Here is a 144,179-nt window from a genome sequence, read left to right on the forward strand (position 1 = left end):
TCTGGTCCCCCCCTTATCCAATTATGGATGCACTAAAGTGTACCACAACTTCCTTCCTGCTTGGACTCAGATGTCCTTATGTGGAAACCTGGGTTTGTGGTAAGAAGGAGAGGGCTGATATTCACCCTCTTTCAACCACAACAGAGCACTCCTAAATCCTACAGTATGACTCTGGCCTTTGCTGTCTATACTGAGAAACCATAAGGAACAATTTCTTCAAAAAAATACAAGGACAAATAGTGCAAGCAGCAATGATGTCCAATTACAAAAGGCTGGATCTCTCAGTTCCTGGGTCCCCTATTTACTCTTATTTATTTTCATATCTGCCTTCTAGTTGTACTTGAAAGGAGCAACAAGATAAAAAGGGGGAACTAGTTTCTGGACAATTAGCATCTGTTCCAGGCCTGTACAAAGCTTCCCATTTCCCACATTAACCATGTGGTAAATGCCACAATGGCAATCATTGCAGAATCAAATTGGTGCCTGGATCTAATTAATTGTAGCCATAGATGTTGTCTTAACCCAAATTCTGCTGCCACCATCACATTAGACAAGCACTTTCTAGACCTGCTTTGAGCAGCATGACTGATATCTGCGATATGGAGTATACTCTGCAGTTTTCCTGCTGGTGAAATCGATGTAAGTTTGGAAATATGAACAATAATAATTATTTTATATCTGTGAGTTTAAGTCCTTTCTTTTCTGAAAGCAAAGCTAAGAAATACGTCCTCTCTTTAGAAAGAAAACTGTCAAGATATTTTCAGTGTCAAAGCAAATTTTACAGCTTGGCATTTTAAAAGGCTTTGGACAAAATTGTTGATAATATGGGGAAGGATTAACCTACAGAAAGTCCTGTAAGGAGGTGATATTCTAAGGAAAAAAAAAAGAAAAATAAAGTGTTGAAAAAGATCTCTCTTGCTCTGGAGTGGTTAAAAGTAAAAAATAATGGTATTGGCCTCCAATTAACCAAGAAAATCCTATAGGAAAATACATTGTATAGTTAGAATAAAGGAATTTGAATATGGTAATGTCAATTAGCAGCAAAAGTATTGCATGTTGCTGTTTTCTCATCCCTTCTCCTGTATCATAAATTACTTTTTTTCATGACCCACAGATGTCTGTGCCAACTCTGCTCACAAGTGTTACCAGTTTGCATGGGCACTCTTGCAAAATTTGGCCTTGGGAACATGTTATAACAAACACCCAAGCTGGAGGCCAGAGGGCCTTTTGGCTTCCAAGACCCAGACAGTTCTGCATGTGTTTTCCTGAATGTAAACATTTAATGTTTGCAAGCCCTTACAAGCATTAATCAACTCAGCCTTTGCACTGTACTGGCATGTGCTTGTTTTAAAGATTTGGAGGGTAGCACAGCTTTTCATCATGATAGGCTTTGGAAGATCAGATAGCTCAGAGCTAGGGAACCCAATGAGGCCAGAGGCTTAGGAGTAGCTGCTTCTAGCCAAAGGCTTTTCCTCAGCAGAGGACAGGCCTGCCAAAAGGGAGGAGAAGGTGATTAATTTTTGATTCTTTAGAGAAATCATTAAAAAACTTCCAGCCTTAATGATCACCTGATAACTGTTTACTATTTGCCATTAATACCTCCAGATAAGGAAGTGCTAAGAGCTAATTTTTTGGGAGGCCCAAAGTTAAACATTAAGGTTTGCTGAATTATGTAATTATATATGTCCTTGCCTTTTAAGCAAGTTTTTGGTGCTAAATGCAGCTCTGGACTTTTATATCCCACCTTTCTCCTTTTTCTGTAAGATCATAGTTAATTTAAGCCCTTGAACTTTCTATAGGGGTCTTCCTGGAACCAGAGTCTTTAACACACATACTTTCTTTTTCTCTGTCTAAATTTCAATTATTTTTAAATAAAACTTTTTTTGCTAAATTTCTATGACATTTGTTGTTCAATTAAACATTTTTCGTGTCAGTTTGTGAAAATTACACATTAGCTAAGATTTTAACTAAGATTGTTTTGATACCCTCATAACATAAGAAAAAATCAAGTGTACTGATCAAATATTCATTTGCTCAATATCTGAAAGATAAATATTATGTTGTTGCTAGAGAGGTAAATGTTCCCCATTCTCCTTGTGTTTATTCACTTAATTACACCTGCAAAGGCTCCAAATCATTTAATGTATGTTACTATTGCTAAGTGCTAAATACAGATGAAAAGAAGTGTTGAAAGGAAAATGTGTGATCAGCTTCTGTGATGGCATTCACATATGCTCTTAACCTAGCACTTGCATTTTGTATATTTTGACAGAACAGTTAAGATCCTGAGCACTTCTTTACATACGTAATCATGCAGTTATGGTGTGTCAAGAGCACATGTTCCAATTCATTACAGACTGAGAATTCAGGAACTGAATTAGAGGCTCTGAAAAAAAGTTGTTAGACCTTCCGAACTGAATTAAGGCCAGCTTCAAGTATCTTTACACTGAAGAGTTCAAGAGCTGCAAAAGAAATAGGATGGTATTCCATTCAAATGGAGATGTAAACACCTGTTTCATAATTAATAAGTCTCCAACTGCTGTATGTAGGAGTCCATTTCTTTCCTGTAGATCTTTGTCTGTAGATCTTCAAGGGTCCATTGAATTCAATGGAGCCATGCAAATTCACATTGGCCAATCATCTGACTTCTAGTGTCATGTAAATTAGATATTAATAATGTCATAAGGCCATTTTGTTTATTTTTCTGCCATGTTGAGATTATAACCTACAGCATATTGTGCAATTCAGATTATTAAAAGAATGAAATTTCTCTTACTTCCCAGGAAAATTGTTAATTTCAGATTTAGTTATGCTTATGATTGCAGACTTGCACCTTGAGGTTTCAAAAACATTTCTTAATTTCCTTTCCTTTAACTATTTTTCCCATAGATGGTTAAATGCTTTATTTCACTCAGCAGAATTCTCTCTTATCAGTTTTGTGGGTCACCATGTTGGAAGCCTATTTAAACAAATACACAAATGTTTTAAGACACAGTGATACTCCTTGTGAGATGGGAATTTTTGCTTATTTCTTAAATGCTCTACTTCCACTCTCTAAATCCTCTTATACAATCTTAGATTTGTAAAGTAGCACTTGTAGGAGAATGAGAGTTACTTTGGCATGAGATCAAACACTCTGCAAAGTAAATTCTGGCCAAGCACTTCAGCTAAACACTTGGTAGCTTTAGGCACTGGGTCAGCACATTCTGTTTTGGGTCATGGGTCTCTATCTTCCAAGGACAGTCCAGGCTCAGTACTTTTTGTAGCCTCTTTTGCATGCTGCCTAGGCAAAAAGACTTTCCAGCTGATAGAAATGGGAAATTAGAGCTTCAGCTGTTTAAGACTAGCTGGCATCTAAAGGTTCCCCAGGAAAACTTCCCTGAAGATTTACCCTGTCATGGCTCTGGCTTACAGCTCATTGCTTCTTTGACGCTTGATGGTGAAAACAGTCAAACCTACAAGCTTTGCAGAGCCACCTGCATTTTAGTTAGCTAAAAGAAAATTCAGAAAGAAAAACAACTATGCAATACAGGGAATAACATCAGATTTCTTAACATACTTAAATATTTTGGGTCATTTAGGAGTCCAGGAATTTCAGTGTAGTGTATGACTTCATATATTTTGACTAGTCTCTTTTGAATAGAAATTTCCTTCTTTCCTTTTACATTTCCTTCCTTTGTTGCCAGCTTCCCATTTTCTCACATGCTGACAGTTGAAAAGTCTCCATCTGCCAGAAAAAACTTTCCCAATAGTTCCATCTTGCTCAAACATCTTTCTCTTTTATGCCTCTTAGGCATTCCTAGCATAAGGTTTAATTTTTCCTAATGTGAACACTTGATGGTAGATCTGATGCATCTTAAAGTGACTTCACCCCCTCCTCAATTACAAGCAGAACCCAGGGTGACTAGCTCAGATGCAGGTATCTTCATGGCAGCTACCTAAATTTGAGTAGTAGAATTGTGCACCTGGGCTGAGTGTTGATCAGCTGAAATATGCAAACTTTTCTCACTTCTGGCAGATTTTTGCTGGGATCAAAGGCAATGTCCGAACTGCCTGTGTTTGAGATCTGCAAACAAATAGGTCCCTCCTGGAAGTGTTGCAGACTAGTATGGGAAATGCAGGGGTAAGCCCAAGAGAGGATGGTGCGTGCTTACTATCTCCAAGTGGGAGCAGTTTTCCTTTCAGTGCAGTTAGCTGACCTTTCAGGAGTACTGGATTGGTATGGAGCGTAAAAAAAGCATCAAGCCTGAATGAAAATTTTGCCTGAAAGAACAGAAAAGCACAGTGCAACATGAAGTATATTGTATTAGATATGTGTGGGAGGTCTGCATAGAAATCCCACCAATAAAACAGAAGAAAACAATTTAACGCCAAAGTTAATGTTCAAAGCAACTAAAATAAAATTCAAGAACCAAAATGCCTGCTGAAGATTATTTTCAGTTTACAGGGATTTGCACTTTTGAGAAAGACTTTAATTGCCTGCTTCCACCTACAAAGCCCATTGGCTTTGTAACCCAGCCTTCCACATGAGAAGAATAAAGAGAGTATTTATTAAAGAGCACTTAGCAGTATTCACCAATCAGCTCATTCAACAGCTAACAATCTCAGTCCTGTAATTTGGTGCCAAAAGTGTCCTCCACAAATACTGAACTATATGTTGAACTGCCCCTTATGGTGTGGCTGAAATGATACCCGAATTGCTTCCAAGACTCACAATGCAAACTATCGCATCTGATTTTCGAACATATATGGTCAGAGAGTCTCAGGAACATTGTGGTTGAAAAAAATGACAGAACCACACTATGATGTTCATCTTTCAAATGGTTCTCCTTGATCTAGTGGCAAAGAAAAATATTCCAGGCTATATAGTAGGAAAAAAAAAGATTCACTACTGATTTGTTAGGAGAATTATATAAGTTGTCTTTTTTCCCTCAGATAAAAAACATAATCAGTGAGGTGATGCTCTTTTCTTTTACAGAGGAAACATTATAGTCTATTTATTTAATAAATACACTACAAAGTTTTACACTGCCATTCAATAAATTTGCATTACACTAAAAAGTGTATACTGCTGATTCGAAGGGGAGCAGCAACCCAGTTCTGTACCTCAATGCTTCTTTTGAAAGGTGGTACCTTCTTCATGTTGTATTTGATAGTTTCTTCTACGTAAAACCTGATTAGTTTAATTCATATTTTAATAAGTAATTTACTATATAGTAAGCATTGTCTTTAAAAAGTAGTGTTGTCCACCACAGGGGGAAGTTGCCCACATATTTTCCTTGTGCTTTTTTTGGGTGTATTTAGATTCTAGCTCTGCCCACTCCTCATCTATTTTGAATGTGTTTTGAATTAGTCACATGATCTGACATTCGAGGTTTTCCACCGGCTTGTAAATTCTCTTTTCATCTCAGAGTGTGTGGGGGCTTGGGAACAGATGCGAAGGTCTAAATATATATCCTTAAGTACCATGTTCAGTTCTATAATAGATGTTCGGCAACTTTTATAACTAGCCAATTAAATCTTGGAACAAGAGATAGCTTTGAAAGCAAAACAATAAGAAATGCTTTTATAGTAGTAAACTGCAACTGCGCTGTTTCTTCTTCCTCTTGAATATCATGTTTAATTTCACAGAAATACTGATAGGACTCTATGAGATTCAACAGATTGCCTTCATGTCAATAATTTTGTTTCTGGTTTTGTTTCACCCACAGAGTTTTGCTTTCATGTTAAATTGAAGAGTACTAGGTTCTTAAAATGGAATCAGACTGGCAACAGTATTTTTGTTATGTTTAGTGACAAGAATAATTTTAAACTGTACAATTTGAATGGTTTCCATAACTTGAATCAAGTTTGCTCAAAACACAGCTTGATTTTCTTGAAATTTTGCTGAAGTTTATTGAAGCTTATTGATGTTCTATGGAGAACCTCTAAGTATGTCAAACTGCTCAATTTATTCTCCTAGAAGAGTATAACTAGAGCTAAAAACAGAACACATTTTTAGCAGAAAAAAAAATTCAGATACCTCAGTGCCTGGTCCTTCTTTCATCGCAGAGTATTGTAATTTAAAATATCTCATTACAGTATCAATTTTCAGTGAGAAATAATAACACTGATTTAGACAGTATAATTGCATTTACTGCTTTAACCCTTTTGTATTTTAATAATTTTGTTATCAAACATCTAGTATGTAGTGCATTTTGCACAAGTTTACTTGCTTAGTTAGTTGATTATCATTCGATGGAATGTAATTCCTTAATGTGCAGGAAACAATAGAAAAATATTTATATGCACCACAGAATATGCAGGCAATACTGAAATTCCCTGCACTTTTAAAATGTGGCTGTCTAGAACATCTGCTCACTAATCTAAACATTATTTTACACATCTGGATTGACTGGCTGTGTATCCAAGCCCACGGTGCGTTACCTACATAAAATCATGACAGTTACCACTTGTTAGGAATCTAACAGTAAAACAGACAAGTGGATGAATGAATTTTTTATTGATTTTCAAAAGGAGGATTGAGGCATTTTTCAGGGAAAATAATGGAACCTCCTCTTACTGCTGCTCTAAATTTACAGCTGATGAACACAGGAACTAATTCCCATAGACAATTATTCTATCATTTTTTACAAGCATCAGGTTGACACAAAATGAAATAATGGAATTCAAAATTATCCTTTGTTATTCTTGGACCAGATTTATAGCCTACTTATGGATATTCTGTGTTTTTGTTTGTTGTAGACTTGCCACTTTATTCTATATTTGGAGCGGGGAGGAGAAGGGGACGCCATAGATTGACAACAAACAGACAACTAGTGGGGATATTTTGCTTACATAGGCAAATGATTGTTAACAGCTTCCATTTAATTTCAAATTCTCAGCAAAGTTTGGGTATCTCAGGTCTTTGACAATACAAAAACTCTCTCCCTAATGAAAACTTCACTCATGGGCAGACAGAGTTGTAAAAGAAACTGTGTCTTCAAATGAAGATGAGGCCATGGCTGTGGGGACCAAAGAATTGGCATGTGATGTACAGGACCAATAACTGAGTACATGGATGGAATTAAAAAATCCCAGTTAAGTCTGCATCTGGAGGTACCTTACAGTATCCTTGCTATGATTCATCTCTCTCTATAGCTGAAACACAAGCTGATGTGGCAAAGCGCCATGTGAAACAGAAATTATCCATTATAGAAACTAGGGATTGATTATAGATTCAAATTAAATTTTTTCTGATGGAAAGACAGTTCTTCAATACAAGCTCTAATGCACACGGTATTTCTAAGTGAGATGAAATCACGAGCAATATTTTCATCCCAGAATTTGATAAAACCTTTCCTTAAGAATAAAGAAATTGCTTGGTGTTTACTGAGAATTCAGGTTTAATGAGTCATGTAATATCAAACATTGAATTATCAAAACAAATCTACATTTTAGAAAAAGACTTACAAATACAGATACAACTACATTTATTGCTGATGTATTAGGGCCTATCAGCTTATTGTCTTTAGAAGAACAATAGTATGTTGCTCTTTTGCAAACCAAACTAATTAGAAGTGTTATCAACTCCATTTTTCACACATAAATTAGTGAGAATTTTAAATCTGTCTTAAATATGGTGTACACACATGTTCCTGGGTGTAATTTAGCCCATGATTATTTCCAGAGCTGGCAAATGCTAGAAGAAACATACTGTGAACATTCATTTGCAATTTTAAATGAATTTTAATGACTTTGTAGATATAACTATTTTATTCACTTTCCATCAATATCCACTCTGACAAACAAGTTTACTCCAAGATTTTTTTCTAGAGCACAGGGTTTTATATGAAAAATACAGACTGTTAACTACAAACACATTTTAAATTGTTAATCAAGGAGAAAAATGAATATTCTAAGAGTCATGGTCCTCCAATCAGGAAATAAAAAAATCCCCATGTGATTATTTCTTCAACCAAAATAGCTTGGATTATGAATTTCAGTTCTTCACAATGAACTATGGATGAGCTGCAGACCAAGAATTACAGAAATTAGTTGGCAAATCATTTCAAATAACAAATAAATTAGAGTGAATCATGATGCATTTGTGAAAATGTCACAATTACTATGCTAATAAGTTTAAATTTACATAGTGCCTTTCATCGGAATGGATCCTAATGATGTATAATCTCAACATCCGGAAGAGGCATGATGTGACAAAGGCTGAGGAAAAAATGTCTAATATTACTTTGTTAATACACAGAAAATGATATTTTATTTTTCAAGCTGTATTAATGCATTTAATTGCTATCAATAAAATAATCAACTGCTTTTTGTTTCTTTTTCTGTTCTTGCCATTTCTTTCTTAATGTGAGGTTTTTTTAGCATTTAATTTTTTTTTACTTCCCTGTTTTTAATTTTATTTTTTCTTTCATTCTTCTTCTGTTATTTTTCTTTTTTTTTCTGCTAGTGTTTTTAAATTTATTTTCCTATACACATATTTTTTTGGTATTTGCTTTTTATTTCTCTCCCATCTGTCACAGAAATTTTTCTATGAGATGCATTTTTCTCACTATAGGCTTTTTGCACTCCAAGCTAGAAAACAGAACTACCCTTTCTCCTCCACCCCCTCCTTCTCCCCCTCCTCTTCCTCCTCCTCTTCTCACTCTGTTGTTTCACTGTCTCCAAGTAATTCACTGATTTTACTTTGTGTCTTTTCCATCATTCCCACTATTGTACACTCTTCTAGAATATTGTCTTCTCCTGCCTTGAAAATCCCTTCCCTCTGCATCCACAGTCATCCAAATGTCTCTGATTATCCTTGCCCATGATGCATCAAAAATGTAAGCTATATGCAAGTGCTATATATGCCTAAATAGCATATGTCTTACATATTGAACTTATGTGAGATCATATATTGATTCATAAGAGTGGTTCCCTTTAATTACAGTCCACACACAGACCATATGTTACATATAAAAAAAACATATGCCAGCCTTCCTGTGTGTATGAAGCATTCATGCTTTTCCTGCATGGACAGGTCCTGGAGCTATCTTGATCTCCCAAAGCAGAGTTGGTGTTACTTTTGGTTTTCTTCCTCAGGCTTCCAAGCCCCAGAGGATTCCCACTGACATGTGTCTCCATGTGTCTTTGAGGTTTGTCACTTTCTTGCATGTTTGTTGCCTTCCTTGCTCCATGCTGATATGAATCCCAAGAGTTTGTTATTCTTTTTTTTTAACCAGAAATACTTTTGGCAATTTGATTTACAGAATATCTATTTCAAAGCTTGTTCATGGGTCTTTCTTTACCTTATTCTTTCTCTATAGTTCAGGGAGATGCGCTAGTTCTGCAGCTCCCCTCCTTCTCAGAAAACTGACATTTCCCAGATGTCATTTTTCACCTGTGGTGGCAAGGGAGCTCAGCAACTCCTTCCATCCACAACATTTCAAAAATTTCTTCTCCTAATAATTAGTCAACTGCGATCATGTGTAGAGATAGACTGATGCTTGATAAAGACTATTTTGTGTTAGGATGTGGTCGTAGCTGCTCATGTTCCTTGTGACTGTAGTAAAGTAACATAGTGATTTCCATTTTCATTTAGAGAGATTTTTATTTCTATGGTTGGTTTTTAGGGAGATCATTTTTTCTACTAAACAGTAAGTCAAACAGGACATGATTAAATAAATGCTGAAGTGTGGTGTAATGACTACAAGTTGCTTGACAAGTGTTAGAGCTAGGACATAACGTGGTATGTCCATAGGTGCAGGACACATGAGGTCAAGAAATGAATTGGTGTAATCCTTAGTTATAAAAAAGGAAAACAGCTTGCAAATGAGGAATCTTAATGCAAGGAAGTTAAAAGGAGCAGTTATAAGGAGAAAATATTTGCAGTTAAAGTGAAATTTTGACTATACAACACAAGTGGCTCATAAGAAACACTGTCTGTTAAAATACTTTAGGTAGAAGCTGAAGAAAGCTATATAGTAAGGGGTGGCAGGCTATCAGAAGCAAGAGAATGACCTTGAGAGGATCATTACTTTGTGCGCTTTTCATAAATTTTGTTCAACTGCAACATTGTGCCAAAAAAGGCAAAAAAAGACATGGATGAAAATGTTTGTAAAAGACAGCCCACCATAACTTTGTCACCTCATGAGGTGTTCGTTGAATTTGCAGGTTCATTCAAAGACTAGGTTAAAAGTCATTAGTCATGTATTTTTAAATGCGTGGCAGGACCAAGTAATCAATTCTGCAAGTCTTTCCCTGACGTGCATGTAAGTGTGTTCAGCTGGTGTCATAATCATATTAAAACAAGTACTCTGAAATTCACAAAAAATGTGCTTTGCTTCCCCATGTCTATAGATGCAGTCTAAGCCTATTTGCCATGCCTGAAAGGTGGGAAAAATTATGAAGGAAAGGTTTGTCTTAACTAATAAAGGTTTCTCCATTATTTGTTGAATTTTTTTTTAAATACTGATTTTGAGTTCTATTATTCCTTGCAAATGCTTTGGGATAAAAGTTTCCTGATGTGGAGATGGACTGGGGAAATTGGTGATTTAGGTGTCAAATGAAGGATGTAGTCATTGTCCTACAAAATAAAGAACAGTGAATCATGTGGCCGAGATTTTGTGTGTAAGTCAAGAAAAGAAAATCGTTTGTCATACTTGATAATGCCTCCTGTGATACTAGACCCCTCAGAAATAAAATAGTCACTGAAAAGAATTTTTCTTAAATTTGTTGTTCATTTTGAGTTTGGATTTAAGACAGGCAGCTGTTAATATGCCCCTGGGAATATGGAATGCTTTTCCCCAGCAAATAATATTGGTTTGTATGAGAAGATAAGTGGACCCAAAAGGTGTTTTATATCAGATTGAGAGCCCAATAAGTCATAAGTAAATATTTAATACATGACACAGAATGTCACACTCCAGGATTATGGAGTAACACAAACATTGTGCTGAATACAGACGGATTAGATTATAATTCTATTGAAAGGTTTGTAGCATACAAACAATATGCTGTATTATTTATTTGAGAAATTATTTACTGTGTTCCCATGAGTTAGCATACATTTCAAGATTGTAGTGATGATAACATGCATGTTTTATGTCAAAAATGGTAATTGACCCTGATGAATTATGATGGGGAGGGTGATGTATTATATTACCAGGAATGTATATTGCGTGCCATATTTTTTTGATAAAAGTAATTCTTTAGCAGCAAACCTTTCCCAGGAAGAACTGCTAGTTAATGACACTTAGATTAGAGTCCTAAGGATCTCAGGACCTGATAAAAGAGTTAGCAGCCTTTAGGGCGAAAATCATACGTGCTTTGCAGAGAAAACAGGTGGTACACCAATATCATAACAGTTCTTTATTATACAACAGTACGTTGTAAACTCTATTGACCCTATCCTATACAACGAGGTGAATAAAGTTCATTTTCTTGAAACTGAGTGGTGGTGTATCTTCTGAAAAAACAAATAAAAGTTTTAGTGCTGGATATAACTTCAATTTATCTTCTTTTAATAATGAATGTTTCCTATCAGATGAACTTTGAACTCTAGAAGACATTGGAGGATGGAGCTGAATGATATTCTGTGTTCTTGGGAAAACTTGTTTTCTTCTCATGACATGGGAACATGTAAGTAAGCATATTTGTTCTATATTTTGGCTATTGTTCCACAGTTCTAGCATTAGTCTTGTCTGGAAGGCAACTGCTTGCAAGAACAGTTACCATGACATGATGCTATAGTCTCTGGTTACTGTTGTCCTATCTGTTTTTTAATATTACTGCTGCCTCCAGCTCCAATCCAAAGTTGTTCCAGGCAGTTCAGCAGTCCTCTCACGAGGCCGCTTCTTCTTGATGATGCATCCCAGTGAGCTCACCAGTACCTGAGGAGAATAGCTCACTCCTGGGGTGGGAAGTTTGTTGTAGGTGTCAAAGCAGATTTCTTCTATGCTGTACTGGGGAGCACAGCTGCAATGAGAAGTAACTGTTCTGGTACAGTGGAGAGAGGGTACATGGTGCTGTAAAAAGAAATCATGTAGGGCTCTAGTGATGCTCACACATTCACAGGTATGCAGAAAGCTGAAGGAAAGAGCAATGGCTAAAGTACATTCCATACTCACTGAGTATTTTCTAAAGAATGTGTAGCTACCAATAGGTATAGGCAGTCCCACCTGAGGACTCAATGGGATTTTGGTATCCAGGGATATTTTCACAGATGGCTGTTGGCTGTGACCCATTTATCTATGCACATTAGTCTGAATTTTGATTGTCCAAATGACATGTGTGAGAATTGGAAGAGATTCAGTTGATATAAATGTCATATATGTGAACAATCCATACAAACTCTTTCCTTTCTAAAGACTGTTGATATAAAGTTAGAACCAACAGATTAGTTCCTTGTTTCAAAAGGTAGAGTTTGATGCCAAAGGTCTGAGGTACAGTATCTAGTGATGATGAATGTTTGGTATCAATTAAAAAAAAAAAAGCACAAAAGTTTTCAGTCACACAATCAATCTCCTTCTGCCTCCCAGTAAAATGTGGTGGCCAGATTTTCAAAATCTGCTTGGTTCTTTTGATAATCAGGCTATAAACACAAAGGAAAATATTTCAAGGGTTTGTGTAAGCAAAAGTAACCATTTAAACATTGCCTAAATTCCAGACTGGTAGAATAAGTCTAAATGGTGACTTTGTTGTCAATGTACTGCAAAAAAATCTATAATGATAAAAATGCAAGAAAATTGCATCCTTCTGCTAAACATATTTTAGACCAAGAGTGAGCTTAATTTCAAGATGTTGTTACATCCTTGTTGGAGGGGGTTGTTTGTTGACAATGAAACTTGTTTCCTACTTCTTAATATGAACCAGAAAATAATCTGTGCACATTAAATCCCAAACTAAAATAAACAAACTACAAAACTAACAAATGCCTTTGCACAGTTGTTGCTGAGGTTTGGTTCAATATTATTTTTTCCTTTATTTTTTCCTCCTTTTACCTTCTTCTTTTTGCTGATTCAGAGAGTTCTGAAGCAGAGCTCTCCTGATGATCCGCCAGGTTTGGGGAAAGAGAGATATTTTCAATGTTATGACTTGCTCCCATTATTTTCTGTGGGAGCAAGTCATAACATTGAAAATACAGAAATGTTGGAGCACATAAGCTCTTCTTTCATGCTTCAATTAGCCATTTTCAAGGACTGAATGCATACACTAGAAGGACTTTCCTTACATTTATTTCCTGTTTTTCTGTGACAGTGTTTTTGTCTGATTCTTCTCCCTGCTAAACCACTTTTGAAACCTCAGTGCTAAGCACTACCATCTCTCTAGGGCATCTTGCCAGCCAACCTCCTTGGGCACGCCCTTAGCACTCCTAAATAGGAACAAATGCTGAGCTGATCAGGTGGGAATGTTTCTGGTCTGGTTACTGATCTGGAGGACCTATTCCTCCCAAACAGAACCATGCAAACATCCATCAAACTGGTCAATTTGTAGAACTTTTGTATTTGGAATTATATTTCTGTTGTGTCATTCTTAAATGCTCAAAAGACAAAAAGAAGCAAGCAGCACAACAAACCCAATGGTTTCATTTTCATGGTAAGAACAATAAGAGTATTTAACAGACTAATAGTGGGGTAATATAACCAGACATCCCAGCTGGAATATAATGGGCTAGCTATTCCTATTTTTAATTAATTTTTTCTTTTACTTTTAATAGTGTTATATCCATCTGTCCTGAGAAAAATCTGATGAGAATTTTTCCTGAATAAGTTCATGTCTTAGTCTCTAGGAGAAAATCTGAACAGCTAGGTTAGTGGTTTTTTTTTTTTTTTTTTGTGTGTGTGTTTTTTGGTTGGTTTTTTTTTTTGGTTTGGTTTGGTTTTTTGTTTTGTTCTTTGTGTGTGGGCTAGGCTTGTCTGGGCATTTGGTTCACATATGTCTCATAAACAGCCCCACCCCCACCTTGCCCCCTGCTTCCTAGCATACTTTGCTGTTGCATCTTTTCAGTGGTAGTGGCTACTGTCTCAACTGATGGTCGACTTTTGAGCTGAAAATTAGGATCTGCTACTTAGTTTGCCTCATTGGTCAACCATGAGTAATAGCAGGAAAAAGATGCTCTTGTTTATTTTAAAGAAACACTGTAGGGGGTGTTAACAGCCTTAATGTATAGGCATTTATAAGAAGAGTTCCAATCCAAGCTGTCACTTTAATAGAGCATCCCTAAAAAGGGATGGGGCTTAGATCCTTGTATCACTCCTCCAGCTATCATTTTGTGTTTTGTCAGGTCAAAAAAGGAGGTGTTACATGGAGAGAAGGTTAGCTCAGATAAGGAGGAAACCTTGGGTGTTACAGCTCTGTCTTGCCTTCCTGATGGAGGCAATCAGGATGTGTGAGAAGAAAATTGAAGTAGGATTTCAAAATGCACAAGTGTAATTTAGATGCTCCAGAGTCCTGGAAGAATTCTCAGCACAAAACCCATTCTCTGTAGTCTGAGCCATTGCTGTGGCATCCTTCTTTTTTGACAAGAGTCCAGTCATAGTGAAAGATCTCACCTGATAGTGTGAGAGATGAAAGAAAAAGCAGATCTTGGCAAATGTTTGCCAAGGCATATTTGACTATTCTGTCATGCATAAATTAATCAGTTAGTAAAAGGAATTGAATTGTGCCGCCCCTGAGAGCAACCTGCATCTGCAAGGACCAAAATGGATTGAGCTCTTTTAGACTTTGCATCCATCACTCCTTTTAAAAGAACTTAGCTTTCCCTGTGCAATAATGTGCAGGGGCTTTACACTGTCATGGATTTTTTTCTTTGGTAATGTAAGCTGCTCTTGAAGCCCAAGGGGCATGTTTTGACCTGTTTCTTTTATGGTGGAAAAAAGAAGCTTGGGGTGGTTCTGAGTTTTATAACCCTACTTCCAGGCAGACATCATCATTAGCATATATGAAGCTGTTTATCTAAGAAACCCTGTGCTGGCCTGGAGGGCAGAGGTTGTTTGCACTGAATAAATATCTTATTTGGGATCTCACAAACTGTTAGGGGTAATAAAAGAAGCAGCAGCTATCAAACTGGAAGATGAGTGAAATAATTTCACCTCTCTGGAAGTATGAAGAAGGTGGCTATTTCCACCTAAATGCTGCAGAAATGAAATTAAAAAGAAAAAATATTTGCATTTAGAAAATGCAGTAGTTTGACTGCCTTTGAGCACTTTGCCTCACTCCTGAGGCTGCTGTTCACCCCTGCTCCTCAGAGGGTATCCAGGCAATAAGCATTGTGAGGCAGTGCAGAAAAGGGTTGCACAGTTCTCAGTCTTCAAAGGTGAGTGTCTAGTTGAGGGAGGGAAACGGGCAATATTTCAATATCCTACCAGGCTCTGTTGTGCTCAGACAAGAGCACTAAAAGCTGTTTTTCGCTGAGAAGCTTTTCAGGCCCTTACTTACACGTGTCATCTTTTCTCTATGACTCTGAAGAGAACTGTATTTGATCTATTCAATGCAAAGATAATATGTGAAACACAAAGTACAAACCAGTATTGAATAAAAAAAAAAAAAAAGAACAAAGTGAAACTCCAAATCACTTATTAGGCAATAGTTGTTTATAACAGAAGCAAACATTCCATGGTGAGCTAAAGTTTCAGGCCAGCAAATGATCCCCCATAGGACTGTTTAAGCCCTTTCCTTTTTTGCATGTTTTCTATTTATGACAGTGAGTGTGCATATATCCAAATCTCAACATACAATGTTTCGCATTTTTGAATGAAAATATTTTTATCCTTTCCATGTCTAAGCTGTCCAGTGCAGCTGAACTTCATGAACCCCATACCAGTGACTCAGTGCCATAAAAGGGGAGAGAAAACTTCCATGCCACTCTTCTTGATACTAACCTAAGCATACTCCTCTGCAGTATATAATGGGATTTGAGACACTTTAAGGAATTTCCTCTTACAGTTTTCATTCCACCTGCATTTCTCAGCTGCACTTAAAACTGAAGAGCTCCAGTGGGACTGGGAGCATCCTTAATAAAGTTTACCCTTAGGGAAAACACTCTACTAATTAAAGTCTGTATTCACTGGATGTTTACAGAGAAAAAAAATTGTATAGAGCTTGTAATGGGAGAAGCTTATGGGAATTTCAGGAAAAGCTGATGAATGCTGCAAATAGATATAAGGAAAAACCCCCCAAATTGTCTAGTCTTAAATTATTATGTATTCTTAATGCTTTTTGAAAAATCGCATTTAAAAAAAAAGTTTTTTCCTTACTTTATATAAAGAGACAAGAACTAGAGTGTGGAGAGAATAGTTGTAATGGAAAAGAGTTATTTATTTTTATGTGCCCCTTTTAAAATGAGGTCTTAAGTATCCTTGAATGCAAACCTACTTACTTAGAAAAGTAGCAATGAAATGATGTTGGTGGAATATCCGTGCCTTGGAAAGAGGAAGAAATTACTTACCAGCATCTTGAACCTAAAATTTTCTCCATGGCAAAAGAGTTGTAGGAGAATAATATTGCTGGGTAAAAATGCTCCAAGAAGCGATAAATAGAAATTTGAAGTGATCTATGTCTGGGATTGCAGTGCCTGTACTCTCTTTGGAGGATAGCACACACAGCAGTGGGTAGAAAACAATACTCTGTGTCACTGCAGGCAGATAACTAGCCACAGGCAAAACAGAGAAATGAAATCTGAATTAAGATTTCTTAGTCCTTCAGTTCATTAATTCATATTGCAAAATAAATGGTGGGGAAGGATGAGAGCTGGTTGTGGTGACTGCTGTAACTCTAATTAGAGCAGTAGGCATGACACATGTGAGGTCTTACGGGGAGCTTACAAGGAAAAAAGGCATTAAAATTCAAAGGTAAAGTTTTAAAGATATTGAAAGGTAAATAGGTTTTAGCATGCCTCAGCTCACAAGTATTGTAATCTTTTTTTGCTGGCTAAGGCTTCCTTTGCCTTCCTGATAGTGATCCTAACAATGAAAGCAGAGCAGCACAAAGTTCGCTTGGCTTGTTTTGTTGAATAGATCCGGTCCTGAATCCTCAAATATTTCTTTTTTTCAGTCAGTGGGCCAAATATAGACACGGGAGATGACTCTGGAAATGTTTTTTGAGTATAGAGGTCAGTATCAGTAGCTCCAGCAGCAGACAAGATGTAAGTGCCAAGTAGGGTCTCTTGCTGTTAATATGTCCCATTTATCATTACAAATTTTCCATTTTCATTCCACTTAGAAGAGATTTCCTTAGCAGGGATGGTCTGCATTACTCCTACTTGTCCTGACAGCTTGAAACTGTGTTCTTTCTCTGGATGAGATGCCAGAGACTCAAAGGGTGTTGTGGTGCAGTATAATTGCCTTTCTAAAAGGTGATGTGTGTGGGGGGAAATTTAAAGAATAGTTCACGGGGATTTAACTGAATGTTTCCCACCGATGTTAGTTTACCCCCTGTGAGTCTGACAGGGTAGATTAAGCCACATTGGGGAAAAAAACATTCATGCTCAGTCAGTCACAAAAGATCACTGCTATTGTGTCACTCTGAGAGGAGACTGTAGGTATTAGCCATCGCCATCACAGTTCTCTTGATTTGAAGCTTGTTAAGCCAATTTTATATTCATTGAAGGCATGCTTGTAGTAATAAGCAGCTAAGCTGAAGCTCTGTGATCCTGTAGCTAGGGCTGATAGAGGTACTAAATGAGATATCTTTAGTTTAGTGCTGTGAGAGGGGCTGTTTTTTCTTCCTAGAGTTTATTTGTTAATAAAAATAATCCAGTTTAATCAGTTTAGAGCAATGTCTTGCTGTGTTCATATGAAGCATCATGGTTTGGGCTGGATCAAGCAATCCTTTCTTCCAGAGAGCTCCAGACATCTTTCTTCAAGTCCCTGAGATGGTTAGTCCCTCTCCCTTATTCATGGAGAGTATGGTGGATCTCTGATTTGTTCTTCCTGTCTACCTGACTCATCCTTCCAGACTTACGTTTTTAGTGCTCGCTGTTTGCCTCTCTTCTGCTGTCAGATACTAGGGAGTTAAAATGGTTTGAATTCACCACAGTCTCTCTTCCTAGTGAGGGAGGGGGAAAATAAATGTTCTGCTTCTTTACTTGAGATATGTCACAGAGGTTGCAGAAAAATGCAGTAAGTGACGGCATCTTTCGTGTTATGCTGTCATTTTTCTGAAATAAGAAAATTTCAAGTACTTATTAGTTAGGAACACTGACTCATTACCAACAGAAACAAACAATTCCAAATGTCTGAATAAAAAAAAAAAAAAATCCCACAATACAGCTGCTGTTGTCATGCAGCAGAAAATAACCTGCTGATAATCTGCCTGTACAGCCTGATTTCCTGAAGGGCAATACAGACAGTATTTTTACAGGCAATGTGGACTGCACTTTTCTTCTTATTGTACAACTTAAAGAAACACATGAAATATGTTAAAGAAGTACAGTAACACCTAGAATTTATATATGTCCAGAAATTCATGCACTGTTTCTTCTCTGTAGCTTATTATGTTGTGGCTAAATACTGCAAAACATTCCCATGTATAGTTTGGTAAGTAAATGAAGAACCAGTGATGCTGACTTGATTTTCTTTTTTGGATAACTGGAAAGAATTAATTTTGCACTTAGAACCACCATACCTAAAATAATAAGAAATTATTTCCATCCCAGAAGTTGTTTGAAGTCTATCATTTAAACAAATTCATCTTTGTGTGTGTGTGTGTGTGTGTGTGTTCTCTGAAATAGCTGTGTTCAGGTTAGGATTCCGCATTTCTTGAGTGGACTCTGGTTGCCATTTTTCAATAATTGTTGCCTGGAGGCATTAATCATAAACAATTTTCTGTTAGTAGTTGATATGCGAACAGCCAACGTTTATAATTGTGTTGCTCAATTGCAGCTGGTCAGAAACCCACATGATATAATTTCTATTTCTGGACTGGATGACCATGTGTGCTCTTTCAGGGTGAGTATTTGCATGGGTGAATTGAAAATCCTATTTCTGTGTATACTTGAAATGCACTTCTGCATTTGTGCCAGAAAACAGGATTGCTGAGAAGGTGAATACAATAGGAAATTAATTTAAAAATGGAGTGAAGCTCTTTGCCTTGGTCTAGAACTGACATTGCAAAATGAATCTTAAGAGAACAATAATAACTATAAATCTGTTTACTTTTGAGTGGTGGTGAACTGTTCTGAAGTAGATGCTTCTCGGTGTATTTTTCCTGACCTTCATTATTCCTTTCATGGGATCAATTAGATTTCTACAGGTTTATTCTTCGCTCTCGATTTTTAAGAATTTTAAAAGCATTCTTGGCTGCATCAGTAGATATGTTCTCATTTGTTGCTTCTGACTTCTAGGAAGATCACATAGATGCAGAAAACCATAATGTACTTGCAAAAATGATGCCCTTCCTTAACTGATCTCAATGTTTTATACACTAGAGGTTTTATCTGTAGCAATTTTTGTTAACACTTCTGTGAATTTAAATTAGAGATCTTAATAAACAGTTTCTGTTGCATTTTCCAAAACATCCTTCATTGATTTGAAAATCAATAAACCATATCTAAAAAATCAGACATGCTAATGAATGAGTATTTGCTCAAACTACTGTTTAAAGCCAAGGAAATTTTATATTGAGCCCAGGAGTGATTATTTAAATGTTAGTTAGTTAGCAGGTCATATTCTTTAGAATGGCACTATTAATTTCAACAGGTCTATTGATTTCATACCTATGTAATCTGAATTGATAGCAAGTTCCCAAGCCAGCTGGTTTCAATTGATCCAGAAACTTGTTGTTTTGACAAAAATATTGTGAAAAATTTGAACAGTTAGTGGGCATTAACTCTTGTTTTAATGTCAATTTTTGTTTCACTCCAACAAACCACTCAGATATGAACATTCAGAATAAAGGATCAAATGAAAATTATGCTTTTGACCTAAATAATATGTTCGACATGCCGTGCATGATGTTGAGCAGAAGGTGAACTCATAGTTCTATTGAATGCTTTTTATTTGAATATTGAGCTGGAAATCTTTGAAGAGTACACTTCTGTATGAAAACCAAGACATCCTTTGTTCTCTTCACAGTACCTGAACTTTTTAGTTTTTCTGCAACAAAGCAATCCAGAGCAACTGGTTTTTCCTCTTAATTTGCCCATTTTCTTTTCCACTCCCTTTTTGCATTTCATATAAAAATGGTCTGTCCCACACATCCTGGAGAGAGAGAAGATCTCTTGCATAAGAAATATGGAATTTTTTTTAATGCTTCATGGGAGTATGATGGAATAGTCAGGAGGAGAATATTGAAAACCACGGGAAAGTAAAGTGTTAAGTGAGCCAAAAACCTGGTGTGCGCACCTGGCTCAGAAGACTAGACAGCATGAAGTATAAATTGCAGTATAAGTGGAAGATGCAGGTTTTCAGTGATCCTCTGAAGGCAAATCAGTCCAATGATCCATAGTTTGTGAGTCATTCTGTGGTTGTTCCCTTCCTTTTACATATCTGCTTAGTGCTGTCTGCACTTAATTCTGTGGCAAAGGTAAAGAAACCTCCACAAGCAGCTGGGCTTGGATTCTCTGTTTTCAGATATCTGTGAATTGGATGCTTTGACTCTTTCTCTGCTCTGAGTAAATGCAATCTTTCTTGGTTGTGTCTGAAAGCCTTCCAAGGAACTGGCAGGATGTTACCCTTCATAACAAAGGTATTTCTTAGCCCACTGCTGCTAATATCTCTTATTCCTGTCTTCCTCATACACCAACACAGACATGCACGCTCTTTACCCTGGTGTTTTGGGACTCCAAATACCTATGGTAGTGAAAAAAGACTTAGCTACTGACTAGGTATGTTCTTTGAAATCACATAGCTTTTTCTCTATCTGCTTCTTCTGCAGTATTTCCCCTCAGCTCAATCCAGCGGCACTGGAACCCTAATGGAATTTAAGATAATTGTCAATTTTCTTATTGATCATTATAGGTTTATTCACTACTTCTACTTATTTGCCATTGAACTCAATAGCATTGCATATGTTGCCAAAACTGAAATTAAAGTGTGATGAATCAGGCTTTGTATATATCACTGATCTGTTCTTAGATCATATAACAACTGAGCCACACATAGAAACACCGGAGGACATGTCAGTCATACAGTGGAATTTGAAAGTAGTGATCAATAATTTATACCAGCGATCACTTGGGCCTTATCTAATAACCCAGTCTGTACTTTTCACAATCTAATTTCATTTGGTGTTAGTGATCACTGCTTTTCTACTTACAGTGATCTGATTAGACCTTGAAATATTTCCGTTTTTCAAGATATAGCACATCTTCTGTAACTCTATGTAACATATATTCAGGAAGAATTTGATTAGACTGGGCAATTACTTGTGATTCATGCCTAGTTTAAGATACTGAAGCAGGCAGGAAGGCGCCAGTACAATTTTAAGCCATCCAGGGCACCAGTTAAAGAGCCTTTCTACGTCCTTGATACATAATGAACATTTTAGGTACATTCAGAGTCACATCAGATTTGCTGACTGCAAAAACAAAACACAAACCAAGCTTCCAAGAACCCTCACATGTCTTGTTGGGTTTTTTTGTTTGTTTGTTTTTGTTTGGGCTTTTTGGTTGGTTGGTTTTTTTTTTTTTTTTTTTGTTATTTTGGTTTTTTAAATATTCTTGTCAGAATTCTAGTAGAAAATAGAAACATAGGTTTATTGTACCAGAAAGGTACAATAAAACAGGTTATTGTACCAGAAAGGACTACTACAAGATTATTTTGAGGGGTGGGGCTAGGGCAGGTTTATGTCTTTGAGCTATAGGTCTAGCAGAAACTAGCACTGACATGGACAGACATCACCTGTGTTTGTATAGATCACAATTTAACAGTGGTATTTGTTACCAGCATAGCTAAACATATACATAGATATTGACATATGTATATATTTATAGATATGTCAATATGTATATATTAATATATTTTTCATGTATTCTGATGTATACATGTGTATAGTGTGCATACACCTACAGACATACATAGGTATGAATTTTAATTTCTATTCCTCTACATACCATTATGACATATACTCACACAAGGCAAGAGACAGCAAGAGCCAAACCAGGCCAAACTGGACTAGGGCTCCTGCAGGATCAACCAGCAGCAGCAGTTAGCATGAACTGTGCCCAGTCTATGAACTCTGGCTATGGAAACAGCCCATGGTTTGAAATTAGGACCCTCTGGTAGAAGCTTGTACAGGCAGACATGTCCAAAAGGCACTATGCTCCCACTAGAACTGCTCCCAAATGGCAATTCAGATCTCTTCAGGTTTATTATGGGCCATCCCTAAAGTTAAGGTTCAAGACATTAGAGCCAAAGTGTAAATGCTAGAGTTGGAAAGAGCCAGCATAAAATATGAAGGTAGACAGCTAGGTTTAGCCCAGAGACTAGCAAGGATGATAAGTTTGTGCCACCAGTAGTTATCCCTGGATTCAACAGGGTCAACATACCTGGATAGGTTTATCATCTTTTCAGTTTTACCATAGGAATCAAGTTGGGTCTTGCACAGTTACAGGAACTCAGCCTTGGAATGGGTTTTGTGAGGAAATGTCAGCCCACTTGCTTTACTTTTAGTTTTCTACCCAAAGGTGTAAAATGGACATAAGTGTAAATAAGGTGCTGGCACTAAGGTGACCTATGATTACGCTAACCCTTACTTTAAAATGACACAGATTGTCACTTTAATGAACCTTCATCTCAGACTTTTTTTCCTTGTCTTTCTCTGTCTTTATTGATTAGGTTTGGAATTTGCTATACAGAATTATGAAGTAAACTCATCTTACTGACTACTGAAAGCAAACTTCCACTTCATCAACTGCTGAAAGCAAACTTCCACACAATGTCCTGATCAGTTTGTCTTCTACAGCACTTTAGCACTTCAGCTTGATCTTTCTCTGGAGTGATGTTTCATATTCAGCTTCATTAATTTTGGAGGACCTCCAGAGTATACTGAGACATAGAATAAACCCTACTCCTGTTCATTTATTGGGATGCGTAAGAAGTAATTAACTGAAATTCATGAAAGTGTATTTCTTAGTAGATTCATGTACCTGTCTAAATGTTAATTTAATTCTGATTCCACAATTTTCATAAAGGGTCTCTGCTTTCAAGAGGTACATTTCAAAATTAGAGCTTATACTAAAATTCATTTTTGTCATATCTAAGGTGGCTCAGCATGAGGATAAAGAACACCTGTAATGCTTCAAAATTTCCTGACTTAATATTCTAAATTTAATTTTTTTTTGCCTCCAACTTTTCCCGTGTGAATTCAGCGAAAAAGAAAATTTAAAAAAATTATTTATTATGCCTCGTCAGTCTTTTTTTTTTCCTGTACACGAGCAGGAACTTTTTAGTATTCCTTCCAGTCATGTTTGCAGAATTCAATCAGAAGTGAATACCTTGATGAAAGTAATATACTATGTTCTTATTCCATCGGTTTGGTCTTTTTTACTGAAGCAGTGTTTATAGGTTAGCTGGCATTGATGACGTCCATAGGATGCAGGCAGAATGGTGTGGCCAGAGGGAATGCTATCTATCACAAATTATCTGCCATGGGTTACCTGTTTCATCCTACTGTGCTATTTTGTCTTTTTGAAGTATTTCCAGAATTGTTCTCTCCTGACTGCCACAGTTATACCTGTGGAAATTCTTACTTTCAAAACTCTTTCATTTTGCCCTAGGTTTGATTAACATTTTACCCTTTACTCCAAGTTTAACTAACTCAACCTGCATTAAAACCTATGAGCATTATGGAGTGGAGTTCAAATATCATTAAATGATGCCTTTCATGTCTGCCTTGGTCACTTAAGGTCTTTAATTACTGCAGAAATATGTACAAAAGAAATGTATAAAGCACACATTTTTTGCTGATATTATTAATTAAACTTTTTCTATAAGGGAGGACCGCTTCTCTATGCTTAATTAAAATGGAACAACTAATATTGCAAAAGGACAGAATTTCCTGTGTTAGTTATCTGGGTGTTCACAAAACCCACACAAAGATATTAACAACATCCTACATTTGCTGAACTCAGGTCAGCAGTGATCCAGAGAGATCCTCATGTGTTCTAAATCAATGCTGCATCTAGAAGACAGACCAGCAAACAAAGAAAAGCTTTAGAGAAAAGTGTAAGAACAGTTACTAACAAAATCATTGTAAATGAGCTACAATAGACACAGCCATTTGTACTACAGTTTAGCTGTCTTTTATTGTGCTAATAAAGATTTGGAAAAGGTCTCTAATCTGATGTACTACAGACACACCCAAAAGCTTTGCAATTTAAACAACTAAGAAAAATCTGTAAGTAAGGAAGCACAGGGGTAGATAAGCCAGGTTGCCTGAGGGTGAATGATGGGTCCGGTAATGAACAGTGGGTATCCCATTCTAGTGCCCCTTGGAGTTCACAGCCTGTTAGCTCTTTCATCCTTCACACTCCTTTAAAGTAAAGAAGATTGAGAGGTGACTTGATTATAACGTAGATGGAGTAACTTCACAGGGAGAAAACACTGGCTACTGAAATGTTCTTTAATCTAGAAGACAAAAGCGTTACAAGGTATAAGAGCTGGAAGCGGAGATCAGACAATTGCAAAGGAGAAATAAAATAACCATCTAGACAGAGAAGGTGATTAAGCAGTGCAGGAAAGATATAGCGGAAGATTTCACAACTTTCCTATAATTAAAGATTTCCATAGCATTTTCAGATGAAATGAGAAACAAAATTTCAAAAGAAAACCTTTATCTGGAAAAAAACGTTTGTTTGTTTTTGAAAGCAGAATCTTTCATCTGCAAAATTTTTGTTTTGGTTACAGGCGCTTAGATTTTCTTTCACCAACTGTTATATCCAGATGAAAGAAAGACAGTATTGCAACTGCATTATATATTTTATTTATTAGTATGGAAGATGGTCTCCTGAGTAATGAAATTAAGTCAGAAACTATGACTCAGAACAAAACTCTCAAAAAGCCATAAGCATTCTTCTAGCATTCTGGCTAGAAACTACAAAAGTTACTCATATAGCTCAAAAAAGAAAACAGAACAAAACCAAAAAAGACAAAATTATATTTAAAATTATATGAAAATGTTGACTGCATTAATAGCTTGTTAAATACTTGAATTGAAAAGTAACCTGGGTTCCAGGTAAAAGAAATTGTGAGATGTCTGAAAATATTCGAACTTAGTTTTTGTTTGGCATTTTTATGAGATTTATCTTTTTTACAGAAAAATTACCAAATGCCGCATTTTCAAATAATGAACGAAATTCAGAATGCCTGTTAGAAAACATCTGAAATATTGTAAACTTACAAAATAGATAAGTCTGCTTTTCCATGTCTTTCCACTGTGGTTTAAAATTTTTTGTTCTTCCTTCAAAAATAGCAGCTTTGATCCTTCTGAGGAAGTTTTCACCTTCTGAACTCTAAGACTGGCTAGATCTTAAATACCACTAATGGAGGGTTTGCAGCAGTGGATGGGCATAAGTCTTGCTTGTTCTATTTTAACACTTATATTTTTCACTGGATTCCATTCTGTAGAAGATAGTCCAGAAAAAGCCTGAAGTGCTTCAATGAACTGCTGTTATTAAAAAAAAAAAAAACCAAAAAAAAAACAAACAAAAAAAACCACTGGTCCTTGTTTTGACTACTTCAGTGGCTTAGATAAATAGGAATTATCCTATGGCAGTGTCCTGAATGAAAGTGTGCACCCAATCCCAAGCTGTTAAAGGTCCCCATTACTTGTTTGTGCATTGCTGAGGGAGGATGCACAGCTGGAGGTGGAGGGAGAAAAACTGCTCTGTGGTGCCTCTGCTTCCATTGTTCTCCTGTTACAACCTCTCTGTGCCCAAATAAAAAGTCAAAAGCTGTGAGAGAAATGCTGAAGCAGAGTGGTCAGAGAGCGACAGCTGTCCTCGGTGCAGGCAGGGGGCGAGGAGGGGAAAGGTCATATCTTGTTGTACAGCATTCACAGTCACTACAGCTGCCCACAGCTCCCAGGCTTTGATAAGAGGGTACATTTTTCCAGCACTACTATAATTCTAGGGAAATAAATTAACAAACCTTTTCTTATATAATACCACTCTTATTAACTCTGACTGGATTTCAAAGGAAAAGAACCTGTTGTGCATGAAAAGTTGTAATTTTTGTCTTGCACCTGAAAGGTCTGGCCCTCTGCTGTCAGGTAGTAATTTAGACTGCAGACCCTACCACTTGCACAGTCCTTCCTGTCCACCTTCTCTTCCTGGAGCCATTTGTTTGCTCTCATGGGAAAGGAAGGCTCCTGTGAGCAGCTCATTGCTTCCAGGATGCCATCTCTAGCTCAAGGTAGCTGTGGGAGGGGGTACTAGAATGGAAATGTAGGAGATAGCAGGTGAAGTATTTTGAAAATTTCCAGCTATCTCTTTCTCCCTATTAAGAAAAGAGTCATAAAGCATTTTTCTGTCTTGCCCTGATGGACTTGGCTGCCCACTTGAATCAATATTATAGAAATGATTTTCAGTCTCAGCCTACAACAATTCCAGTTTCTCAGTCAAAATATAGCAATCTCTGCACTCATAGAAAAAATGACTATAGTTTATTGTCTAGTAAATTGCTTGCCAAAGTTGTGTGGAGTAAAAGGCAAAGTTGGAATAACTTTCTGATCTGTGTGCATTGCCTGTGAACACAAGTTCTTTGTCCGTGACCAGAACTCATAGGTGTTAATAACACATGAATAAAAAGGCACAATTATCAGATATGACTGAAACAAATGGAAGAGACATTTACCATGTGTTCTTTAGCTGGAAGAGAAGGGGAAGAGGGAGAGATTGCAAGGTTATAAATTTTAACATAGTTCATGCAGCCTACTTGTAGTACAGCTTTTCCACTTGATGACCACTCTCCTTTTTACCTCATTACAGAGCCATAATCATACAGTATTTTTGCTACTAAGATTTGTTTTCTAATGTAGTCAGGAAAGTCATACAATGACAGCTCATACTTTAGACTTCATCAGGAATCAATTTCAATTCCTTATGCCGGGAAATGCTGACTGACACACTATAAGTACTGAACAGTGTGTTGTGGCCACCACATACATTTTCTTCTGTAGTTCTTGAATCCCAGGGGTCTCAGTCTTTGGCCAGATGGGGTTAGCATCATGGGGAGCATGTGAAGCCATGTTCTATATTTTGTCAGACTAAACGGGTACAAGAATTTGAAGATTATAAAGCAAGATTATAAAAGGGTTAAAATAGGGCTTATATGGGGGCTTCTGCTAGGATTGCTGGCATTTCTTGATTTTTTAACACTTCTGAAATTTTAGCAATGATGTTAGACACTGAAGAGGTTCCTAAAGAGGAAAGATGAACACATTAATATCTCAATCAATTTGTCTTCCAAACATTAAAAAAACCAAAGGCTAGGGAAAAATAACTAAGGAGTGGAGAGAGCACAATGCCTTGCACACATGGTAGCACTGCCACTTATTCCTTTTCACATATGACTCAAGTTTCTTTCCAGACACAGGAGTGCAGACCACAGCCAGCTGTGGCTTACTTTTTTGGGTTGCCACCTCTTGTGTTATTTGCCTGTTTTCTGTAGTCTATAAGCCATTAGCAAAACAAATATTTCTCATAGTCTTCTTCACTATTTCCAAGGGCTTGTTACCTTCAAGGTATTATGTGAGAGGTTCACAGTCAACAATTCACTGACTTCCTGAGATGTTTGAATCTCTCCCCAAGACGCAGTGGATTGATGTTTGTTTCTCTAAATATCCTCATTGCTTTTTCCACATAAGATCTTTATGTACCTATTTCTCAATTCTTGGGGGGATTAATGAGGTGACTTTTAGCATACACCGTCCAACATAGTGTTGAGGAGTTACAACACTTAAATCCTTTAGGTTGACTCATTCAGTATCCTATAGAGGCACAAAAATTACACTGTGATTTGTCATTTTATCTCACATTTATGTGTTATATAGCTGTACACTGAAATACAGGTTCTAAAAAATGCATTAAGTGCTCAACAAGGTGATTATGCATGGCTAATTCATTGCTGGTAGAGTAAACTTTGGTTATAGCTTTTTTTAGTATGGTGTTATTAAGTGTGCAGTCAGATATACCATACCTTGATTTCAAAAGCAAACATTAAAATTATCAGCCTGTGGGATTAACGCTGAGATATTCTATGTTGCGCTCCATTTTTATTAATGGCAACTGTCATATAATTTGCAGTGAAACTCTTGCATAATTATGCTTTACCATGAAGTGCATCTTCTTCCAGAGTAAGTTCTGCAATGATTTTCCATAAGATCTCTGTGCTACTGATGATTTTTTGATAGGGTTATTTCCATTCTCATACATTAACTAAATTAAGGCAGAGGAATTTCTCTCCCTGCAACATCTTAAAGAGAAAAAAATGATATTTTTTGTTCTGATGTCCTCAAGAAAATGCTTCTCTTCTGTTTTCCTTGGGGACGGCTTCATTATAAAAGGATTTCTTTTGTTATTTCCTATTAGGAGACTGTGTCTATATTTCTCTTTTCTTTTTATTTTCCCTTTTTAACTCCTCCTAAGCTTTTCTCTTCTGCATTTTTTAAGCTCTACCATCTTCTGTTTCTCTCCCAGTGTAGTATGAGCTCTCTCAGCTCTCTCTCCATGCCTTATCTTAACAGAAAGTGATAAAGGAAAGAGACTGCTGGTCCAACAGATTCCTGGGAGAAGCTTGTGTTTACATTTTAAGGTCTTTGGGAAATGGTCGTGCTGTCCTTTATGTTTTACCAAACACAACGTAAGACTCCAGGATCATGATGAACACTTCTTGTGCTATTAAACTACACACAAATAGTGAAAGGATGAGCATCTCCTTATTAAGATGGGTACAGGAGATCTTTGAAAAGATGAAGGGGATAGAGATATACTGCTTTTAGGGAAATGAATTACTTCCTCACTTAATGACTACTCAGTTCACTGCCTAGTATTCAGGTTTAGTTTTTAAGCTCAAGATTAATTTGATCTGATTGTAAGGATGTGATTCAGAACACTACAGTAAGCACTTAATGGTATACCCTATGCTCTCACACCTGAATTCAGCAGAATAGTCTTGCAGCAGAATAGTCTTGCATCTTTATCTGTCATAATGAAGTCTATTTGTGGGTGTATCAGACAATTTAGACACCTAAAATGGTACTATGTACCTATGTTTAGTGATCTGAATCACTTCCTTTACTTTTCTTTTAGACAACATTGTGTAAAGCTTTGCACTCAGAATCATGTATATTATTTCTGTGCATGCAGCAATTGGTTACCAATATGGCTATCAAAGGCTGAAACAAAAATACTACTAAGTTAAGCATTTTTAATTTTACCACTCTGGTGAAGAGATCTAGGAATCTTTTTTGATAAGGCAGCTGCGAAAAGCATTGGCCTCCATTACTCTGTGAAATGGGTTTATTCTCTGTCATGCTAAATCACTTTTCATTTTACTCTCCACATTTTCTCTGAAAGAGTTATAGCATTTAATGCCAATGTTCCTCTTCTTAAACTGAATTCATAGGTTCTTATAAGCATAGCCTTACTCCTCCACTCTGTGCTCTCTTAATTTGTGCAACCTCACAGTCAACTGTACTCACAGATTAATGTTGACAGCTAAGGGTCAAAGTTGCCTAGGCCATGTCTACACAGTGGAGTTTCACACAGGTGGTCATACCCTTGACCAGGTGGATGAAGTTGAGTTCTAAATGGGTAGACTCTGTCTGAAATAGACAGACATGACAAGCCTTTTCAAAAAGGATGGTACAGCAGCATTAGGGTGAAGACCAGCTTTTTGGAAGTTTTAAATACTGTGAGATAAATCCAAAAATTACAGATGAAATATGGATGCCTGAGAGAAAGATAACATGGTTAACATTCCAGAATCTACCTGACAACCAGCAGGCATGGCCTGTACTGCAGGAACCACCACTGTGAGTGTGTAAGGACTGTCTTACTGTTTCAGATGAAAAATGCACCAAACCTGAGATGGAAGTGGTCAATAAAAAATCCTTATGGAAGATCATATGAAGAAAGAGAGAGAAATCAAACTCAATCTTCCAGCTTCCAGCAGAGATGTCTATTCTCAAAGAGTTTGAATTTTCTGAAATTAGGAAGTTCTTTTAAACTGAAGATGTATTTACTTAATTGCATTCCCTTAACTGTATTCCCTTAAATGAAAATGTAATCCCTTAATAGCAGGGATATATGGGGTTTACATATGGTGTTTACATATATTTATGTTCATATTTTAGTTAAAACCAAATTAAAAGGGAAAAAAATATTACTGCTCTGCTTCATGGCTATTGGTTACAGGAATACTGCAATTTGGCTTCTGTTCATGTATTTATTATTTATTTACTTATTCCAGAGACTTAAGCAGCTGTGGAAGATGATCATATGCTTGCAGGGCTCTGAGCTCTGTGAGCTTGCTGCTCAAGTTATTGCTTTCTGTCTTGAAGCAGTTCATTCCAGCCCTGCTCCACTTGCTCCTCTCACCCAGTTTGATACACTTGAAAGTGATAAAAATTTTGCCCAGTGCTTACACTGTTTATTGTTCTCACAGTAAAATCTCCCATTGATTCCTGTGGCCACTGAGTGAGGTCTGAAATGAATGGAAAAGGAAAAAAAAGTTGAACTGATGGTTTATTCAAGAGAGAAAATTATAGATGAAGGAAGAGCAATTACTGGAATTAAGAGTCCTGACCTGTGTCCAGTCATGACACAGGAGTGACAAAGATTATCTAAACTGATCAGAGTTTATGTTGGATTAAGATATGTTGAAGCTGCCTGTAGTTTTCTAAAAGGAAAACCAAGCCAAATGATTTATACAAAAAAGAAAGATTATCACTACAAGTAGCAAATGAATGAATTATTAATTTTTCAGTCCTGGGAGGAAATCATGACACTCTCTAAAGAAGCAAGAATGTTTAGGAAATGGAGCAGTAAGGAAAGCTGCTCTCAAAATACCAGCAATATTTATTTGATAAATCTGCCAAGGAAACATGGAGCCAGCCTACTAAATTAAGGGAGAAAGTGAATACTTTGAATGAGACTATTAATACCATTAGAATTGATTGCCTTAAGATTTGTTGTTGTGCTGCTAGATTAAAAGATAGATCAAAGTCAGTTTTGTATGGGAGCCCCTCCCACACCAATCAATCAGTGACTCTACAGCTGCTGCTCTCCATCCCTCCCAGCACATTCGTATTTCTCTTCCACTGCTTGAGCTAGGGGATGCTCACATCCTTAAGCCTTTTGTTTTTCCAGGAGTGAAATCTGGTCCACATGAGGGATGTTAAATAATCCTTGTCATAAAGTCCTCCTACATGGTACTTACTGTACACCCTGGGTAGGTGCAAACCTGCCCTCTTGGTACCCTGAGTGGGAAAAGGATTCATGAGGGCATTAATACAGTGCTGAGCTAGTGAAAGCTGTTGAGAGGTGAGATTATTAGCACACAATGTGTAATGCACTGACACAGGTCACTTAAGGGTTGGATTTTTTTTTCCCTTGGTTCTGGACACATGAAGGTTGCAGGTTTTTTTTCCCCTTGGTTCTGGACACAGGCAGAATCAATTTATTTGTGCCCACCACAAGCTCCCATGGATGTGGAGCATGTGTTGTAAACATACAACTAATGAGTAGCTTTTTAAGATGAGGAATGTCAGATACTGACACTGTTAACTATGAAATCTGACTTGACTGTGATTTATATTGCTGGCTACTTTTCTTGATGGCAATCTGCCCTTGAACCCTTAGCATGTTCTTCTAAAACTTATCAATAGTATTGCTGACATCAGTACATTTTCAGTGTATATTCAGTATTTCATCAATACATGTTTTCAGCATCACAGGGCCTTGTGGCATGACAGTATTTGTGCCTTGCTGTAAAAGCTCCTTTACCCTTTTACATCCTAACTGGGTTCAGTCCCCGGGCTCATCCATGTTCAAAACTGCTCAAAAGCCATCTTGCATTATGCAGGTATGAAACCTCAAAATGTGGAGTGTGCAAAGCCATCTCCTGTGGACTCCCATGGGTAGGAGGGGGTTGCTGTGGCTGCCTCTGGGCTTGTTGTGCTTGTGCTCAGAAGAATTACCTTTGAGAGTCTTCTTCTGCCTCCAGGATATCCCTGCTGCTTCCACTGCTGAGAACACTTAGGAAAGGGGGAAGTTCACTATCTAGAGTTCAAATCCATTGCAGCATGTTGTGATGAAGTTTGAAGTACTGGTTGTGATCTTCTAATGGGCAGACTTTGCAAGTACATGCCATGTTGCTAATGTTTTCTTTCTGCCTGCTTGTGAGAAAGTGTCAGGAAGGGTGTCTCAGAGGGCCAAAGTCATTGGAGAGGATGTTTTTAGAGTACCCTTAACAAGTAACTTTGAAATTGGATTGTAGACTGCAACCTGAGGTATGACTAAACTATACACAAGTATATCTGATGGATTGAAATTTAATACAACTCTCTCTATATTTCAGTGGTTGCCCACAGCACTGGACAAGCCTTGGGGTTTGAGTTGCAATAGCTTTAGTGGTACTAATATTTGATATATCCAGATGAGGCATTTCCATACTAATAGAAGAGAGCCACAACCTTTTGTGATAACAGTGCCTATTCACCCTGGCAGAACAGTGGATAACTTGAGCCATGATCACAGGAAACAGTGAAGGATGTGGATCACATTAAGAGTACCCCAGCTAAACATCTGGGCGCCCTAAAAAATGAAGGGTGTAAGTCAAATGCATAGGACTGTAGGGTCTCACCAAAAATTTTCAGTTCCTGGTAGTACTTTTGAGGCTGGTGATACAAACAGTATGGAGTCCTACAGACAAATGGTATGAAGTTTATTTTCCACTAAAATATTCCCCCTGCAATGTCATCCATTCTCATCAGCTTAATTTTTTTTCTTCCCCTCTCAGTCTCGTTACTCATTGCACTACAGAATCCTCTGAACTAATCCCAACTTAAGAAAGAAAATAAAGGGTTAATACTCACTGAATTGCTTCATAATGCACCCCATTTACCTTAAAAGCAAAACAAAGGGTTACATCCTTCAGAAACATCCAGCTGAATGAATGAGCATATATGTGTAACAGCCACAGTTCTGATGGAGCTATTGTAATTTTTTTTTTAAGTTAGAAAGTTTAGAAATAGGAATTTTTTCTTCCTAATGTTAATTTGAATTCACTGTTTGGACGTAGAAGGTATCCGTAGCACCATATTCTGTGAGTGTTTCAAGAACTGTGTGTGCAAGTCTAATCAATATGGTGCTAAAATGCTGACAGAAGTCAAACTAGGTTTACTAGTCTAGGTGTGAATCTTCCCCTAAAACATCCTTAGTGTAGACAAGGTGTGAAGTGCAAGGTGCAGCCAGAGCATGGTAACAGCCACCTTCAAGTTTTATATATTTACTCTTTTCTAGAATACATACTTGCAAGCGAATTGGCCTATTTACAGGAGGAAGAGCTCTTCTGAAAATCCTCTGGGAACTGCCTGCAGCAAATGTGATAAAGCCACATATATTGCTCAAAAGTAAGAGGAAGAAAATGTGTCCCCTCAAGATGTTAACTAAAAAGGACACATTTTCCTCATCTTACACTGTAATTATTCTGTCTGCGTTATATCTTCTATGGAGATTGTGGCAACAAAGAAAAAAAATCTGCATTTTAGAAGGACGTACTGACCGGCAGTAAGAATGGGAATACAGTGCTGCTATTTTCTTTTGCTTTAATGTTAACAACCACTCATCCTTATCCACAAAATGAGGTAATACACAGAAATAAGTAAGAAAAAAAATTGAAAGACATACCTACATCTCTGTTTGGCAGAATCATCTAATTAAATGAACCTCAAGTATTCCTTGTTGTAAATCTTACAGCGAAGGACACATATTTTCAAAGTAATTTTCAAAGTACTGGTCTTAAAATTTAATCCCAGAAAAGTTAAACATTGATTATAAATAGACTACTCTGTGACAGAAAGCAAATATATGTACATCTTAAAAGAGACCTTTCTAGTTAGATAGCAGTTAAAAAGCTCTACTTACCAAAAGGTTTTCATGGCATGAGGTATTGAAGGTTTATTCTTTTATGTGTTCAGATAGCGCTGTTCTCTTGGTAGTTTATTATGTTATTTGGCTCATTGATTTATCTTTCATTGATTTGTATGAATCTAGATTTCCCGAGAATGTACTCTGTCTTATGAGTTTTTTAGGAAGGTATTAAAATGATGAAAGCTGTTGACTTGATAGCCTTGGGAACTGAAGACATCTACTGATGCTCTGTTGTTTAAGGGAATCTGATGTAAATTTCCCCTCACTAATCCATTAATTTGTCAGAAGTCTTGCTGGGAGGGAAATTTTCTGGGCTGATATTTCATCTTCTAAGTTCCTTACACACACAAATCTGAAGCTGTCATGAAGCACTAATGATGACTGGACGTATGATACATGATAAAAGAATTCAGGCATCACTAACACTGGCCCTGGACACACATCAGATTAAAAGATTCCTTTAAGAATATTTTTATGGGCTCTAGTGATGAAAAGAAAAGAAAGACATTACATTGCTTTCAGAATATAACCTATTTCTTTCTTGTGTAGTGTTCTGTTGTCGATTTAGAGGTGCAAGGCTTGGTAGTCTAGTATTATTCCCCTGATACACCTAGTCTCTGCATCTGTGAACCTCTCTAGAGCAATTCCACGGTCTGTGGCAAAATACTTATCAGGGGAATAAAGCTGATTAGCTGCAGATATTCTTGCTCTGGAATTTAAATATAAAATTTTGTACCTTTTTTCTTTCTTTACAGAAACCCTGCTATGTAAAACCACTGTTTGTTTTCTGTAACTGTATTATGAATTTTTTTCAGTAGTACATTTTACTCTTTGCATTGGTGAACACATTTCTTACAAGTAAAGTGGGAGAGTCCTGTCTCTGATAAACTGAACTTATGCCATACTTCCTCAGGGAAATATGGTCATATTGCTCATATTGCAGGAAAAAACCTCAATTTTTACAGTAAAATGAGTCTGCAGACCCAAATGACTGAGAAAACAATTAGCCTTAAAAAATTGTGGGAAAAGAATAGGATTCTTCTCAAAATTAGTAATGTGTTTACATGCATTTAAAATGTAATATCTGAAGGTTGCTTTTTTTGTTGTTGTTGATTTTTGTTATTGTTGGTTTTTTTGGTGGGGTTTTTTTTTGGTTTGCTTTTCCTAAATAATCAAACTAGCAATTAACATTATGGCCTAAATATCCAGGCAGAACTTGCATTACTTGTCTCCTATATGCTTTAATGTATGAGATGTTGCTTTGTCTCTTCTTAGGGTAGACCATTACTTAAAGAATGAGAGGGTCTTGAGGTCTAATTGACTAATGTTTTTCAGAATTTAAAGAGCTCCAGCTTTTGACAGTCTGACTTTTGTAAGGTATTCCAGGTCAAGTTCCTAAGACCACAGTGCCTTTTGAAATTTTTATTCAAACAGTTTTGAAAAGGTTAAGAGCCTTATTATTATGGAAACACAAATATACTAAAAAACCCTTCAAAAATAAGCCTTTGCAACTTCTAAAAGAAATCAATCCTTAAGAAACTATACTTGGGAGGCTTGATTCAAATGATAGCTAGAAAATAAGTAATAACAACATTATTAGCTTTTCATTTTCTGCTTTGCTGTGATTTCACTTAGTTAACAAAGGATGTTCATAAACTATGATTTATTTTTCACTGTGCATCCTTTTTTATAATGAGGTTTTATCTTGTGACTGCTTCCTTCTTTGCTTCCACTACACAATTTGAATCTGTATGCTGCATATCATTTTATGTAATTAGACTATATTTAGATACCCCTCTGTGATGTAAGGTTCTGAGACATATGCCTTTGCCTGGAAAAATTATTTTGTTGCAGCTTTTGTGAACTTCACTTGGACCTGATCTGTGAGCAGAGCCTAAATCTATCATATGATTTGCAACATCATTCTGTTCAGTTTTAAATTATCTCAGTGGTTGAGAGTCCCTGAATGCATTTTAACTAGAAAGACACAAACAGCTTGCTTAAGCTGACCTCCAGCTGTCCTTTCCTTTACAGCTCTGACCCAGTTCCATAGGTGAACAGTATAAACTCTGGGCAGTCTGTTACCATCAGATGCAGCAGTGAAGTGGCATTCCCCTTCCCATGGCTGATGCCTGTCATGCTTCATCAGTGCTGACAAGCAATTATTACTCTGTTTCTTTTATACTATATATTGGCAAAACAATCATTGCAAGGAATTGTAGAGGTAGAAACCATTATCTTTGCACTATAGTGGTAACAGAGCTTTTAGCCTTACTGAAAATATCCATTAGCTTTTGCTTTCTTATCTACAAATGCTTTCTATTTTGCCCTCTGCTATTCCAGCAGTTGAATCACCAACTTTTGCTGCATTAAGAATGGAACACTCTATTCTTTAATTTGGTGATTTTAATTTTCTGCTGGCTTTTGCTCAGAACAGAAGGCATTCTTCATTAGTTTTGAGTCCCACTATATTAAATATAATTTGAATATGAGTTTTAGCCTCATTGAGTTTGAAGATTTGGTTTTCTCTTAGCAGTTGCGACACGATATGACATTCCTGTGCAAGTTTACAAAGAAAAAAGAATCCCTAGAAAATAAGACAAAATAGACTGAGCCAATTTTAGTTTCTGAGCTGGGAGGGAGCTTTTTGAGCTTTACTCTCCTTGGTCATCATATCTGTATGACTCACATAAATCATTGTTTTCAAGTACTCTTAATAACCTTCAAGGGCTTAAGCAGGATGCAGTCATGGAGAACAAAGATCTTTTTGCAGGTCTCTGAGCAACCTGCGCAGCATAGTTATGGTCTCCCACCTGAATTAGAAGTTAGACACAAGTTATCAAAGGTTTCATCTCCAGCAGGAATTGTCCTTGGTTGAAGACACACAGTTGCAAAAAAAAAAAAAAATTGCCAGTGCAGGGAAAAGAAACAGTCTCTCAGATCCATAGAATTTATTTCCTCTCAGCTCTCCAGAGAGGTCCAGCGCTGGTTCTGGCTATGAATTTTCATTTTCTCAAAAAACTCACATGATTGTGAAACCTCAAACACCATGCCCACAAGTTCCCTCTACCTACTTGCTCCCGTCTCTTAAATGTCCCTCAAATTTCCCCTGCTGCCATGCAAAAGTCATGGCAGTCTGTTTTGTTCAGGGAGTTTATTTTCAAAGCCTCTTTCAGGCTGTCATTTTTGGAAAACATTGGGTAAACTTAACTGGAAGGTTGTCCTTCAGTCTGTCCCTGTGATGAATTAGCATATCTAATGAAGATGGAAAAGGGGAAAGGTGTGTGGACAGTTCCTGATTTTAAAGAGCCCACTCTGTACTACAGTATTGTAAGAGTTACATCTTAGTCACTGTGCCTAATGTTCAATCCAAATTTTAATCAAATTCCTTAGGTTTAACTTAGGATGAGGTTTTCTTCTTGAATTTGCTAAAGCTGCCAGAAGTATTCAACACATATAAAACCGAAAAATTGCTTTTCCACACCTCATTTTTGACATGGTGTATGAATGGTTTATATAAAGGTAGTTATGGTCACCCATTGTTACAGTTTGAAAGGGTTTATTCTCTTTTACCTCAACTTCTGTTTCTTTTCTTCTGTTACAGAAGGAAGGTTTTATAATCCTATTAGCTTTTGTACTGGCATCTGACATCTTTGTCTTTGACATTGTCAATGAGGAGAGGGTCTGTCTAATATATAGCTCAAGTTTATTCCCAAAACTGTAAGATAAGTTGTGCTTTTTTTTTTCCCTCTCTTTTTCTTGTGGGTTTCTAGCATCATGTTTTCTGACAGTAGAGGCATGAGGAGACTTAGGCCCCTTCTGTCACATACAGAGATGTGAACTGATGCAGTAAAAAAGGACTAGCTTGTCAGTGCTTCTAAATATGAACTATTCTGTCCCATCATTCCAATCCTTCTCTGTTTGAGCACTGTCTGCTCCCCACTCCTCTTCCCAAGGTACTTTTATATCCACTTTCAATCCCATTCTCAACCTCACTCAACACTAATTTCTCAGTTGCACATATTACTAATATGCTACATTATTTCTTCTGGCTTGGGACAAACAACTGTACTTCAGAAATACCTACTATACTTAGGTCTCTTTCAGTTGCTATTTTCTTCTAGTTTTAGACAGAAGCACAGGAGACAGCTCAGCTGATTGGGCTGTTCCTATTGTCATCCCCTTGTGTAATCCTGCAGGAAGGCTTCTGCCTGTCAAAGCTTTCTCCCAGGTGTCCCTTTTCTGGATCACACAGAAGAAGCAGGGAGGCTCATTCCTAGGCGCTTCTTGAAGCATCAGGCCAAATGCTGAGCAGCTGCTCTAGCCTCTGACAGTCAGCTGAGTACCTAGGGAAGCTACAAACCTGCTTGTCACGACACCTTTCTGTCTTCTAGCAGTTTTTTGCCCATAATCTGTCTACTTCATTTAGTTAGTAAAATCTTAGACTACTGTATTTATCTCAGTCATCCCACCAGTAGGCCTAGTGTCACACAGAGGCCTTTTAGGCATTCGTGTTTTGCCATTAGTAAATATATGAATATGGTTCTTACAAAAAGAAAGAAATATCTAAGTAGTCTCACTTTCCTGTTACTGAATTCCTTTAATGCCATGTATGTTGCATGCAAGCACCTAGCATAATGCTCTGAAGCACAGAACTCCAAGCATGTCCCTTCTTTACTCCAAATAACTTAATGGAAGACAAGAGGAAGTGTTGGTGACAAGCAAGTTGTCAACATAGCTTCCAAATTTTATCTGGGCTCTGGTGAAGCTGATCACTGGAAATATTATTAATATATGTAAATATTAGTATTTTACAAAAAAACAACTAAAAGGGAGACTAAAACTGCTTACTAAAATGAAGAACATGTAGAGAGTAGTTGTTTTATGTATAAAAAAACACTGAAGTAAATTCTTTGTATGGAACTCTGGTCTGATTTGTTTGAAGCTTTAAATCCAAGTCAGAAAAGAAAGTGAGATCCTTTAAGTATTATATTTATAAAGATTAGAACAGTTCTTGCTTATATAACTATATATAATCTCTATTTCTATATCTATGTATGTATGTATGTATGTATGTATGTATGTATGTATCTATCTATCTATCTATCTATCTATCTATCTATCTATCTATCTATCTATCTATCTCAATTGAAAGTTAAGTCTGTATTGTGGAAGAGAAACATGTTTTCAGGTTCCCATGTTTGTTTCTCAGTCTGGGTTTGTTTGAATGTTTCCATGCAAAGAAAAGAAATAAAATAAGAATCATGAGCACTCTACTTTTTACCATTTCCTATCTTCTGCCTTCACAGATCACATGCTTTTCTCACAGGTTTTTGGTTCTGTTTAAACATCAACCTTTACAGCACTTTCACTGCTATGTTGTGTGTATCCATCACCACTTACTCAATGTGACTTACCACCCATATACTGACTTGCTTTTAAGTCAGCAGAATACTTCTTAGCCAAAAAATTTTCTCATTTTTCAAAGTGACATTTGTTTCCATTATCCTTCAATTCTCATTCTAGAAAAAAGAGGGTGAAGAGAAAACTGAGACTACTAATACAAACAATGTGAGCTTATAGTGAAGTAGACAAACAAAAAATTACTCTTGTTTGCTTACCTGTTTTGTTGTTGCTGTTGTTGGGTTTTTAAAATTAATATTCTGCTCCTAATGAATGAAAGAGGGAATACATGAGGACAAAGCAGCTGAGATAGAGATTTGCATATGCAAAAAGAGTAGTTATTTGTGCAACTCTAACCAAAATCCACCAGTGTCTGAATGCCCTTTGTGTTTTAGAAAATCTCTTTTAGAAATCCTTGTTTGTCAAGTTTGAGCCTTTAACCTAATTCCATAGTCACTATGAAAGCCCTGTGAGTGGGGACCTAAGATGGGAAAATATGACACTCCTTCTAACTCTGGTAGCACAAGCAGGTGCTGCTGTATAAATACCTTGAAATGTGTAATAGCAGTCCATATCAAAGTTTTCAGAAATCTTTTGTATTAGGCCCAAATCTGCTTTTCAGGCAGAGGGGGTAGGGATCAATTAGACCAAGATGCTTCCTGCTGGCTCCTGCTACTGTCAGTCAGATGATTGTATACAATATTTATGTTCACCTTACCACTTCTAATTATACCTTTCCTTGAAGCCATTGAATGCACACTCATTCAAATATTCTCTCTTGATTTGCCACTGCAGAATAGACTGTGGTCCCCTACTTCATTATCTTACATCTGATTTAATGATCTTAGTCTTTTATGAACCTTACAGGTTAAGATAAGTGCTGACTGGGTACTTATATGTATGCTTTTCTCTTAATTTTTAACCTTTGGTAGTGCAATGAGCATGTATCAGTAAGCATCACCTTAGTTAGTATGGAAATATAAATAACACTTTGCCTTAAGATTTCATGAGCACATATCTCAGTATCCTTTTAGCTGGTGGGATAAGCACAGTGAACCTCTGGCACCTTTTAGCTGCATGTTTTTCTGAGGTTCAGCCATGTAATTTAGCTTGCAGTGGCCTGGGTTACAACAGTACCTATGATATTATTAGAATAGTTATTCTCACAGCTATATTGTTAACTCGGCAAATTAAGATGTACTTGACCTGCCCTAATGATTTTTTTTAGTATTACAGTCACAAAAGCCCATTTTTAAAACATGCTATTTATTTTCCTCTCACAGATTCTGCATGGTGCCAAGTATATCAAAACAGCACAGGAAAACCAGATATCCAGCAGGGAATGTAAAATAAGCAGGTACACAGGCTATAAAAAATGAGAAAATACTTAATAATATTGGCAACTTTCAAAATTTTATACACTGTAAGATATAATTTTTGTTATAGATGGCTGACTTTTCCAAGCTGATTGTAATTTTTGGTAGTTCTCCTGCTTTCAAAGTTTTCAGTTCCAGAGTAATGTATACTGAAAATCCTATGCTTGATATGTCTCAAGACATTTGTGCCTAAAATTTTAATGCATAAAAACTTTTATATGGGAAGATGTTGCATACTTATTCCATTTGCCTTAACCCAACAAATAAACTTGAGAAAAGATAATTCATATTTCAGTAGTAACATAATGAATGAATGGGCTGAATTATTCTTGGTCCTTCCATCCTTTGAAACAAAATGAATTTTAGGAGGACATAACTGTTCTCAAGAAGGCAATCAGTAAAAGAACAGACCTGTCAAACAAATACTCCATGTTAAATTATTAACTGTTCTCTAACATTTAATTAAGAGAAGAACACAGTTGTCCTTGCTCGTGTCCAGATATTGGAAACCATTATATGTTCTCTGCCACGTCTTTTCCCTCAGTTAAATACTGCAGAAAGATCCGTGTTGTGAGGCAGCTGGAGCCATCGATGTTTATTAATTCATGACTGGTGCTCAAAACACTGACCACAGAGCCAAAGCCATGAATTTGAGAAGGAGCTGCTCATGTATTATAGCTGGCCCTTAATGGTTGTTTTGTTCTTGGCTCTGTGTTCCTGTTCTCTCTCTGCTGACTGATGGTGCACTTTAAAAAGAGAAACCAGCATTTAGAAACAGCCCACCTGTCTGATTGCTTTTTGGATAATCCCTGTGATACTTTGTCACTGAACAAAATAGTCGGGTGTATGGGCTGCAAATAAAGACCTTTCACTTCACACATTGCCATGCTTGGGATTTTTGGTTCCCTAGAATATTTTTTTTTCCTTTGTATATGAATCCTTATTTCTGTCAGTTTGGGTTGACATCTACAGCAGATGAATTGCATTTCATCTCAACAAATTTTTATCCGACAGATCTAATCTAAAAAAAAGTCACAGTTTGAACTTGGGACCATTTGCTTCTGAATTGCTGCAGAAATGACACATGCTCATTCTACACTGAGGAAAAAAATATTTAAAAGCTTGAAAAATATTGAGCCTCAGGCTACTTGTCCTTTATGTATCTGATAGTAAAAGAAAAAGACTTCAGGGGATGGTTCTTTCAGCTTTTGCAACAGACTGACAGTTAAAAGGGAAATAAACTAGAAATAGACTAGAAATATCTGGAACCAGGCTTGTGATATGTTTCAAAGAGGTACCATATTTAGGACAGTTCTGATGAAACTTTACAGTTATCTGGTGACAATTCAGCTCAGCAATAAATATGACCTCTCCCTGTTATTCCCTGTACATAGACTTTTTGTATTATTATTGTTATACAGATATTTGTGCACCTTTAAAACTACTGAAGTTCACATTTCATTTGCCAAATAATCATGATTGTCTTAAGCTTATTTAATGACTTTTTTCAAAAACATATACATGACTATTACACATTAAAATTACATATAAAATCTCAATGTTTTACAAATGCATTGTTAATACTTGTGAGCAAATGCAAGTTCTACTTTTGAATGGATGGCCTTCATTCTGTTTCCATGTGAACTGCGTAAACTCTTTCCAGAAGGAACTTGGTATTACTTCCTAAAATGCTGTTTATATGGTTTGGAAGATAGATGATGAAACAGCAGATATGTTTGTTTTCATTAATAGTCATAGATTTTAAATTCAGAATAGACTGTTCTGTTATCTGCTTGTGTTCCCAGTAGCACCGCTAAAATTTGAGTTACTGTCTGGGTTCCTCTCTTATGACTGATATCTAAGACTGAAACATTTCTGAATGTGATTAAATAATTACAGTCTCCTTCATTTGCCTTTAGCTATATTGGTAAGGTTGGGGGCAGAAAATCTTTAACTGCAAAGACATTTGTGTTTGCATTTTCTCTGGTTTTCACTTGTACCTATTCACCATTCTTGTTTTGACATGCTAATCCTCTGCAGTGAACTGGCAATGCAAGGATGCCACATTTCTGTAGAGGATATGGTCCCCAGGCAAGTTCATCTCTGATGAAGCTGGACATGACAGATGAAATGTAAATGCTGGACGAGTCAGACCACAGAGCTCTTTGATATACCAGTCCAGAAAGAAACAAGCGCTCTTGAAGGGCTATGGTGATTAATGGGCTTTCTCAGAAAGCTGGAAGTAAGGGTTTCACCATACCTCAACATGCAAAGGTGATTATATATAAATCAAATATAAAAAATTCTCATCCTGTGTCCTATGCCAGTTGTTTTTTCCTCTGCCTCCAACACAACTCTGTAAGATATCTAAGAGACTGGCACCAGAGTTTTACTTTGGTTCTTTCTGGGAAACAGATTTTAAGTGAAATACTAGACAGAATCTAATTAGGGTGCTTAGGAAAGCTTATGGTAGAGAGTGGATTGGTATAAGTTGGTCTGGGATTTTTAAGAGAATAATGGCTGATCTGTAGAGGAAGTAGGACGAGAGAGAAGTGTGAGAACAATCTTTTTTCATGCAGCACTGAAGCTGTTTTTGTCCTCTCACTAAGAATGTCTTTCAGGTGCTTCTGCAGACTGAAAGAGTAGAAATGTTAACTATTGAATCTGAACTGGAAGCTCATCAGTTTCATATTTGTGAAGGGTGAGGAGTCATTGTTTGCTCTCACCTCAGGCTGAAGCAGACTTTGATTGTGCCCCTTGGTGTTCACCTGGAAATGCCAGAGCTGGGACCCAACGCCCCATCCCTAAAAGTGGGAGTGATGAAAATTTAGCTACACTGAATTTACCTCTCCGGGCTGATCTCTACATAAGACTGTGAGCTCATGGGGGCAATTTATTAGTGAGAGGTTCCTGTTTGCTGTGATCAGCACCTCTTTTGTGATGTGTGTGGGAATTATTACACCAGCAGGACAGCCCAGGAAATGCGGTAACCTGTGGCTAAGGATTTCTGAACATCAGCTTAGATAGCTACTGCTGATGAGCTGTAACACAGTCATGAAGATGTTGAAGTGGTATATATTTCATGCACAGCTCAAGCACTGGCAAATTCCCCAGGAGAGGGATTGTATTTTAAATGTTTCCACTCACTCTATATGGAAGGCATCAGCGTGCCCTCAAGCTAATCAATGTGGATAGCTGAGGAATTTAATGCTTGCAATATAGCAAAATGTCTTCTTGCAGATCAGCTGTTACACCAAACTCACAGCTTTCATAAAGGAAAACACCTAACAAACATCTTTTCCCGATTTAAGAACAAGAGATTGGGTTAAATGTGCAACCACCAGCAAAACAATTCCCAAAACTTTAAGGCTAGGCTTATTCTGTTACACTGAAAGGAATTAAGATTTGAGTACAGGCACAGGCAGAAAATATTCTGCACAGAGATAATGTTGAAATAAAACCCTTGGGTTTCTGAGGGCAGCCAACTTGTACTCTCTCATATAACTTCTAGGGACAGTGTAGGAAATTAGTAGAGAACATAGACCACTCTCTTAGTAAGCTACAGAAATAAAGGAGCCAGAATATACCATTGTCCTCAGGACCAGGGAATGGGCCCTGACACTGTTAAGTTTAATGTTAAGCTCAGGGTCAGAATCTATAACTCAAGATGCTTAAGGAAACTGCAGGTTTAGAAAGTAAGCATGTCATTAAAAGGTTTGAACAGACTGTTGTGAACTTTCTTAGTACCAATAAACTCATAAACCTAAAATGTTTATGACACCATGCTATTTCAAAGCACTTTGAAAGTAGACATCCTAACTCTAATAGAAATGTAGTGGGTTTTTTATTTGTTGTTGTGGGGGTTTTTGTTTGTTTGTTTTATTCAAATTGTGTCAACCAGGTTTAACATGGGTGCTATGGCCTTCACAGTTCTTATTGTATTGGGATGCTGCATACTAATAATTGGTGTGCATTGTATGATAAGACCAATAATATCTTATTTAACCATATGAATAATTTTTGTCTTCACAGTTTAAGCTGTCTCTCCTGGCAAAGACTGTTTGATTAGGAAAACACACTTTGAGTAGGAAATACTACTTATGGGTTTTGAAAAACTTTACATCAAATGCACAAATTAGTTTAGCCTACAGTGCAAGAATCTAGGAATTAAACTGCAGTGCTAAGAATTATTTTTAACATAATTTTACCATTATACAGCTAATGTGTATCCATTATGAAGTCCAATTAACAAATATAAACCAATAGAATGTTTTTCCTTCCCCTCACTGAACACCAAACATCAGGGGCCATTCTATTTAATAGGTGATGATAGAACAAAATAACCCAAGTCCAAAACTAAAGGTGCCCAAATAGTGTAAAATGCACAATGTGGTTACCTTCATTCAGCAGCATTACTGGGGAGACTGATGTTATCATGCAGCACTTCACAAGGACAGTGCTCTGCATGTTGACCCCAGTCGTATCTGCAGGTTGCACCAAAACACTGCAAAGGAGCGCAGATATAATGTGCTCATTGAATATGAGCAGCTTTCAACGTATCAGTCTCTGGTGGGAGTTTTGGAAGGAATATCTCTCTTTAAGGAAGCCAGACTCCTGACTGAATACCTGCAAACAGGATTCCTTCTCAGCCTGATCTGGTGCTCGTTGTGCTGCTTTCTGCTGCTCCGCCCTCTTTCCTCATTGGATGTGCGTAAGGGATCTCAGTCACTAGGGCTCCTCCCAGGAAGCCCACTAGAAGAGGGTATTCCCCAATACTGTGTTCTCGTTAGTATCTGAAAGTGGTTCTAGCGTGGGAGAAAGTCCACAAAGTTTACTGGCCTGTGATAATCAAACAATACATAGCAGTGAGAAAGATTTGTTTAAAATTCTGCTTTGAACACATTTCACAGTAGAATTTAGTCAATACATATATATGATGAAAGTAACTGCAGCTTTAAATATTAGCTGCTTTTCAAATTCTTCACACTATGTATATTTTCTATAAAGTTTACTGCCTGCTCAGCTGGCTTTATAGCAGCAAAACTCGTGTTTCTGGTATAAATTCACAAAACCAGGAGGTGGGAAGCTTGCATAACTGGACAGTTCTAGTCCTCTGTTGACTGTGAAGTGCTTCAATATAGCATTAACAGGCCAGCAAATATACAGAAAGGGACAGTATTTTAGATTTTGGAAGATAACAATGTCCTCACGTCTTGTCTGAATAGCAAAAACCAGTAATGCAGTAATATCAAAGCTTGCAATCCAAGCCATCTGCCCTTATGTCACTGAACAGAGTAAGAAATGCTGGGTGTAAAATGGATCATACTACAATCAGTAGGCTTATTCATCATCTACTTCATTCTCCATATTATATTTCCAAATACCTTCTGCAGCATATTGTAAAACAGTGCCCACGTGAGAATCTTGGTACTTCTGTTTGGATTCTCCAACAGATTTAGCAGGTGAAGCCCATTATGTGTAACACAGTGTGGAGGAGAGTGAAGAGGTGTTCTGAGCAGCTGAAGCTCAGAGATGTTGGTAAGTAGGAATGAATTCCACCTCTTTTTGTCCCAGAGAGTGTCAAGGTACTATGTATCTCAAAATTACTTCAGCTTCACCTACTTTTACGAACAATTTACTCTGTATTTTATAGAAAAGTAACTTAAAATCTATTAGTTATACCTATTACTACTGAATTCACAGAACACACGTTTCAGGGTGAATCAAAAATGGCAGTATATCAAACCACCTAATAAACAGATACATTTTAAGATAGTGAAGAAAAATAAATTCTATTTTCTTGTGACCAGTTAAAGCCTGAAACTGTAACAGGCTATGAGGCTGTCACCTCCACTAAAGTCTCTTTCTATTGCTTTGGAAGTTTTGTGAGCTTAGGCATATTTTTAACAAATACCTTATGCATCTCTGTTTCCCTAATTGTTACTGTCTTTCCTGACTGCAAAGGGAAAACCACATGAAGGAAAATAATGATAGATTCTGAGGAAAATGTCTGAAGTTCTCTTGGAAGCTAACAGAAAAGTTCTGAATAGGAAATGGCCTCTGCCAGGAATCAAATTGGTCAGCAAGTTTGCCCTTTTTAGGCCCAAGCAGACATTCAAACTTTTCAGATGCTGGTTCAAGGGAAGAAGGGAGGTGAAGTGGGCTGTCAGCAGCTGCACAGGGGGGACATGGTGACTGACTCCGAGGAACACATAAGGAAGCTGAAACAAAACAAACAGTCTCACCTACTCCCACCTAACCTGAAGGTGGAAGTAGCAGGAAAAAGCTGAATTTACTGAGGCTGGGACTGAAAGATGAAAGCTGAGTTAAAGGTCTTTTGTTTGGTTAAGCCTAAGCCCTTTTCTCTGTGTTTGAGTGAATGATGCTTTGTTTTGGAGAAGCTGGCTAGGGGTCACTTCAATTCATCTGCTGTTGTAGGCTCTTGGAAGAAAAGGCGTATTGATGACAAACACAGTTGGGTCTGTCAGTTGAACATGAGTAGTAAATGAGAGATTGCCGCCAGGATTTCCAGTCTGAGAGTGGTAGGACCATATGGCTCTATCCACAAAAAGTTGAAGGTAACAAACCTCTTCTCAGGAAAGTGTGCTTGAGAGGTATGAAAAGGCACTTCAGTACAGTTTATCTGTAGTTGCAACTAATCTTACAATTCTTCCAGTTTAATAAAGCAGAATATTCTCTCCTGGAAATCCTTTCCTCTAATTTAAGCAAACTAAAAAAGAACAAACATTTACTTAAAAATGTGTAAAATGCTATCATCTTTGGTTTCCTGCCAACAGTTGATGTGCTCAACAAATGATCCATAACTAGCACATCCCAGTTCAGTGCTTAAAAAGGAATATTTGGGAGATATGTTAGTGTATGTGGTTTTCTTCTGAATAGCTGGACTTCTGCTCACATGCTTTAAAAATATTTGAAGAACTGTAATTTCCAGCGTCCTTAAAAGATTAAATATTTATATTTATTTAAGGATATTGCCTTCCTTGCATTTTTTTAAGCATGACCTGTAAACACCTGGTAGCCAGTACTGATTGCATGTTCCCAGTGAATGGAATGCTCCTGAAATCAGAGACCTGCCCTGGAGGCAGGGGTGGGTGTGTGGCCCAGGAAAGTTTCAAATCACCTTTTTTGATGACTCAAGATAGATGTTCAAAATGACAAGTAGGGGACTCTTATTTTCTGTGTGTGTCAACAAAGAGGAAGAATGTTGAGTCCTCATTAACATGTATGAGCCATTACAAAACCTAACAGCAAAATTGGTTTCAGTTTTCTTTAAAATTTGTGTTATTATTTGTTGACTGCTAGAAGGCCACAGACATTATGTGAAGGGAAAGGCAAGCTCTTCACCCCAGTGTTACTTTGTATTTGTAGTCCAAAGGGACTTTCTTCTTTGGCTCTTAAAGAATGAAAATTTGATCTTATTTTGTTAACTTTGGGTTATATAGTCTGTTTCACTGAATCTGGAAATGGACTGTTGTTCTTTTCTTGATAAATGACCTGTAAGTAAATGTTTAAACTGGAACATACAGGGATAGAAATTCATATTTAATATTATTGCAGATTCATCAGTGTATGTCTTACTTCAGGACTGATATACCAGATAGGAGATTTTTCTTACCTTTGAAGGGAGGAAGTGGGATGTAAGAAACAGGAAAAATATTTTTCCACTGAAATAAGTGTCAGAGTTCATGATTAATGTTTAATCTGAAAAAATATTTAACTGCCTCACAAAGGGAATGTTCTATGGTCTGCCTAGAATTGATGTCCTACCACCTTTACAGAGAGGAAGGCCCACAGACCTTGAAGTACAAATGATGTTATGGAGTAGCAAAAGAAGTAAGTAGTCCTGGGAGTGACAAATCTATAAAATTCATTCTACAGATATATTTTTTGTTCTTTCTTTTGGTTTCATATGGTTCCATATGGTGGGAGCTCTAACAGAAGTTCTTGCTGCTGAAATTTTTTAAGGGCTGTGTGGAAATATATATATATTGTCAAAATCTCCACTATTGCATGACTTGATAATGGAATACCTCCTTCTGGTCCACTTAATTTACTGAAATTTTGTCTTTCTCCATTCCTCAGTCAGGTTTGGCTGAATCTCCAAACCCAAACCCAAGAGTCACTGGTTATGGAGACAGCTCAAGACAAACTCACATGGATGTACATGCAGGTATTTCTAGGCTAATCCTTTACTGAATTAAAAGAGCTATAATGATATTTTTTATTATGCATCTAGCTTAGTATAGGCATAGGACTTCAGCACCTTCTTCCAGACATTTTACTGGTGTTGATGGTTTTCTCAGTCAAAAAAATGTGGAGATTGTTCTGGAGCCATCAGTGACACCTGGAATAGGTCCAAGTTGTGACCTGATGTCAGCTCCCAGACAAAGCCAGCTGTTTTGAAAGGCTGTGGAGATGTGCTGCTCATCATCTATCTCTGACTTCCTGAAACTCTTTCTCAGGGAGCAAAAGACATTTTTCAAAATATAAATGTTATTTTAGAATAAGGGTCTTGAAACTTCATAGTTTAAAAATTTGCAACTAAATGCAAAATCTGTCATTGGAATTTTTTAAAGCATATAATAAGATATGTAAGAAAAGAACATTAGTTAGGTCCCAGCTTACTGCAAAAACATTGTCCCGTGTTCATCTCAAAGGACAGTGTAGGAACTGAAAAACATTTGTTAGTAGCAAACAAGCAGCTAACACTCCTGCAGCATGGAAATTGCTGGTTTAGTCCTGATTTGAGAAGATGAATCATTATTTAGACCCATAACTAGGTCTGCATTCAGAATAAATGTACCTGTTATCACCTCATGTACAGGTAGCCTTCCTTTTGGACTTTCCAGATAAAATTCTTGAAGTGTTCAATCACTTGACCTTGCTTTAAATAGGAGTGAGGCATCTAATACCTTTGAACTTAAAGCTTTGAAGTCCTGGGTCACAATGTGTATCACTGATCTACATAACTGCTTATTTAACTTTTCCTCATACAGAGGAACCCAATGGTTGGTCCAGGGTTTTGTCTAATCTCATCTTTCTTATGCTGGACTAGACAAAATCAATACAGTAGCTTTTTTTTTCTTTTATTTTCTGTTTGTTTGTTTATTTGTTTGGTTTTTTTTTCAGTTAACCTAATTTTGTGCAATTAAAAAAAATCCAAAGTCAAATAACTAGCTGAAAATTTGCAGTTTCTCTTCCCCTTCACCTTTTTTTTTTTAATAACTTCAGGCTCTACTAATGGTAGATTATGCTACCCTTGCCCTTTTCCATTCCAGAACTAGTTTAGAATAGCAAAAAAAGCATTTTGTTTGCACACCTCACTATTAACTCCTCCTTGCGGTACATCTTAGTCACGGTGTGACACTGTGATGAAGTCAAACAGTAAAAGAGGATATTTTCTGTGCAGTGCTTAGGCTGCACAGATACCTGAGATGAACCTGGGATAGGGCTGGGGTTTTTTCTTGTGGAGTTTTTTTGGTTTTTTGGTCCCTTAGCTGCAGTGCTAGAAGCATTTGGGAAGCCACCTGTTTACTATCCCTCATTTTGCTTATGTCATGAGTTGAAATAATGAACCCTTTTTCCTTCCCTTTCGAGCTCAATATTTAGTCACAGTCTTTCACAAAAGACCATCCTGTAGTCAACTCTTGTGCTTTCTTGGCTGCCCAGAAAGGTCACGAAAATTTTCCTGAATGTCTTCTTCTGGACTTGGAAGCTTATCACAAGTGTTTGAGAACTGGCTGTTAATGTGCTGGGTTTGGGTTTTATAACCTTATTTTGGAACGCTAGAGGTATTGTTCTGCCCCAGGAGGAGCAGGACTCTTTCTAAGTCCCAGTAAGACAGAACTTTAAGTAGAATAAGGTAGAAGGTAGGAAGAGAAATACAGATGGCAGGCCTATTTTAATGTTCTTTGAGGGAGTGGGAACTTTACTGAGCAGACACCAGCTGGACAGCTGTGATGTGCTGTGCAGGATGACCAGCTGTGGAGAGGTTCTGCCTTTCTGTATATGGTGTCTCATTACATCTACAGCAGCAAAGCTTTCCAAGTTCTCTTGACAGAGTTTGTTATCCTTTTCTTAATGCCTGGCAGAGCATATCTAGCATATCTAGAGTCCTGGAACAGGGTATTCCCTCACATTTCCTTACACTGTTTTGTGTACGTGGTTGTGTCATGGCCACTCATGCTGGAGTGCATGTTTCTCAAGCCTTGTGTAGAAGGCTCCATATGGCAGATGGGATTTGCTCAAGATCTTTAACTTCCTGAGCACACTGGCTTCTACAGAACTCCTGGTACAGGCGCTTGTTTCTATCCTGAAGAGTTGTTTTCTTCAAGTTAATTGAAATGGATCCAGGGGAAATCCTCTAACTATTCTAAATGCTTTTAAAAAAAAATCATCAATTGCTTCTCTGTTACTGTATTCCTATAAAGATCATTAACTTTGTCATTGGAATGTAGTAATAAAACTGTAATAATTCTGCTATCTGAGAACGGAGACCTTCACAAATTTAGAAAAATAATTATGTAAAGCTTTTCAGTCATTGTATGGGCTGATGATTAAAATTAATTTCCTTAAAAATTTTAATAGAAATTCTCCATCTCAGAGGGAAATAATTCTCCATTTTTATTTGTCAGTATGATGGCAACAAAATTCTGTTTCCTCCTTACCAAATAAAGAAATGATTGGTTAAAGCACACAAAAAGATAAAAATCAAGATATTTTTTAAGTTATCATATCTTTTTGTGGTGTCTTTGTGGTAATGAAGAGACATACAAGTTAAATAAAACATGAGCAGTTTTCTGCGCAGTTACTTCCACTGATGGGATCAAAATGGGTGCTTATTGACTTTTCTGCTTTCTTTCCCCTGTCTCTTTCAGTTGTATTTTCCATTGGATGCCTTTGACAATTCCACTGTTCTCTTTGTGGCACTTCAAGATAGAGAAGGGATGATCCATTAGGTCATTTCAGCCCTTGAAGGAACATAGTTTTCTGGTTGTGGAAGTAGGGTTAATTAAAAAACTACATCTTTCTGTAGGGTGGTAAAGTGCACCATTGTTTACAGGGACTTGTGGGAGACGTGTACTTCAAAGTAACACTTTATTCAGAGAAGAAAAATCTGCTTATGTGGACAGATCCTGTCAGAATGTAGGGTTTATGTCTTAAAGTCAGCTGAATGGATATGTCCCTTTTGTGTGATGCAAAAGTGAGAGGGCAAAGCCTCTTCCTCCCTCAAGGGTGGGAAGAGTGAAGGGCATTATTTTTTCTTGAAAGCATTATTTCTTTATATTAAATGATTTGAACATTTAAATCTGAGGAGTATTCTTTTTCCCTTCTTTTTCATTCCCACTTGCCTGCTCCATATATCTGCCCAGCTGTGCTAGTAAATTTGATAAGGTATTTTAACAGTCATCAGTGAATTATTTACTTTCAGTTTGATCTAAGAGCATAGCCGTAGAAAGTAATCACAGCTTCACACTCTGGTGCATAGTGTCATATTTCCTTATAGGTTTTGATACACCATTGACTTAGTTTCATATCTCATTTCTAGGGTTTATAAACTAATTGTCTATTTCTTGGGGTGAAGCAGATCATAATTTAAAAATCTTCTTCTGGCATAAGCTGTAGTGTGATACTTTGTGTCTTGATGCAGTTATGATGACAGAGCTACACTCCGCTAATTTACAAGATTTCTGGTTGGACACAGTGTGCTTTGGCGGTGCTCCCTCTGATTGGACATTGTCTCTCTGTCACAAAAATTTCCCCATGAAATAATGTGTCACAATTTGCTTTTTGGTGCACCATGTATAATCTAAACTTTTCTTAAATTTCTAACATAAAAGGGTTCCATTGATTAAAGAGCTCAGAATAGAGTTTTAAACCTAGAGATGCATTATTGAACTGAATACAATTGAATCAGAAGTTGCCTTTTCTGTGAAATCAGAAGTTGCTCAGTATTTAAAAGAGAACCTAGGATAAATATCTGGATAATACTTTCCTTTTTTCCCTGTAAAGTACTGTGGGCTTTATGTTGTTACAAATTAGCCACTACAAAAACGTGTGACAATTAGGGGTCGAAATTCTGATGTTTTGGTCTCTCAAGGTCCACAGCCTGTGTAAAATATGAAGGAATTTCAGTTTGTATTGTAACATAGAATGACCATAAAAATAATAAACTAGAATACATATTTAAAATTTACCCCTTATTCCTGAGTTGATTAGATTTCTAAAGCCAGAGGGAATAATTAATCTGACCCAGTGTATAACATGTCGCAGACATCTTTTGTGAAAATCCTTTTCTTTAGGATTTTTCCTTCTGAGAAGCTGAGGCCTCAGAAACAGAATGTAAACAATGGTTATCTGCTGCTGTGGAATGCAGCAGGTGGATCTGTGATTGGTCTCGTGTGGATGTTTTGATTTAGTGACCAGTCACGGCAGAGCTGGCTCTCTCTCTCTGTCCTAGCCAGCTGCTTTTGTTATCATTCTTTCCTTGCTATTCTTAGCTAGCTTCTGAGAGGAAGCCTTTCTTTCTATTTCTTTTTAGTATAGTTATAATGTAATATATATATCATAAAATAATAAATCAAGCCTTCTGAACATGGAGTTAACATTCTTGTCTTTTCCCTCATCCAAGAACCGCTGTGACCACTGTCACATATAACAAGGCCATTTAATGTCAACTGGTAATGACTACCTGATTCTCAATAATCTGTCTTTCAGAAAAAATCTACTACACTAAAGACTTTGCAGAGATACCTACTTTACCACTGATCAAAAAGTATTGTTCTTGGGTATTCCCTACTGAAAAGTCCTTGGAAATGTGGAGGAAAAATGGGTAATTTTCTTTTCAGAATACAAAATACCTACGTTTCCTTTTCTTCCCCTGTTGATTTCATGAACATTGCAGAAGGTAGCAGCAAAAAACCTGCCCCCTCCCAAAAAATAAAGAAAATCTTTAAAAAAATTTGATAAAAGACCAATGTTGGTTTTAGACTAAAATTGTCTTTCTGAACTTCAGCCTGGAATACATATGTAAGAATGAGTTATTAGCTGTTGTTATCACTGAAGATATCAATTTAGGACAGACGTACTAACCTAATTTTTGCTAGGAAAAAATATGAATGTCTTCACAGCAATCTGCTAGTAAAGTGTTTTCAGAGTGAGCAGGGGAATTTTAGGGTGTTTAAATAAAGGAAATGAATGTTCTCATTTATTAGGAATCATCAAACCCTCTTTTTTGCTGTTGCACTTGTCAGAAAATTTCACTAATAAGCATTTCAGCAACAAGTGCACACATTTTCATGGCCTTTGACATGACTCAGTGTTTTATGATGTTCAATTGAAGTTACAAATCCTTATCCATATTTTCCATAAATATCTACTATTGGGAACCTTATTAGGGAAAAATTAAATTTTTTCCAGTTAATTATATGGCTAGACTGGGATAGTCCTCAAAGATTTAGCTCCCCTGATGTTCTGCATTTTCACATTTATTAGAATGTGACACCCAGGGTTAAAGTAAATTAAGTTAAAGCATTGTACATACAGTTGTCTTTTTTTCTTTCCTACGTTTTTAGAAAAGTGTTTGTTCATGATCATCCTACCATCAGCAATGTCATGGTTTATATGGTGTTCAACAGTTTTCCACCTGCGCTTCTCTACACATTAATGCTATGACATGGGACTGCCATGTAGTGTAAGTTTTGTAGTGGGTATATGTGTACATACAACCATTAATTGCTTTGGAGCCCTCATAAAGGAGCTTGAGTCCTCACCAGAGGACATTTTCTGTGGTGCTGGCTAGCTCCTGTTGTCTGAGTGCCAGTCACACTTCTGAAAAATGATAAATAATGTTATTATACAATCTTAAATACATGAAATAAAGATGCCATCAGCCATAGCTCATCTTGCAGTCTTGTGGTTCTGAGGCTCTCTGTCTTCAGCTACGCTAATCTATGTCAATTTTGTCACTATATGCACAATTCATTGATATAAGATTGCTAAAGTAAAAAGCAAAATCTTCCTTCAGGTCTTGGAGACCTCAAAGTCTCTGCATGAAACAGTATTCACACATTTCCACAAACATTTCATTCTTGAAATTAAATGGATTTCAACAGATGGCCACACAGAAAGATCTTCAGCTTCACTTGTCTTTTTTATGAATGTTGAAAACAATGATCTTAAAGTCCTTTTTGACCAGTCCTGGCACATGCTTTAGGGAAGGGATATTGCATCTTTTCCCCTGGAAAAGAGCTTTTCAGAAGCCCGTGAACAGATATTAATCTTTCCAGTTTTGGCATGAAAATGTTCAGTTATGACTTTTTTGCTCTTTGCTGCAGTCAGCACAGAGCTAGACCTGACACAAGGAAAGTCAAGCAAGTTCTTCAAACCTGGGAGAATCTTCTTTCAACTAAGATCAATCCATTCAGAAATTCACATAGGAAAACTGAGACACACTCAAGTTTGCCATTTCTGAATGCTCCCAAAATGTCTTCCATAAGTACTTCCTGCAGAGCTCTGTACGGACAGAAGCTGCACTGGTAGAGTGTAACCAAATCAGGCTTTGGACTTTCCCTTGAGAGGATGAAAAAAAAGAAATTTATCAGCTCCTATCTTTTCTTAATAAATCTTGTAATAAATTGTAATGAAATAAAAAGTAATCTCTATGACACTGAAAATGCATAGTTCTTATAAATTTCCCATTTCTTTGCCTGCAGATAGGAATATAACCTTTTGTCAGCACAATATTTTCTGTGCTAATTCCTTAATTATTTTAAAGGTGTTTATTTTGACTCCTTCACTAATTCTTCTTAGATAGTATTTAAATCATCTGAAATATTGCTTTTGTGGGCTTACAGGAGTAATTTATCCCATTGTACTGATAAATGATTGTGGAAATTGTGTAATCTGAAGCTGCCAATGTATGTGCAGTACCTTAAAATGATACTTAAATTTAGGGAAAATGTATTACCCTTCTTCCCTGAAGCTATCTGTCTACGTGTGATCTCGTGGACTTGAAAAATAATATTTTTCCTTTGGTACTACTTTTCCTGTGAAATAGAATAATTAAAATGCATATGATAGGTGGCTGCATAAAGATTCAGGTCAAATGTAAATGTGTTGAGTGTCGCAGTAACTTTCTGAGGACTGACAGTGTAAGAAAGAAGTAATATTTCCTAGGCTGTATTATGAAGACTACTGTGCTCATTTCGCTTATGATACAGAAAGCTACTGAATTTCTAATTACTTTATATCCAATTTAGTAGAATTTCACTAATTTGTAGTTTCTAAGAAACAGGCACTGCATGGTTATACAGCTGGTCCATTATCTGCCTATAGCACACACATTTTTCCTCAGGTACTGAGAAGCAGTAGTTATCAAGGGGTCTGTTTGTAGTGATTGAAATGTAGAAAAAAAAGAACCCAAAATACCATTAATGAAGCCATACTCTTCAGTTGAAAAATATCTCCCTGTTTTCCCTTTCATGAATTCATTTTTTGTCTCCTTTGCTGCACTGTCTCTGTTTGTGCAATGTTCAGTATCCATAATGAGTTGTTAATGAGCTGTCGATTATGAATGCAATTTATAGACAAGAGAGATTGAGGACTTGAGGTGCTCTTTCAAAACAAATAATTCTGTATCTTAGTTCTCTTTCATTTAGAAATATCCACTCTTTCTGTTACAGTATCTTTTATACTGAAATCTTAATCTGAGTTACTCTGAATGTAGTTGCACAATTAATGAGTTTCCTTTAATGATATATTGACTATATCCTGAATGTTGCAATGAACAAAGAATACAGTATAATGAAAACTCTTTGTTATACCATGAGCAGACTCAAAGAATTATGGTCATAGAGCTGTGATCCTGAACCAATGAATTTAATGGAAAATTTGCTGTCAAATTCAGTATGAACAGAACCAGAACCTAATTTCTTAGAGGCATTCAGAAATATGGTCCTTAATAACAGTTTTGTAATACATCATATACAAATACAAAGAGAATTAGTTACAAGCAATCTAATTACACTGCAGGATGAATTCACTAATGCTCTGTACATACAGCTAGGACTCCCTTATGCACAAAACTTGAAATGATTTGCATATTTGGGGTTTGGTTTTCACCTTTAAAGCCAGGAAGGCTGAGGCACAGACTCTAAACCAAAAGCCAAGATTATATAAACATGATCAGAAATGAACCCAGATCTCTCAGCTGTTAACCCATGTATAATCATGTTTGAACACAGCAGCAAGCCCCAGTATAAGAACGGGCATCAGGTGGTCTGTGCACTCATCAGGCAAATGAGGTCTAGTCACTCCATTACCATTAATTACAGTTTTAGTGATCTGAAATTGAAGCAGCTCATGAAACAGAATTTCTCATGAAAAACTAGTTCCATAGACAGATTACCTTAACTGAACCCTAAGATTTTGTGAGCTCCATTCCTTCTCCAAGTACAGGAATTCCAGGATGACCTTTGCCATCATTAGAGAATTAAATACTTATTAGAGGTTGTATGGAGCTGCTTTAGAAAATCAGTTACTGGTGGTTAGCAGAGAGGATGCTGAGGTCCTAACTTAGTTAAGGAATTAGAGTTAGCCCTCCACACATTCAAAGTAGTCAAATTCCAAAAGAGTTGTATTTTCTCTATTTATTTTATTTTGATTGAACCTGTCTCCTTAGTCAAATGTTGCTTGTGCACAGTAATTTTGCAGATCTGCAGAACTAGAGATTTTAGTATTGTTGTTGTTGTTGTTTTCTACTGGCCATAATTCATCCAGGCTGAAGTTTTAGAAAATCCTCGTATTTTATCTCCTGTCAGAATCAACATCTGGCAAGAACCAAGGGTATGAAGTCTTTCAAATATTTGCTCTGAGAAATGCAGCTGTGATACTATACCTACAGCCCTGCATTGCTCTTCTGAAACCTGGCAGGAAATAAAAAGAAAAAAAAAAAGAGAGAAAAGAAGCTGTTTAAAATCATATGACAGGTTATTATTTTTTTTAATGTGAAATGTTCATCTGACAAGGTTATTGAGCTTGATTTGTGTACCGAAGCCTTCTGCAAATCTACAGTCTATCTGATTTCCCTTCCCCCTCTTCTTCGCTCCCCGCTCTGCCACTAGCACTGACATCAACCATTGTGCTATATGAGGGAAAAAAAAGGTACCTGGAGTATTCAAGTGATTTAACCAGTTTGATTTATGTTAATAGTACAGAAGAGAATATTTTTTGGTCCTCAAAAACATAACAGGCAATTGATGTGCCATATTGCAGTATGGTTTTAGCTATCAACATGTCAAGATTTAGTTTTGCTGTTAACATTTTACGATTTAGAAGGCTATAAGAATATGTGCAGTGTAGCAACAACTCAGGCATCATTCCCCCAGCTATATTTATTGGGCTTTCATTTTTCCCTTTTATAGAGAAATTGAAAAAGAAAAAGGAAGGGAAAAAAGGCTGACATTTTCTGTCTTTCATTTTCTTCAGTCTGTCAGGTTGTGAGAATAGAGAGAAAGAAAACTGAGTACTAATGGTTTGTTTTCACACCGAAGTAGATTCAGGGCATAAGAATTCAAATGTGGAATTTGTTGATTTCTTGCTAAACTAAAGGTAACCTGTGCATAAGGTGCAGCTTCATTGCATCTACCCACTTTATTTATCCCTACTGCTGAAAGCTGCATGTTTAACATGCTGCGGAGATGCTGATCCATATAAGCCAATTGTCTGAAAATCTGGAAGTACTGTGTGCAATGTACATGGTCATAGAAACATTTATTTTCCTTCTAGACCTTCATTTCCTTCTACTTCTGCTGTGGAAAATCAATAAGATGTACTTCTTGGTGTTTAAGGGGGAAACAATTTTTTTTTGTACTGGGAGAAAGTCGCAGTGGCTGGAGCTGCTAAAATAAGATCTAAATTCCTCTTTAGTGGGTATTTTACTTCCCCCAGGTTTTAAATTGATGATAACTGGATAAAAATTTTTGCTGACCATTTAGAACTAGCACTAAAAAGCAAATGGGACACATGAAAAACTTGCCTACTGAAATTTCTGTGCTTGAACTTCCAAGTTTAAAAAGCAACTTGAAACATGGGTGATAGGAGACAGTACAAATTTTAGAGTTTTGTAACTTCTTTCAAACTTCTTTCCATGTCCATTTCAAATCCTCAGACTCATTGCCAAGAAGGTATTGAAATTCTCTGTGAAGATCTAATTAATACTTGTTTTTTTCCAAGTTGCTCTGGGTAATGAAGAAATGGCTAGTATTTGGGACATTACCCCAAGAAATTTGTCTTCCTAATGTGTATATTCCCAATACATGTTGTTTTATTAGGGCATTCTGCTCTTCATGTCAACAATATGAAGAAGGACATACACACTTATTTGTGCTTCATCTGTTTCACAGTAAGCAAAGTATATTGGAAAAATACTTAAAATGTCTTTTTAAAATTCTTTTATTACTTTCTGTCTTAAAATATCATAAACAATTTAACATTGTCAAACATAATGGCTTAAAGTTTAACAGCATCAAAGTTTTTCTTGTGGCTTCCACTTTTGATATTCCAGAGCTCAGTTTGGCATGCGCTTATCTTCATTTATCTTTATTTTACTATGACTGCCTTAAATTGTCTTTGGTTTCAGAGAACAGGTCTTTCTTGCTTCAAACACTGATGATTGTTGTGTCATATTTCTTTTGTGTGAAAATCTAGAGCCTGGAGTTATTGTCTACAAGAGAAAGATCTGGACAGGCTCCAGTGAGTCCCTTCACAATCTTTTTCTTTCTCTTTTAATGAGAGCTGTTGTCCAGCTGAGCTTCTTTGGTGAATTACTGAGAAATCAGGAAAAGATACAGAAGTCTGTTCCTACATGTGTGCAAAAAAAAAAAAAAAAAAAGTGCAGCAATTATTAGATCTTTGATCTTTGGCCAAGTTTAAACTGTGGAACCCCAAAAAGCTGCCAGTTCCAGAGGCATGACATCCAAATTAAATGGGACTTTTATGTGTGCTACTTCTTCACTTCTGTTTTCCCATTCTGTGATTTTGGTGGAAATCAAAAAGCATGAGCCGGAGGAATGGCCAGGAGAAAACAACTTTCAGATACTACCACAGAGCAATTGTTCCCTAGGTCTTAATCCTCCACAGGTTTTACCTGCTGAGGCTATTGCAAAGATGAATTATTTACCTTTGAGCTCCTCTGTGGTGACAGCAATATCACAAAGAATTCTATTGAGAAATAAATATTTTTCTGCTCAGTGAAGAGACTATGGAACAAATAGGGTCAGAACTACACAATAAACAGGAAGATAAAAAGAAATATTGATTATTTGCTCATGAAGAGAGAGCTAGTCATCTTGTGCATTGTGTTGAAAAATACTGGGTAATTACCTAATTAAAGATTATATCAGCAATACACATAAACAGCACAGCTGAGTGAATCATGAACAGGCAAAATTCTAATGTCAAAGCAGATAAGTATGAAAATGCTGTAAACTCTGTGAGGATTTTGCTATTGAAATTGATTTTGTATGGAAGATGTTCAGCTCCCACAGTGATGGACTTTGATTTAGTATGTAAAGTAGAAGAAAATTTCCAGCATTTTTTATTTTTTAACACTCCACCCTTAAAGTTCTTTGAATATAGTAGTATCTATTAAATGCAGAAGAGTATATGAGATCTTTAATTTAAAAAATAATTTGTATGGGGAAAGGTAAAGTAGGCCATGCAGATCTTTTTAATAGAACATCTAATGCCAGCAAACTTTTTTTTTGAAGAGGATTCCTTTTCCTTCGAAAAACTGGAGCTTTGTAGTTATTTAACATTCAGGTTTACTGTAGAGAAACTGATTTACCTTGACTCAATCTGCATTTAAAGAGGAAAATTGTTCAGGGATAAAATAATCTATTCCACAGTTCTCAATTGAACTGATGCTTAGGTTTGAAAGGTAAGAATTTTAGTTGGTTGATAATTTTTTGAGTATATGTTGTGATAAGGCAGACTTTTTATAATACCTTTTTTTTTAATTAAAAAAACCCCTACAGAATGATTCAAACATGTCAGTCAAAATGGAGTTAGCAAAAAGTCTGAATGGACCTAGATGACATAATTGAGGTTACAATCATGTTATAGTGTCTTCTGAATATAACAAAAAATAATAATTAAAAAAAGGTAGATACAGTAATTTCCAGAAGTCCTATTAACAAAATATGTTATTCAGTATGGAAATCAGATCGTATGTTTTGACTTTATGCATGAGTTTTGGTACCCTTGGGTATTCCTTAAGGAGCAGGAGCATCTGATTTCTTCATTTGCAAGCCAGAAACTTGACAGCCACAGATGCAAACTAGTCCAGCTTAAGGTGTGAAAGCTGTTCTGTGAAGCCAGAATCCAGGCAATTAAGCAGGTTTACCTACTCCCCAGGTAGGCTGGTATTTAGCTAAATTGTCAGTACTGAATATGCTGCTCTAGGAGGAAAGGTAGATTGTGATAGACAGAAGACTGGAAGCATTTTTTGAGAAAAAAGATAAGACAAGCACCTAGGAATTGAGATTGCATATCACAATAAATGCATTTTTGCCTTTGGTTCCTCAATATTTTCATCATGATCCTTAGAAGCATAAATGACACAAACAGGCAGAGTGCAAACTCTCAGTGTATCACATAAAACAGAATCTAAACTGAGTCTGCCCCTGAGAAATAACATTATTTACCCAGAGGTGCATGAGTAGTGCAGGGCAAACCAGTCTGCCTTAACCCACTTCCACACTTCCACATCACTCCAGCTTAATAAGCAAATGACTGCTCAGGTTAGTGGGTGCTTTGACAATGGATTAATTTGTGTAAGAGCTACATGCATAACTTCTGATTTTTGTAATCTGTTTGTTTTAAAAGTGTGTTAGGCTTTTGTGACAGGAGCATTGAGAAGTTAAGATCAATATGAGTCAAAACTTTCTGACAGCTCTTCACGTGTGCTAAGGGGCTCCCAAACCCTTCTGTCTGCCTTTGGTGCTGGGTCTGAATGTCACTTACAATATGTTCCTCCCTACTCTGATGCATAAGAGAATGCTCTAATGAAAAGTCTGGTGGTGTTTTGCGAATGTAAAACAGATGTAGTGTGTGGAGTACCACTAATGAACTTAAGGCCTTGGTTTTCTTTCTGTCCAACTGAAAAATTTCCACTTACATTGCAAATGTAATACTGTACCTCATAACTTAGACCTAAGGCTGAGAGCACAACTGTTCTTACAGGGCTCCTGATCTCCTGAAGTCTTGATATCTGTGAGCTAATGCGCTGCCTTGTGGAAGGACGGCATGCTGGTGTTTAAGAGGAGGGCTTTCCTGCATGCAGTGTCATCTACTGGTGGCAGCCCAGGTCTTGGACTGTATGACAGGTGAGTGGTGGATTGAGCAGCAGACAGGCACAAAATTGGGAGTGGGAAGGGGAGCGTATTTCCTGACCCTAACAGAGTATGTAATTCCTTTCTTATTCCAGCCTCCTGCTGCCGGTGGGGTGCTTGGGTTCCTGAAACGAAACACTATGACAGTTCTGTACGCCTACTAACATCACCCCCAGTGGCCTTCATAATGGGAGGGAAAATCAAGGTAAGAGCCTTCAAATGATTCACTGCAGGACAGCTGAGCAGTATGCATTTAATTATTTGCCTGGTTTAGGTGTCTGGTTTAGTAGTAAGGCAAATGCAAGGCTCCCAATGCTAGAGGTTAAAAAGCCCTGAAGTTTGACAGCTTAAGTATCCATGTTTTCACTTGTCAGGTTTTTGAGTAATATTAAAACCCAATCCCAAAAAAAAAAAAAAAAACTTGCAAAACCTTAAAAATAAGTATCAGGAAATAAATAAACAAACTGATTAGCTGTATGATATGCAGACAGCATAATCTGATCCTATTTCATATTCTCTATATATGTATCTGGAGTCTACCCACAAACCTTCTCTAAAATAGCCTGAGTCCATGCAGGGGTCTCTTGACAAGCCCATTCAGTTTCAAAAGAGATGAGATAACATTTTTAGATGTTAAGAGAGGTTTGAATAGAAATGGATCATTTAGCAAGGCACCTTCATCATTTTTATTGCAGTCTCTTTTTCAAGAGCACCATAGTGGGTCAGAACTAGCATATAATTTTGCTGTTAGATTAAGGAGTTATTTTTTCTGAAGGATATTAGAACGTAGTTTACTACATCTAAGATTGTTTCTGTCATAATTTTACAATGTCTTTTCCTTTGAGCCATATCTAACAAAGCTTCTGCTCTCTTACCCATAAAGAACATTATTTTCTGGACATTGTTTTTGATAGAGGACAAGGCAAACTGTAGACTGGCTTTCCAGTAAGCTTTATTTCTCTGCTGGGAATTCAGTAGGGAAGACAAAAACCTAATGGTTGTCACTGACAGTTTACCCAAACATTTTAAAGTGCATCACAAACAACTATGCTCTCTTCATGAGCAGTATGCTTTTGCTGTATGAAGTTCAGTGGACATTTGAAAGCATGTAATTTACATAATCTTTAAATTATTTTACAGATATGATGAGCGAGGTGATGGACAGGATTTATAGCAGTGGTTGATTTCTTATTATGAAAGAAAATGCAATATGAACCTGGAAAAAAGTGAGAGAAATCTCTCACAGTTTACTACTTCAAAGTTTTGTTTCCTAGAGTGAAACCATTGATATTAGGGATCAGTGTAAATATGCACCATGAGGAACAATAGCCATGGTCATTCACACTTATCCAAAAAAGGCTACATCATCATGTCCTATGAATAAGAACATCCTTTGAACAAGAACAATCAAGCAACAAGGCTTGTTGTAGTAGAAAACCTGCAGTTTGTGATTAATAAGAAATAGGTTTAATAGCAATGTCTGAACTGCTGGAAACCTGCAATAGCTCTTTGGAGAGTATAAAGTGGCATTGTTCCTCATAGCTCTCTGCCACTGCTGTAAGCCATGAGGTAGTGCTATTTTAACTTTTTTGTTGCTCGACATTTTCTTATTTTAATTGTGTAATCTCTGTGTTGGACTGAATTCGGGCATTAAGAGCCTCACCGCCCCCCTCTTTTGATTGTTTCTTTTTAAAGCAAGAGGAATAAAATTAATTGCTTCTGATCTACCACAATGGTAATTACATAGTCCCAAGTGGGACCTGACCAAGGATGAACTGCTGCTTTTGCTCTCTGGCTGGAGACACTAGACAGGCATAATAGAGAAGTACGTTTGTTTCAGTGGGCTGGTTGTTCCCTGCAGCAGAGGATGATAGAAGTCTATTGCTGTACAATTGCACTGTGGCACTTGCAGGTTGCAACGGCATCCCACAAAGACTGAGAGGAAAAAAGTAATTTCCATGGTTGTATATCTCACTTTGCTAAGTGTGTCTGTGAAAACTGCTGGACTGCTGCCTCTTTGCTCTTTGAATCTTCATTAGAACATACACTGGTATAAAAAAACCATAGCAAAATCATTAAAAACATCTTGTACACTGCATGGCCCTAGAAGAGAAAAAGAAGCAGTGATAGAAAACAGTGCTAGGAATGGTTAGGAAATGCTAGCATTGCAAAGGAGCCACAATCATTGCTTTTAGATGTAGTTGTCTATTTGATATTTCTTTAAGAATCTTAAACAGGAAACCCATTGAATGTTTTTCTATATTAAAAATAAATACATTATACCTTCAATTATTTCTGTTGAGAGGACTGGAAAAGAAACTTTGACAGTAAGTAAAAGTGTTTTGCACTTCCATATGTCAGAAAGAAGAGGAGGAATTTTTCTGATCTTTAAAAAACTCCTAACACTGTATTTTAAATGGAATAAAGCATGTATATAAGAAGATTGTCCAATGAACATTTAATGCATCACATTGAGTTAGGTTCCTGACATCATGCTGGTGACTTAGAAATGTTTAAGCTACTAAAGTATAATACAGTTTATTTATCTTTCTGATTTCTGTATGTTCACAGTACAATTTTTGTATCAAGCAGCTTATTGAGCAAATCAGGAAATATTTTTTTTTTCTTTTGAAGCTGATTTTCTAATAAGCTCTATTGACATAATCCAAACCTGTGACACTTGCCATTAAATTAAAAGGATGAACAAAATTATAAGAAACATTGTCTTGAGTACAACAAAAACTGGAATAGTTTGCTCATTCAATTATGTGAGTTCTTCAAAGAAGTTTTACAGAAAGAGTATATAAGATGTAAATGATGGTGTGAAATTTCTTGTTGGCATATAGTCTTCAGAGAAAGAATAACAAGACACATATCTAAATGCTTCTATAGCTGAACTAAGGCTTTACATGTCAGAAATGTTTGTGCTTTCAAATACATGCCTTTTGAAGATTTTGGCATGGATTAGCTAAGATCTATTATATATATCAAGTTGAAGGCAAACTTTATGTTGGAAAGAATATGCTGAAATTCCACAAAGATCTTGAAATTATTGTGTAAATGTGATTGAGGTTCCACAGATTCCAGTTATCTTCTTTCCCATGAGATTTTGCAAAGTAATTTTATTTAATTAGATTTCTGATTTAGGCAATTTCAAAATGAACCTGAATAGTATATTAAAGATTTTCTTTCTGACACAATACTAGAAATTTACTTAAAAAATAAAACTAGATTTTTGTATGCATTAATTCTTCCTGGAGGTTGAGACTCCATGCAAGGTGGCAAACATTACCAAAACAAGTCTTATTGAATGTTATACTAGTTCTTTGAGGTGACAAATGTCACTCAATATATGTTTTTATCTTTTGGAAGCTGCTCTTAAAATGTGTATTGCTCTCATCCCATGGCATACAATTATGACTTTAGAGTAACTGCAGCTTCAGTTAGCAAAGCAAATACATTTTTACATGCATTTTTACAAAGCAAATACATGTATACCTGCCTATACTGAAACCTGTCATCTAACAAATACCAGACATTTTCTCAAAGCGCAGTTCTGGATAAACCTCCCTTTTCACCTGATTATCAGGCCATCATAAAATCTTATGATGTGAGTAATGTCTGCAATATCCTTAATCTCACCTTTAAAGGCGCTTTAGCTTTCAGGAAATTATACATATAGCATGACTTCAGTTGTCAGAATGCTATCTGCTTGTGTAGAGAGCTGATATTAACTTAGTTTTCTCTTGGTAATTTCAGCTTTGCTACAACCAGTTCTGCCCCCTGGACACTGGGCTGTACCTCAGTCCTCAGGTGCATCAGCTTTGCTGGACCCGGTCACCTCTACCAGACTCAAGTGTCCTTGGAAGTGTCTCCAGCTGTTAGTGACCTCCTGCTCTGATGCCAGCAGTAACTGCAATCTCTAAAACATCTGTCAGGCTGCCCGCCTGTCCACCAGGAATAAAGCACACCCCAAAAACATGCAAGGCAAGTTTAAAGGAATGTTGTGCAGAGATTCCTAAACAGCACATAGAACTCAGTGATAGCCAGAAATATCCAGCTACTTATTACCAAGGTTGAGTGCAGTTCAAAGAGCATACTGGGAACGAGCAGCTTTTAAAGTGGATGTGTCAGGATTTGCCAGGGTTTCTCAGGGCAATCCAAATCCAGAGGCGGCAGGAGAACAGCAGGTCTCCCCTTGCTCAGCTGATCTGCATTCCTAAGCCGATGCCATTCAGGAGGGAGCGGTATCAGTGAGCAGAGTGCTTGGTGGTGGCATAGGAGGAGTGGCTGCCCATTTGTGGTGCATCACTGCAGCTCTTTGGGAGGGTGGGTTGGTGTCAAACGCTTTTCAGTGTATCCTGCCTTGGGAGTGAGAGGCAGTCTGGGTTAAAGCCCTTCCCTCTGGCAGCAGTGCACAGAGCTGGGGTGAAGGGTTTGTTTGGAGAACACCTGCACTGCTGCTCTGCAGGCGCTGGCATACAAGTGGGCTTGTGGACTTTTGGGCTTCTTCTGTTGGCACATGTGAAGCTGAACATTTCAGGCTTGCTCCTGACTTCCTCAGCACTGTTCAGCTGGAAGGAGAGGGAAGCTGCAGCATAAGCCATGCATGCCTTCCTTTCTTGGATGTAACTGCCATAAACAAATAAGAGGTGTGAAAAGCATGGTGCTATCTGTGGAAAATGATGACATGCTGTTCAAAAAATGGTAGGCCTTGTGAGTGTTCTGTTTTTCAAAACAAAATCTTACTGACTAAAAAAAAATGTTACAGATGCAGAAGTGTGTGTGAAATGAAAGAATAATTGCTAGCATGGATTCATAATATTATTATGAAATAACTTCAACTACCATCATCTTGTCTGAAAGACCTACTGCTGTCTCTGATTTAGATACTCATATTTAGGTGGTTTTTTTTTTGCCTGGTTTTTAAAATTTTCTTCATTACTGGAAGGATTTACATGATAACAGGATCCTTGCTTTTAAGAGTTCATCAGCTCCAGCCACTTAGTTCCCACTTGAAGTCATAATCTTCTGTTTATAATTTCGTAATTGTTTGTAGTAGAGGTGATTAAAATATTGCAAACATAGCATTATTTCAGCTTCAGGCGTGGAACGAGCAGCAGATGAACACTTCAGGAACAAAGATGATGTTTTCATGTAAATAGCCCAACCAGTACAAAGTAAGAGGAAGAAATGAGTATGCAGAACGTGCCCAAATGCAATGTTTTTCACAGCTTTCTTTTAGATAGCAATTGCTCTTTGAAACACATGCTTTTCAGAAACTCACATCTTCCAGTAGAATATTTCTCTCATCTCTCAGGAAGTTTTTCTACTATATGAAATGTTTCTAAATGCACACAAAAAATAATTAATGCATTAGTTGCCACAATAAACTCTCCTATGCATTAATTGGCAGAAAGTTCAGATCTCTTCCAGACAGACATTTGAATTTCACCCTTGCAGAAACTCAAGTCAGTGTGATGGCAGCATCAAGTGTATTCAGATATTCCAAGAGGAGGCACTGAATTTAGGAGTTCATGCTGCATGTCTGTGCTCCTGCACAGCCTGTACAGCAGGCTCTGAGGGCTCGTGCAGCTCCCTCTGCAGACTGGGTTTCCAGCCCCAGCCACTTGCTGGTGCTTACTGTCAGCACCCTGCTGGGGGAGGGACAGCCTCCACACCATGTAATCAGATCATACTTGGAAATTCGGTACATCTAGGATCTGCCATATGTGTAAGACAACAAATTTGGGGTGACTGCTTCCTAAACAAGCTCCCTCTTCAGTTGCCAAACTGCAATGCAAAAGACTGATGTAATTTTATATGCTGTTTAAGTTGCTGAATACCCAGAAAATTCATTTCCCTCCCTCTCACAAACCCCAAAGGAACTTGTAATCCAATGATAAGTGGTTATCTCTCAGAAACATTGAGTACAGAGATATGTGCCACTCTTTTATGCACATAATAATTCATTAAATTCACAAGAAGATGTACTGATTCTGCCATTTTATTATTTAAAAAGAAATGTTAAAAAACAATGAGGTATTTTGGTCTTCTCAGCCATTGTTGTTTTGCTGCATATATTGATTTCATGAGAAGAACAGAACTGTGAGAATGGAACATTTCTCTAGAAAACTATATGTGCTCAACATTATATTTGGATAATGCTGGAAAAGTTTTTTTAGAAAAACCCTGCCAAAGATCAACTCTGAGGGACAAGTAAGTAATGGGAACTTTTTGTTACACTCTTTGCCTGATGACTCTTTGTGTAAAAGGTGAGAGATGAGTTCATTAGTCACACAGAGGCAAGATATCTGAAGTGTTGTCTGAAGGTACCACAATAAAACAAGCTTCTCGTGGCTGGTCCCAAGTCATGCCAGGGCCTCTTGAATATCAAGTTTGTCAGATCCAAGTTCCCTGTAAAATGTAAGCCCTGGTGCCTAAAGGCATCATTAACAGGAACCAATGACTCCAGCAACCAGCTATCTCAGAGAGTAAGAAATACTTAAGAGGGAGGTAAAGAAGGACCCTCAGTATCATGGATGAGGACAGTCCTCTATATGTAAAATCAGAGGCTGTCCCGGGCATGGGCCGTGGGGAGGTGCCATTGCATCCCCTGGGGTGCCCACCCTCTGACACAGCCTGTGGGCACATGGCCTGAATCTCCTTTCTCCTCTCACTCCTGCCAGTCACCGGGCAGCCTCATTCCTGGTAAGTGTTCCAAAAACATGGCTACGGCACCTGAGGGCATGCTTTAGTGGTGAACATGGTGGTGGTTGGACTCGATGATCTTAAAAGTCTCTTGTGATCTTAATGATTCTATGACTCTGTGATATCTGTGTTGGACAATTCAGTGTTGGACAATGTTACCTAAAATTGTAGATAGCTGACAAAATATACCTGTGTATATTTTGTATTAAATTCCTAAATAATTTATGCTTTCTGAACATAATTGCTTGTTCTAATAAGCTTTGGCTGTATCAGTATGACTTTCCAGAATAAGTTTTGTAATGGGAGAAGTTCCCAATTTCATCTTTTTAAGGAAATTCAAAAGAGGGAACTAGAAGAATATTCCATAAAATATAAACAATTTTAAGTGAATTATTAAAGGAACAGAATTAAGGCAAAATGAAACAAATCAGTGAGGGTTCTTAGTTCTAAATTTCAAAGACACTTTATGTTGATTTATGTGAGTTGAGCTTCTGAGCCCAAAGTTGTTGCTGGTCGAAGCTGCTGTTTGGCTTGGAAATGTGTTCCCTATTTGGTCAGAATACTTTTTTTTTTACCCTCTGAGGCATTTTTCAAAAGGATAGGTAGAGAAGAAGAAGAGGTTGATTGACCTATTTTTCAATAAGATGTCACTTCTGGAAGAGGGATTTTTGGGAAGTAAAGGGAGGCAGAAAAGAGAGAAGACATTCTTTTTCTCACTGTCATGAATGAGAACAATACAGTGGTAGCTGCGGCCAGAGATAAAGTTACCTAAACTTAGATAATAAATTTAGGAGGTAGAATATATTGGATAAAGCATTTTATGTCAGAAATACAAACATGTGCAGCTGTTTTCGTTCTCTATATTTTTTCTTTTTAAAATATATCATAAAATTGATGGTAGGGTTTGCAGATATCATTATGCACTAATTAAATACATGTAGAATTTTAAAAGGATGGGCATGTAAGTCTTTCCAAATACTGGTGCATAAGCTAAGACTTTTCTTGTTTAAAAAGTACCAGCTTATAAGGAGAAAAAATGTGCTCTAATTTAGCTGGACAGATTTGCAAAGATCTTTGAAAGTGTGAAAAAGGGATAAGAAGAAAATGTCTCCTTTACAATCTGTTTATGGCTTTGGAACTGTGCTTTATCTTGACAAATAAGATAAAGATCATTTGACAGGAATCCACTTATTCTTATCTTGCTAGCAACTTAAAAACTGAATTATTCATCCTCAGTGTGAAACTCTTGTTTTTTATTCTAAATTCAGCTGCATAGTTCACACCTAGTCTCCACAAAAATGTATCCAATGCAATAAAATAAATGTAGTGAAAATTACCTCTGTAACAGCAACATTACTAAAAATTATAAGCATTCCATGAATGAAAGAGCTTTAATGAACTAGTAATAAGTCTTACAAGAGTTATATAGATATTTCTCTAGTTTCTTTCTGTAACTTTTAGTTGTGGAGGGGTGAGTGAACTCATGAGCTTTGTTAAATCATGCAGGAATTTTCCTCTACATGAGAAGTCTTTAAGTGAACTCACTTGCACCACATGAAATTGCAAATGTGTTAACCTTGGCTGTGTCACACAGGTACGGGGAATAAGCATGACTGCTGACTGCCAACTCCAGACCTAAAAATTCCATATTACGGATGCAGTTGTACCACAAATTTTATTTTTCTAGAAAGATTTGATGCACTCTGATTTTCTAGAAAGATTTGGTGAACTCTGATTTTGATAAGCTCTTCCTGTGACAATGTTACATTAATAAAGTAAATAGATAATACAAACATTTATTTCTGTAATAAAACCTGTGCTTTGCAAGCACAACACATCTGTAATCTATCTTGAGTGCTGTTTTGACCTGATCCAAAATATGAGACCAGACAGTTTAAGAAGAGCTCTTTCATGCTTCTTAGTAATTTTGAACCATGCAGTTTTTCCTCAATAGTTTATTTTTTCCTGCATACATTTTCTATTACTGATTTATATATAAAATATAATATATATATATTTTATATATCAGTTAAGCATTTTCATCTCTTGAATTAAAACCAATTGGCTAGCACATATAAGGTCAAATAAATCAGATTAGGAGTCACTACTCTTAAATTTTAGTCACTACTGCTTGAAACTCAATTCCATGACATATTTGAATGTCTTCAGCTCCACGTTTCCCCCTAGTTTTTTAATGTAATGGCACACCTTTGTTAATGTGTACATCTGTGTGCAGAGCTAAAGTGAGCAGTCTCAGCTCAGGAGGGTGGGTGTGATCGGAGGAGTTGTGAGCCGCTGAGGAGGGATTGTCGTGGGCACAGCATTTGAACAGGAAAGTGGTGGCTCTCTTTCACAGGACAATAGAGAGGAAGCTGCTAACAATGGTGTGCTATAAAAAGCAAAGGAACATTCTTCTCTGTCAAACAGCCGCACCTCTCTGGCAGGGCTGCTGCTGCACTACACTGGCTGGCAACCACTCTCTGTTTGAACTCTGCTGTTACTGAATTTCACTTAAAACTGAAAGCCACACAAAGGGAGCAGGCACAGAGAGCACCAAAAAGAAACAAGATGTTCAGCTTCTTGCTGCTTTTGTTTTAGCGGTTTTCTTTGTGTCATTGGGAAATAATGATCAAAGTGTGGTGGTGAGGGTTATCTGCTGTCTGGGCCAATTTTACCTCATTAAAGAAAGACAAGAATTATGGCAAGTTCTTCCAGAAATTCAGAGCAGCCATTCAAAAGCAAAAGTCACACTGGGATGCAAAATCCCTCCAGTTCCTGCTTCAGTCCATTAAAAAAAAATATGTATTTGAAGCCTGGGGGAAGAATACAATTTAAGGGAGATTTTTCCCTTATGCAATGAACCCAACAAGGCCTTATGAATGCTGCAGCAAACTGCAGTACCTGCAGGGTGCTCATCTACCATGAAAGTCTTCTATTATCTCATTCTTTACATGAATGAAATGTGAATATAGTTCCTTCTTTCTCAAAAACCATTACACTGATTGGATTGTGTCTGGAAGCAACAGAATGGGTTTTTCCACACAATTATTTTCAACAGATTGAAAATGTATGGCTCTCCTTGTAGGTGCTGATGGAAGGTACTCTGGAGTTTCAAAGACTGTGTGAAAAACAGTAGCTCCAGTAACCTTTAACAATGTTCTAAGTAGAAGAAAAAAAAAAAAAAGGAAAATTTTAAAGTTGTAAAAAATACATATTGTTTAACTGTGGAGTTTTCTCTGGAACTCAGTGGCCTTTATTGCTTCAAGTTATTGCTATTGATTGTAATTAGATCATAAGCTTCACAAATATTCATTCATAATAAAACAAATGACTTGTGATAAAATTAAGAATATTGTGGTGTTATTATTGAGAATAAAAATGAAATCTAACAAGATGATAGAGTAGTTGCAGAGGGACTACCCGATATATTTTCTTGGAGCTGCTGGCTATATTCACATAATATAAAACTGTTCTGAGAAATCCACATCCTAAATGAAGGACTATAGGAAAGTTTTTAGCTAAACAGTAGCCATTATGTTATCACAGGAAGAAAAATAAGTTAAAAAAATTAAAAAAAAAAGGCTGTTTCACATTATCTGAGGACATGTGTGTGTCTGTGTTTGTGTGCATGTATGCCTATGTGCACAACTATATGTGAATAAATATATTCACATATTTCCTGAAAGCTTTGAAACTGGGCAACTTGAAAGGAGTAGAGGAGAACTTATTTTGGTTTAAGCTGCTCATTCCCTTTTTCTGCCTCCTTATTAATCATATCAATATTTTAATTATATCTCCTTTCCTATTTCTTCCTTTGGATTTTCTAAAACCTATTTTCTAATTCAGTCCAGCAGCTCATCTTTTAATGTCATTTTAATAGACCTTGTCTTGTGTTCATGAAACAGTAAAAGCAAAGGTTTCATTGTAAAAGAAAATTGCCTTACTTACACTGAGTTTTCTAATTACTGTGTCTGGTACCACCATTGAGTGTTTGGAGACTGGGAAAAGAGAGAGGAAATAGAGATGGTTATTAATCAGCCCTTACTGGTAATTAAGGCCCTCAGCTTCCTATTGATTATTTTTTCTTTCAGTTTTACATACCTTGATGTCAGATAAAGCAAATGGCAGGAGAAAAATCTCAGCTGCAGACAAGTCATTTATTTTACAAACATGAGCATTCCATGACATTACGTGAAGGAGGATGCAGGACTGTGGACCTGCAAATAGACCTCGTTTTCCCCAGAAGGGTTGTGTGGTAACATAAGGTGGACAAATCAAGAGACACATGGCTTCAGCAAAGAACAGCATCACTGAACTCATCAGTGAACTTGGATTTGCAAACACCTCCTGTGGATTTGCTGAATTCTGTATTTGCAAGGATGAGACAAGAATAGGGTCTTTCCTGTTAGGATGAATGAACAGTTTGCCTACTTTATATAAAGAGATATGTTCCCTTCCACCATGGACATCATTTATATATGTGCCCATGGCCACTGTGAAAGTGACTGCTTGGCAAGAATGAAAATTTGAATTTATGTAATATTTTCCTGCAGAGCCATGAGGTAAGAAGAAGAAGAAGCTTCTTCTTACCTCCTGGGAAGAAGAATGCTTCTGTATATGGTGTATAGGGAGAGTGGCAGGCCATCTTGATGACAATCGCTCTTATCACTGATGCAAGGGCAAGGGAAATGCTCCATTTAATGACAACTTTCTGCACTTCCTTTTCATATTTCCCCATTTAAATTATACAGAAGTTCAGCATGTAGCCATGGCTCTGGTGAGAATGTGCACAAAATTAAATATATTAATACAAATTTGAAGAAAATCTTGGTGGGTCATAAGAGATGAAAGTTTATTAATTCTGGACAAGTATTGATCCCTGCTCTTTAATCTAACAGTAAATTTGATCACACTTCTTTGTTTTACCAGAACTACCTGTAGAATATGAAAGTCTCGTAATATGTACTGCACATCTTCTTTTCCCCCTGCAAGTGTATCAGCAGTTACATTTTTCATCTCCTTCTCATGGGATTATGGCACAGTAAAGACAAAGTACGACATGGAAACTAATTTACCTCTAAAAAGAAAAAAGAAACCGGGCTATTTCCAGGAAAACATAATTTGAAATTCAAAAAAGATATAAATACAATTTATTTAGATTTGCTTAATACTTTTAAATGAGAAGAATTAAGCCCCAAAAAAGTTGTTTGACTGCGTGTAGAGGTCATGACAGAATTTATTTTGATTGGGTGACCTCATAAAATTATTCACCACTGCTGCAATTTTTTTCAAGACAGCTCAATAGAGTGTGATTCCCAGTTCCCATTAGAATTTAATGAGAACTGGGCCTGTAAGTCCCCTGGATTCCTTTGAAAATAACCCAGCCCATGATAAAATAATACAGTTCTGTTCATCCTTAATTTTTGACAGTTTGCTTGTGACTGGAATATTGATTGCAACAGCTACTGCCAAGCACATGGCTCCCATCACTCTCGTCTGCTTTTCCATTATGTCATAAATAGATTGCCCAGCTCAATAGGTTACACAAATAGACCAGGCTGGACCTCTTGCATGGGTTAAAAAAAAAAAAAAAAAAAAGACAAGCCTAATAATAACCAAGCATTTATGGCATTTATGTTCCTTGGACAACTTAATTGTATGAATTTTAAATGCTCTGAAATTAGTAACTTCAAAGACAAAATAAGGACCAAAGTAAGACCAGGTCCAACAGTAGTAATTAGAATCAAGTCAAAAGTAAGCCTGATTGGACAGTTTAAAAATGTTTGTTCTATGCAAGAAACCTGGCAAGTGTGTGGTACCCAAAATGAGAGTTCAATTAAAGCTTTGGAAAGGCACAAAAATATGCAAGCAGAAACATTTAGTATCCTGCTAAGCTGAAAATGCATTCAAACTAAAATGAGAACTGAGGTGATTGAATAAACAAGAAGAATAAAGGAAGTGAGTTATCAAAATAAAATAAATTTGGGAATTGCTGAAACCTGGCAAGTCCTGCCTACTGCAATCTCAATGGGCTGGGTTGATTTGGATTGCTGACGTCTCAGGGAAGATTTTAGAATTGGTTTATTGAGTTTTGGTTTTCTTTGCCTTGCCTTGCCTTTTCTCTTTCTCTTCCTCATTTTCTTTCTCTTTTTCTTCCTCTGGTAATTTAAATAATAACACTACCTAGAAGCCTGTAAGGAATGAGAACTCCATTGCGTATCCTGTGTGTTGAAGCTGCTGTACAACTACAAAATGCAGAAATGTAGTTTGTTTTACTCAAATGCTTCTAATTAGGTTGATACGACAAAACTGAAATGCAGCAGAAGTGAGTGTCTAAGAAGTCAACGGTGTGTCTAAAAGCACTTCAAATAAAACTTAAATATCTTTATGTGGGCTGAAGCTACCCTTCTAGACATAATTAGTCAGACAAAATCTATCAACCAAGCAGTCAGGAGCTTAAGTACAGCCCCTGTTTACCTCCTGCCAGAGGGTGCTTGTTTGTTTTCTTTGAAGCTGTTGCAACAGGAAAATATTAAGCACCAACTTAGACTGATGAGATGATGATGATTATGAAACTTTCTCCAAAACATCTGGGCTGCCACCAAACAAATGACAAATATACTAGTTGGAAAGTACAATGATTACATAATGTCTTAGGGTAGCAGATGTTAAATTGACCTTCTGAAACCAAATGAAAAATGGAAGACAGATGGAAGTTTATGATGAATGAACCTGACGTGGTGTCAAGAACCTGGTATCTGGTGGATGTCTTTGGATGGATGTAGATGGGTGACAAGGGTGAAATTATGGAACTTCAGAATATTGTTTTCCAGTGAACTTTTATTTAGGTTCTATTGACTTGAACAGAGATAGTGGCTGCAAAGTGGAAGATTAGTTTCTACCTGCAAATTAGCTCTAATTATTTATAATATTGTGTTGGACTGGGGCAAATGGTTCAGGAACAGGCTCAAGAAGAACAGTTAAGTTTTTATTTATATCATGGGATGAGTGACACAAAGTATGGAACATTCTGCAGCATTTTGAGCATGTTCAGAAATAATTCCAGAAAAATGTTGTTTTTCTGAGCAGAGGCTGTTTTTCCCTTTGCAAAGACATACTCCTGTGACCATTAACAGTAAGTGCAAGTTCCAAGGTTGAAACTTCAGTTAGAGCTATAGGAAAGCATACATCAGAGCAGACAGTGCCTCTGCTTCTGAGGATCTCTTTAACTAGTGCTGATTTCACATGTCAATTTTTTAATTTTTTTTTTTTTTTACTCATTTCACATGTGACAATTGTTCTCATCTTGTAAGGGGCTATGTGAAGGTAGGCTCTGACACCAGAGACAGCTGCTGATGGACTCAGAAAGGCTTCATGCAGATGGAAAGGTCAAGTTGCACAAAATAGCTTGCAGGTCCAGAGGCCTGATGGCAAATATTCTTACCTCTGAGAAAACCCAAGAAACCTAGTGAGGCATTTAAAATGAGACCCAGAAAAAACTGATAAAGGTTTTGTATGGGACAGTATAACACTAGCTAGGTTAAGGCCGGAGCAGGCATTAGTCAGAGTAGCACTAACTTCTTAAAACACTGCTCTGTGACATTAGCAAGAACAGCTTTAAAGTTGAAATGATCACCCTCCGTTTGCTTTACCTCCAAACACTGCCTTGTCTCTTTGAGAAGACAATTCTGAACTGAGCAGATGGGACTCTAAAATCTAAAATACCCATTTTGTTTTACAACTGAAACATTTATTTGTGTTTGTACCCGGGAAATATTTCTTTTGACTCTCTTAAGAAATTATATTATTTCTCTATCTTCAATTATTTACTTCCCAAAGCCCCAGAGCATGTTTGTGTGCAGTGTAATTTGAACAACAGTTTATGCTGTACTCTTGACTCCTCTACAAAACCTGTACCCAAATATCTGCATAGAGACTGCATTTAAAGAAATAAATTAAAGTAGAATTTAAAAGCTTAGTCTCAGGATAAAACAGGCTTTCAGAATCTTTAGCTGCCCACACCTAAACAGTCCTGGCTGAAGCACAATCTCTTTGGTTTGCAGTTATCTGATACTATGAAAAAAAAAAGGTAGATTATCATGGAGATATTTTTAAAGTGACCAGTATAATCTCCTTTCTAAAAATAATTATGCCAGAACTGCAGACAGTAGGGATGTAACAAAGTATTTTTTGCCTAGCTTCAGATTCACCTCAGCTTCCTGGATTTTGCGCATTTACTGTAGACACCCAGAACTGAGTCGGTTTGAAATTAAAAGATGTGGAAGAGGGGAAATGTCTGAAGGCGAGGAACAGCCTTAAAACTATGGACAGCATACACTCAGAGGGCAAAACTAATACAAGCACACTATGAATAAAAAGAACAGAGATGGTGTAGGGAGCATAGGTCAATGAACATAAGGAATATGAGGGCAAAATGTGTCAATTTCCTCAGCTATTTCTTAATTTGTGGTTGGAAATATGTTTTGTCACAAATTATGCACTAATAGTTTATTAACTATCTACTTCTGGACTCTCATGTCATTACTCATTTCTGAAAGTATCCGATCTGATGGTCATTAATGAGTTTTATATTTTTCTAATAGCTTTGCCAGCCCTGTACTATGACTGCTCCTTTATTGACCTTCTTTTTGTCATATGCATGTGTTTTGATCAACTTTGAGTTATTAGCATTCAAATATGCTAGCAGAATATTGAAGTCTCAGAATACAATGTTGTTTGTAATAAAATCATTAATGTGATAAGATGCAGATCAAAAGGAGTGTACACCAAAGAGAATACAAATGATACAATACTGAATTAATATGAAAAGATGAAACATATTTAACAATAAGCTTCCACTAATATTAGTGAGCTTATTAATGACAAAATTTCTAAAACATATAATGGAAAGTCAAATAAGGAGCTTTTTCCATAATATGAATATGCTTCAAAATGAGACAATGTAAATATTGATTTGGTATTTTTTCTTTAAGCATGTGTCAAATTTACTAATTTGTCAAAAGCCCTAGTTTACATATATATACATATGCAAGGATGTAAATGTTTGTGGTAGTGAATGGTGTAACAATTGTTACTTTAAAGTCATCTTGCTCTCCTCTGGGCTGGTGAATCATTCAGGCAGTCATGCAAAATTAGCCCCACAGAGTGGACTCCAAGCCAGACTCACAGCATGTGGGTTGCTGGATCATGTGTTCTTTCAAAGAGATCTTATTGGGAAGCCTATTGGTAAGGCACCTTTGCTGCTCAGGGTAATCCTGATGTAGGGAACATGGAGAGCAGAATCTTCCCAGTCCCAACCTGAGTTCCAAACCTGTGAGCTATAGCTATTCTCTAGGGAATGGGCAAGTCTTTCACCAAAGTTTTATTGAAAAAGTTCTGTCTCAAAACCATCACTGCCTTCTTGCCACAGATAGGCTGTGCTATCACGAGTATCATGACACCAGTATCAGCTTTCTGAATCTTTGCCCAAAAACAAAGAGAAAAATCATGAAGCATACAAATTTTTGTAATTAATGTAATGTTTCTTCATATTCTCTCTCTAGCTATCTTCAGAATAATTCTGTTTTGGTCTGGGTCTTTATCATCTTTAAAGTCTTTGTAACAACATTGTCAATATGACAGATGTTCTTGTGTGTAGCTGTAACTCAAAACAAGAGCAATATATTGCTGATATGATATATTTAGATATAGATAGTTATAACAGAAAACTCACATATGGTCAACCATAAGGATAATACTAATTCCTACGTCTTCTATATTCTGAAATGCAAAGTTCCAGCCCTTAATAAGTGGCAAAATTCTCACTTTTCTCCACAACAAAAATATATTGTCCCTTCTAAATCCATTTCTAGATTTTTAGTAGTATAGACTGGTAAAGAACATAACTAAATTGGGCCATAAAAATTGTTTTGCTTGTGTGTGCAATTTCAGAGAGAGAAGTGGATAAAATGGATTTATTCTCATAATGTGAAACTGCTTCATGTATCAGAAATTGCATAGTTGACAGCTGCACTTGAGTTACAGTAAAGATTTTCAACGTTGCCAAATGGCACATCATGTAATTTCTGATCTGGTTTAATAAAATTGAAATGTTTGGTAACAGTTTAAGGTTATTTCTTGAGAGTTTCATAATCTATATTTATATTAACTTAGAGTGGCTGAGATATGTGAATTTTAATCCCTCATCTAGAAAGGTATATAAATCAAATGTGGGGACAATATCAACAGAAATGAAGTTATCAAGAAGGGAAGGAAGAGATCTTTAGGGGGCGATTTCACAACAAATCAGTAGACTCACCTAGGAAAATCAATTGCCATCCTGAGTTTATTTGGGTATCCAAGACAGAGAAGGACTGGAAAATTACTTGAAAATTTCTAAAAGCAAGGAATAGCTGTGAGAGGAAGCAAAGAGACTCATACCTGTAGCCGTGGCACAGCACCAGTGTTGTGGCTTCCAGTGTATCACTGGAAACTTGAAATAAAAATGAATTCTAGAGATATCTCAAGAAAAAGGAAGGCTTGATATCTTTTTCTTTGTAATACAAATACTTCACTCCAATCTGTGGAGATAGGGACTCAAAAATACAGCTGAGAATGTTTAGAGAATATCTGATCTTTTCTTTTGAAAAATAGTGTTCTCAGTTGCAAATCAGAGCTGATGTGAAAACTGAAAAGGAGGATTACCTGAGCTGTGTTTATAAAATATGCCAACAGCAAGAACAAAAAGCCACTGAAATACTCACTTTTTAATAAAGAAAAGTTATTTTATGATTAGGTTATTTACAGAAATTGTATAGGAGTGGAGTTGGAGTGCTGGTGCTGTAAAGAGAAGATTGCTCATAAAAGCCAGGAGAACAGTTTTGATTTCTCAAGTATGACAGAAGGGTATGGTTCTGGGAAACATATGTTTACAAAGATTTGAAGCTGTAAAATGTGTAGATCCTGAAGAGGAAAAGAATATCTAATGAAAGCCAGTTTCCTATGAATTTGTGCCCACATTCAATACAGACTGCCAAATTCACAATTACTCTTTTTTTACCTGTGGTACTCCCCTGAGCAAACAACAGTATTTACGGTGGATAACCTGGCGCTCCCAGGCCAACTCCCTGCTGCTATGTGGGTTTGTTGGCTTCTCTTCCAGCGGGGGCAGTAATTCTGGAGTTTCATCCACCTCATTTCTGACTTTTCCTCACAATTGTCTTAATAATTTTTTTTTGAGATTCCAACCTCTCTTTTAGATCTGATAAAATAAAAAAGTTATTAGAAGGGGGTCAGCAGACAGACAGCCACGATCAAGCAAGCATTATTCCTTTGAAAACGTGGCTAAAGAATAAAAAATATGACCCGTGTGAAGGAAGGCAGAGAATGAACGATTTCTATATGTGTGGCTGAGCAAAAATTTTTTAAGAAACATTGCTACCTAAGAATGTTGTATTTGTCCTGTACAAATGAGCCAGAGGCTGAAGAGCACATAATTGAACATGGAAAAACAACCAGGGTAAACCAGTCTGCAGTAAACTGTCATTGAACAAGCTTTCTGAGGAAAGTTAATCTTAGATGATCAGATGCACTGTGAGCAAGTTTCTTAAACAAACAAACAAGCAAACAAAACTTCACCAATCTGAAGGAATTTTTCTGAGCTCTTCATTGCTTCACTAGAGGGACATTGTGTTTTAAATCCCATGTGCTTGGGTCAGCCTCTCAACTGTAACAAATAGAATTGGTGGCCTAAATTGAATAGTTTTTGTACTATTGTCGTGGGTAAGTAAGTTCTCTGAAGTCCAGGAGTTGTTTAGATTTGCAGGGTAAACAAGAAACCAGCCTGGGGACTTCTTACGTCATCATCTTTTCTTGATCCTTTCTGTAAATAATAGGCTGGCAATTTACTGCACTTTCTTAAACCGTAAAGATGACAGCTATCATGCAAATACAAAATATTAGAAACCTATCAAGAATGTAACTGATTAGACAGTAAAAAATTAATCTGAAATCAGAGCCTTTGTATTTTTTCTGAATCTCTTAGCCAGCTTGAAATAATTTCCTGTTGTCACATGCTTTTTAAGAAAAGGAATTCTTATTTAATGCAGAAAACCTTTACAGTCCCAACTATTAGAAAGCTTTTGTAGGGCTTGTTATTTCTGCTGTGTAGTTTATGTATTTTTTTGACAGTATACAAGCATGCAAACACACATGCATAATGTAGGAAAAAGTTCTTCCTTACTCTGTTTCACTGGGGATAATTCTAGGTGTGATAGACTCTTTTAGCTTATTTATTTATTTATATAATGGAAACATGATATCCAAAATTATTACCATTTGAGAGGTTCTTGTTATTTTCATGGAGGAAGATAGGCAGTCTTTCCTGTTTCTGTGCCACTGTGTTTCACATTTTAGAATAAATTCTTGAGATGGTTTCTTTTACTGAATATCTCTTTCAAAGTCTTGTGCTTGTTCATGGCCTCTAGTTGGTATTCAACTACTTTAAAGTCACATTTTCCTGGAAGTGCAGAGCCTGGAGGTTTTTTAACTCATATGAACACCAGCTGTGCTCTGACCATGTATATACACATTTAAAATTAGAATGATAAATCTGAAATGTACTCTGGTTGTAAGAAAAACTCTCAAATTGGAATGAGCTGCTTGCCATGTTGCTACTAATCCATTGCTGCCTATATACAAAGCACCAGCTAAGTGGTATTTCTAGACTGTTCATTGTGTCTTGTTCTTTGTTGATTTTTCTCATTCTGTGTATTTGAACTACTTTAGCTGGAAGTACTTAGCTGAGAGATTCACAAAAAGAACACATAGCATGGGGTGGGTGACCTGTGAAGTCAGACATGAAAGATTCCTGTTTGGCTATTTTTCAATGCTGTTTCAGTTGAATCTGAGGCATTACCAGCTGTGACACTGCACAGCAATTTTGTTTCCTTACACTAGCTAGACAGATTTATCAATTTCTTTTGCTTGCTATGATTTCTTTTTTCAGTTGTTGCTCTAAAAGAGAAGAGGAAAGAAAATGCAATATTGGAATCTGGAATAAAAATGGATTCTCAAATGCCTTTTACAACTGGTGCTCTGGGAGGAAGGTCATACTACAGAAATTTTTGAGGTTGACGTAGAACACCTATTTAATGGGTTCTTAGGCAAATGAAATAATTTCTTGCTAGCAAAACCAAACATTTTCTACTTTTTATTTTTCAAAGCAAAAACTGTGCTACAGAGTGTAACTGAGGATCAAAGTTTAAATACAGTTTGCTCTGCCACCTGGTTTTGATCTAGAGCTCAAGCATATGACTGGCAACACTCACTGTCATGGGAGGGAGACCTGGTAAGGGGGGACAGAGCAACATGTCTCCCTATTTCTCAAATTATGAAAGGTATGAGATTGACAGCCTTGGAAAAATAAGTCTCCTATTTTATTCACAAAAAAAAAAAAATATGGCAGAGCAATCATAATAAAAACTTCTCCCTTGGTGCTTTGCCCATTTGTTTCAGGCCTCCTTTAGCTGAACTGTCTGGAGGGGGTGAGGAGATCCCTTCGCCTTTTGACCAGTTCAGTCTTTGTCCCACCACTGACTCTACACTGGGGTGTCAATTGTGGTTGTCATCTTTTCTTGGGTAGTTGCCACCTGTCCATTAGAAACTGGCCAGAGACCAGGAATTCACTTCATATTGACCACAGAATAGATGTCATAGGCTCAAATTAACATTTTAGACACTGAGTCTGGATTTGAAACAGCAATTTAGAGAAGAAAGGCAAAGTCTCTTCCTTCTCGATCACTTATTTATGGAGTTACTCTGTATTTGAGCTACATTCACTTCCACTTGATTAGTCTCTGTCTGTTGTAAACTTTCTCAACATAATTATTTTCTCTTTTTAAAGAATCATTAAATCTCTGAGGCAGATTAGCATCCATCTTGCTACAGGCTGTGAAAACCTTGGTTTGTCTTTCTCAGCTGACAGAAGACATTTCCTTCCAGTTCTTGTGACCGCCTTAAGGGTCCATACAGATCTCAAAGAGCAGCTTTACCTAAGGAATTATAAAGCCCTGAAAACCTGTCTTAGTGATCAGTTGGAAAGCATCATTATTTTGAGGTGTCATCACCATGGGAGAAAGATCACATTAAAAAGCAAAAGAGAGATCAGTACTAGAGATAAGAAGACACATAAAGATGGCCCAGAACATGAAAAAAACCCAAACTAGGTAGCTGATCAATAAATTTGGAGTCTGGGTATTGTGTTTTTTTTTTTTCTTCACAAGTTGCTGAATTGAGTATAAAGGGACTTTTCAGGGGATGGATTATTTATCACTGTGTATCAGAATCTAGTTGGTGATTTAGGGACTTGTCAAAATGGCACAGCTGTATCCATAAGGTCTGTGGTCATACTAGTGATTTGTCTGTAAGGCTGTGGCATTAGAGCAGCTATGATATATAAGGGCATTGGTAATGTGCTGTACTGTGGACATCCAGAACAAGATACAGATGTACTAAATCTACCACTGTTCTGTCACAGGGAGTAGCTGCCATAATAATATACAAAGTCATAAGCACAGATATAGAATTAAAAACCCCCAAAACCCAAACTGCTAAAATAAGCATTTCTGTCATGTTTGCACAAGAACTTTTATTCAACAAAAGGAAATGACCATGAACTGGGAGGAAAAAATAGCTCTGTTGGCAAAAAGGTATTTTCATGGTGTGAAAGATGGAGATGGGAACACTTCTCTTTTTTTTAACCTTTATAAAACCCCAGGGATTTACAATGATTTATACTCATGGACCTAGATCTGCAGGAGAACATAGTGCTTTGAAATAGTTTGCTTTGAGATACTTTGCTGACCAGTGCAATCCTGAGGTGCTGTTTGCTGCAGTGTCTAAAATGCATTGCAATAGCATATTTCTTTGGGTAAACTCTGCAAAGTGATGTGCAGCTCTGTGAATTAAAAAACCCAACTTACCACATACATTTAAATATCTGTGTTACAATGATAATCTTGAGTATTGTGCAGTAGATGGTGTTAGTCCACTGGAAGAGTAAGTAAGAACCTCTTGTTTTTTCTTGTCTGACAAATGGATGTGCAAAGCTGTCTGTCATTCTAGTAGTTACCTTTGAGGTTGTAAAAATTGGAGTCAAGTTTCCAGTTACATCTTGATCTTTCAGGTTTTGGGGTTTTGTTCTGATTTTTTTTTTTTGTGTAATTTTTATAGCTTCCTTCATTGCAACAAAATTGATCAAATTGAGAAAGAACATCTTGTTTTCTTACTTCAGCAGTGCCCACCCACCCTGGCCACCAGTCAAGGTCTCAGCACTGATATTGATTTCATGTTTGACGTCTCTAATGAAATAAAGGACCTCATTGCACTCTTCCCAAGGGCAAGAAGTATCCACATAATCACTTTTATCTTGGGACAGAAGAAAAATATTTCATTATTTTTCATTCAGACTATGCACTACTCATGTTTTTTGTTGGAAATTTGATCCTTGTAATTTAAAAAAGAAAATTTCCACTGCAGTGAGAACAACGTTTAGTTCAGAAAAAAAAAAAAACAAACTGTTTAAGACTGATTTCAAGGAAATGCAGTATCAGCTTTTCAAACTATGTACTTCCTTAGTGCACTCATCACACATGATCAAATGCAATGTTTTGTCAGGTTTTAGACACTCTCCTATTAGAGTTACATCTTTTACTTCATCAAACTAAGGCTCTGCTGAAGGACAGATTGTACAAATAAACATTAGTTGGAATGTTTTTAAAGAGGAATTGTTTACTGATTGAAATATAAAAACTGTTGCTCATGCTTGCAGATCAAATTACGTGCTTAAGAGAAAGCAAGCTACATAATTTGTTGACTCATGACTCATAAGAAATGTCAGGCTGTATCTTTTGATGTGAAGAGTTGCAGAATCTCTTGTCTTTATTAGATGAAGCAGTAGACAAAAGGTTTTTCTTAAAAACAGTGTCAATATACATAACACTCTCATAGCCATCAAACTGTAATCCCTCTGAGCGCCCTCAGAGCTGTGGAGAGGATGATCTGTAACATTCAACTTAAGGAGACTTTTGTTTTAAGACAAAGTATTATACTGATGTTTAACTCCAACTGAATTCCCAGAGGGAATTTTTTGCCACATATTGTCTCTGTTTTCAATTACTTAGAGCAGCCATGCAGTGTGAAGCCAGCCTTACAAAACAAGACAGTGTAGAAGGAAGGACATTATGGTGTATCAGAAGGGTAAGCATGGAGGTAGAGGCACAAAAGCAATGTGAGATCAAAGACCAGCTGGGCTCAGACTCCCATCTTCTGGCAGCTTATAGGGGAAGATTTCAACAAAGGGAAGCACACAATGCTATTTGCCCCATGGTTTTCTCTGCTGTACTGTGGTTTGTGACTCAGGAACTTGAAGTCAGATATGCTGTCTTTGCCCTTTACAGCATTTAGTGACCAATGTCACAGCACTATCCAATTTCCTGGAACACTTGGGAGCTCTTTGGCCCAAGGGAGGTTACATAAGGTCTCCCAGAGGGGTCCTCCACATGTCAATGCTGTCTCCTGTTTATGTCTTTCCAAGGTGTCTAAACTAGAGACATAGAGGAAGGACTGAAATTTCATTTGAGGAAGAATGGAAATATATTGAAGATTTGCTCAGAGTATTTTTCCTACCCATGCCTATGTTGCTTAGTATTTTTCCATTATACTCTTATATGTGTGGTTAATAGTGCTGGTTGCATCAATAGATGTTTTGTGAAAGAATAAACATAGCTGAGTATGAAGAATATACAAGATACATAAAAACACCCAAGGGAAAACTTGACCAATTAAAAATAATTTCTCTTGGAATGGTTCTGCCTGATAGGACATAACTAGTGGTATACTAGATGAAGTAGCATTTTCACTGCTCTTACCTCAGTCTTACACTGTAATGGGATTAACTTATAATAGGCAAGGAAATCCTGGGACTCCAGTAAGAACTGAAACAGAAAAAAAAATATTTTTCAAGATAGTAGAAGAAAAACTTGGTCTTATATTTTCCAACATTCATAAAATAAAGATTGGGAGTTCCAGATGTGTAACTCTCTTAAGATAGTCTGTTTTTAAAATAGCAGAATATTTTCCATGAAGTGTAAAGAAGGGTGTAGGAATTTAATTAAATATCCTTGATCTTTGTGATTCAGCAGCAGGGTCTAACCTTACAGTTGTTATTTTGAGCAGAATGTTTGACTAGAGACCTAAATTATGCTGCAGTCCTGTGATTCTGCATTTCTATGAAAGCAGAACAATGTCTAGAGCTCTTGGGACATAAACTGACTGAAAAAAGCCCGTGACTTCATACAACCTTTTTTATAAATAAAGCCTTGAACATGTAGTCAGAAATTTGAAATACTTAGGAGAGATTGTTTACTCCTATTTTGTAAATTTCTGTTGGGGAACAAATTGCTGTCAAGCTTTGAGATCTGTTTTCTAGTTGGTTCACCACAGATGAATAGCCACAAAAAAATAAGGGGGGAGAGGGATTAATGTGACCAAACACAGATATATATTGTACAGTTGTCTACTGTCAGGCTAGTCAACTTAGATTACCTTAACAGTAATATAGAACATAGGTAGTTTTGGGTATATATGGCATAACTTAGTTTAGGTATCTCATTTAAGCTAAGAAGAATTGCATGCTGGAAGGTCTGCTTCTTCCTCCTGACTAAAAAGAACTAAGACAGCTAGCTCAAAAGTAGAAACCCATCCTTGCTGACCCAGATTACCCCCAAAATAAATTGGATAAAAGGATAAAAAAGAAGCTGATGATTTCATTTTCATGCCAAGGATTGAGAGAATGAGTTTGTTGCTGCATTACAAAAAGACTGCAAAAGCCTTTTGCATGTTCCAGCTAAAAGATGGGAGATGAATCCCTATGTTTAGAGTCCCATGCCAGTCATATTTCTTGCACAACTGCATCCTTTCCCTTTATTCTGTTACAGTAAATAAAAGCTTACATGTAAGCTTCACACCGAGCAATAAGATCCATACAGGTCTTCCCACTTACCAACCAGCTGCAATGATGTCAGTGGAGACACAATTGCTGCAGACACAATGTCTGCTTGCAAGGCCACAGAGTGAGTAAAAGAAGGGAACAGGACATTATCCCTTCAAAGAACAACACAGCAAAACACAGAAAGAACTTTCTGTGTGGCGATCATATGCTTTCATATCTTTTGTGCATATCACCCTGATCATCTGCTAAAAGAAAATTCCCCATGTTTTATTAGTTATGTTGTTGATAAATGGGTGAGGGATAATACAGTATGATTTGTCCTGGAAAACCTTCTCTTCATTTTGCACTTCTCTGACTCCCCAGAACATGTTTCCTTTCCTTGTTTCCATGTTTCCTTATGGAGCCTTTACCACCTCGCTGCACCCCACCCCTTCCCACCCTGCCCCGGCAGCCCCCACCTGTCCAGACTGATTCTTTGCTTCAGACTTCATGAGAATATTGAAGGTTTATTTTCAAGCACCAGCCTTCTCCAGTAGAAAATATCTAAGGTAATGGTTATGTTTGAAAACAGTGAATCATCATAGATTAAATCAAGAAAGGGAAGTATATGAGATTGAAAGGCAAACAAGGAAAATCTGATGTGATTCTAAATAATTCAACCCACACCAAGAGCAGGAGGTAAAGCGGATTTATCTTCTACAGAAATAACTGAAAGAAGGAACTGAAAAACAATCTATATATCTATACTTTCCTTCTTACTCTCGCTATTCTTTTACTAGTTTCTGTTAATCAGTTTTTTAGTGTTTCTGTCAGAATTTCCTGATTGACTTAAGGATATTGAAATTAATTAAAATTCATTGTTTACAAGTATTGTGACTTTAGTCTTGAGCATTGCAGCGTTCCCTGTGGTATCTGGGGCCAGCTGGACTAGATGCAATTGCAGCATTCGTAGCAAGTCACGCAGCCATGAAAGCATTTCTTCTTTTTCTACACTTCTGAGCAAGCCCATGAAGTTTAGAGAGATGCTAGATATGTCTGAGACAGCATCTGAAAAATTCAGCAGAACAGAGATCTGTAAGTTTCGGTGTCTGTAAAATGTTTACTTGTGACAGTTTTGTGACACTCAGGGGGAAATGACTAGATAACCATGCAAATTATAGGAAAAGTAACTGCATGTGCTGCAGGGTAAACACCTCTGATAGTCTGAAAGGAATTCCCTCACAAGATTTAAAGAAATGCTGGTGTAAGTCTAGAGATAATCATTCTGTGTAGATAAACTTGACTAATTTCTCTCTCTTAGAACATCTGTACTAAACCATCTAACACTTGAATTACAGCAATACCATAAAATCTATAAGGTTTCTTTTATGGACCTATTATGAAGAAAAGCCTTTGGGGTAAATTATATGACCTGGAAGAGTCCTGGTCACTAACATATCACACATAGACACATAAAACTCTGATAGCTATAAAATCAAAATGAAGTATAAATATAAGTGTTTATTAGTATATCTACTATTCTATTGCCAGCAATTAGGGTGTGAAGAGGTAAGCCCCAGCTTATACTGTTGCAAAACTCAAATAGCCAGAAACCCTTCCTCATTTACCAAACTATTCCTTTTTAAATGGTTTTTAAACCAATCTGTCTTAATTCCTAGTTTTTATGTCTTTTTATGTTTGTCTTTAAAAACATAGACCAGCATTGATTAAATCTTTTTCTCTTTCACTATGACAGTGACCCAATTAAACAGAGTGGGGCTGAGTCCTGTATTACCTGCTGAAATAGTGGGAAACATTCCATCAAGTTACTCCTGCAATTACTTTTTACTGGTTTAATTTTTCAGACTTTGGGGAAATGATTTCTGAAACTAGTTTGTTCTTTTACACCTGAGCATTCAACTCCTGTCAACATCTGACTACTTGGCTGCTTACAACCTGATCTACCACTAAATTTTGCCATTTCATATGCTGTCATACCTAGATTTGAGATTTGTTCATCAAAGCCATTGCCAGACTAAAACAGAAGTCCAAACCCCATGGTGCTAGTGATGGCTAAAAACCATGAAGGGTCTGTGGATAAACAAAACATCCTTCCTGTTTCAGTGATTCCTTGATAGCTGCAAGCTGCCCTAATGCTTGCTGATAGATATCTCAGCATGGAAATCATAAGTGTGCAGGAGCAGCACTATCAGAAGTAACATGGATGGGATAAGACCTGTAAAGGACGAATATTCCTTGAAGAAAAGGTGAATTCCCTCAGCAGTTCAACTACTCCTGGGCAGAGAGGAATATTTTATGTATGTTTTACAGACCATCCAAGTAGATGTAGCTACTGAGTTTATATAGAGTTAAAAGTCATATGCCACTATCAGGAGTATTTTTTTCCCTACTAATAACAGAAATATTTTTAGACTTTTCAATTTTTCTTTAGAACAGAATTATTATGACTTAAGAGCTCCTCTTGTTCCATCTCATTGACCTCACCTTTGTCTTTGGTGTGAATGGAAGATACAAATTAGGTTTTGCATGGGTGAATGTAGCTCTGTTTTTATTGCACTTTGGCTGGGGAAAACAGACATAAGGTAAGTGTATTTTAATCTTTGGGAATATGGCAACTTGGAGCACTGAAGAAAAAATACAAGACTTGGCAAATGAAAGGATACAGAGAAGGACAATACCAGCATGCTGCGAAGAAAAACAGTTAAATATCTGAGACTGTCTCATATTTGTTGCTGTTGTGGAGGATTGTGTGCCATCTGTGCTAGGATGTGCATGAGAACCTTGTGACAATAGCCATCTTGCATAGCCAGAGGCAAGGAAAGTCTGAAATGCACCTAGACCACAGAACAGCATTGGACATGTATCAAAGATACTGCAGATCCCAGATGCTCTCCAAGATTCAGATAAATTGGGCCTGCATAAGGCAATTACTCAGCTTAGGTATCAGATTAAAGCACGGTGGTTCTTCAAATAAAGTTATTTTCATGACTATATCTTCCCTTTTCCTCTTTCCCAGTGCTTGACAGTAGGGTCCAAGTAAAAGCTCCTTTGGATCTTATCAATTTACAAATACAGTTTTTGTGGCAATCAAAATCAAAAAAGAAAAAAGAAGACAATATTATTAGCAATCCCCAATCGTTCCCAAATGCATGATTTTGGCAGTGCAAACAGTTGGAATTTCTAGCAATATAAACCAATATATTACTGAAAATCATGCCTAAGCATTCAAATAAAATACATAGACAATTTAAAATTATCCATGCAAGCTATCCAGTAATGAGTTATTTGGACTGCAGGGTTTTTATGGATGAAATTGTAAAGTAAATGTAAAATGTAAATATCTAATCCAAAATGCCTTAATATTTCAGCCATAGAAATGAAACAAAATTATTTGCATGCTGTTTCTGAATTCTAAGGTGGACAGAGAGGTAGTTTGCTTCTGGGTCAGAGGCTGAAGCTTTGAATTAGCTCACAAAATGAGACCAGCCTGGCCATCCATCCCCATTCGCAGAATTTCAGATTTTTCTTGGCACAGGAATCCTTTTGTTTCCCAGCATAATCTTGAAAACCTTGAAAATGTGTTCAATCAGTTTATAGCAAGCCTATATATTCCGGAAGACTCTTTTCTATGTGGAAGTGCACAGACAGACCTCTGCTCTGAGAGGCAGGCATAAAATCTTGCCCTGGTGTTAGCGCCTCCCAGTAACGTAGATTAGAGGTGGTAGGTGGTGGGCAAATACTCCTTGATCCTGCTAACACATCTTATGAAATACAAGTAGGGTATAGCTGGGCAGAGACTGCTCTGGACCATTTGCACCCAGGTGAAAGTGTTTTCTGTAGACTGCCATTTCCCTGTAGATTGATAGAACATCTTTCCATGGCCCTCTCCAGCAGCTCAGAGTAGCATTTCTAGGTCTTTGGTAATGTCAGTTGGCAGCTTTCTTTGAGGCTTTAACTTCTACGTGAAAGACACATCAGTTAAGATCTGTCTGTACCATAATCAGCTTTGCAAAATTCTTTCTTATTTGCATTCTATTTACTTTTCACTTAATGCTTGGGACCCACAAACCCCCATCATCATCAGAATTTGAGAAAATTACCTCTGCAGTCACCCTGCTAAGTCTAAATTATTATTGGAAAAGGTACCATGATACTTCTTTCAGTTAATTTTTTCTGGGAAGATTTTCACAGAAAATTTAAGAAATTTTCTCACTGATCTTCTTGTATTTGATAAATCTCTAAAAATATCTTTCTTAACCTATTTTCACCATTGGCCTCATTTGGGATATCTGTAAGAGGCATCCTCTACACAATGAATGAAAGACCAATTTTATGTCAGAAGAAGAATAAAAGAAGAAAGAGGGAGGTGTCTGTCAAATGCCCCAAAGTGTTATGAGCCTGTGACCCTTGATACATAGGAGGGAATGAATGAAAGAGACCAAAAGAAACATAAGAAATTGCTTCAAGACAGCATGTTGCTCCTGTGCCAAAAAAAGCAGATGGTAAAAAGGATCATGCAGGAAAAAAAAAAAAAAGATGCAAAGAATTGTTCCCAAGAAGCCAATACACAATAGGAATAACAGTGAAGAGCTCCTTTGCTATCTCCAACTTAACTTCAGGTGGAGCATAACAAGAAAACTCTTCTAATCAGCCCCAGAAACAAAAAGGAAAAAATAAAAAGAAGCCACAGGTATAATACTTACAGATGTGTCAGTCAGCAGGAGATATTTTAACACAGCAATTTAAATGGTTTTCTTTTGAGGCATTATTGTTGCTTGTTTTGCAATGTTCTATATATTAACTTTTCAAAAGTTAATACTCTGCTTTACTACACAGAATACTTATTAATTCTTCCCAGAAGGACCTTTTTCTCAAGGAGTTTTACACTATCTTATCAATCACTCAACATCAAAGCCAAAACATTAAACAGGGCAATAAATATACTCTTAGGGCTGTTGTCTATGAATTCACACCATGATGTGATTTTGTAACTACCTTTATAGGTAACTGCTCAAGGTTAACAATCATGCCTTCTGTGTCTCACTCCTTGTTTTTTGATCTGCCTCTAATTTAACAGGTGGTCACAGCCTTTGGCAATAACATCAGGGACATTTGAAATGTTGAGATCCATACTTCTTACAGCAGATGAATGGCTTCAGTCTAAGAAATTATACATTTTTGAAAGCAGGCTGTATCTGTTCCAAGATTGCAGGTTCTAGAGCTTCTAGGTCCTTCATATTGCAGCTCCAGAGCCTCTTTTACAGCTTTGTGAGCAAGGGTGGCTCAGAGGATGCTGGTATTCACTGATGACATTGCTACTGTACTCCCACCCTGTTCTCATTCCTTCCACTGCAGACACCATCCCTGCCTTTTGCCAACCCACATTAATTTCTGTGAGACTTCCTTGACGATGAAGATTCTAAGAGGCAAATCTGAGTCCTAAGTAGTGGTATTAAAATATGGGCAGCCTGTTAAATAATTCCCCATTCACAAGAGGATTAAAAGGGTACTGTTTTGCAGGACTCAGTTAATGGCTTTACATAAGACAGAAGAAATAGCATGTGCAGCTTAAAAATTAACCAGGATAAGTCTTACTTTAATGCACCCCAAAGATAAAACTTTATGAATTCTTATGCTTCAAAGTAGTTCTGATTTTAATGTGGCACTTCTATGGGGATGTGGCAAACTTTATATACAGTATTAAATATGTAGTCTTCCCTATCTGAAGTCAGTAAATCATCCCAGCTATGCATCATAATTAATATTTCTTATTTCCTTATAGCCCAGAATGACCATTCTGCCATATACAGATGGTCAGTGAACGCTCTCAGCACCCATCATTTTCTATTTATTATCTGTCATCCTAACATTCTCTTTTTTCTCTGCTAGCATGGTGTTCAACTTTCTGACAGCTAAATGTGTTATCTCTTCACCAGATACAAAACCATACTAGCAACCTCAAATCTGATAGAGAGGGAGAAATTATCATTGAAGACAGGGTGAAGTAATTATTGGCTGGAACAAGAACAATTCGCCCTCAAATTTTTGTAATCCCTTGAAAATTCTAACAGTATCTCACAGTTCACAGCAAAAACAGTCCCCAGTGGCAGCAAGCAAAGAGTGGTGTATGAACAGTGATGCCTCTCCTCTGTACAGTGCATCTTCTCTTCACACAGCTGCTCACTGCCAGATCAGTGTGCATGGGGAAACAACAATACTGGGATCTGTATGCCAGCATGTCTGCTAACCACATCATTTCCTAGTGCAGACACAGGGAAAGAAAAGAGTAGGAACTTTCACTTCCTTTCTCTGTTTCTGGGGTGGATTGTGCTTCCACATGCCAAGTCTGGGACAGCAAATTAAATATGTCTGGTACTGTTATCTGAAGCCACCTTGGAAAGAGCAGCCCATAGTCACAATAATCCACAGTTCTTGTCCCCCAAAGAGGATGCCTACATCTTCTGAGTCCTTCATTATGTCTGAGCTGTGGCTGAAAACTGGTAAAGAATCATAGACTTACAGAAACAGAGAATAGTTTGGATTGGAAGGGACATTTAAAAGCCTTCTAGTCTAGACCCCTGGCCATAAGCAGGATCATTTTCAACTAGATCAGGTTTTTGAAGCCCCATTCAGCCTGACATTGAATGTTTACTGGGATGGTGCCCTCACCATCTGGGCTAGTTATTCCAGTGTTTCCAGATTATGTGAGGGAAATCACAGGGAGAATAATTTTCCTACAACAAAACCAGTGTCAATGTTAGCTATTTAGACAATGAAATCTAGGTTCTTGTGTACATTTGCTTGAGTTATTTAATTTACTACTGTAGATGTGCTCACTGAGATTGAGGGTTATGAGAGTGACTAGTTCTTACGCACAGGTTGTTGGTTTAGCCTTTTGTAAGAACTTTTCTTCATCAGTTTCATGCAACTTGATCTTATTATAAATGGAGACAGTGTGTAAAGCTAATGATTTTCATCAGCAGAAAATGAAGTTTCTCTTTAAGGACTTTATGTCATATTTATTTCATTGCTTCTATAAAAAAGCCAAGTAGAAAGTGTTGGCATGACTATGATTTTTAATTAAACTTCTAGGATATCAATTTTTATTATTTAATTAGGGCTTTTATTTCTACAGGCAAGTCTAAGTGGAAATTTCATCAACTTGCATGTTAATTTAGAGGCAGAATTCCTATAAATCCACCTATGTCATGTTTACACTTCATCCAGTGACAATGTTTTGCTGTAGTCACATCTTTGTGTTAGGGTGTTTAGAAAGCTGAAGACCTGTCTGTGTCATCACCCTTGATCTGTTTATTTGTTTCTCCCTATAGTCTTTTTCATTTTTCTGGACAGCAATTCTCACTTCTGTGACCTCCTTTACACCAAAAGAGACAATATTGACAAGGCTGTTTGTGTCCCCTGCTAAGAGATCACTTGACCTGGATTCCTGCTGCTTCTTATCCCTCTTTTACTTTCTTGCTTACAGTGATATGTGCTTTGTGCACTCAAGGTGAGAGAAGATAGAGCAGGAATAACCCAGGAACACAAGTCCAGAGGCATCAGGAAAGCATGAAGAGCTGGCACTGTGAGCCAGGAATAACCGAATATTGCCATCTGACTACTGCTCTGTGACATACATGGAGTAAGTTTGATGGTCTCATCCCAAATCCCGGCAGGTGAGTGACTGATGTGGTGGCCAGGACTCACTGGCATTACTGGGAGCCTCCACTGACTGCCAAGGCACTGCGCAGGCTTCTGGATTTGGTCACACCCACTGAGGTTGGCTGTATGTGCTTCCCCTGGACAAGACTGGGCTCCTTTTGTTACAAAGGTCAGCTATTTCACACCGTCACTGATGCTTTAAAAAAAGGAGTGAAATATTTAGTGGTGCAAATTTATAGATAATGTAAAACATCTGGCCTTTGATGACCATCTCTCTTTTGCCTCTTGCTTCCTTGCCAGGAATAGATAGATCCAATTTTTCTAAAGAACCATTAGACTTCCACTAGAATCTATTTAACTAATATTTAGTTCTATGAATTGTATTGGTTGTAGAGTAAAAGGCACATTTATTTCTCTGCTCACATTTAAATGTCGTTTCCTGTCTATTGATTCTCTTGGCATTGGTTACTGATCATATAACTCCCAAATGGTGTAATCCAAGCTGTTCATATAATTTGGCTTGAACTTTATTTTGAAAAATCTGTAATAATCTAAGTTAAATAAACATAACGCTAGAAAATATACTCTAGGGAATGAATCTGCATTGACAGGAGATGGATAAAATAGTTCTTTTCCATCTCTGCATACGACTTTCTGATTAGAGAAGGCAATAGCAAAAGATGGATGACTGCCTAATTGGATATTAGTAGGGAAAGAGTGACACATGCTAGAGGATGACTCTGAGGGTTGCAAAGTGAAGTATTTAGGACAAATGAGCCCATCAGATTAGATAAAGTAAAAGAGACAGTTGGGATTCCAAGAGCTTCTCTGACTCATAATTAAGAAAATGTCTCCACAGGAGTCTGTGCTAAGCATATCAAAGATAACAGATGCAATATGTTGAAGGCTTCAAGCCACCTGTATGGAGAAAGCTGCTTTCCAAAGGTGACCAAAAAAATGGGAGAAACAGGACTTTTTCTTCCCCTTCTTGAAGTATCTTGTTCATGGCGTATGTCTGAAAGTATATAGGAAGTAGTTCTTGGAAAATGAAGTTAATTTTTAATATAAAGATGATTTTTTCCTGTGTGAATTTCTGCTTTTACATTGAGAATTAAGACCTTCTTTGTAGTGAGAAAATAATTATGACGATCAGAAAAAGGAAAATATGGGGAGAACTGAGCAACTGAGTAATTGAGACAGGAAGAGATTTCTGATGAGGAATTGCTAGTTTTTCAGATTTGTTTTCACTTAATACTTAAAATACACAATTGGAAGTAAAGCTCTGCTTTAGAAGCAAACATTTTCCTTAATTATTATTATTATTATTATTTTTGGTTTTTTTCAGTGTGGTTTTTTTATTGTTTTCAAATAATTACAGTCATTGGTGCACTTAGTGTAATAAAAAATAGACAACAGCATTCCACTTTTCAAAATTTTTAAACTCTGAATTAGTCAATCACTTTGTATAGAATTTATGGAGTCTCACCCACTTCAGTGCCAATGCTCTGCAGCTGTTTTTCTATACCCTCTCCAAACATAAGCCAATGAAAGGATAGGGTTTTTTTTGCATCCCTCTAAAATCCTCTCCTGTGGTTAAGTAGACCCTGCAGACTATAGCTTTCTAAGTGCTTTGCTAAAACAAGGGTATTCAGTTTATCCAAATACTGCTGGGACCTCAGACAGGACAGTTCAGTGAAATGATCACTTGGTTTCTTGAGGCTAGGAGCCTAATCAGTTCTCAGGTGGAGTCTTCACACTGTTGACTTTATTTTTATTTATGATGGATCCCCAGAACATTACTATCATGCCGAAAGGGTCAGGATTGATACTCTTCTCTCAGAATGGCCTCCCAGCACAATCTGGAGACCATTTGAAATCCAGTCTACTAGCTGGCACTCTATACTGCCTGTAGGCACTATTTACTCTGGAAATCAGTAGGTTTCCTTCTCTAGGGTTATTGCTTGCACTAAAAGCTATGACAATTCGCGTTGCTTCTAGTCTGGCAATAGATCCTGATGGATCCTATAGCTTCATAAAATTAGGAGAACCGACGGGCCTAATTCTACCAAGGTGTGAAGTGAAGCATCAGTTGAAAGATAGGGCTGTCTCTAATATTAGAATAACGTAATGCTGTACTACCTGTGAATTGAAAATAGAAGATTCAGTCTAGAGATGAGTAGGAAGAATGAAATACTGCTTTAGTAGATTAGCAGTGGGACTAGGATGAATTTAAAAACCTTACACCAAATACCTTATTACTCTAATGTCCTACATAATCAATAGCGCATTCTCTATCTCTGCATCTCAGAAATAGCATCTCTGTATTAATGAAAAAAACATAAACCCCCCCCAGTAATTTCAGTAATTTCAAATTGTCTTTCAGGGAACATTTTTATACATAATACAGTCAAATGTTAAATGACATAAATCACATGCATGCATATATTATTAATTATCATGTATACTAATCCTTTCTGAATTTTTCTTTTTTTCTTATGTTTAATATTTTCTAACTTACACTTCCTTTTGTGTTTTTGAAATCCACACAAAAAGTCAACACAAAAGTGCACGAGAGGAAAAACAGCATAATTTTTCTGAAATGTAAGTAGAAAACTTCTGTGAAACTGTCTTTTGAAACTGAAATAGAATTGAAGCCACCTGTGACAAGGATCTTTATCTGATTTTGGCATTTATCCCAAATAAGAGTTTGACATGACATTCCAAAGCATGGAGAATTCACTTAGAAATGTTTACAAAATAAGACAAAAGAGGGGCCAAGAGACAGGACTAGGTTCTGATGTAACATCTACAGTGTTGAGAGTAGAGGGCACGGGACATAACTCACGCTATTGGTCAGTAAAACGCCAATGCATTCATATGACAAGTAGAAAGTCTAGAAAAGCTTCTAGTCGGGAATGAGTGAGGTTTTAATTTCATATATATTATTTTATGATTACTATATGTCTGAAATGAAACTTTGTAGTCTTGGTGTAGTTACCTGTCAGGTGCATTTTGCTTCTACTCTGAAAAGAGCAGCAAACCGCACAAAAACTGAAAATGGTGTTTTCAGTTTTGACTGCTAGGTCAGCAATGCTAGGATGTTTGACCCTCAAAGGCTACTGCAGATGGAGAATGAAGTGCTGCATTTTCAATTTTCACCTTGCAATAATCTCACTTTTTTTCCAGAAATGGAAATATTTTGTAGTAAAATGCCTGTCACTGAAGTGAACTATACAAAATTTCTAAGCCATCAATTGATGAAAAAAGTGAAGCTAAGGAATGGTATAGAAGATAAAAACTGGCAGCCAGTAAGACATTTCCGTGAGGAAAAATTATTCTACTGATCATTCCACATATATCATATATCCGTGTAGGCAAAACCTTGGCCCCTATGGAATATTCCGTGCTAGTGTGCCACATAACTTCCTGGCAAGCATGTGTGGAAAACGGTACTGGGAGGAACTTTTTTTCAATTTATCTGTCTGATTTAGGATCTACTGTCTTTAGATGTTCCCTACAGGGTATATTCTGAATTCTTAGTGATATTAGGTGAGTAGATCTTCAGTGTATAAACCTGTATCTGAAAAAAAAATTGCATCAGTATTCATTTCAGTGTTTGGGTGATTTTTACATACCATAAATTTTTTCCTGTGCCTGTATATTATTATACTATAGGGCATTATTTCTGTGCAAGTTATTGCATTTTGTATATGCACCTTGGGACATGTTAGGGCACATTTTCTAAAAGAGTTGATGCATAAATGAGGCTGTTCAACCATTACTGGTGAAATATCGAGGAAGGTTTTACATAAGGAGATTATTATCTCTAGTGTGGACAGCGCTGATTTGCACTCTTGAGTATTAAATATTCTTAATTCTGGCAGTTGATTTGACCTGATAATTAGTTAACAAACTGAGAGGTCAGGTATTTGCTGTCTGCATGAGTTAATGGTGAAATACATCATGAGTTTGCCAGAAGATTTTAATCAATTTTAAAGGCTGTAAGGCAAAGTTTCTAGGGCTAGGTGCTGGTACTTACTAGTTGCTGCTCTTTACAAATACCTGTAAGAAAAACTATTACAAATGAGCTGCAGTTTGTTTGGATACTAAATACCTGCGTAAAACAAAGTGTTTCTTCTCTTTCTCTCATCTTTGTGTGTGTGCCCACTTTATGATCATTTCAATGTTGAGTCACTTTGTTTCCTCTTACTTGTATTTTAGGTATGAAGTAACTTAATGTACTAGCAATCAAATAACTTTTTAATATGCTGCTGTGTGTTGCTATTAGAATATGCAGCATTCAAGCTGTATGTAAATGTCCCTTGACATTTAACTTATGTATATGGTTAATTTTCACAACATTTAATAGCTCAAGATAAAACATAAAAGATCTTAAAAAAGAAGACAGGATTATTATGAGCATGCACAGGTCCACAACATATGTCAGTTGTTTTTTAATGTCTGACTTGTTAAACTCAGAACCTCATATTGTTAGGAAACTCTTCTGTTAATTTCTTTATGCTTTCCATAAAGAATTGATCATTAAAGATTAAAATGAATAGTTACTTGACTGTATTTTATATATATATGTATATATATATATATAAAAATTGATCAGTAAAACCATTTTAACTATTGTTTGAAATATTCTTTGTATACATAATGGAAGACTTTGACTCAACAAAATACTTAAGCATGTGTTTAAGCTTATAACAAAGGACTTTGGACCAAGATTTCATTCCAAATATTCATTAAAGACAAAGACAAAACTCCCTCTGATTTGAAGGAGCCAACATTTCAAACTGTGGGAAAATGGGGTTGTGAATTTAATTTATGTATACATTAAAATAATCTCTGATTATCTCCAGATTTAATCTCCAGATCCAGAAGCTGCACTGCATGTGTAGATTTCCAGTCATGAACTGAGCAAATCAAACCATCCCTTAATCAGTGATATGCATTTTCTTACCTTGAGAAGTTTATAGTGGAGGCAGTAACGGCATAGCCACCAACCAATCTGAAGTCAGTAAAGATATTACAGCGCTATGCAGTGATAGCACAAGCAGGGAGCTACAGAGGCAAACACACATATCAGTACTCTGACCACACAAATGGACACACATCTGGTCAGCCAAAGAACAGGTAACCATGCAGGAGATAGTCTGTGCATCATAGTCCAGGACAGGACTAAATTTTCAGTGGCTAGACAGTGACTGCATTTTGCCAAGTGACATCAGGTATCTCCTTACTAGGGAGGAGGTTGTGAAAATATGCCAAAGAAAAGGAATGATGCAGAGCAACTTATCAGACCTCCTAATTTCTTAGGGCTTTACTTGGAAAAATGATTCTATGGATGGGACCAGGATTGACTCTTGTTCTGGTGAGTCACCAGTTGTTTTTTTGTATGCTGAAGACCTCCTTCAATAACTCAGTGAAGGGTACATCAACAACACAGCGAAGAATGTATGGCATTTGGTGCCACTTCAAGCAAGTGTTAGCTTATTCTCCCTTCCCATTTTCTGCCACATAATAAACAGAACATGTTCCTTCCTATTCTATGGCCCTGGATCCACAAACCTGTAGGAAGTGTGAAATTCTTAGGTGTTACTCCTAAAAAATGCAACATATTATTCCAGAGAGTGCTGAAAACATAAATCAGAATAAATGTCCTTCAGAGCAGTAAGAAAGCATATTAAAATGGGTACTTTTGGAAGATGTCCATAAAATTTGTCCCACATTTGAGAGACCTTTAGACACGAAGTCACAATTGAGTTTTATAAAGCTTCCTTCTGACTAGCAAAATTTTAAAGTGTAACATAATCTAAACTTAAAGCACTGCCAGATAAAATATACAGAGCGTTATGGAACTGTTAATGCATGGAATACAGTAGATGGAGTATGGAATGTAGAACTTAACGAAGCTTGTTCACCAGACAAGGGTATAACACATGAAGCTGTGCAAGACAGCAAATAAGGAAGCAAGCCAATTTTTGGAAAGCTAGTTAAAATGTTTATGCAAGTTTCTTTCCACCTCAGAATCTACAGCAATTACATTAAGTTAGAGATTTTCTCAAGTGTAATGATAATCCCACTATCCAAAAATTCAATGAACGTCTCATTTGCTACTCACAACTTAACCTAAACAAAACCATTAAGTATTGAATAGCTATTTTGCTACCTGACTTCAAAATACTTTGTTTGGATATGTAAAGCTGCATAACATCTTGTATTATAACAGGGATAGAGTACCCTGGATAGTGTGAAAGAGCATAAACTTGTAAATGTGAATATGTTTCATTCTGGGAAAGTGTATATGACACAGCCTTACCTAAGTTTTTTTGCTGCTTAACAATATTGCAAATCTGGTTTTGAACTTTACAGTAGTCAACAAGAAACACCAGTATCATAACAAGCCATCATTTATCTGATAAATAATTGTTCTCTTTGTCCAAATTTGTTTAAAAGATACAGCAGTTTAATCCATAGAATCTTATGTGGACCATGTTTTTGTGGGCCCTTCTGAGTCTCTTATAAGTAAAATTGATATAAAACTGACTTAGTGTGATATTTCATTTGAGTAATTTGACAAAATCTTGATCTTTTCCTCATGTGTCAGAGTGAAGAGTGTTGCTGGGACATCTGTCAGGACATGCTCAATAGACAGAAAGGGTTTCTTCTGAGGCACATCTACCTGATGATTATTCCTATCTACTTCCACAGGGAGGCTGTTTGGCCAGATTTGACTTCTACATCTGGGCACTATACAATATTGACAAAAAGTAAAAATGAAACATATGTATTATTAAAGTAAAACTTCACTGTCCCAGAAGGACAGGTATGTAACACTCACTGAAATAAATATACCTCAGAAATTTTGTTAGAATTATTAAAGGAAGTGATGCATTCATACATTGAAATTATCAGCCAAATTAATTTCTTGACTTTTTTTTTTTGTAAATAGGTAATCTTAACAGGAAAGAAAGTTTACCAAAGTAAAGCCATTATATAGCAGATTGAGAATTCGCTGATTTCATTATAATTTAAAATGCTATAAGTCTCATGACTTATTTCACACTTTGCAACAATGAGCAACTATCAAGTGAATACTCTAAAAGATAAAGTATATAGAAAGACACAAGCATTTTTTGATATCACATCTCTGAAACCAATAGAACTGCTGCCCTTGACCTCTGATGTAAATAAGGAATTCCTAAGCTGCCTAAAGTTCATTCTTGTTTTTCTAGTATACTATATGCTAGAAATGGGACATAAATATTTTCTTTTTATCATTTAGTTATGTACTTCCTCCATGTTCCTTCATTTCTTTCATAGTTCATTTTAGTCTTTTTCCCCTGTTCCCTAAAGTGTCTCATGCTGAAGGCAAATTCAAGTTTCTTTTAGCATGATTTTAACCCTTTCCATTACTATATTTTTATGCTTTTTAAAATTATATTAGGCATTTTTCATTAACCTTTTGCTCTCATAGGGTCTTTTTTTCCCCAAAAGTGACATCATGGCTACTAAACCAGAGCAACATAATTGTTAACTGGGATTTAACCCTTGCATCAAGTAAAATAAAACCCAGTAGGGTAACAATTTTTATTTTTCTACTTTGTTTTCAGTCAGATATTTGGTATTAGTTTTAAGAGCAAGCTTTCTGCTTTAAGCGATTTGATGATCAGTAACTGACAAACGCTAATCAGTGTGAGATTTATAGAGCTTCCGGAGACTGCTATGAGAATCTGAAAGCTGAATCTGAGATGATGTTTGCCCACAGCTCTGGCATTGTGGTATTGCAGCATTGCCCCTAATACATAAAGAAATGGAAAGAAAATAACCAAAAATCAGTGCAATAAAGTAAATCTGCCAGTGCAGCATCCAGTGCAGTCTCCTCATCACTGCTCTCAGGGAGGAGGAATGTTGGTCATCAGCCACAGTTAGGAAGCAGCCCAAGAATAAAAGAAGTTGTCTGTGGTTGAACAAAAAGTCTGTGAGGAAATGATGAGAATTGAGCAGGGCCAAACCAGCATTATATAAAAAAAATCAACAAAAGTTGCCCTTTAAGTATAGAATTTTTCATCCACTCTCTGGTGTTTGCACAAAATAGACAGTAAGCAGTTCACCACAGCTCTTAGGCTTTACAAAGACATTAAAGTGAGATTTAAATCAGTGACACTAACTTTGTACAATAGTGTCTAAGCAAACTTGTTACAGATTTCCCTATTCTGCCCTTTCCCTTCATCTCAGCTGGTGAGAAACACTGGTGTTGTTGTTTCTCAAGGGCTGACAAAGGTCCATTATTATGTATGAGAAGGAGAAGTGCATGCAGTGAGACCTGGACACAAACATTTCTTTCCATCTTTGCAAATTTCTTTATTCTACATTTTTAATTTTCACCATTTGCAAAAAGATAGCTTGTGCATTCACGGTTTTGTCTCCAGGGTGAACTTTCCAGCTGTCCTCAACACAGATTACTAACCTATTCATTAGCCTTTGATCATAAACCTGACCAGTTTGCCTTGAGACATCTTTCTGGATTTGATAGCCACAGTTTCAATTTCTGACGAACAGCTGGAGGAGGAAGAAGCTGAACTGACTGAGCAGCAAATAAAGATCTTTTTACAAGACTATCCTATGCTACACAGACTATTTAGTATGTGGGCAGCAGACTTGCAAATTCGTCTGTCAGCATTGCTTTTGAATATTTTTTCAGACAGATAACACTAGTGACACCTTAATGTCTTTATCAGTCTTGGCTCAGTAAGGGGAAAGTCAAACTGTAACATTGTGTTCTCCTGCTTATTTTTCTGCCAGGATCAAACTGAAACAGGAGACATCCCTTGGCTTTAAAAATATATACTAGAATTTTTACTAAAATGACTTGATATTGTCATTGAGTTTTCTCTAACCATAGCTGAAATATTTGAATTCCAGAAGAATCATGTGTAATTACACTGAAGCAGAAGATGAAATTTCTGACATCTGAGAATGACTGAGAAGCTTCAGGCAGAAATCAAACTGTTACTAGCTTTTTAAGTACCTGTTGCCGCATTGATTTATATGTGATCTTTATCACAGTCCCATATACAAGACATGTTTCCTTTTGAAAGACTGGTGCCAGAGAGCTTCAGCGTTTGCATGTCTTCAATGATGACAGCACTCAGTTCTGAGGTCATGCCTGGGCAGAAATTGCCTACTGGGAATTGTTTCTGAGCTGGAACATTTCACTTAAGAATAGTAGAAATGACTGACAATAGGGAAAAACAAAAAGAAAAAGCCAAACAACCCTAGAAGTACTAATGGACCCACTGCTTGCAAAAAACCTGTTGAGGAACCAGATGGGAATTGTCTGTGGGTAAACTCTGTGTTTCTAAGCCAATAAGCTAATGAAGTGTTAAATCAAGAAAACAAACCCAAGAAGGTTTCTTTTTCTCTCTTTTTTTTCTTTTCTTTTCTTTTCTTTTCTTTTCTTTTCTTTTCTTTTCTTTTCTTTTCTTTTCTTTTCTTTTCTTTTCTTTTCTTTTCTTTTCTTTTCTCTTTTCTTTTCTTTTTTCTTTTTCTTTTCTTTTTTTTTTTCTTTTTCTTTTCTTTTTCTTTTCTTTTCTTTTTCTTTTCTTTTCTTTTTCTTTTCTTTTCTTTTTTCTTTTTCCCTTTTTCTTTTCCCCTTCCCTTCCCTTCCCTTCCCTTCCCTTCCCTTCCCTTCCTTCCCTTCCCTTCCCTTCCCTTCCCTTCCTTCCCTTCCCTTCCCTTCCCTTCCCTTCCCTTCCCTTCCCTTCCTTCCCTTCCCCTTCCCTTCCCTTCCCTTCCCTTCCCTTCCCTTCCCTTCCCTTCCCTTCCCTTCCCTTCCCTTCCCTTCCCTCTTTTCCCCTGGAGCATGAGACAAATGCAAATCTTCTTGGTCAGGCACAGTAAAATTAGGGTTGAATGAAGGCAATATTCTTGGAAACTGAGTATCCCCAGATGTTGCAAACTGCAAAGCCCCTTTGCAACTGGGTGGGTGACAGATGTTATATGTTTCCATTTTTTCCCCCAGCATGAGTTTTCCCAACACGGAGTCTGAATAGGATTCTCTTCAGTACCTTGCTGCCACTTTTAATGACAAGGCTACTTTTTAACATCTTTGCCTTCCATACTTCTGGCTGCACTCTCAGTTATTTCCCTCCTCCTTGAACTGCCTCACCCCAAGCTGACAGTTCAATAGATATATTGTAGCATGTAGACTATGATAAAGAATTATTGCAGTAGAAATTGATGGTGAATAAACTAGTGCTAAAAGATATGGAAGGTTCAGCTGGGATTTTGTGTAGAAAGATAATAACACTAACTTGGCTGAAGATGGTTTGAAATGTAAAGGGTTTTTTTTCTGCTACTAGAGACAGAGGAAGTAGCACTGAGCTTCCTAAAAGATGGACCAAACATCCCCATGAAGGCAATTAGAGAGGTGGATGACCTGAGAGGAATAGGCATGCTTCCACTTGTTTGTGTGGGGAATTGTACTGGTTTTGACTGGGGCAGAATTCTTCATAGAATCTTGTATGGTGATATCTTTTGGATTTCTGACCAAAATGGTGGTGATAAGAACTCCTCAGTTTTGCTCCTGCAGAGCAGTGCTTACGCAGCCTTAAGGTTTTTTCATGCTGCTCTCCCAAGGAATGGACCAGGGTGCACGAGAGGCTGGGAGATGATTTAGCCAGGAGCACTGACCCCTGATGACCAAAGGGATAGCCCATGCCATGGGACATCGTGCTCAGCAATAAAATCTGAGGAAAGAAGGAGGAAACAGAGACTGTTCAGAGTTAAGGCATTTGTCTTCCCAAGTAACTGTTCCATGGGATGCATTCCTGCTTTTCAGGAGATGACTGAACTCTTGCCTACCCTTGGAAAGTGGTAAATGAATTCCTTGTTTTGCTTTGGTTGTATGCACAGCTTTTACTTTGCCTGTTAAAGATGAATCTACCTCAACCCATTTTCTCACTTTTAGCTTTGCAATTCTGTTGCCCATTTCACTGAGGGAGCAATCAAGAAGCACTGTGGGGCTGAGCTGCTTTCTGGGATTAAACCACAAGAAAAATGAACAGAAACAAGATCTTCCCAGACATGCATAGTTGGGGTGGCTTTTCTTTTTTTTTTTTTTTTTGGTTTTGTCTTGTTTTTTGGTTGGTTGGCTTTGATGTTGGTGGGGTTTTGTTTGTTTTGTTTGTTTGTTTTTTTTTTTTTTTTTATGGTGGCAAAGCACCAAACAGATCTGGGTGGCCTTTTCTGAAGAGATATTCCATCAATGGCACTCTGTATCCCTATATTTTAGACAATTTTTCCAGGAAAGAAAATCAAGACTTAAGTTAGTTTGAAGTTGCATCCCTAGATTCATCAACTTTGAGAGTCCAGAGAAGGGCCATAAAAATTGACTGGGTGGTTGGAGTACCTCTCCTGTGGAGAAAGGCTAAGAGAATTGTGACTGCTCACCCTGGAAAAGAGAAAGTTTGAGGTGACCTAATTGCAGCCCTCCAGTACCTGAAGGAAGCCTATAGGAAAGACAGACTATTTATGAGGGCATGTAGTGACAGGGCAAGAGGGGATAGTTTCAAACAGAAAGAGGGCAGGTTTAGATTAGATATTAGGATGAAATTTTTACAGTGAGGGTAAGTGAGGCACTGCAACAGGTTGCCCATAGAGGTTGTGGATATCTCACCCCTGGAGGTATTCAAGACCAGATTGGACAGGGCTCTGGCTAGTGGAAGGTGTCCCTGCCCATGAAAGAGGGGTTGTAACAAGATGATCTCTAAGGTCCCTTCAATTCCAAACTATTCTATGATTTTATCATAAATATCTCAGCATTTTACCCAAACTGCAGGTGACCGGTCTCGACTTTAACAAATTCAAATATCAGCGCTTCACACTGCACTAGTGCAGCCCCACCTTTAATACTGTGTGTAGTTTAGGCTGCTTCAATACAGGAGGAACATCAGACTGTTAGAGTGTGTCCAGAGGATGGGAACCAAGATTGTGAAAGCCCTCAAAAGCAAGATTTATGGAGAGTGTCTGAGCCCACTTGGTTTGTTCTTGAGAAGACAAGGCTGAGAGGTGCCCTCATCACAGCTTCCATCTTTGAAAATGTGGGCAGCAGAGATGGGGGTGCTGATCTCTTCTCCCTGGTGAGAAGTTGGACATGAGGCAACAGAATAAGTAATGTCAAGGGAAGTTCAGATTGGACATTAGAAAAAGTTCTTCACAAAGAGGGTGGTTGGTAAGTGGAACAATCTGCCCAGAGAAGTGGCCACAGCATGAAGCCTGACAAGAACTTAGTGAGCACCTGGATGATATTCTTAGTCGTATGGTCTAGTTTTAGTGATTCCTTTAAGAAGCAGAGGGTTGGGCTTCATGATACTTATGGGTTCCTTCCAACTTCAGATATTCTGTGATTCTGCTGGAAAGCCGCATCAGTCTGACAAAAGGGAGTCCCATCCTCTCCTGGGTAGATCTACTGACCCAGCATTGGATCTTGGAGTGCAGAGTGAATTCCTTCCTCAATTTCTTTCCAGTCACTTCCTTTCTGGTTAGATGCTTGCAGAACTTTTGGCCTTTCCTGAGGGACCTGAGCAGAATGGATGACAATCTTTGCTTGAGCCTAAACCTCAATAATCACCGTAGAATTTCTGAGCAAGCACGAATTTTATTTGTTAGTGACATTTAGTAAATGTGCTTGGAAGCTACCAATGGGTTGTGCTTTATCATGACTAAAAAGGTACTGTGGGAAAGTAGATTGGCTCATCTCTGGCCAGCATGTAACTGCTGATAATGGGGGAGGGGGTTGCTCTGAATTATTTATACTTTTTAAAATAACTCTCTTAATAATCCTAATAATACATTTGGCTTATCTGAAAGCCAAATGGAAAATAATGTTAACCATTAACTTCCAAACTATTGCTCAATAAATAGAGAAATGAAATAAAAATCAATTTGTTTCAAGTCCTTAGGAATGAACTCAAACTCAAGACATGAAAATAGCTCATGAAAACAAGTTCCATTTTTAAACCAGCTGTAGTCCTAAGCAATTAAAATCTTTATTAAGAACTTAATTAAATAGAAAGCAGTTAATTTTAATAATTCTTTTTTTCTGGGGTGTTGACCATGACTGGGTGCCAGGTTCTCACCAAAGCCTTTCTGTCATTTCTCTCCTCAGATGGGTAGGGGAGAGAAAATGTAATGCAAGGTTTGTGGGCCAATACAAGGACAGGGAGAGATCACTCAGCAGTTACTGTCACTGGCAAAGCAGACTCAGTGTTGGGAAATTACGAACACCTTCCCTCCAACCCTCCTTTCTTCCAGGGCTTAGCTTCCCATTTTATCTCTTTCCTTCCCTCACAGCAACACAGTGGGATGGGGAATGTGAGCTGTGGTCAGTTCATCACCTGATGTCTGTGCCACTGCTTCCTCATCTGGCAGAGGACTCACTGTTCCATGCTCCCATGTGGAGCCTCTCCCATGGGAAATAGTGCTCCATGAACTTCTCCAACATAAGTCCTTCTCATGACTTGCAGTTCTTCATGCTCCAGCGCAGACACCTTCCACATGTCCCTCAGGAACAGACTACTCCAGTGGTGGTCCCCAGAGAAGTCACAAGTCCTGACAGCAAAGATGCTCCAGTGTGAGCTTCCCATGGGGTCACATGCTTCTTCAGGCATCCACCTGCTCTGGCAAGGGGCCTTCCATGGGCTGCAGGGGCACAGCTGCCTCACCATGGTCTTCTCCATGGGAGCAGCAGAATCTCTGCCCTGGTGCCTGGAGCACTTCCTCTCCCTCCTTCTTCACTGGCCTTGGTGTCTGCAGAGCCGTTGCTCTCACATATTCTCACTTCTCTCTCTGGCTGCTGTGGCAGCAGCTCTCTGGCCGCAGAGAGCAACACACAACTTCCCCAGGCATTGTCCTGGGGCAGGCTGTGAGAAAATCAGAGAAAAGAATGATAAGCAATTCTTATCTTCATTTGCTGCACCTGTTGTCGTGAACATGTGGAATGTGTTGTGGAGATTTGTTTACCAAAGGGAGGTTTCTTAATTGGCCAATGGTGATGATGTTTAGATTGAAGGACCAATTGGGTCCACCTGTATTATGACTACCTGTAAGGGTGATGGGTTTCTCAATAAATATAGTATAATAAAGTGATTGATCAGCCTTCTGAGAAGCATGGAGTCAATGCTAATTATTACCCAGCTGGGGGCCTGTAACGACAGGCTGCAATCACTACTATGCAGCAATTTTGCCCTTCTTAAATCTGTTATCCCAGAATTGTTACTGCCATTACTGATGGATTTGGCCTTGGAAAAAGGTGTGTCTCTCTTGGAGCCTGTTGACATTGTCTCCATCAGATAATAGGGGAAGCTTCTGGTGGCTTCTCCCAGAAGCTACCCCTGTAGCCCCCCTCACCTGCCACAACCTTGCCACACAAACCCAATACAATTTTGTTGATTGGAAAATCACTTGTGGTCTTATTTTCAGAATCACTAGCAGTTGTAGGTGTTCTGGTATTCTGAATGCTGGGTCATGGACTTTGTATCTAATATTTATAACCAAGACGAAAAATGCTAATCTTCATGATTGTATTTTGTTTTTTGCTTTGTCCTCTGAAAAGCTGAATAATAGCCATTTAAAAATATTTTGAGTTTCTTTGATAACAGGCATTATATGAATGCAAATTATAACACTTATGCTTTCAGTTTATTCTTATCTATGTGGGAGTTGTAAAATCTGATTTTACTTTAGAAAGTCATAATTTTATTATTAAAATAAAAATGAACTGTAAGTAAGGATGTAAAAATGAACTGTAAATGAAGTGTAAGGAATGTTCAAGATCCAATTCAGTTCTATGACAGCAAAGACTTTTTCACAATGAGGAAATCCATACGAAATTACCACTTTAAATCTTTTTGCACATTTTTTTTTCTTTTATGCTCATGATCTCTAAATGTCAGTTGGAGATTCACAAAGCAGGAATCTTGGTGTCAGTAATTGTAACCTTACTGTATATTTATCCTTGGCTAAGAGGTGAAACCTGGTGACTGTCCCTGTGCTCAGTGATTACTGGCTTTAAATATAAAACCTGATCAATATTTGGGGATGTCATTATCCCCTTTTCTATTCCCTTACAGAATTGCCAAGGTGACAAGGTGCGGGGAGCTCAGATACTCAGATGATGTGTGAACAGACTATGGAAGGTGAATTTATGGGATGGTCAGTCATTGACAATCTCTAAAGTAGGTATCAACTCTGTTAGCAATTCTGTTGATCTCTGTTCGAAAGGTAGGAGACAAAAATCAACTAGGTTTCAGTTTGTTTCTCTTCAGGTGAAAATACAAAGAATCTACATATTTGCAATTCTCCTGACAGCTAGCCAGGGAGAGAGACATCTTGTGACTCAATTTGGATAGAATGCTGGGTTCAGAATATGGCTGGGTTAAAGTCCAGGCCAAGGCATGAGATTGTAGCTGCAGAGTAACCATGTGGATTCTATGGGTTTGAGACATCTTCATTCAAACAGATTAATTTTTAATACATATCCACAACAAAGAGTGCTGTAAGCATTGTTATTCTTTAATGCTTTCTCTCTGCTACTTGATTTCGTAATTTTCCTTTCTGCTTCATTTTATTTCTTCATCCTCAATTCTAAGGTGGATTTCTGTATCTTGAAAATCTATTTATTAATTTACTTATTTTTCTGTTCTTCTTGCTTCCTCCCCCCCTTTATTTTTGTCTTCTGACATCATTCCCACTATCAGCAGAATGGGGCAGGGAAAAGCAAATCCCGCTTAAACATGGCATTTTGTACCTTGCTCTCCTAGTAGCAGCAGTCAGAGAGAGGATACTGGATTAAACATAACCACAAAGCATGACCATGGTGCTCTGCATTGCAACACTAGATCTGGCCCCAAGTGACTTGAACCAAGTTAGCAGTAGGTTTGTGGCAGGATGTAGGATTTGCCTAAGATGAGTGCTAGCACTTGAGAAAGATAAGCAGCTCAGGAGACTCATAGTGGGATATAAACATGGATATGCTGCCAATCTTTTCACAATGGGCACCAACATAAATTTTTCCCACTGGCTTGTGGCAGAATTCATATCAGACGCATGCACTTGCAGATGGGTGTCGAGGGACTGGCAAATGTATTCCTTTGCTTTGCAAGCAAACAAAAATGCTCTTTAATCACTAAATAAAGAGGCAACACCTCTTGAAAAACTTCTAGGAAGTCTGCTTATATTTTACATTGTATCTTATTTGGGTTGCTTGATTGAGAAAGAGGCTGGAGATATTTTAGGAAATAAATAATGATAAAATCTGCAGCTTTATAGAGCCAAGAAGATTGTCTAGATGAGCTCCATGAATGAAAATCAGCCTGACAATTCTGATTTCGCAATAACTAGAAAGGCAGTGAAACACAAAATAGTAGAAACAGTAACCCCTGCTGTCCTTTTAATTTTGACATTGATGTCCAAAGGACATTCCTGAGTGCACAGAGACCTTCACATCTATATAATGACTCTAAATTTTGGGAGCAGTGACAAGTTACTGGGGAGATGATCAACTGGGTCACTGACTCCAGTTTCCTTTCTGCAGCAATAGAATAAAATACAATGAATGTTTTAGAAAGACCCACTGGAAAGTTTATCCTTTTCAACTGTGTGCCACCCTCTCAAACTTTTGTCTCCAAATACCTTACCCTCTAGTCAACAGTTTGCAAACACAAAAGGAGCAATATTTACAGAACTGTTACTCTCATCACATTTTGGAGCATTTTATATGAACAGTGCAATGGACTTGGTGCTTTGTTAGTTTGTATAAAATGATGTTATCCATGTGCTCCTGCTAATTTCTTTCTGCACACTGATGCCCTACTCTTTTGCCATGCACTGCAAGAAGAGAACAACAGTACCATGCTATATTTAAATTCAAAGTGTAAGATGAGATTCAAAACTAGAATCTCCACAGTGAGGACTAAAATATTAGTGATCAGTATAATAAGCGCTGCCCACAATATGCCAGCCACTTAGTTAACCAAGTTCATTGCAGGAGCCATGAGACACATTTAAAGGAAAAGTTTGAGAACAGTCCTTTTAACATTTTTTTCAGGAGAGTATAGTTACTGCCAAGCATCTTGTCCTTTTAAAGGGGAATAAGTGGGCCTGTGACAGAACCCATCCTATCTTGACAGTCACAGCTAGTGTTTAAAGGCCAGGGCTGATAGACAATAGCATATTAGGGGCATGTTCCTTGTCCAGATGGCATTTGTCTTAATCATACTTCAAAATCTCCAGCGGTGCCAATATAAGGCTTTTCAACAGCTTTCTGTTTCAAAGAGATAGCCCTAATCTTAGACTTAGTTATTTGTTTTTTGTTTCTTTTTCCTTCCTTCTAAGGTTAACAGCTCCTTAATGGTGCTGACAAGGAAATTCTTCTTGTGAAAGATATTTTGACTGTTTTTCTGGATTTTTGGTAAAGCCGATTGCTCCTTGCATCTCCCCACTACATTAAAAAAGATATGCTGCTCAACAAGTATTCAGTAAAGAATGTAAACTAGACAAGAATGTAGTTGGCCCAACTTTTGCATTACATTTTACCTCATAGTTCAGGCATTTGTGTTGCCTTACAAGGTATTACAGACAGCACTGTAAATGCAGATCAGAGCTGCAGTAGCAGAATACAACAGAACTAAACAGCTGATTTAATGAGGTAGGAATTTAATACAACGCTTTATTCATAGAATTTGAACGTTGAAGGCCAGATGGTGTCAGTAGTACTTCCCTCTGACTCAAGATCCAAAATTAAAACAGATTTCTGTTTTATTTTATAATTTTCAGCTTAAATCTCACTACTGTTTCCAGGTAGTACTTTCCTGGAATAATTTCTCCCTTTGACTTTCTACAGTACATGCCAAGTAATTAGTTCATGAGCCACAAAAATGTGTGGTACATAGTGCATCAAAGATCAACACAGTCAATGGATTATCATGTTAGTGGCTTGGACAACACAACACACTAAATGAAATAGATGTTCATTTTTGCCCAGTGTTCAGAACCTTCCTTCCATGAAGGGATCCTTACATTAGGTATTGGCAGCAAAGAGTATTCCAAGACATGGTTGTTGCTATAGAGAGATGCAGAACAAACCCAGTGACTCAAAAGATCTAGTTCTTAACAATTTTGACTCTGAAATTGAAAGCAGTCACTTCAAGCAGGTCAAAGTTTCTCACAGTCTGCCAAAGACCTGCATTTACTAGAGCTGATTTCATCCAGAAGCTCAATGACTCACTGCTCACTGGAAATTTAAGAGTCTTATTGCCATGATACAAGAAGTCAGAGTGTGTTTCTTCTTATCCTATATTGACTCCCTCTGACAAGTCATTGCTGTGGTCAATTCTTTGTAGGCAGGTGTTTGGGAAATAGCATTTCAATCTGAGAAAGTGTCTGAGCTTGTCAGACTATCAGGAAAAGATGCAGGATTGGTTCTCCTGACATAATATTTTCCTAGTTTGTATCAGTTTGTATCACTGTTTTCCCTCTCAACAGTGCCAATTCATTTGGCTTTGTTATGGGAGATGGATGTTAAAGTCTGGTTCTGTTCACCTTTCTGGGTCGAAAAACATTCCAGCAAAAATGTCCCCAGAGTCTGAGATCTATTCTGGTAACTGAGACACTTTCTGTCCCAGAAGTAAAACCAAGTATCTGGAAACTCCCTCAAGACATGATTTGTCTTTGCAAAAATCTTCCTCAGACCCTTAGAGGCCTCAGAGGAGAAGCTACAATTATCTTTTCACCCGTGTTCTTTCTCTATCCCTTCTTTTCTCTCTCACACAATCTTTTTAAACTTCAAAGCATTTGCCTACTTTGTTGCTTCAGCATTTGGGCATTTGCTGCATCCTGACACGAAATAAGCAATCCAATCCAGTCAGTCCGCAACACAAAAGTTCAAGAACTGGAAATCAATTCATATATAATGGACTTGGATATAGATAAACCAGGTTGGTTTCTTTCTGCATCAAATCACTTTTTTCTTTACAGTTGTTTTCTTGTTTCCATGTTCCAGCAGGGATGAGCAGAAAATGTAATTGTGCCCTGCAGAGAACTGAGTGGGTTGAAATCATTTGCCATTGCCAAGAAGAGAATGAAACATGAGAGTTTGGGTATATCATCATCTCCTGAAGACCCAGAAGAGTAACGTTTTACCAGCACACCTCCTAAAAGCATTACAAATGGGTGAGTAAGTGTGAAGAGGCTTGGGAGATAATAAGCAACACTCTTAAATTATCTTGGTGCAAATCAGAAGAATTGGAGCATACCAAGGAAGTTATTTTTAGGTTTATAATCTTTAAATATTGAATTATATTTAGATATATAAATATTAGACTCCTTGAAAATTATCTCAGGTTATTTCCTGATAACCATGATTTACTAACTTATCCTACAATCACAGAATAGTCCAGAAGGGACCTCAAAAGATTATCTGGTCGAAGCTTTCATGGGAAAGGCAGCGTAAATGAGATTATCTAGCACCCTGTCCAATCACATATCTTGAAAATCTTCAGCAATGGGGACTCTACCACATCCCTGGGGAGGATATTTCTTAAGGTGAAATTACTTCCTGTGTATGCCTTGTCTTTCCTGTGCTGTTCCTTGCGAGGAGAGAACCTCTGTCCTTTTTGAAGTTGCCCTTTAAGTACTGGAATGTTGTGATGAGCTCCCACCTGTGCCTTCTCCAGGGAGAAGAGACCCAACTCCTTCAGTCTTTCCTTACAGGGCAGGCTTTCCAGCCCTGTGAACATCATTGCCACTCCTTTGGACCCTGTCCAATATGCTCATGTCTTTGTTGCCTCGAGGGGACCAGAAATGTGCATGCTACTCCAGGTACAGTCTGACAGGTGCTGAGTAGACTGGAATACTCACATCTCTACCTCTGCCTGTAGTGTCCCTTCTAATCCCCAGGATTCAACTTTGCTCCTCCAGCAGCACACTGGTGTCTTGTGTTCAGCTCATTGTCCCTCAAATCCTTTTCAGTGAGGCTGCTCACCAGCCACATAGATCCTGTTCAATACTGGGCTCTTAGTTCATTCCAGCCAAGGTACAGGATTTTGCATTTAGTTAAATTTCATGCTGTTCTTGGTAGGCAGTCTTCCAATCTGTCCCACTGTGTCTGTAAGATGGTTGTCTCATCTGACAGGTTTGTTCAGCTCACCACCCAGTTTGGTGTCGTCACCAGGATCCTACTGAGCTTCTCGCACTCAGGAAAGATGAATTACAACAGAATAAAAGATATAAATTGTTCAAACTCTGAGCATTACTTGAAAATTGTAATATTTCAACATGCAAATATTTGAGTGAAAATGTGACTATAGACAGGTTAAATGACTATGCTTGATGAGGATTTTGAATAGTCAATGCAGCTCTTGCATTGGTTATTTGTATCCTATATGATAAAATCTTTTCAGATTTTTGTGCCTTAGCTCTCCATATGTAAAGTGGAGTGATGATGTACAGCTCTCACAATTTTATTTCTAGCTATCTTAATTACAAATCTTATAGGGCTAAGACTTTCCTTAGAGGTATCATCAGAATTTGAGATTCTGAACAGTGCCGGGATTTCTAAAATCTCTCACAGTATGCCCATTAGTTTGGAGACTGTGTTTGACAAATTGATGTATCCAAACAGCATAATTCATACTCAGATAATTTTCTTGTTTTCTGCCTTTTCTTGCTAAGGTTGCCTCCCACCATTCCCCTCTTCACAAAGTAAGTAATAATACATAAGTTAGGATGAAATAAAAAAAATCCTGAAGTGTCTGGAAATAGCTCTTCAAACACAGTCAATACCCTCCTTGGAAACTGGCTGCTGTAAAAAAGAAATGAGCAAGATTGTCCTTGGCCTGAATAGTTTGAATTTTGGCCTTACTGAAGTCAAGAATTACCATTGATTTTAGTGGAGTGAGACTTTTATACTTTGTGAAGCAAAAAAATCCCCTAAGACTAGGATTTCTAATGGTATCTGTGGAGATAAGATGCTTCTGGGATGCCTTGAAAATTCTAGCCTAAATCAGTTTCACTCTTCCAGCAAATGAGTCAACCACCCATATTTGAATCTATCTTTCTGCCTCTAGTAAACCAGATGGATTTGAATTGGTATCCTAAAGAGGAAACTTACAGCCTCCATTTAGCTATCATTTAAGTCATCTAGACCTACAATATAGAGCATAATTGTTTCTGTAATCCTTTTGTAATATCTGGAAATTAGTTATCCTGAAATGATGTATTTTAATTTATTTTCAAAACATTAAATATTAGAAGTGCTAGCACATGACCTCTAGATGTAATTAATATAGGAAATGATAAACCAGGCATATAATTAAATGTCCTTTCCAAAAATAGAGTACTGAGGGAAGCAGTCATTAACTAAGATTATATTACCAAAAGGGAAAACATTACTACAGTCAGTCATCATTGTGAACAACAGCACAACAAGGTTCATTCCTATGCCTGTGGATATCTATTTATAGTATAATGACATGAGCTGTAACAACCACATGACATCTCTTCCAGGATCTGAACTTGCAGATATCTGCATCTGGAGAAAGAACACATCAGGCAATGTTTATGTTCCCTGCTCTTATTCAACCAAAAACATATGAAAAAATGAAAACCTCAGAAAACAAGAGCGCAGTTTTTATTTACTTCTTTTGTAAGGAGTGTATTTTTAACTGATTCACCTGATATCAAACCACTTTTTCTTCCTCAAGAGAAATAACTATTACTCATCTCAGGACTTGGAGAAAATATAGAGTATGCTGGCATAATAATACAATCAACTTTGCCAGAATTTAAATTTAATGTTGTCTTGTTTAAATTCCTAACTTTCAAAGAGGGTAGGTATTATTTAAATTTGTTTTAATAAGAATTTTATCCTTAAATTCCATGGTTATTTTAACAAACCAGGAAAATAACTAATTGTGGTGGACAGGGGGAAAGATTTCAGACCCTTTTCATAAATTCCATCCCCCTTCAACAATTCTGTGCCATATAGAGATGGTGCTGGGGAGGTAAAAAAAAAGAGAGGTGGTACTAATCTGGACTTGGGTAAATGGAAGAAGACTGAACCCTTAAGGAATAAGCATGAAAGCTGTCTTGATTTCAAGTTGACTGCACCTGTGAGGTGGAGGGATAAGAAGGCAGACAAATACAGTGAGGAAAAAGAAATGACAGAAACTGTCAGATGTGACTAGTAAGCAAGAAAATGTCCTATCCTACATTGTTTAGGGAAAAATAGACGCACATGCTCCAAACAAACCAAACAAAAAAAAAAAAATCAGCGCTTATGACTATGTACCATAAAAGGACTGAGGGGCAAGCTGTATTCTTCATTTATATCCTGAATTACTCTGAATTCCTTGGGATCAAACTGCTCTGCATGTTAGTGAAAGTGGGCTCTGGTGGGGGCTATTTCTGAACAGACATGCTGTTTACTGTGTCCCTGTTGGTGAAATGATGCATTATGTAAGACATATTTGCATGGTGTCCATATTTTCTTGCATTTGCTGTCTGTTTACTCTGTTCATGGGCTGACATATCTCCTGGGGATTCCTTCTTTCTAGAAAATGAGCTAATAAAATTCACAAGTACATTTCTTACTGTTGGTTATTCCTCAGCATAGTCCTCGGCATTTTTAATTCTGACCAGCTGAAAACAAGCTGTTGCTTTGTCAACATAATTGACCTTTCAAAGTAGCATGTGAGTAAGTTATGGCATAGAACAAGTGTATTTCACCTGGTGCAGAGCCAACACAATGACATATGCTTTACCTTGCAGTATAGCAAACTATTCTTCAGCAGGATGCATGGGCCAAAAAGTGTGAACCCACTCCACGAAGGTCAGCAGGAATCATCAGTAGTATCACATTGTCCCTTTCATGGCATGTTTCTATAGGCTCATTAAAGCACTTTTATATCTTACCCCACTTTCTTTCCAAGATTCTGTGTTTGTCTTTACAGACCTTGCATTTCTGTTGTAGTTTTTTCCTTTTTTCTGTACTTTTGTAGGTGTGTGTTTTCCCCACTTTATGACAGCCCACCACAAATGGCTTCACTTTTCCTTAAGGGATGCAAATTCACCTCTAGTCACATGTGTGCAGCATACCAGAAATGCAATGGTTTGCAATGTACATGTCCCGATCTGTCAATTTCCCACCCTTCCAAATGAGCAGAATGAGCACAGCTGTCTTCTATGTACAGGAGAGATACACTATTCCTTATAACTGTCTTGGAACATACATCATTACTAACATATGACTATTTATCTTTTGCTTTAAACTTATCTTCTTATACCCAATATTTTTCTCTATTTGGATAAAAGAAAGAATGAGAATTCTATAAGCTCTGTGTAAGCTGAAACATAAGTACAAGCTGTGCTTCTTCTTGGACTAGGGATGTGTCTTCCTCCTGTGTTGGCAGCTAGGCAATACAGATGTTTCCTCCTGTGCTGTAAAGGCTCAAAAGCACACAGAAATTGCAGGTTTGATTCTTTCTGCTAGTGACATACTTGAAATCATGGCATTTGAATCTTCCAGCCCTTGTAGAGCTGGAAAAGTAGATCCACTCTTGCCCCAGAGGGACCAGCCCTACTGATTTTTAAGAGTGCAATATTGACTGAAGTTTCCTCAAGCCCAGAAGATAACAGATTACTTTGCAGAGCCATAATACATTGCTTGGCTACTAACATTGATGACATACAACAATGTCAAGGTTACAGATTTAGTTTGTGCAGTTAAAAGTTCACCAGCCTCCATATTGATTTTGGTTTTCTTTTTCTAAATTAAAGTCCTTTTTGCCAATGAGTTCTAGGAAATTATAGGTCTACTTGAGATTATATTAGCTTCCTTATATAAGGCAATGAATGAAACCTTGAAAATTAGGGAAGCCTAATATTAAAAGTTCATTACTTAGAAATGATTTCTTCAAAGGAGAAACTTGAATATATCTAGGAAGAATTCTAGTCCTGACCCAAACTTTTGTGGTTTTCATGTTCAAATGTGTTCTTATAGAAATAAATCTGAGCCAAAGTAATAGAATTTAATTTTTTGATTTGGCAGTGTACCACATGTAGAACTTATGTAGGACTTTCTAAGAGAATTTATGATATTGGTTTTGTTTTCTTTTATTTTTATTTACTTTTTTTTTTCCCAAATAAAGCTTAGTCTCCTTTCTATGTCAACATTTCAGTGAGATTTCTGTACTTAAGTGAGATTTGGAATTGTAGAATGCCTCTCTTTTTTTTCTTTCAAATAATATTAAAAAAATATTATTGAAACACTTAATTAGAGAAACAGAACTTAAGTCTTGAATGAATTCCAGTTTTTATAAAATGAGATAATTGGGTCAGGAACACTGTCCTAATTCCCTAGGGCACATGAGCCCCAAATATCACAGGCCATGAAAATTACTTGAAAATTTCTATTGCTCAACAGGAAAAATAAAAAAAGAAGAAGAAATCTTGTGACCACATTTCTTAAAAGAGTAAGCAACAGCAGATTGTCTTTGGAATATATTAATGTATTGGATATGTGTGGCAATATTTTGGTACTGAGAGGGGCTACTCTGGTGACTTCTGTTAAAGCTGCCAGAAATTTCCCGTATGTCCAGTGAAGCCAATACCAGCTGGCTCCAAGATGGACCAGCCCCAGGCCAAGGCTGGGCCCATCAGCAACAGTGGTGCTGGGATAACAGATTTATGTTGGTAGAAAAGTTGCAGTGCAACAGCAACTGCATCCAGAGAAAAAGAGAGTGAGAGCGTTTGAGAGCAACACTCCTGCAGACACCAAGGAGAGTGGATGAGGGGCAGGAAGTGCTGCAGGCACCAGAGCTGAGATTGCCCTGCAGCCCCTTGTGCAGCCTGTGGTGAGACAGGAGGTCCATGCTGCAGCAGAGATGCACCTGCAGCCCGTGCAGGACATGGAGCAGGTGGGTGCTCAAAGGAGTCTGTGACCTCATGGAAAGCCCACATTGGAGCTTTCCTGGTGGGACCTGTGGTTTCATGGGGGCAGGACACTGTGCTGGAGCAGGTTTGCTGCCAGGACTTGTGACCCCACAGGGAACTCAGGCTGGAGCGATTCCTGAAGGACTGCAGTGGAATGGACCCACCTTGGGGTGTTTGTGAAGAACTGCAGCCCATGGGAAAGATTCCCTTTGGACAAGTTTGTGGGGGACTCTCTCCCTTAGGAGGGACCCTGTGCTGGAGCAGGGACAGGGTGTGAGGAATCCTCCCCCTGAGGTGGAAAAAGTGGTAGAGATGTGATGAAGTGGTCACAGCACCCATTTCCTGTCCCCCTGTGCTGTTCTGGGGGAGGAGAGAGAGAAAATGGGGAGTAGAGTTAAGTCTGGGAAGAAGGGAGGAGTGAGGGGAGGGTATTTTAAGATTTAGGTTAAGTTTTATTTTCATTATCCTACTCTGATTTAGTTGCCAGTAAATTAAACTGAGCCTTTCATTAGATTTTCTCTCCCCTGCCCAGCTGAGAACAGGAGTGGCAGAATGGCTTTGGTGGGCAACTGATATCCAGCCAGGGTTAACCTGGCACAGTTAAACAAGGCATTTTCATCTTCAAAATTTCTGCTTGTTCCAGGAAATCTGTAAGTGTGAGATGAAAAAAAAAGACTTTTTTAAAGCGTTGTAGTTATATATTGCAAAAATAAATCAATCACACAGGAAATATATTATTAATCTTGTTTAGCAACTGCTGATTTGATTTTAAGAAACTGTGGTCAAAATTACTCTTTTCTTAGACAAAATAATAAAAATGTACAAATTTTTATGTAGTTGCTCACAAGCACATACCCTCTGCAAACTTACCCTTGTCTGCTGGGTCTGATGCATTAGGTTTGGAATACATCCCCACACTAACAGCATTCTAAGATACCAGTAATGTGAAAGCAGCATGCCAGCCCAGTATTAAGCCCTCACCTTCATGCCCAAAATTATCTAATGTAGAATATGTTCTTATGTTCAGACTATCCTTACACAAGTTTTAAAACATTTCAGGCACTAAATCTTTGAAATTTTTATATCAAGATATTAATTATTAAGTCTGCTCTGTGTCATATTCCCCAAGACATAATGTAGGTTAAAATAAGAGCTATTTTTGTGTTCGTGGAAAAAATATTTGAAATAAATGACTTCAAATATTATTATTATTACTATCTTGTTTGACAATATTCTTCTTGGATTCATTATCAGTCTGGTAGTCTGGACTGTCTGAGGATCTGGATGACACATATATGAGGCTGCAAAATCCGTGTTTCCTTCCCTGTAGCTGAGAAAAATAGGGCAGGTTACTCATCTTTTCTGCCTGCAGCTAAACCTGAATTTGAGGAATTTTGCCACTTGAATATGCTTTAGGCTCTGCTGGTTGTCTCCTTAGTCATCCAGTCTCTGCCACCTGTGTACTTTTACTTCTGTTTTACAATGAATATAAATTCAAAATCTTCAGATTTCGCTAGTACTCTGCTCAGCTTCAGCAAGGCTGGAGGAAATATAACAGCTAAATTCTTCCTTCCCCAAATTATCAAGATGTTGTATTTATTTTTGTTCCTATGTTAAACAAATTTGAGATTTACTAAATTTTCAATACCCTCCCCCCCCACCCCACTGTATATTTAATCCCACATGCAGGACTCAGATTTTAATTCTGATGATCTGTCTAAGCTTACTTGCATCTAACAAACACTGTAAAAGCTAAAGAGTGGAAAGATGTCACCTGAATTTACTTATCTGCAGCACATACTCTGTTTGAACTAGTGACCGAAGACTTTCTTTACTGTTGATTGAAGAAAGTAAGAATCCGTATTCTTCTCAATGTCAGGTTTAAAGTAAGATCAACTGTGCTACTGTTTTCATTCTTGAATGCTGCAAATCAATCCCTCTTTTCCTGAAGACATTATTTAGTGGTCCTGTCTTCTCACAGGTGGTCTTCTCAAGTGATCATATAGTTAGTAAAAAAAAAATTCTGGATGCTGTATAAAGAGGTGCATGTTTATATGCTGGACAAATGTATAAAGAAGTGATGCACTGATTAACAAAATCAGGGCAAGTCTGTAATTTCCACCTGTTGTTTCCACTTGATGGGGAAAAATGACAGTATTTTCTCTGTGAATAAACATAAAGTGGACAACTAAGCCTTCAGCAAAACTTTCCTAATTTCTGTCACATATGGTCCTGAAGCAGAATCACAAAATATTTAAGGTTGGAAGGGACCTTGGAGATCATCTAGCCCAATATCCTGCCAAGGCAGGGTCACCTGGACAAGGTGACATAGGAATATGCCCAGGTGGGGTTTGAATTTCTCCAGAGAGGGAGACTCCATGACCTCCCTGGGCAGCCTGTTCCAGTGCTCTGCCATCCTAAATGTAAAGAAGTTCTTCCTCATGTAGACGTGAAACTTCTAGTGATTTAGTTCATGGCCATTGCTCCTCATCCTGTCACTGGGCGCTACTGAAAGAATCTGGCACCACCTTCTCAACACCAGCCTTTGAGACATTTATTTGCATTGATGAGATCCCTCTCAGCTTTCTCTTCTTCAGACTAAACAGGTCCAGCTCCCACAGCCTCTCATCATAAGAGAAATGCTGCAAACACCTAATCATTGTTATCCTAAGCTCAATCCTCTCCAGTGGCTCCTGGAATATATTTTAGGTGAAGGAATTAATGCAAGGTTGAAGTGAGCAAATATATTATTTTTGGACAAAAAAGGACAGAACAGCAAACGATTTCTTCTATGTAACCTAGTTTCCAATTTTCTCTGGAGGACAGTGGATAACCCAATAAAATAGGATTTAGGCTATGGAAATGATACTTTGTTTTCAGTGGAACCAAAGAAAGATCTGCTGCTCATTTCTTCTTTCTGAAATCGTGGTACTGCAGAACCCTAGAGTCTTTATGTTCCAGGAGGAAAAAAGGGATGACACCAGGAATGCCCTAATCACCACCTTGCTTTATGTGTGGTGAGAGACCAGCTTCTTGCAGCCATACCTAGTGCATCCCAAAGTACTGAAAGATTTGAGTATGTGTAACAATCCCTACAATATTCAGCACAGTTCCTGAGAGCTGACGAATTATGTTATCTAAAGTTTACTAGAATCTTGTAGCAGTTGTTCCTGCTGGTGACTCAGCCCTCCCCAAACTTCTACTTTGAAAAATGGCTCAAGGTAAACCATCTCTGCTCTATCCCATGAGCCTGGCAGATGAAGACTTGAAAATGCAGCATGGGCTTTTCAGCAAACTCCAAAGACCTTTAAGTAGAAAGGAATTGTTTTTTGATTGTTTTTTGCCTTTTTTTTTGGTTTTTTAAATTCATATAGTAAGATTTGCTTTAAGTGTTGGGAAAAAAAAAGTTATGTAATTGTTGTGTATTTATCTATCTTTCCCTTCCTGCTGGAATAAGCGGGGAGAATATCTCTACAAGGTACGCACTTATCTGGTCCCTTCATTGAGCTCACCTAGTCTCTCTCTTCTTTTGTCATATTCCCTGCACTTCCTACAAGTTAGACATGATCAAGTAATTCTGTGTTTGATGACACTTTGTGTTTGGATTTTAAGCCTCCATCCACTACCTGAAATGTCTTTAGCATCAAACAAATGGTTTGTTTTCCATCTCCTGTTTCTGTCATCTGAAAATGTACTGAGTGCTTTTGGTCTGATGCCTCACATCCAGAACCCCTCTGCCTCAGGTACAATGGGATTCAGCACATGCAAAACCTAGACTTTGCTGTCAGTTATTTTTATAATTTGCTTTTTCTGTGTCCTTTATTTCTGTATTTGGACTTTTTGCTTTCTTGTGGGGGGCTGACCCCAGCTGTCAACCAACTACCCACCAACTTCTCACTCATCTTAACAATGAATGAGGAGAGTGCAAGAAAAGCAGAAATGGAAACCTCAAGCATCAAGATAAGGACAATTCAACAAGTGGAAAAACCCTGCATATGCAAGCAAACCAAAAGAAGGAATTAATTCACTATTTTCCATTTTTGGACAAGTTCTAATAAAGTAGACTCTCAGCACACCTAACAGTTGATGCAGAACACAAATGTCATAACTTGCAAACCCCTACCACTTTATTTCCCTGAGTTTTATAGCTGACCACGATGTCATTTAGTGTGGGCTATCTCTTTGGCCAGCTAGAGTCAGTGTCTTACCCTTCCGACTTCTTGTGTGACTCCATCCAGACTTGCTGAAGGGGCTAGAGTGAGTAAAAGCCTTGCCATCCAAGCACTGCTCAACAGTAGCCTTGTGTGTTATCAACAGTCACAAATTTTAGTTACAAATCTGCCATAAAAGCTGCTGTGAAGGACATGAACTCCATCCCAGCCACATCCAGTATGCTTTCTCACAGGAGGACATGAATTCCAGTAAACATTCTTTTTAGAATCACCATTTATTGAAAGTAATTGAGCACTGAGATTTTTTCTCCACTTTTGTGAGGATAATTATTTTCACTTATTTTTTGTACTGAGTTGCCATCTCTGCTACTAAAATGTGTCGTCTGTATTGGAGACCTTAGTTTATCTTGAGCTATGGTTATTGGGGAAATGGATTTCCTAACAGATTTTGGTGGACTTATACTTTGGACTATTTTAAGGCACTAAAAGTTAGATTTAGTATTCTCTTCAAGTGTATCCATACCTGTTAGAAAGTAGTAGCCATACACATTGTAGTAAGAAAGAGAAAATTGTATGTATTACAAGCATGTGCTTTCAACAGCTCCGTATGATTGCTGCATATCAGGGTCAGACTACCTGCTACAAAACTCTGGTCCAAGCACAAAGACCTTGTTAAGACATCACAGAAGAGTTTTGCAAACTGATGGAGTCCTACCTTTTTTTACTGGTTAAATTACAAGTAGTAATGCCTTTTTCATAAACCATCCCACTACATTATGCTGTAGTACTCTGTTAAGCAAGTGGTTTAAGTTCTAATCGAACATCTTTGCTAAATCAAGGTCATGTCTGTAAGCACCTACTGCTAAGAGCGGCTGTTACAGTAAGTCACAGCTGCTTGCACAGTAACTTGTTACCCAGTAACTACTGTGTTATTATCCCGGTCCATTCAATCCCAAGTTTTCTCTATCTGTACTCATTGACTGAAAGCCAGCTGTGGGTTGGTGCACTCTTTCCAATTCATAAAATGTGCTTTAATTGCACTGCTGATATTAATTGGACAGTCTGTGTCAGGATCAAGGGGAGATGAAGTTTGCTATGCTTCTGATAATACTTTGACTGAAGAAACAGTCTACAAAGTTCTCTTTTCCTGCCTGTAGACTGGGGAACAAGACAGCAGTAAAGGGAAAAATATGAATGGGTAATGGATGGAGAAGTTTGCCATGATGAGTTCAGCAGTGTAAGCGCCTAATTTTGGGCTGTCATTCTGTGTTTGATAATTTTGTCATCAATTGCTGTTAGTTATCAGTAGAGGTCTGTAGGATGGTGACAGAGACAGGGTCCACTTAAGGAGCTCTAGGAACACTGTTCCTAAGAGGATTACTTGTTGCAGAGTTTAAGTAAGTCTGATTAATGAGATGAGTGCACCAAACTCACCGATGCTGCTCCAGCAAAATCTACCTCACCTGACAATCAACAAATAGAAGGTTAAATAAAAGACTGGTTGAATAAACTTCTCGAGATCGTGAGACAGGCCTCTGTGGTACATAATTTATGGTACATTTATGGTGTTGAAACCAGCAAAATGTTGCAGTTGGAAATCTGCGCAGGAAGGTAGCACCCTCTTTGGGATTTACCACAGCAGTTATTCTCAATTCCTGCACTTAAATAAAGTTTAATTTGCCCATAAGAGGCTTAACTGCTTTGACAATTTGTATTGTTAGTGTCATAGCAAAAATTCTTGAAATAGTTTTTCCTTATTATTGCCACACTACATGCATAGCTCAACAAATGGAACCACGGGAAAGTCCTGTTTGACAATGACAAGGGCAAAATGTCTGGAGTTTTTCAGCTGTCATGTATCAACATAGTTTTACTGATATAATGGAATAATGCTTATGAACCTCCTGCTGAGGATTTGTCTGACCACTAGTTTATAATCAATGAACTGTTGTGCAGGAAGACAAGTAAACTGTTCAGGAGACTAATAAGGATATTGCTTTAAATATTACCTCCTTCTGCCATGATAAAATGTAATTGGACAGAAGGAAAGAGCTGTTGAGCTTGGCTGAGGTTCTCATCAGAAAGCTTTCCATTTCCTTACTCTCAAAATAAAAAAGCAAGGAGAGAATAGGCTGAGGCACTTCCCTATTTCTGTTACAGGTTCTAACAAAGCTAACAAAGCACCTGGGATCAGCATAGAAGAGGCAGCAGTTGTTCTGTTCATGTTTTTTTGTTAAAAAGTAGGTTCTGGTCTGTTCCTTTATCACTAGCACTCATTAAAAAGCTGTGGGATATAGCACCTCTCTCCATGTCAGTATCCCTTACTTTTAACCTCTGCCATTTTAACTCAGGATGTGGAACAGCAATCAAAGTTGGAGCAATTTCTTTTGATTTGTTTTCGGCACTGTAAGTTGCTGCTTCAGTTTATGTCATACCTGAAGGAAGGCTTGTGTGCTTGAAAGCCTGCCTGTTTGGCAGCAATATTGTCTTACATAGCAAAAAACAAACAAATAAAAACAAAAGCAAACAACAGCAACAACAACAAACCAAAAAACCAAATCAAACTACCTGTCCCATAGTAATAGATGTTGAAATCTGACCTACTGTATATCATAGGTCACTGAATTCCCCCAGATACCCTGTAGCTGAGCCTTATAACTTGGGTTTCAGCTGAAGCACATCATGTTGAGCTAAAGCATAACTTCCTGAAAGGGATCCAATGTTGTTCTTGAGACGGTAGTAACTCACGTATGTTGGACTCCATGATCTTAGAGGTATTTTTCTTCCAAAATGATCTATGATCCTGTGATTCCTTTGTAGATTGTTCCAGTGATTTACTTCCTTATCATTAGGAAATGGTGTGCTTTATTTCCTGCTTAATTTTCTTTACTTCAGTTTTCAGCTGCTGTTTTTGTTACGCCTCTGTTAGATTAGAGAGCCCTTGTATTTTCTCCCTGTGAAGGTACTTACATGCTGTAATCAAGTCGCCTCTCAATCCTTGTGATAAGCTACACAGATTGAGCTCTCTAAGTCACTTATGGCAAGGGTTGAGAGCGCTGCTGCTAGCTCAAGTATACAAGCCTTTTCTGGTCAAAGATTAGTAACTAAAGTCATTAGAAATGGACAATTCTTTGTGAGTGACTGAGCCTTACAAACAACTTTTGGCTGATGAGTTCAATAATGCCGACTGAAATACCTGTAAGAGAGTTATCCATAATTATGCATACATTCATAAAGACAGTGGATGCCACTTCTTCATTTTAAAGTGGTCTAAGTAAGGAAAGGGTATTTAGTGAAAAGAATGAGAATTAGAAGCTCTACCACATAATTATTCCCTTCTTTCAATTTAAATACTTGTTTCTATCTTAGCATTTCCTCTTCCACTTCAAATTTTTTAATGCTGCTTTCTGATAAGATAAAACTGATGACATAATTACTAGGTAGAAATTGTAGGTATCGAGCACATTCTCGAAATCACCTCCTCTCAGTTTCCTTGCAAGCTAGAAAAAACATGAGTATTTTTCTAACTGAAAGGTTGTTCAGCTTTTCACGGTTCTGCACAACTACATAAAAGTTAGGTGGCAAAGCATACACAGCCATATTTACACAGGAGCAATTATGCTTGTTTCACTATTTCATTGGCAATGTGCTGTGTCTGATTTTATTTCTACAGTAATTAGTAAATTCCCCTTAGGGTATCCTTTATCATGAGAAAATCCTAGAGGAACTTGGTTTTGTTTGTGGTCTGAAATCAAGACTGAATTATTAATTTCCTAAGTTTTGGCTTTGTGACTACCTTAAAAGAGAAACTAATTCATGTATGGTCAATCCAGCAAGGTCTTTTTGATAAGTGCCTTGTGGAAACACAGAATCTCTTCTGAACCTGTGTGTTGCTCAGTTCTCTTCTCTGTATTGAGTATATGCATGCAGAGTCTGTGATATGGGAACAATCTTTCAGATCAGGCTTTATTTATTCTCTTGTTCTAATCAGTTTGGTTCACAAAAGGCAAAACATGTAGTATTACCAGACTCCTATCTGGAAGATTTCTCTTTTCACTCTAGTCCACTGCAGTCGCCTGTCAGCTCTGACCCCTCCATTGTCAGCATTGTCAAACCTAATAGCACCTGAAACAGGGCAAGAAGTGAACAGAACAAAGTCTGAATGAAATGGCTTCACCTTCACTTTTAGCAATGTCAGTTCCTCACTCACCACACTCAGTATTTCAGGCTTTCTTTTGACAAGGTTGCCAATAATTTTGGAAATACATTCAAAGCAGAAACTTCTGAACAAGTGGACTTCTTCACTGCAGAACAAGGTCTTCCCACATCTTTATTCTACTTGGATGTGTGACAATGGCATAGAACAAAATGCCTCTTGTGATTAGAGTGTCAAACTATGGTAGTGATGTGTGTTTGTTTTTTGGCTGACTACCCTTTGAAGGACTAGGAAGAGGGTGGAAAGACTTTCTAGTTTGTTGTTAGGATCAAATTCAAACCACAATTAGGGTCAATAATGAGCTTTAGATTGTTGTGACAAATGATAAGTAATTAATTTTTGTTCTCAAATGGTGTGTTTGGAGAGGATGCAAATGTCATCATGTGCATTAAATAAACTAGATGGGGAACTGTGTGTGGTTTTGGGTGTCCATGCTGAGACAGTTTTTCATCCTCTGAGCAGGATGTGACTGAAGTCACAGTGTTAACCCAGACCTCACACCAGTATGGTGGTGGGAGGGTGCTGTTCTCTACAGACAAAGCCTCTCTCAATGGACCAGCTCTGCACCCATCTCTCTCTCAGGTGGGCAGTCAGACACATGATAACATTTTTTTTTGCATTCTATTTTAAGACAGACAGGTTGGCCTAGTAAGTGCTTGTTACTTTCTACAGTTTTTTTCTGGTATCTTAAAGTCTCAGCTGATGGGCCCTGGTGGTTAAATAGAAAACTTTTATTCTTCCTATTTTTCTTCTGTTTTTCCATGTATGCAGCTATAACAATGTGACCGCATCATGAATAAATTGTTTCTATTTTTCATTTCAGTCTGCAGAGAACTATGTGAGCAGAGTGCACACTAAATGTATAAATGTCACACACAAATAAAGAAGAAATACAATATATTACCATTGAAAGAGATTTCCATAACTAGTTGAAATATCATTATTCTTTTGTAGCTGGTTCTACAGTTCCTTAGCATTTGGGAATACTTTAGTTGATGCTATGATAATTTCTATTTTAAGAAAATGTCAGGTCTTTTATAAAGCATGACACTCTTTGTTTCCATTCTTTGTTACAGTCTTTTGAATCTCCTCGGTGTTTCTCTAATAGTGTGAGAAATACTTTCAGAGCCAAATAATTCAGTGAGAGACCAAAATATATTTTATTTTCCCCCAAAAAATCTATTCAATATGCCTTCTTGATGTTATGAGAGTTCTTCTTTTGTCTGTCATGTTGGTATTCTGCATGCAGTTCGGAATAATGTGAGGAGTCCTTATGCCTTCAAATCACTATTGAAAGTGATAATGTTACTTTGTTCTTAAACTAGGCTTTAGCATATGCATACATATACTAACAATGGTTCTGAGACATGACATACGAGTTTAATTTTTCCTTAAAGAAAAATATTCCCTGAAAGTCAAGAAGACAAGAAAGGGTATTCGGCCAGGAAGAAAAAAAAAAAAGATTAAGAAATCTTTGTGAGAAATTTTTAAATTTTGTTCTAGAAATTCTGGTGCTGAATTTATTGATAGAGTAGAACAATGTTTTACTTGCATACTTGGAAAGGGGTGAGGGAGCAGGTTAACAGAACAAATTGGGAGGATCAAGTCTGCCTGCTTTCATGTCTGTTTGGAGGGTACTAGTCCAAAACCACATAGTGTTTGTTCTGGAAAAGTGCTTTTCTCAGGCACATAGATAAATAATTTCTGACATGAATGATTTAGCAGGACACAGTGCAGTGGTGAGAAACCCCCCAGAGGAAAAAAAAAATCAAATTCTCCTTCAGTTTTAGGGTGTGAAGAAAGATGAAGCTGAGCATTAAGCCAGTAGAGGCTCTTCTAGTGAGAAACAGGAGAGGATGAGAAGCCAAAGGCTGCGAGCAGCAGTGGAAGGAAAAGCCTGGAAGTGTTGCAGTGGAAAACAAGTTTTAAGTAGACACACAGGTGTTCCAGGCACAGGTGGAAACTGAGAGCTGAGCAAAATTCTTAGACTTCAATACAAGTGGAACTGTCAGCCAGCAACTTGCTGTCTCTTCATGCACAGTGACAAGGGATCTACAGTACATAATTACTCTCCAGAGGAGTCTGGGTCAAAAATGGGTTAACAGTACCAAGGCAGAGAAGTCCAGGTAACAATTCCCAAAAGGCTGATGTTGAAAGACAGTTTTGCTTATCTTTTCCTGCATCTGTTGTCAGTTGTCTACAGGATTTATAGCTTCTATCACATGTCAACCTCTGTTAAAGCCCTACCTGGCTTAATATCTGAGTTAATAAATTCTGCTTCCCCTACCTTGCCTGGAAGCTGTGCACAACTCATCAATGGGAATTGTAGATTGCAAATGAGAATTTAAGAATCTTCAAGTTTTATCCCTGTAGTACCACTGAGGCAAAGATGTTTCATTCACTTTCAAACTTGATTCAGGTTATAAGGAAGTTTATGATCTTACCTGCTGTTCTCCAAGGCTAACCACTGGATTGCTCACAGCTAGAAACTCCACATACCTCTTAAAAACTGATGACAGCCAGGTCTCTATCTTCTCCTTACTGGTCCAGTGCGGGCTTTTTCCATCTTCTGGCCTAAGTGCTGCATCCTTTTTTCTTGTCAGGCACATGACTGAGGCTGCAGAGGGTGGGTTGCGTCTCATTCACTTGTGAACAGATTCAGGAGAACAAGTTGGGATGGTGAAATTTAAACTAGTGGTAAAAGGCGTTTCTGCAGGTGCCTTGCCAGTGGTTCCCCTGAGAATGACTGGTGAGTTTGGGGAGGAAAGCAAGCCTCTATTGGCCAGAGGGCAAAATTTGTCCCTTTTCCTTTTGATAGATTAGGGATTAAGTGATTCTGACATTTTTTGTCAGAAAAAGCGGGCATGTGTCTTTTTATAGGTTACTACACTGGGAAGTGGTGTGAAATTTGGCAAAAGATAAACAAACATGAAAATGCCACTTTCACACTGTTTAAAAGATTTCTGATTTTTCAGCCTGTTGCAAGAGCAATAAAGAAACACAAAAATTGGAATTTTCATTTAGAAGGATTTTCTGTTGCATCACTTTTGTATTAGATTTATCAGTGTGAATAGGAATCCAGGAACATGAACAAAATGTAGAGAGTGTGTGGAGATCATGCTGGGACAGTAAATGTATACACGTGCGTGATCTCCACTGGTAGTGATTATGTACAACATAAGAATAAACTGGAGCACAAAAGATATCTGGAGACATCAGGAACTGGGACCTTCTCATCTTCTGAACTTTGTAGTTTGGCATACTTGTTGCTTCAAATTACCTCCTTGTTAGCAGAACCTACTACTAATTCTAGACTTCAGGTGACAGCATTAGGTGACATCCTCACTAAATACTGCAGCAGGTGGCACCTCTGGAAGCACTGTGTGAAATCTCCACATTTATTGATCTCTATAGAGGAAGCTACTATTTACAGGAGTTTGCACAGCCTTGCTGAGAAAGCAGAAGTGTTTGTGTACACAAGGAGTTCTGAGTCCAGTAAATATTACTGTTTGACTCAGCTTTATGCTCCTGTAGTACACTCTTTTTCTTCCCTGCAATATACTGATGGAAATCTTAGGCACCACAGTGAGTAAATAAATGAATTACATTATCATGTCCAAAGACATAATAAACTTACATTATCCCATTATGCCTCATGTTTCTCTCATGATTTCAGGTAATCTCTAATGGTGGGAAAAGCTCGGTTTGCATATTTCTCTCTGTACCTGCCTATGCTCCTTTTCTGAATGGCAGGTGGTAACCAAATATTGTGGATTGGCCAAGAGAGTTGTGGGATTTAGATTATGTCTCTTCTACCTTAAGAAATGTCTTTAGGACTCTGCAGAGATGAAACATGCCCTCTGCATAAATCAAGATAAAGGACAGATTCCTGAACAAAGGAGAAATGCTCCAGCTGCTTTGGTTTTTCCTGACATCTATACTTACCTGCCACTAACTGTTCTGTATGCTTCTTTGGCTGCTAAATATCTGTGCATTTTGTTTGCTTATATTTAGTGTAAAGGTGGAAGTTTTCTTTCTCCTCATATTTCCTTGCAAACTTATGTTGCCCAGGCAAGAACGATGAGGGTGCTGGGAAAGATACAGAAAAATTATACTCAGAGGCAAGCTTAGGGTTTATTGACAGATGCTGTGTTTCAAGTGTGTGACATGAAGTCCTTGCTAAAATGTTGTTGTCTTGTGCAAGTATTGCACTGTTGGAAGTAGTTGTTGCCATAGAGGCACTGGAGTTACTGACAGTGCTGGCAGCAGGAACTGCAGCAATAGCAGAGGGCTATCTTATGGGCTTGGGAATGAGAGTTTGCATTTTATATTCCATTGCTTCTCTTTCCATTGGGAAAACAATGCTGGAAGGAGAGGAGGAAAAAAAGAAAAGAAAAGAAAAGAAAAGAAAAGAAAAGAAAAGAAAAGAAAAGAAAAGAAAAGAAAAGAAAAGAAAAGAAAAGAAAAGAAAAGAAAAGAAAAGAAAAGAAAAGAAAAGAAAAGAAAAGAAAAGAAAAGAAAAGAAAAGAAAAGTATTTTTGGATTTACAAATTTGTCTTTAACTCATCTCAGGTGGATCAAATTAGATGAGTTAGTGAAATGAGGATAGGGAATTGTTCTGAAAGGTTTGGGTATACTCAGAACTGTTTACAAGTAGCTGCCGAATGATAAGGAAAAAAAAGATCAAACAGTCCCAACAGGAGCTGTAAATGGCAGTAACTGTGGTGTGCTGGAGGAAAAAGGGAAGAAAGAAGTACAACAGTGAGAACTGGCTTTGGTCATAAAGGACAAGAACTTCCATAGAAAACTCTCTAGTTTGTAGCCCTGTGTCATGACTGCCTCAAAAATGATGTCTTGTATGTGGGTAATAATCACCATTTAACAGCTTTAAACACTGTCCTTCAACAGAGGAGGACTTGCACATCAGCAAGGATGGATGGGATCAGTATTCTACAGGACCTGATGATCTTGTGTCCACTTCTGAGTCAAACAAGCTGTCCTAGGGAGACACTCTCTGCTGTGAAGCAGGAATGCGCTCTCTTTTGCCCCAGTTTTGCTATATCTACTTCCTGTCACTCCTCTTCTGCACTGCTGCACCCTGCCAACAGCCTCTCCACTCCACCTCCCTGGTTCATCTCTTCAGGGTAGATCATCTGCCTAGCCTGCTGGGCTAAGAAGGATTCCTGTGTGGCAATGCTCTCTCTATTTTCTTTCCCTAGGATATGAGAAGAGGTCAGTGAAAAGGACTCCCTTATCTCCTGCTATTCAGATATGAAGCACTTTTCCCTCCTCTCCTGTACAACTGAGGATGAGCCCCAGCTGAGAGCAGTCTGTGTGCATGCCCAGTTTTAGGGCACTGAACACAGCAGGAGAAAGCAATGAACATTTAGCAGGGTTGCTGAGGAATTCACACTTCCACAGAAATCGGTCTGTTCCTGATTTCTGACTTAACAATAACGTTTGACAAGATATCAAATGCTGTGCATTTGCTCTTCGTTAGTTGCAAACAGTGAAGCATTAGTGTCAGTCAGAATTTCATGCTTTTAAAATTTATTTTTATATTATTTTAATTACTAAAATGTGAGAATGGAGATACAGTGAATACTAGGTTTGAATAAAACCCCATCCAGAACAACAGCCTCAATGTAAGATTAAGGTAGACAACAATCATTCTGTTGTATATTCTCCTCTCCTCAAGCTGTCTGTGGCCCAGGATAGTTTTAAACACGAGGTGATAGTTTTGTATTTAGTAGCCCCAGATTGACTATTCTTCCATGATGTTCTCCAGGTGATTTCCAAACTCATGGAGGCATGTGAGTCCACAAGGCCACAAGCAAGTTCACAGCTTCAATATCTGGTTTTGGACAAAATGGTACCGACAGTTCGTTTGAGCCTGCTGAGAGCAGGGAGTGGCTTACTTCATGCCTCCTAGTTTTGTGGCAGAATAGTCAAAAATGCCATGAAGTCATGTCTGTGAATTTGGATGAACTCAATAGCAAAAAGTAAGCTGAAGATAATGATCTGAGAGTTTTGTGTGGTGGAAGGGGATTTGATTCTGGTGTGTACCTTAACCGTGTATATCTGAACTGTGCCATTACAAGATAAGGCAGCTTGAAGGCAGCTCCACATGTATCTAACCCTATGTTTCAGAGCACCTTAGTCTTGCATCCTGACAAATATTGCCACAGTGAGTAGTATAGATAAGATGTGAGCTAAAGCCAAAGTTTACCAAACCCTTTTCTACCCATGAAATCCTAAATAAGCTTAGTATAGAGAAGTGGCTTAAGGTATCTTAGTTTCACTCTGTGAGCAGCTTGTAAGGCTGAAATGACAGTATTCTACCTTTTGAAACGATACTCACTCCCAAAATTATTCATCCGCCTTTTTTTTTCCCCATTTGAACCTGCCTAAACAAGGATTCATTACTGTTAATGGGATTTTCCTTTTCTTTCGTGTCATTAAAGATTTGCTATCTAAACTCTACTTGGATAGCAACAACAACAACATCTACTTGGATAGCAAGAAAAAATGGAGCCAGAAGGCAGAATCCTATTTCAGTGTAGGATATCACTAATGTAAATAGTCTGCTTGAAAATATTATATATATTTTTTAAACTGTTAGAAACACTGTAAATGTTTCAGATGTTATCCCATGCGGTTAACACAATGTCTAGGAAAAGAATGAATTTGTTTAAAACTGGCATTACCTAAAGCAGAAAAAAAAAGCTTTATACATAACAAAAATGAAGTTTCTAAGTGAATAGTACACAGCTCATTAGAAAGAATAAACTCCCAGGGTCCCTGAAGGTAAAATACAATGAATGTAGCCTATTTAAAACTTCAGTCAATGAATATGACTTTTTCATACTGAAGCAAATCATATTTCATAACACAATGGATTATTTTAAATTACTTCTTTTTACTATTTAATGTTCTTATTATATAAGCTGTATTTTCCACTCAACTGTCTTTAAGAAATCATATTTTTCTAAATGTGGTTTACTAAGGAATTCATTTAAAAAATGAATCATCAGGCAGTACTGAGATTTCTCTATTGTTTATTTGACGTATAAATATTTGGTGATGCATTTGAGGTAAAAAGTCTCCCTGTAGTATGCTGTAGTAATTCACAGCTGCCATGTTAAAATACAAGTATTTAAAAATTACATATGGAAACTGTTGGGAGACATTGGGTTATGTGGAAAAATACTGACATACCAAGATGCCAATACTTAACAGAATGTCTATGATTGTACAGAGTGTTGTAAACAACATTTATCCTGGACCATTTTCTTTAGCCTTGCCTCCAAGCCACCAATATGTACAGAGGGTTCAGAAGAGGAGAGGACTCAAAGATAAAGAATAAGATTTTCATTTGAAGTTACGTAAAACAGTAAATGCATCTTGTAGTTGATCCAGAGCATGGAAGAAAGAGTCTCTTCATGTCTGCCATAATACCCTTGCTGAAAGTGAAGTGCTTGGTTAATCAGTAGCTGGCGCCCAGTTCAGAATTCTTATTTCTATTGTATGGTTGATGAGATCACAGCAAAACAGCTGAGGCTTCTCTTTAGTGCTGCCAGCCAGAAAGGATTAAAGGTGTTTAAAGGCACAGCCTCCACTGACAGATGGGTGAGCAGTGCAAAGTGAGCAAGGCAGAGGCCCTTGGTTTGACAAGACTCCCCCAAGCGATGTACAGTAGCCTGTGCTGGCCATGCTGGGTGAAGAGTGAATTTCCTGCTCATTTATTTGCATCTCAGACTGGTCTACATGATATCTGCCATGAGCATAGCTCGTGATGTGTTTGAGGAGACTGTTCTGCGCAAGCAAGAACCATGTACTGTGTGGCCAAACAAACGCTGTGAGTTCAGTTCTCTCCTCGAAGACAGACAACGTTCCAGCTACATTTGGCTACCAATGCAGGAGACCATACTCAGTCAGAAGCTGAGACGCATAACAATGGAGCACTTCGTATTTTTGAAATATTTCATGGCATTTGCATGCTTGTATTCCATCTTGTCTGACTTTTGTTTTTCTCTGAACAGCTCAGACTTACACAAAGAGGATTTGGATGAAAAAGCACACATTCTGAGACCTAGATTGGATAGAAATGGTATACGACTGAAATTCAATGACAAGACATATGATATATTAACTTTGTTCACAATCTGGGAATCATATTGAGTGTCCAGATGTGCTGACTGGGCAGAAGTGCTCTTCAATAATTTTGACAAGTTTTTCCTGATAAGAAAGGTGTGACCTTTCCGTTTCAATATTATCGAAGTCCGAGTCTTTTGCAGGTTGAATTACTTCAAAAGGCTCTGGACTGTGTTATGATCTTAAACAAACAAAATATACATTTTTGCCTAGCCTAGGAGGGGCTGAATCCCTCAGATATGATCAGGAATATATTTGTGATTTGTTAAAAAATGGAGGACTTTTTAGGTGGTATTACAGGCTCCATCCTCAAAATTCTATATTATCTAGTAACAAGTACCTCAAAAACTTTTTTCTTTTTTTCCTTCCTTCCTTCCTTCCTTCCTTCCTTCCTTCCTTCCTTCCTTCCTTCCTTCCTTCCTTCCTGGACATTTCTCTCCATTTCTTACCAGAAAAAATATCTTTTCATTAGGTGTTGGAGTACATCCCACTTAATTTCAAAGGTCACACTTGACCATCATATCTTTGGCTGCTCCCCAGCCACTTGTACCTCCTGCCCACTAGGGATGTAAAACTACACAATATTCAATTTGGTCCTGGAAAAGTCATAGGAGGTCCTAGAATTTTAAAATTTTCATGCTTAATAGCTTTAATTAAAAAAGGATTGTAGGAATACCGACAATTTTAAAGGGGTATTTTTCAAGAGAATAAAAAAAAAAGATAATCTACTGTTATTGAGATCTGCTGAGATGTTAATTTTTTATTACCAAAATTTAACTTACAGTGGGGAGAGGGTTTATCCCTCTCAGTTTATCATGGTAGCAGTATCAAAACTCAAACCTATGCAGAGACTGAAATAATGTCTTAAGGCTGAGAGAAAGAAATGTTAAGAAAATTATATGTTTTCAGTTGCATTTATTGTTTGTAACTATCATTTATATGCTAAATGCTCTCCTAGGTAATTACTATCCTTGTCTGGCTAACCTGTGGACTATGCAGTAAGTGTAATTTATTATTCATATCTTTAATAGTCCAAACCTCTGGTCACCACCAAAGAGGTGCTATTTTGTCTGTTCCTTTAATTGCTTTTTAAGTCATTGTATTTCACTGGGAAATACATGTGAGATTTTCTCACATGGATTTTATGCCATGGATAGTCTGTGTGCGATATGGCTAAAACTCAATTAAAATTCAAGACCATTTGTTCCAGTGTCTTGTATCTTATATGTTCAGCCCTGGATGTTGTCAGTTCATTCCCCTATCCAAAAGCTGTGGTGTGCCACTATAAGATGATGCGTCTGGCTGAGTTTTAGGGAGTGAGTTTGTGTTTGGGTGTAAATTGTGCATCTTTTGTGTAAAGCAGTGTAGAGCAGTTTTCTTTACAAGCGAGCTTCTCTGCTACAGACACGCCCATGCCACAGAACTGGACCTGCTGGCAGAGCTGGGAGATGTCAGGAGAGCCCCAGTGCTAGGAGCAGGCCAGCAGCTTAGGCATGGTGGTGTGCCCAAGTTAATAAGCCTGGTGCTGGGTTAGAGGTGCTGCATAGCTCATTTGTGACTCCCTGTGTGTGACTAATGCAGCCATTATTTTCACACCACAGTGCACACCCCTGTACCTCAACATCTAAGCCTGGACAGCACTGACTGGGGCGTGGATATATATTTAGAGGCTTGCTTGTAAAGATTGCACAGAGGTAGGGGGAAGGTAGAGCTGGTGGAGGGGTCTTCTCAATTTGGAGCCATGTGGATTTTAGGAACTGCACACATGGAGGTGGGTAGAAGCCTGCCCAGCACATATGTTTGACACTGATTTAAGAAACTGTGTGCTTGGGTTAAAAGACATTGAATTGATGAGCTCTAGTCAGCTCCTTGGAGCCTCCAGTCCCTGACTTGTTTATAAAAAAAGATTTGGGACCAGAATGTTTAGCAAATGTTTAATTAACTGAAATGTTATCAGAGTGCAATGAATATTTGCAACTAAACTTTTAGTTTCCACTCCTGTCATTCCCTTTGCAGTATGAGAGATGTAAAGGATAAGGACCTGCGCAAGTTTTGTTAGTAAGACTAGCTGTGACTTTTAAATATATTGTCTACACCCTAAGGGAAGCCTATAAAAACTCGAACGTGAAATCATTACACTGTTTTGTCATGCCCAAATGACAATAACAACCATGAAACCTTTTCTGTGAAATGCCTTTACTTAGGCTAACTCGATTTGCAATGATTTAAATACTGAAACAAATTCCCTCTATTTCCATCTTGCATTTAAACAAAATGACAGCATATTGGCACCATCACTGCCTCATCTTACTATAAAACAGCAGAAATGAGCAATCTGTCAAGTTCCTTATCTGTGCTCTTTTTAGTCTTGTACAGTGTGTGCATATTCAGAAGAAAAAAAACCACATAAATACTGCTGTGCTCCCCCCCTGTGTGGCTGTTTTTAATATCCTTCTTATAGCTAAAGCTCTAGAAACCTGTAAAATCTTCATGGGCATGGGTGAGTAGTCTTACTGATGGGGAAAAAACTGGGAAGGCAAAGCAGTGATGGTGATGCTCATTCAGCACTTCTGGGAATGAACAGGTATCATGTATTTGGCTGAAGCTACTTCCAAGAATAAATGGCTGTTTAAAACTTGGTTCACATCAGCACTGGACACGAAATAGTTCTTCCAGGGGGTGACCACTGGTCATACTTGCAAATACAGGAAAAGACTCTTATCTCTAAATATTCCTGTTGTTTTCAATAGAGAATATTCAGGAAGTAATAACCTAATTCAGTCTGCCACGAATCTGGTCAAGTGAGAATATATGACTCAGTTAAAAAACTCACTTAGAAATTGAATTTGAATTTAGATTTATCTAGGCTGTTTAGATTTACTAAATTACTTAGGCTGATTTAGATACAGATGAGTCAAAGACAACTTGCTCAGCATTCAGAAGCATATAAACCATATGTATTGATGGATTGCTTCTATTAAGAAATGGATTCCGGTTTTTGTTGTTCATGATGATATTTGCATATGATACAGTGCTTTAAATAAAAAAGATGTAGTACTGAATTTTGCATGTAAATATACCCATAATATCTATGTAAAATTAACTGAGGAATCTTATTTGAAGCAGTCTATTGCATCTACAATAATAATCTCTTCTATTGCCTTTGTTGAGATGTTCACAATGTGACTTTAACGTGGCAAATAATAATGAGAATGAAACCTCACCCTTTTCAGGTAGAAACAAATATGCTCTGTCTTATTTTTAATTTTTTTTAAGTCCAAGACAGATGAAGAGCAACATGCATAATTTTGTCGAGGTGTTTATTATTCTTGAATTCAAATGGGAGGTATGAAACAGAAGCAGACTGTGTCTGTAGTAATGTGAAAGTGTCAGAATAAAGGCAAGCATGTTACAAAGAGTAGACAATAAAGGGTGAAAACTAAAGCAACTTTGCACTTGATTTTAGCATTTCTTCACAATAGGGGGATCTTCTAAAATATATAAGTAATTACATCATAATGTCCAAATCTTTGATTTTTCTGCTTATTATTCATTCTCTGATATTTGCAGAGTGATTCTTAACATACTATTTTATCTGGCTTGTATGTGATACATGCACCTTCTTGCCTCATGAAAAGCCTTCACAGCAGCCTAGTTCACATAGTTGTGCTGGATAGAGTTGTGCTGTTGTAGACAGCTACATGGTATATGCCATGGAGAAGTGGGAGAAGAGAGTCTATAGCTGCAGGAAACCATAGGGGGCTGCAAGAAGTTAATTGAATAAGCCTGCTGATAGAAAACACAGTGTTTGTTATTCACAGAAAGAAGAAGTAGAGCAATTTGTACGTTCTGGTGTCCCATGGGGCCACAGGAAGGTACCAAAGATTCAGACTAACATCTGAAAATATCAGATTATAATTGGGCATCTAAGGCTCTCAGTGAGGAACAAAACTTTATTCAATTACATGCTGCACTAATATGCAATGGCTATTGCTACAAAGGTCTTGCTTGAAATCAAGATCTAACGGAGGGCAGTACAGAACATAGAGACAAAATAAACACAGCATGAAACTACACAGCCTGTAATAAACAACATTTAAAGATGAAACATACAGAACAAAATTCTGTAATATTATCCACAACTGGCTTGGTTCTACCAACATATATCACAAAACTGTTACCTATTGAAATATTTTTCCTTTCTTTTCCCCTTCTTCTCCCCATTTTTTCTTATTCCCCTACTTCTCCTTCTTTCCCTTTACCCCTCTACCCTTCCCCTTCCCTTTCCACATCTCCATTCTGTTTTTGAAAAGACTGGAAGATTTGTTGGCTCCATTTTTCTTTGCAAGAAATAAATTATTTTTCCTTTACGTCAAAGTGCTCTCTTTTCTCCTCTTTTGTATGAAAGTGACTTTACATTATGTAAGAGTCTCGGAAGTGTTGTGGGTCCTGACAATCCTTGGCAAAATATGTTGGAAATAATTTGCACATAGGCTGATGTTCAGTATCAGTCCTGTGTTTTACCAAATGGCTCCACTACTCATGCCTTATGCAACTTCTAGTAGAACAGCTACAAAGACACTTACTGTAGTGTCAAGTATAATATTCAATGTACAAAAGCTGTAAAAGAAAAGAAAAGGAGGAAAAGTATAAAGTGACAAAGCATTAAGCTAATCTTGCAAACATTCAGTATGCTTTCCAAATTCTTGGAAGGCACAGAGAAAGCTTTATTAATGGTTCATCATCTTGCCAACACTGCCTACGTTTCTCATATGCAAACATTACTGTTTGGGGAGGGAGTGGGTGGGATTTTCCATACATCAGATTGTAGCCATGAAAATGACAGTATTTTTCCAGAGTAATTGAAGCATTACCAAGCAAGACAATGATTGATGGTGTCTTTAACAGTCTAAGAATACTGATTGCTTTTCTTACAAATAAGTTACATGTATATGAAGAAAAAGAGGATGCTACATGATGAAGAAAAAAGAGGGTGTGAAAATAATTTTAGCACTCTAAAAATGCTGCTTAATATATTCAGTTGATTTTATTCATTATCATTTTCACAAACCACTTGTTCAATTTCCGTTTTTTATTTTCAAATCATTATATCATTGCCAGAAAGTAAAATTGCTGCTTTGTAATGTATGTAACATAATTGACTGGGTACATTAATGTTAGTTGCAAAGGCACTTAAGTTTTTAAGCATTCTGAGAGTTACAAAGATGTTGCTAAAGTTGGCAACAACAAACTGATTTTCTGTCAATACAATAAAAAGCATATTGCCTGTATTTCCTGTGTCTGATCAGCTCCAGACAGCACAGACACGCACATAAGGTGATGTACAGCAGAGACTTTGCAAAAAGCAGTTCATAGTAGGACTAATTTACAATCTGGAAATTAGAAGTAAGTAGAAAAAAATGGTATGTGGCTTTTGTGTTTTCTTTGACACAGGGTTAAATTTCCTTGGCAGAGAGGAGAATTATAGGGAGGAGAGGGTAAGTGTGGGATAGATTAATTTGTTTTCTCAGACCTAGTAATGTCATACCACTTGGCAAGTGATTTTTTTTTCAAAATATATGTTGCATAGCAAATGTTACAATAATCCTTTTTTACATGGGTGACTAGGAAATAAAGGCCAAAAGATTGGGTGTTTCAAGGAATATTTTTTAAATATGTGGACTTACTGCATATGTTACTCTTCCAAGCTGCAAAAATATTTTATTGATACTGAGATTGTCTCTGGGATCACAGAATCACAGAATAATTAAGGATGGAAATAATCTAGAAAGTCATCAGATCTAAACTGCCTGCTCAAGCAGGGTCATCTAGAACTGACTGCTAAGAACTATGTCCAGATGGCTTTTGAATATTGACAGAGAGGGAGTCCCTACAATCTCTCTGAGCAACCTGTGCCAGTGCTTGGTCAACCTCACAGCAAAAAAGGTGTTTTCTGGTATTCTGAAAGGACCTTCTATCTACATAATTGTGCCCATTATCTCTGGTCCTGTCAGTGGGCACCACTGAAAAGCTCCATCTTTACACCCTCACTTCATATATTTATAAAGAGCCCCTTGAACCTGCTCTTCTCCAGGCTGAACAGGCACAACTTTCACCCTCTCCTTGTATGAGAGCCTACAATAATTTCTATGGCCCTTTACTGGATCCTCCTCAATACATCTATGCCCCTTATTCTAAGAAGCCCAGAACTGAGCAGAGCATTCCAGATGTGGCCTTGCCAGTGCTGATGAGAGGCAAAGGATTAAAGGATTACCTTCCTCAATATCTGGCAGAACTCTGAATGCAGGTCAGGATACCATTAGTCTTTTTTGTGACAAGAGCGAACTGTTGACTTATGTTCAATTTGGTGTCCAGAAGGACTTCCCAGTCCTTCTCCACAGAGCTGCTTTCCAGCTGGACAGCCTCCAGCAGCCTCCCAGCTGCACAGCCCTGTATTTTTCTATCTCAGATGCAGACTTTGCATTTCCACTTGTTGGATTTCATGAGATTCCTGTCAGCCCATTTTCCAGCCTGTCAAGATTCCTCTGGATGACAGCACAACCCTCAGCTGTATCGGCCGCTCCTCACAATTTGCTGTAATCAGGAAACTCTCTGACCAATCATTAGATCATTCATGAATGTATTAAACATTATTTGACCCAGTATTGGCTCCTGGGGTACATTAGTCACTGGTGTTCAACTAGGCTTCATGCCACTGATCATCACCATCTGGACCCAGCCAGTTTTAATCCACCTCATTGATTCTTTCAGTCTGTGCGGCATCTCTATGAACACCTTATGGGAAACAGTGTCAAAAGCCTAACTGAAGTCCAAGACAAATGGCTAAGCTGCATCCTGGAAGATATGACTTTTGGAAGATATGACCTTGACTAGTGGCAGTTTTAAGAGTTGAAGATTCAGCTGTGACATTGATGGAGAGGAGCAGCAGCTATCCTTTTCACCCCAGAGGAGAGTGGCCAGCCAGCTGGGCAATGCCAGCCAAGGAGCAGTTGTGAGGTGGCAGGGTGTGCCCAGGTAGTCCATTCCAGAGCTATACTTGTCTACTGCTCCAGACTTCTAACATGGGAGCTGCTGCTTGTCATCTCTAACGTTGGAGCCATATATTTTTTGGCAGGCAGCGTGGTAGCACCTGAGCAACATTAGTGTGGATTTACAGGGACCATAAAAGCAGAAGAAAAGAAATCCCGAAGATGGTGGTAAGGACAAGACAGCTCCTAAAACAAAATTCTTCTTCTCACCTTCTGCACATCATCATCCCTTTAAAACAATTACAAATCAACAATTTCTGATTCCTTTCCTTCTCATTTCTCACCTCTGTGCTGTTCTTCTCACTATTATATATTTATTAACTTTTACTGCTCCATTGGTCCATTGTAGCCATGGTATCCATTTAACCTTTATGTAGAGCTCTCCACTGCATTAAGACATGGGTGTTTATTTTTTTTTTTCAGCATCTACATCAATGTAAAAGTCATTCCTTTTGAGTCACTGGAGTGACTGTACAGTGTAACAGATTCAGTTGGGAGAAATAGAGATTCTAACATTTAAAATGAATCTATGATAAAATGTAGCCTTTTAATATTGATTTAGGGAGGTTAATAGGATTTACAAGATTAAGACACCAGGGCTGTCAGAGTGGCATTAGGATTATTCATTAAAAAAGAAAAGAGTTGAGCAGACAGTTGAAAACCATCAAAACAAATCAATGACTATTTTATAAATTATGGATTTGCTAAAAATTCTCATTTTTCTGCTCTTAGTCTGTGTTTCCTGCATCTCAGTGGCCAGGAGAAGGGTAAATACTTTCAGACATAGCATATGGCTCCTCTGAGGTTGCCAGAATAACTCTATCTCTGATTTTTTCAACTTCCTTTTATAGTTTATCACTGCAACAATACAGGGTTTTAGTACACGCTAGAAGTGTGGTTTTATTATTTTGGGTCTTTCTGCTTTCTGTTTAACAC

This window comes from Camarhynchus parvulus, chromosome 3 (assembly GCF_901933205.1).
Source record: "Camarhynchus parvulus chromosome 3, STF_HiC, whole genome shotgun sequence".
NCBI classification, from domain to species: domain Eukaryota; kingdom Metazoa; phylum Chordata; class Aves; order Passeriformes; family Thraupidae; genus Camarhynchus; species Camarhynchus parvulus.